The following is a 114,307-nucleotide window of genomic DNA, read 5'->3' as shown; positions in this document are numbered from 1 at the left end:
AAAACCTACAATCTTTATTAGACTTCTGGGTGTGTACCTTATTGAAATAAATAACGTATCCATACTACCACAACATAGATATTCACTGAATTAAAGTTGTTTTCGATTGAAAGTGGTTTATATAATTTTTTTGAAATATTCCTTAAGTGACATGAAAACATTGAATATCGTCGTTTCACAAAACTATTGACTGCTTCCGTAGTAACTAACGACAGTTGTTTACATTAATATGCCTGCTTGTGTTTATCATTAGTAATTATTTTAAATAAGGTTTTAAAAAGAGGTAATTTTGGAGTGTATTCCATATTTGGATAAATATGTTTTTAAATGATGACAAATATGTGTTTTAAGCGTAACAGAACAATAAAGGAGATCTAACTTAAACAAGAAAGTAATTTGCTTCTGAATATAAAGCAGGTTGGTTGACCTCGGTTTTTTATGATCATGTTAACGATTTTGAAATCCACACTTTTCATTCCATGAATACAATTTGTGAACGTATTCGACTCATACTTTAAGTTATATTCACTAAATTGGATGGCTTAAGTTAACGCTGGGATTTTAGTAAGTGCTATGTTACATAAGATCGAGGCATAATTGTTAGCTTTGGCTTGCTATTAGTGTTATGTTGATGTGCTATCTCTTCACTTACAGTTTTAATTATATTCAATATGTTTCAATTGTTTATTTCGGAGTAAGTTTAATATTTGGATAAATGAGTTTTCAAATGATAACAACCAAGTGGTAAAGTTTAACAAAGCTAAAGAGGCGATTTTATTTAGTTAAAAGGAAGTTATTTGCTTGCTTTATATTATGCAGCTTGGTTTCTCCGGTCTTCAGAGACAATAGGGAGAGCATAGGGAATTATAAAATTCAACGCTACTTTTAAATAAATGATATTATTTTATGAGTCGAAAAGTGTGTCTGTATGACAAATTTAATTTTATCCATTGCATCAAGATAAATTAACGGCCGACACAATGCACAAATTGGTGGTGAAAGTAAAAAACTAAACCATTAAAAAAATTATGTTGTATTTAGTTTATTAGTTTATAGTTTAGTATTTGTTTAGTTTTGTTTTAAAAGTGAAACATATATTCTTGGTATCATGTTTTGGGGTAGAAAGGAATTGAACAAATTTTACAAAAGAAGATGTTATTAGATTTTGAATAAAAAAGCATTCACATTATTTCGGAACAGTCTGTCAACATCTTTGCCTTCTTGTCCAAATGCTCAACTATCTAAGTCTTGAGAGTTCTTGATAAAAACTTTTCAAAATAACAGTTATTCAAAAAATAAAGGAAAATAGTGGATGAAATTTATTTCCGGTTTACTTGATGCGTATATCGTTTTTGTGTCGCCTGAAAAGACGACATACAGGGGTTACTTTTGTCGGCGGCGGCGTCGGCGGCGGCGGCGGCGACCGCGTCCCATTTTCGCTTGTCCGGGGTATATCTCCTACACTATTAGAGGTATCAACTTGAAATTTCATATGTAGATAGATCTAATTGAGGGCAAGTGCAGTGCACAAGAACTGTTACTCTTGCTTCCATATTTGTAGAGTTATTGTCCTTTGTTATTTTTCATGCTTAAAGTTTTGTCCGGGGCATATCTTGTAGAATATTAGAGTTATCAACTTGAAACTTCATATGTAGATAGATCTCATGGAGGGCAAGTGCAGTGCACAATAACAGTAACTCTTGCTTTCTTAGTTTTAAAGTGCACAAGAACCGTAACTCTTGCTGCCATATTTTTAGAGTTATTGCCCTTTGTTAATTTTCATGCTTAGGTTTTGTCCGTGGCATATCTCGTCTAAATAGTGCAATCAACACTAAGCTAAGCTAACACTGAGCTCCAAGACATTGTTGGTTAGTCAGTTCCGATGAATCATAAACATATTCGTTTTGTATTAAGACATTTCCGGGAAAACGTTAATACCTTTTGATTGTAAATCTGATAAAGTATTCTTTCGTTAAAATTGCTTAACTCCTAGTTACAGCTGTTTATGTCGCAATGGATATATGAATCATACTTGTTAGATATTGAACCTTAAAAAACTAAATTGAAATCCATATTTCAAACATTTTAAATTTTGGTCATTCAATCGACCTTCGCATCGTTGCCGGCTTTTCTTGGATTGTAAATAACCCCGTTAGGTTTTTTTATCAGTATCAACTTGATTTGAGTTTGCACCTAAGGACAATATCCTGAGAGATAGCGTGTATTCCATTCACTCAGAACGAACGGTCTATTGTCACATAAGTAATGGTAACAACCGGCTGCTCTCCTGAGATTTTGACATAGAGTATGACATGAGTGTTTTCAACAGAAATCAGTTTAGTAAATCGGAAAATGTTCATGCCTAAATAGAAATATTTATCCTGTATAACGGCAATCTTGACGCTATTAAATATTTAACGCTACATAAGACATATTTCTGTGATCAAATGAGTGTGCGATTTGCCGCTATATTTTATATTGTACACTGCTGTCAATTCCCTATCGTAAAATCTGCACCTACCTGAAAGCAATGCACTCAAGCGTTCTCCTAGGTCGAATGCCTTTCAAATTATTGAGTTAATGTACAGAATACCCAAGCAATACTATTGTTCACGTTATTCAATAGACCGCGCATTTGTATTGAAAATCAAAGACTGACGAATACACTTAATAATAGAGTCTTATCTTTGTATGAAAACCGTCTAGCGTTAGCTGGAGCACAGAGGCGTTCTTTATTTATGAGGCGATTTGTTTAACATTGTAGACCTTGATCACATTTGTTTAAATGGTTTTAAATAAAAAAATAAAAAAAAGGACATATGATGTACCTTTTTACAATATAGTTTAAGATGTTCAAATTGTACTGGAATAACTTAAACTCCATAGTTATAAAAGCTAGCTCTATAGCGAGACAGTATAAGTGCCGCTATATACACATCGTAGACCCGGTTACACAAACAGCAATACAGACTCGGAGCAGACAACACTTTTGTTTACGTACGAGCACTAGTCACCTCCCTTTGTGGGGAGCTGTTCGTTAAATATTGTACTTAGTGCATAGCAGTCATTCATGCTGTTTGAAATGTATACAACTCATCATTATGTTAACTTATCGTACATGCAAATTTATACATTTGTAAAATGTCTTATGTGTCCGAAATTCCCGAAATGCTGCCCACATGTTAGGCGGTAAGCACATCCTTTTATGAATATGACCATACCCGTACATCGCTTGATGGGGACAAACTGCTTTTCTCCGCCCGCAAGGAACATGCGAATTGCGTTATGTTTTTGTATTTTTTTTCCAGATACAGGATTTTATTCTCTGCTGTACATTTGGCATGATAGTATTCTAACAAAACATAACAATAATAAAATAGTTCGACAACGTCGTTAGAACACTGGCATTAATATAATTATTATGAAGACGGAAGCCAGTCATAGCAAAATAGCTAAATAAAGTTGCACGCTTGAATATGTAGAACAGCCGACCGCCGAAACAAATGGCATTGGGGAGGAAGTTTCGCTTTTGAAATCTCAAATACGTAGTCTGCAACCGTTGACGAAGCTGCATGTTCAGAACTGTTCAATGGACTGACTCAAGATATTTCATGATATTGTCTGATACAAGATTGTATGACCAAGTGATATCGAATTTCAATAAAATAAGTCAAATGCATTCGTATTTATGATTATTGAATGTTTTATAATCCACAATCAGTAATGCTTACGGATCATTACTCTATTAAAAAGGTTAAAGGCAGTTCAAAAATTACTGTTTCTCAACGCATTCCAAACATATCGGTATTATTACTTTCACAAACACACAACTCTGTTATGTAGAAATTTTGAAAAAAAATAAATATTTTCCCCACATTTTTAGAATCCAGCTTATTTGGGCGGTATTACGGCTTGTTTTCAAATTCATTCTGTATCTAAAAGTGTTTGGAAGACGATAGTGTCTTTGTTGTTGTTGTTGTTGTTGTATAGTTGGATGAGTTTAGTATTGTTGTTTAACGCTAAGTAGTTAAAAGGTGATTTTTGGCATAAAAGTGTAATAAAATGTATCGTCTAGAGGTCTGAATGTCATATTCATCATTATATAAATAAGCTTATTAATTTTAAAACTGAATATAATGTAATATTGTAACACGTTTTATAGGCAATAAACTCAATGTTACGTAATATTAAAAACGTGATAACACCTTTTACAAATTATTCAAACATTAACTTCTAAGGTATTAGATGGAAAGGAGTCTGTTTTTTAACAACAGTTCACAATGGTTGTGGAAATATAATCAAAGACGGACATTGTTTTCGTACATGTAGCAATTTCTTGTAATGAGCTAACGGATACTGGGTATTGATGGTTTACATCTATTTTACATCACAACACATGTAACAGTTTTAACTAATTCAAACCTATCTTTGCGACAAGCTTTATTGAGTTCACATAGGAGCTGATAGTGAGTGGTTGAATAAGGCACCGCAAGGACGAATGTAGATTCTAAACTAACATTGAGATCATACATTCACTGTCCATTGTACTTGTCATTCCTTGGTCAATTAGTTTGTATATTGTGTGTCTGTTGCTTATTTAGTTAAACATAACTACATTGTGTTATCTATTTTATTTGTCGTCAAATGGTGTTCAAGTGATACATATTTATTAAAAGGTAAGATGGAAGCAATATAATTTGTTCATGAAAGCTAAAACAGCATGACCTGTACCTAAAATATTAATAATAACGCTTGAGCATTTAAAAAAAAAAATCTGTCGATACTTGTACACATACATGTGGCATTGCGCTACAACTCCAATGTTTCGTTTTGCATGATACATGCCTTTAGGCTGTAGAAATTAAAATATTTTTAGTGAAAGATTTTTTCTTGTTTATCCTAACTATCTGTGTCATTTATTTAATAACATTTGTAAAATCAATTATATTTCGACTGATTTAATCATTGGATGCCATTGTGGTGCTTTTATCATCTTACCCTTAGAAGGACATGCTCTTGTTTTGGACCACAATGAGTTTTTTTCCGATGATGCATATTAAACAAATTATATTATAACTTGATTAGTCTTTGATACCGACATTCTAGAAAGAAATACAACCAATAGTGTAATCTGGATGTAGTGTGGGGCGATACCACAGCCGTTACATATCATCTCGCAAACACATATTCATACATCATCTGACGGATATTTCAGCCTTATTAAACACATTGCTAGCATAACGTGATTATATAAAGTAACCAACATTCAACTTTTCGCTGAATCAAGTTACTAACCCTTTTAAAAATCGTGGACTTCAATGTCAATATTTAAGCATATATCAACATTTGATTGATTCCAGCCGTCAATATATTAGATTTAATATTTCAAATGTTTTGCCACAATTGATTTCGTAATAATAAATCAGAATACATTAAAATCGGACAACTCGAAGAATATTCAACATTTTGTTTTGTTTATTTCTACTCATTTTTGTTTGACCTTGGAAGTAAAATGCTACTGTATGAACACATCAGCCTATGTATGTTTTATTTTACTTCATTTCTATTGACATCAGGTTGATCTTAGCATCGAATTATCTGCTTTTCTTAACTTCCCTTTTATAAATAACTGCTGGTATACGGTGAATTCTGATTCCAAAAAAATTATATCCTGTGACGTTTTGTGTATGTCTCTGTTACAACAATTTTTAAATTAATAAAGATACCTTGAAGCATCTGAAGTATTTCGTTGTTGTGGACCACCACTCTCATAGTGTCTTAGCCTTGTGTCGTTATACAGGGTCTTCGTTATTACCTGACTTCAAATTTTGTCCCTGAATTAGTTAAGGAAATACTACCACACTACAATCATTCCCTTTTTCTAAAGCAGTTTACTATCAAATGCCGTTAGTAATATTCCTTCATTTAATGTCAATAAGATACTGATTATCTTCTCTTACAAAACCAGTTGACTGCTTTGTCAGCAATTGACCTCAGTTATTTATATTGATAAGCGTACATGTGTTAAACCGTAAGAATGATTGTCAATAGGTTTTAAAAAGATAATATTTTAGAGTTTGTGCAATGTTTGGATACATATGTGTTTTAATGATATCAAGTAAGTGATTTAAGCGTATCATTCTATCAAAATGATGTGACTTAAAGAAGGAAGTAATTTACTTCTGAATATAAAGCAGGTTGGGTTTCCCCGGTTTTCAGAGGTTGAAGGATTATAACAATTTTGAAATCCACTCCATTCATTTGATCAATAAGATTTTGTTGATATTTTAAATTCAGACTTACATATATTTCACTAAGCTGTGACAACAAAAGTGACTTGTGCTAACGTTGGGATTTTAGTGATAGTGTTTTTATATTTTATAAGATTGATGCAGTAGCATTGATTTCCGTCAAGTATTTTTAAATTGTTTTTTTTTCTGTGTTTTAAACCGTAATTATAATTGTAGATAGTATGAAAAGGGTAAATATGTTTAGGTGTGTTCAGTATTTCGATAGATGTGTTTTAAAGGATGAAATATAAGTGCCTTAAGCCTTAAAAACAGGAAGTAAATTTCTCTTAAACAAGGAAGTTATTTGCTTCTGAATATAATGCAGGTTGGTTAGTTTAAACCATTTTATTAGCACGGTTTTGTAGGAAGATGACAAGTTTTTTTTACACTCTCGAATCTGCTTCCTGGGTCACATACAGCAGTACTGAGTGTCTATGTTAGAGTCCACAATAACCTTCCCCGACAAAGGATCGAACTCAGGACCTCTTTGTTTATATATTTTTCTTCGAACTTCAACGTAACTAGGTTATTTCATTTATGTAAGCCCAATGTAGGTTAATGAATGCCTGTACGCATTCGTTATATACGATTTTAATATCTCGTGTAGTAGGTGTAGTAAATATTACCTTTAAAATTATTTATGTAATGATAATATGCAACACATATACACAATGATATAAATTACAAATTTTTACGGTTAGTATATTAGTTAGCGTATATGCGACCCGATTTTGATTTTTGTCCGGGGCGTATGTGAGTCTTGTTTGTGGTCACAAAGCTTGGGTTTTGTTCTGGTACTAAGGATGCCAACGTAATAGATAATAAAATGTTGTAAAATATGTGCGAGTTTCGCTACATATACGTTGGTTCGAGGCTCATAAGGGGAATGTTCTCTATGCATAAAACGAAAGACGAATTACTAGTTTCTGCACAGGAAATGAACTTATTCATATAAGCGTACAGCTGTGAGAAATAGAATATAAAAGTATAAGTATGATTACTGTTCCTGTTCAGTTAATGTGGCTAGTGTCATGTTATATATTTCCTGTCTCTTTATATAATAATATTGTCATAACATCAGCATCAGTTTGCTGTAAATATGTTGCGACAGTTGTACGGGAACATGTCTATATAACAATGTTGTATGTTTAACTTGTTGTTCTTTTACACGAAAAAAAACACGCATCATATTACTATCTTAAACATTGGTGTAGTTCTTCATAAAATGTTCTAATATCGACAATCAGTCCAATTTTAAAAACGTCTAAATGATTATAACTTCTGAGTTACTTGCGATTAAAATGACTCCTAGGGAGTAAAATTGTCAATAATATGTTACATAATTATATAAATAACTACAGAAACAAGCCCAGTAGCCGAGAGTTTATACATGAACACCTCACAGGGTAAACTTACATTTCAAGTTTACTTGCCCTTGGATTTATTACACATTCGTTATTAACCAGTTTTAAAAAACAACAACAGAATATATATTTAGCCTTATATAAGTGATTTGCAATTGTAAGAGCGATTGAGACTGATACAAGTGGTTATCGACCTGTTTAAACGTGAGTCTTTTGATAGCGTTACATGCGCGAAGCTTTATAACACTCTCATTATTATCTTGATGTTCGCGTGATCCTCCTTATCTGGATGTATTTATATTTTCAGTGATACATGAAATCATATGAGTAATATCATATTATAGTGATTGAAGTGAAGTTTTTAATCGACGAATAATCGTCACTTAATCCCAAAAATCTTTCGCATTAAAGATCGTTTTGTCTTTAATTCTTTTATCTTCAACTGCATTAGCAAGTACCATGGCATCAGCACAGATTCAGTGTGAAATGTGCCGTAATGAAAATGCAGTTGGATATTGCAAAACCTGTGGAAACGTCGGAGAAACTTGTATAGATGTTCACAAGACAGTAAATGTGTTTCTAACCCACATGGTCAGTATGAATGATAAAAATAATGATAACCAAAAGGTTATTAGACAGGACATCACCGAAGAGAGATGTAAGCAGCATCCGACAGAGAGAACTATATTTCTTTGTAAAATTCATGATTCCATGCTTTGTGGCAGATGCTTTCATTCGGAACATCCTTCTTGCTTTAAAGAGGTCGTTGACTTGCTGCATGAAGATATAAACATTGATTGCGATAAAGTCAACACGATGAAGTCACTGTTCAATGAGCTAAAAGCTGAAATTCTGTTTTTAAAAGATGAAGCAGAACACAGTCAGGAGAAGTACAAGGATAATGCTGATACATGCGTGGAAAAGTGTATGGAATTAGGAAATAAAATAAAACAACGTGTAGATGAATTGACAAGAAACTATAAAGATGGAATAAGAGAGATATATGAACAAAATGTGAACACCTTTTCACATATTACTAAGACGTGTGTTGAGAAAACCAAGTGGTGTGCCAATGAAGAAAGTAAAATTGATGATTATGTTGACAATAACATGGCTGGGCGCTTGTACCTCGTGAGTAGACATTTTGAGAAAGAGGTTTCGGACGCTAGATCCCACCTTAAAGAAATCAAACACAAACACACGTTTAAAGGGATTGACTTTAAGGAGAACAAAGTAATTCTAAAATGTGTGTTTGAGGACTTGGAGGAAGTTTGTGAACAACAAGAGGAAGTTACAGGAAGCGACGATGGACAAGCCAACGACGTTGTCCCATTCATCACTGAAATTAACAAGGTATCGCTTACTGTGTTTATTGCTTGGACACTCGATAGCATAGTTTCAACTCAATTACAAGCTCACCATCAACAAGATAGTCGATTGTTCAATAAATACATTTCTCTGCACTTAATGTTTTACTAATTCGTACATGAAATTTAATTCATAATATGGTTTGTTGAAGAATATCTGACATTGTTTATATTCATAAGAATATATATCAAATTTGACCGCAACTTTCCGATGACATAATCATTTTTAAAAAACGTGTATCATATTATGTTGTATGTTTGCATACTTTAGACACGGAGAGAGCTCGCTACATTGTTGAAAAACGCAAGAAACGAATTAGACGAATCAGAAAAGGTTTGTACAAATTTGAACTTTCGATTTAATGTTAATATGAATAACATGTATTGTCTTAATCTATACTGATCACTGATGTAACAAACTCCATATTAACTCCAGACCTGTATAATTCAGAAAAGGTGAGATGTGGTACGACAAGAATATTTTTATGTCTTATGTATTATCGTAATTTATACTAATTACTAATGTAACACAATCCAAACATGTTTACAGACAAGACAGTCACTGCGTGATGAGCTGAAACAGGTACAACAAGACCTGGATAATTCAGAAAAGGTGAGATGTGGTACGACAAGAATATTTTTATGTATTATGTATTATCGTAATTTATACTAATTACTAATGTAACACAATCCAAACATGTTTACAGAAAAGACAGTCACTGCGTGATGAGCTGAAACAGGTACAACAAGACCTGGATAATTCAGAAAAGGTGAGATGTGGTACGACAAGAATATTTTTATGTATTATCGTAATTTATACTAATTACTAATGTAACACAATCCAAACATGTTTACAGAAAAGACAGTCACTGCGTGATGCGGTTCAACAAGTGAAACAAGACCTGTATAAATCAGAAACGGTAAGATGTTTCACGAAATGGATGTTAACATATAATATATATTATGGTATTTTATACTGATAACTAATGTAACAAACTCCATACATGTTAACAGACAAGACAGGTACTGCGTGATGAGGTACATCAAATGAAACAATACCTAGATTATTCAGAAAAGGTTAGTTGTTTTACAAAAATGATGTTTACATATAATATGTATTAACATATATCATACTGATTACTATTGTAAAAAACTCCACACATGTTTACAGACAAGACAGTCGCTGCGTGATGATGTACATCAAAAGAAACAAGACCTGGATAATTCAGAAAAGGTAAAATGTTGTACACCATGATCTTTTCATACAAGGAAAAATGCACATAATATCATAACGACCACAATTGGTAATGTTTCATCTAAAAATAGTTGCTCGTTTGTTGTTGTTTTTCAAACATTTTGCTGAGCCTTATTTTTTTTTTTTTTTTTTACTTTTTGCCTTAAGAGAGAAAATTAGTGTGGGACATGGGAAGCAAATGAGGATCCGTACAGGACACCACCATATTTAAGTTGATCAATGAATGAAGGTTTTGCACAATATGATTAAACAGAAGCACATTTATAGTTCACAGAGCCATGACTGTACCTTTAAACTTGATATATTCCTTTTTAGGGTATCAAAAGTTTCCTCTACTCCAACTTACTTATTCCGATCATTTGTATTAAGGTAAATAACTTATACTAAGTATCATTATTTTGAATGGGTGTGATACCAAGCTAACTGGATATATAGGTAAGGTAAACGAATGTTGTTTGTTTGATTTACCAAGGAAAAACATGATAAACGAACACACGTTTTCTTACATACAAAATGATACATCTCTTCTTCCAGTAATGGAAAAAAAACTCATTTATTATTTTGCTTGTGATTCCACACTCGTTAGCCAAAAAATATCTTGACACGCATGCAACGTATGTTATTAATGTACTAATTTGTCATTATAGTTGTTATAAAAATGTAGTGTGTTGACATGTAATTCAACCTTATGCTAGTATAATAAAATATCTTGCTTAAAATGTTTATACATCATTTACTTGGTATCCAAATATAAGAAGTTCGACGGGATGAATGGTTATCCGTTTTAAAATGTCCCATAAACACCGTTCTAACACTGTAGGTCGGACTAATATGGAAACCACCACTTATTTATAAGAATGACAAATTTGGCAACATCTGACCGATGCTATAATCATGATTTATGATATGGTTTGTCGAAGTATATCATATATCATATATTTTATTCATAAGAATATCAAAAATTGACCAAAACTGTCCCATGCTCAAATCAATTTTAAAAACGTGTATCAGATTATGTTCTATGTTTGCATATTTTAGACTCAGCGAGAGCTCACTGCATTGTTGAAAAAGTCAAGAAATGAATTAGACGAATCAGAAAAGGTTTGTACAAGTTTGAACTTTCAATTTAATGTTTATATGAACCTTCCGTGAAGAAAATAGGTTTCTGTCTGTCTCTGGTGTTTGGCACGGTACGTGGTTGTCTCTAGATAAAAGTCTGTTTGATATTAGCCTTGCGTGTTTAGAGAGGGTATTCGTTCGAATGTTCGTTAATCTTTGCATGGCTGCAATTATAATTTTTGACTCTGTTTTCAATGTAAAGTCAACGGTTGATTTCCAATGGCAAATACTGCAAATATTAATTGCGATTTTAAAATGTTATCGAAACGGCGAAAAAAGATATTTTTGACCTAAACAAATAGAAAAATGTTTGTCACAAATACGTAAAACATTACATAACTGATAGTAATGTCAAATAGGAAAAAAGTTATTGCAAGATAACTATTATTTATTTTAATACTTTTTTTTATATATTTATAGTTGACAAACAAGAATTGCGAAAAGGTTATATAAATGAAAATTATGTAGATATAATGTCCGATTTATCTTATTTGAAGTAAGATTCCTAGCTAGTTTCTTCGCTACCTCATTGGAAATGATTTAATGTAAATGGCATGTTATAATCGTTTGAACAGCTAGAAATGAACATAACCCACTCTGCTAATATTCACAGAACGTACAGTTTTAAGTATACGTTAATCGAACAAATAACGGACAAGAAAACACTTGTTTTCCGTTGTCTAAATCTAAACAATACTTGGTTTAAAAGAAAATCACAATTCTTGATAAAACATTTTTTTTAATAAGTTGCTTTATATCATTGTGTTTCTACCTCATCGAAGCAAAGTTTACATTATCGAATTAAAATTGGTATAATATCAAAGCTCTTTATGTAGTTTAAAATGCTGTTTGACATGGCTGTCGTTGTTATATAACTTTTTTAGGCACGAACGGATATCGAGGCGGAGTTGAAAGGAGCCTTACATCTAGTTGAAACGGTAAGAAGTGATAGCTAAAATATAACATAAGGACGAAAAAGAACAGTGTTTGTTAACGATAAATTAATGTAATAATATACGAAACAGCGATGGCTTTAACGTCTAATTGTAAAATATATAGTCATACTCTGTTTGTGATGTTGTGTATATGTTACTCGAAATGAGTTGATATAGAAACCGTTAATAAGAAGTCATTGATTAGTTATATATTTTTAGGAAAGAGCAATAATCCAGGAGAGGTTTCCACGCATTAAAAAACACTTGAACTGTAAGTTACCCTTAATGACTACGTACTATACAGGAACTTAAACATCGGTATTCGACAAGGAATTGTAACATTGAAATCTTGATTATTGTAAATTGAATTTAATTGCAATGCTTTAATATGTTGAAGTGGTTTTAAATTGTTTCTCTAATAATTTAGGAAATGCAAGCTGGTATGTGTAGTTTTAATTGAATAATGATTGCATTGTTTAAAGCAATAACAGATACATTGCCTTTTAGCCGATTTTGTCTGTTGTTGATAGCACTGTGTTGCTATTATCAGAACATTTTCGAAATCCCAATGCGTGTTTTAATCTGTTATTAAACGGACATTGATTAATGTATTTTGGTTTCTAAGGGACTCAACCCACTGGAACAGTTGGGTTCAAGACCAGCATACAAAAAATGAGGAATGGCGACATGCCTATCATTGAGTTGGAATTTACATTCCCGGATGGCATTCAGACGGTAATAATTTTGTTTAAATGTCTTTACTTTATCAATAACGTGTTTTATGCTTTTATATACTTACAAAGGGAGTTTGATATGCTTACAGCATATTATCATATAAGTGAGCACGTAAACCCGCATGAGCAAGCCAAGTAATAGAAAAATCATTTCCCTAAGTATCATTCTATTACCTCCTCTAGAAAACAGCAAAATCATTACTTTTTCAATGATATTATTTTGGAGGAATCAGAGAAGCACTTGGGTAATCAATTAGCACGATTGACAAAAATGGCGCTTACATACGTGGTCGACTGGCCGAGGGAAAACTGAGATAAAACCTTCTTGGGTAAAGTCAGAAACCTCTGCCCGTTTCGCATCAAGATTTAAGGCACTTACCTTGTACTACTAGACGTCTTGCCTCATCACTCATAAGCTCCTGAACGATGAGTATAGAAAACATATCATTTACATGATTCATGTATATGTACTATATCAAGTCATACAAGCGTATATTACATCGCTATGTTTTTGTAGACAAGTGAAAACATATAGAGCATTTATATAATGAATTTGTACAATAACAGAAAACTGTTCACCATAAACATTTGCTTATAAAACTAAACAATCAATTGAATCAAAGCTATATTTCTAAACATCGTCAACATGAGGAGTATGTGTCGGAATAAAATCATCTCACATGTTCGTATAAGATATCAATAAACAGCATAAACATGTATAGACAATATAAATTTGGATACACTTATCCTTCACTTTAGATCAATGAATCGTTAGTAAAACTTGACACAACCTCGAACGAGTTCTAGCTACGATAATCATCAAACTGTCTCTATATGTGTAAACATTGTTCTTTGTTTATAAATTTGTATAAAATATATAACATTCAAATATTCTGTCCTAAAGCCAGTGATGAAACCATCTCTAAACACTTGCCTTTTTATAACTTCGTATTAATGAAAATAAATATATTGGAAATGTAAAAACTTAAGCAGGCAAAATAATCCTTCTTCCTAAACCGTAAGTTAAATCCAACTTTCTAACTGAAAGAACTACTTCCGTACTGATGAATAATACTTGTGGCCATCCACTTCTGTAGTAGGTCCGGTAGAAGATCCACTTTGCCCGCCAAGCCTTTTGGTAAAGCGTCTTCCTTGTGTGTCTGCAAAAAAGAGACGTATAGACAAAAATATTTTTACAAAAACAAACATCATGTATAAGGTATTCACATAAATCAAATCGGTTAACAATCATGGCTTATGACTTAGAAATTATACATTCGTATGAATCAATAAAACAAAAACAAAACCGTTAAACTAGTACTGGTGATGTCACCGTGTACTTTAACGACTGATCTCTGGCGATTCCGCCATTAATCAGCGATGCCGATTTTTATAATTTAACTTCATAACAATATTTACATATAGACTAGCACAGGTGATTCCACCGTGTACAGTGTACATTATGTTTCATCTCTGGCGATTCCTCCATGAATCATCAATGCCTATTTTTATAACTGTATAGGAATATTTGCATATTTACTAGTACCGTAACTTGTGAAGCCACCGTATAATATGATTAGAATACAGCCTTGGTTTTCAGTCAAAGAAACTGCTAATAAGCAATCATTAAGTGCTAAGCTTAACCATTAAGAATTTCAATTCTCGTTCGTGTTTAAAAGTCCGGTTCTGCCACGCATTCAGTACATACTTCCTGCATGATTTACAATAGGTCAACCAGTGGTGTTGAAACTCACTCTGTCCCTTCTTCATCATTTAGAATATGCTTCATATCATCTAAGTATTACTTATTCATCTCTGGAGTTCTCGCCGCGAATCAGCGATGCCCCTCAAATGATCTTTGGATTATTATCCTTGAGAATGCAATCATTCTATAGTGCAGTAACATAACGGGTATCATAACTGTGTACACCATTCTTTCAATAACACATCTTTACACTATCATTAGAAATGATCAGATGCATTCAAATTGTAAAAGAATTAAAAACAATCCACAAATCCAAACTTTTTCTAAGGAACACATTGTATAATGGCTTGTCAGGCAACTTATCTTTATAGCAATAATAATGGCAACCAAGACAATTGTACTAATTCAATACAACAATGATAACTACAATACTAGTATCTGTATTTGTAATAAAATACAGAACAAACCACTAAATAACATAAAACATTTACGTATCTCTCAATTTATTAGCAACTCAACTTATTTGATATCATTAAATAAATATTCTTTAAACATACTTTCTGAATTCTAAATCTTCTAAACCTAAAAATGTAGAATTATTTCTAGGTGTGTAAAGATATTACACTGCTGGTAAACCAAACCAACCAATTACATTCCCAGCCAATGAATGAGAATATCATAAGACATGAAGAGATGCATTCAAACTGTTTCAGAACTAAACGCAATCCACACATTACATTTTGTTTCTAATGAAAACATATTTTAATGACGTAAACCTACGTTGTGTTCATTGTTTGCCTTTTACGGACTTATTATCGTCTCTTTAAACGCTTAAGATGTGTGTTTTGTTTAATTATCTTTAATAAATTGAAGAAATATTTCTCTTATAGAAAAAACAATATCTAAAAAAAAAACCAAGCACTACAGCAGTCCAATTAATCCAGAACTTTCGCCCAAGTCCAACGTAATAAGAAAAGACAATCAATTGGAATAGATCAAAGAACAAAAATGGCGTTAATCGTAAGCGGCGAAGTCCAAGGTAAATTATGCAAGTCATAGTTACGAGCTTATTCAAATTCAATTAATGTCAGTAAATAAGTATAAATTTTGTTCTGTGCTAAACACGGCATTTCAACCGACATATTCGTGTAATGAAAATCAGTAATCGGTATACATTTTTTAATATAAAGCGCAAAACACCTACTAAATTGTGTTGCAGTGCAGTCATTATTAAACACAATCGCAATAACCATTAAGGAATTTTAAGTATTAAAATGCATTTTTTTTACACAAAGCAGGCCCTTTAAGACTTTAAGTTTTGACACTTTAATGAGAAAGGCAAGACATCATGACAAATACCGGTTTGCAGAGTGTTTTTTTCTTCTATATATATATATATATATATATATATATATATATATATATATATATATATATATATATATATATATATATATTTTTTTTTTTTTTTTTTTTCAAAACATTTAATGCATTAAAAAGGATCCTTGTGAACCTAAACACTTGTTTTGGTCTCCAGGATATGCCACGAGAAATCATATTTTACACAAGGTTATGTAAGAAAACTATCGTTTTGTGATGTAACGTACACATTTCCTTGGCGCTTTGTATACAATGTAGTGTTAAGAGATGATGAGTGTCGGATTATCTTTATCATATGTGTGTCCGGTAAGAAATAGTAGAACTATCTCCCTGTATTGCAATGCAATGCAAATATCTTGGCTTGATGACTTGCACGCATACAAATCTCAATTGAAACAAAATACGCTTAATGTTTTAGTCTTTATTTTAAATTGTGACGTAGTAGATAAGATGATGTCATAACTTGTTAAATTATCATGACGTTATTTCTTTTGCAATATATATAGTACAGAACGTCATTTCAACTGTTTGTTTTACGAAATTAACAAAACAATATCACGCTTTATATGGAAAATGGATTAATTTATTCAAAGCATTACACATTTTGAACGGAAAATATACATAATGGTTATATTAAAAGTGTAACTCGTTCAGGGTTTGAATACAATGTAGTGTATAAACATATATAAATAGACCTCTCTTTGATAATATTGACGTAAACCAGAAACAGTGAAACTGGGATCGTTCGAGGACGCTGGGGACTGAGCTCTAAAATCTCGAATGTTTATTGGAAAACTTTAAAACAATTTTTATCCCATCCCCTCCATGACCCAAAATAAAAGTATGGCTTGTCCCTAACTTTCAGAGACCAAAATTATAATAGTAGTCACGTTAATACACATGAAATAGTTTGAGCTACAATGATCTGACAAATTGTTATGTTATTTAAAATGTTATGGAGAACCAGATCAGGATAAAATACAATGTCTATTTTTTTTTTAAACTAATTAAACTATAACGTCACAGCAGTCCCTTTGGAACAACACAATTTTGCGTTAGCTTCATGATGTGACGAATGGATAATCACGACAAAATACGCTTATATGAATTATGAAAATTAAAATATGCTTTTGGGGAAAATTGCAAAACTAATGTTTCCCCGTAAAAGCAGAAATGTTATCAACAGTTATACTATTCCCACCATGAACACTAAAATCTAAAATATAATTGTTTAAATGACAAAATGAATATTAACATTACCAATAATGCTATTACAATAGCTGATATTTACAGTTGAAGTCACCCAGCACATCTCGTATATATGCATTCATGGTTTTATTATATGTACAACTGTTGCACAAAATATATAAAACACCTTACGAGAATAGTTTGCAGTTTTATATTGCGATTATTTATATAGCGTGAATTAAGTAAAGTACATTAAATGTACAATATCAGTAACATAATTTATATTAAGAGATATAATCAACTTTGACGACTACTTTTAAATTCAGTTGTAGTTACTTCCTTTCGAATTAAACAGAATGTATCTTTTTAACCATCATGTTATGCCAAAATACGTTTTGAACTTAAAAACCCTGAAACGTTTAAATAATTTATTTTGGAAATAAATACTACTTGCCTTTATATAGAAAATGGCAAACCCAAGTTTTAAACGTTTTGCTGAAGCGTATTGCTTCAGTACTATATTTTTGTTGGCGAAAACAATTGTTAAAACAAAATTCGATGTTATAGCATGTATTTGCTATGTTTCAAAACCGTTTGACTTTGTAACACGAACTACCGGGGAAATTAACACAATAATTAACTAATACATTTGAATATCCTCCATACGTCATGGCAATAATGAAGCGTAGTCTTCACCCCATCTTGGAAATGACCAGTCTACATACGAAGAAGAATATTCTCTAAAAAATGACTTTGATTTAATAGTTACATATCATGAACCCATGTTCTGTCATGAAACAAACTATACAATTTTTTTACGGCTTTTAATCTATTGTTAATCTACTCATGATTGATTTCCACTTTTAGCCTTTCAAATATGTAAATAGTGGCCATATTATCTTGTTCACGTGTGCCTGCCCATTTTATTTGTGCATAATTTGTTATAAATAGGATTATACATGCATAAAAAAGTGGATTAATGACTCTTTATGAAGGAATGACAGTATACGGCAAAAGCAATAAAAGGTTGGCGCGAGGGACGTCTCTCGGGTGTAGCAATAGGTTAATCGAAAACGGGGTATTTTATTTCACACGTGGAAATATGCTTTTCTATGAAACTTATGAAATTAATACGCTCTAACACTCAAATCACGAACTATTCTCTGTATACATTACCAAACTGCTCTGTGAACCGTAATGTTATGTAGATGTAAAGCTGAAAAATAGAAAGTGTTGATAAATGCGAGGTCTTAATGTGTCGTTTTATTTGAAAGCATATCTCGATTATTTTAAAAATAGCATTAGACACAACATTAGAGTATATTGAATCACATCTGTTGATAGCCATCAGTACGTGTATTGGTAGTAATATAATGTGCTAGTAGCCTTATAACATAAAGCAATAAATGAAAAAAACGGTAAAAGTGGCATTAGTCTCCAGTAAGATCAAATTAAAATTAGTTTAAGGACTAGCGTGTGATACAAGAATTGTATTATTTAAACTCATACATTTACTCTCTTTATTATAGTTTTTTTACCATTAATTAAGATGAAGTTTAAATTGATTTAAGGACTAGCCCGTGCTACAAGAATTTAGTTAAAACGGCATGAGCAAGCCAAGTAATAGAAAAATCATTTCCCTAAGTATCATTCTATAACCTCCTCTAGAAAACAGCAAAATCATTACTTTTTCAATGATATTATTTTGGAGGAATCAGAGAAGCACTTGGGTAATCAATTAGCACGATTGACAAAAATGGCGCTTACAGACGTGGTCGACTGGCCGAGGGAAAACTGAGATAAAACGTCCTTCTTGGGTAAAGTCAGAAACCTCTGCCCGTTTCGCATCAAGATTTAAGGCACTTATCTTGTACTACTAGACGTCTTGCCTCATCACTCATAAGCTCCTGAACGATGAGTATAGAAAACATATCATTTACATGATTCATGTATATGTACTATATCAAGTCATACAAGCGTATATTACATCGCTATGTTTTTGTAGACAAGTGAAAACATATAGAGCATTTATATAATGAATTTGTACAATAACAGAAAACTGTTCACCATAAACATTTGCTTATAAAACTAAACAATTAATTGAATCAAAGCTATATTTCTAAACATCGTCAACATGAGGAGTATGTGTCGGAATAAAATCATCTCACATGTTCGTATAAGATATCAATAAACAGCATAAACATGTATAGACAATATAAATTTGGATACACTTATCCTTCACTTTAGATCAATGAATCGTTAGTAAAACTTGACACAACCTCGAACGAGTTCTAGCTACGATAATCATCAAACTGTCTCTATATGTGTAAACATTGTTCTTTGTTTATAAATTTGTATACAATATATAACATTCAAATATTCTGTCCTAAAGCCAGTGATGAAACCATCTCTAAACACTTGCCTTTTTATAACTTCGTATTAATGAAAATAAATATATTGGAAATGTAAAAACTTAAGCAGGCAAAATAATCCTTCTTCCTAAACCGTAAGTTAAATCCAACTTTCTAACTAAAAGAACAACTTCCGTATTAATGAATAATGCATGTGGCCATCCACTTCTGTAGTAGGTTCGGGAGAAGATCCACTTTGCCCGCCAAGCCTTTTGGTAAAGCGTCTTCCTTGTGTGTCTGCAAAAAAGAGACGTATATACAAAAATATTTTTACAAAAACAAACATCATGTATAAGGTATTCACATAAATCAAATCGGTTAACAATCATGGCTTATGACTTAGAAATTATACATTCGTATGAATCAATAAAACAAAAACAAAACCGTTAAACTAGTACTGGTGATGTCACCGTGTACTTTAACGATTGATCTCTGGCGATTCCGCCATTAATCAGCGATGCCGATTTTTATAATTTAACTTCATAACAATATTTACATATAGACTAGCACAGGTGATTCCACCGTGTACAGTGTACATTATGTTTCATCTCTGGCGATTCCTCCATGAATCATCAATGCCTATTTTTATAACTGTATAGGAATATTTGCATATTTACTAGTACCGTAACTTGTGAAGCCACCGTATAATATGATTAGAATACAGCCTTGGTTTTCAGTCAAAGAAACTGCTAATAAGCAATCATTAAGTGCTAAGCTTAACCATTAAGAATTTCAATTCTCGTTCGTGTTTAAAAGTCCGGTTCTGCCACGCATTCAGTACATACTTCCTGCATGATTTACAATAGGTCAACCAGTGGTGTTGAAACTCACTCTGTCCCTTCTTCATCATTTAGAATATGCTTCATATCATCTAAGTATTACTTATTCATCTCTGGAGTTCTCGCCGCGAATCAGCGATGCCCCTCAAATGATCTTTGGATTATTATCCTTGAGAATGCAATCATTCTATAGTGCAGTAACATAACGGGTATCATAACTGTGTACACCATTCTTTCAATAACACATCTTTACACTATCATTAGAAATGATCAGATGCATTCAAATTGTAAAAGAATTAAACACAATCCACAAATCCAAACCTTTTCTAAGGAACACATTGTATAATGGCTTGTCAGGCAACTTATCTTTATAGCAATAATAATGGCAACCAAGACAATTGTACTAATTCAATACAACAATGATAACTACAATACTAGTATCTGTATTTGTAATAAAATACAGAACAAATCACTAAATAACATAAAACATTTACGTATCTCTCAATTTATTAGCAACTCAACTTATTTGATATCATTAAATAAATATTCTTTAAACATACTTTCTGAATTCTAAATCTTCTAAACCTAAAAATGTAGAATTATTTCGGCTAGGTGTGTAAAGATATTACACTGCTGGTAAACCAAACCAACCAATTACATTCCCAGCCAATGAATGAGAATATCATAAGACATGAAGAGATGCATTCAAACTGTTTCAGAACTAAACGCAATCCACACATTACATTTTGTTTCTAATGAAAACATATTTTAATGGCTTGTCAGCCAGGACAGGTAACTCATCTGCCTAGCAATTATAATGGCAGCCAAGCCAAATGTACTACAATTATGAAAACAAGTATAGAAATAATATCTGTATTTATAAGCGAATACAGAACAAATCACTGAAACTTACATAAAACATTCTTACATATCTCTCAGTTTCTTAACAACTCAACTTATGAAATAATTAAATAAGTATTCTTTGCAAAACACTTATTTTAATGCCAATATTCTGAATTTAAAATCTTCAAAACCAAAAAATCTAGATTTATTCAGCATTGCTTCAAATCTTTCTCGATCAATTCAGATAGAAGACTAAATTTCATTTATAATACTTACCTGTATATGTTGCCTATATTTCCAAAACTACGGCTGACGCTTACAGGTAATATTATAACAGTAAACTACAATAGGCGAGGGAACACCATCGGAGCGCGGCACTTGAACAGGAAGTGACGTCAATGAAGAACAACTGACATGAGGTGAAACAGATCATCTGTTCACAGTCACGTGGTAGAACCGCGACATCCGTGCAGCCCTGACCTCATTGTTTTCCATTGTTCTCCTACGTGTTTCTCGCAAAACAAAATAAAAAATGTCACCTTTATATTCTTAAATAGGATGTCAACGAAACAGGCACTTTTTAAGTACAACTAGAAGCACTTATTATTTTAATGGCGAAAATAAATTCATCTAACACACATTTATTGATGCCTTTAAAAACAAAAGAAACATTTTTTTTACTTGTTACAAATTATGTTTGAACTGAATTAACTCATAATTTCTACATACCCCATTTTTCCACTACATAGTTTGAATCATCATGATAATACATGTAAATTTGAAATAAATACAACGCTCATATTTTTAATACGACTGAACCTCTGTAAGAGGATTACAATCATGCTTTGTCCAGTCACTTCAGTTAACACGGACTTCTGCATACTGCCCGGTACGACCTCAAATTTAACAATCAATTGTATCGATGTCAATGTATCGGTTCCCCAAACCTGATTGCCTTACACCACCTGGCGGTTATTCCTTTCCACAAAAGGGCAACTAATTTTCTTCTTATTCATTTTACTCAAACGTATAAAATTATATAACTAGTTGATAATATAGTTATTAAATAAGTGTGTTTCTATTTAAAACATTTAGTGCATTCAAACATGAATATATACATTAAACAATAAACTGAACGCAAAATTACGCATTTTAATGGCGAAACACTGAAAAGAGTTTTAAATCATAAGTAAAGAAAATTATAGTCTTTATCTTAATGTAATGACACTCATACATAATACATCATAAATAATTTTTAAAATGGTTTATGTCAATCGCTAGCTTATAAAGGGTTTTATGTCGGGTGTAGGAGAATGGAGCCGGAGTCTCTCGAAAATACTTTTATAAGAAATGGGAAATTATAAATTAAAACAATCATAATGAGCCTCAAACGATTTTCTATGTAAGTGTATTGTTGTGGAATACAGAAAATTACATTATTATTAATACTAAATAGAAGATATGATTATATTGAACGTAGATAGGGAATATATGTGTAACAATTAACTTATTTTGATTCAATTGTCATAAATTAAGATATTACTTATATAAATTAAGACGATTACACTAAGAAGACACTAGAAGAAAGGGAAATACATAGTTTTACATTGATTATTTGACATGCAATACGACTATTTTTGCCACGGGAATTTTCAAACTGCTTAAACAGGGCACATATCATGATGATATCATTAGGACAGTTGATAGTATTCATGTCGACATACATAGAATAGAATAAACAACTTGTAATGCCACTCGAAATGACACACTCGGAGTGCATGTACTACGATACACAAGCTAAATGAATGACATGATTCCTATTAAATTGAACATTTGGATATAGGCGTAGAATAAAAGGAGTCTTTGTTCCATGCGTAATTATGTTTTTTTACTTGGAATTAATTGCGGTAGTATTTGTTTTTTGAATTTAAAACAAATCTTTATTTTGATAAAATTATAAAAAATAATTCCTAAGTCAACAAATGTTTCAACGTATTAATTTCAATTATATCAAAAACACATCCAAACAAGTTAGATAAAAGTATCATGTCATTAGAAATAAACACTGATCACTTTTGCGCCGATGTTAAATTAATCCAATATTGATATTTTTCCGCATTACCACTAATTCATTAAATGTCATACAGAAAGCTGATTGCTTTTCCTCGTTTATTTTTATAAAACACATTTTACTGATTGTGAAGATTGAAATTGTCATTTTTTACTTGCAAATACTTGGAAAAGGTTGTGATTATACTTTATAATGTATGTAATTGTACATCCCTAACACGTAACAAGGCAAGCATATCAAATTGTTATTGGTAAAATGATTGAACACACATAGAATCTCTTTCTAATGTCTATTGTTGTATAGATGCTACTCGATATTCGATATATATTGTATTTGAGTAAAAATAAATTACACTAGCATACTTTGCTTTGTTTTTGGTTATTTAATTTAATAAATATAACCTACATACAGTAACGTAATATAATCATTATTTTTCCTGAACGTTTTCTTAAAACACTTAAACTTGTAGATATCGCAATTTATTCCATATACGCAAAACCTTTTTCAATGCCCGTGCTTTTGTTTTTAATGTCATTTTTCTTAAATCAATCATATTCTTCCTTTTATCCTCCCGCCTTTATTGTACAGTATAGAAATAATAATATGCCGAAAAACATACTTTCAGAACAGAAATATCGTGGATACTTAAATTAAAATCAAAATGGTTCGTTTGTATCTGGCAATCAATTTTCCTGTCCAGTTAATTTTCATGTTCAATATATTGTATGGTTTTGTATTCTTGTACTAAGTAGTTATATGCATTCCATCACGTCTACTACAACGTTTGTCCTTCCTACTTGCAGACGCACCATCCGTCCCCGGGAAAACCGTATAAAGGCGGCACGTTCACAGAATGTTTGAGTACCGGCACTGAGGGCCAGCTGCTATGTAGAATGTTAAAGGCCGCATTCAGGAGAGGGGTGATGTTCAACATTGGGAAGGATGAAAAAGTTGTCCTGGATGGCGTCACATTGTATAATGGTTTAGTGTATAAACTACCGTAAGAATAATCTTATATGTATAATAAGAGTCCGCAAAGGTTGTTCAGGAGGGGATAAGCGTTATTAACTGTTGTGAAGTAGGGGAAATATGTACTAAATGTCGTTTCTTTAAAGATGCCCATGTTTTGGGTAGTTGTTGTCAGGGTAAGCAATTTTTGAATGCATACAAATTATAACGTTTTCAATGGGGAAGTTCAATATAGGTAAAATTAGTAAGGTTTACATGACGTATAACTTGAGCGGCTTATGAATGTATCTTTCACGGCGTATGAATGATTGTTTTCATGTTTTTCGGTAAAATAAGATGTTTTATCTGTGAAATATCAGCAGTTTAAATATACATTTGATATTTAACTTCATAGTAAGGAATGAAAATATCACCTTTAAGAATCTTTCAAGTTAATTGCATTCACTTCCCTTTTACCTGAATAAATACGGCATTTAAAATCTGTAAATGATGACAGATAATAATTGATCGTAAGGACAAATTGTATATGTTTCACTGAAGATGTTTTTAGAAATAAACACAACTGATCGCTCATTAGGGAAATGTCAATTCCCAATTTTCGAACGTATTTGTTTCAAAACATTTCCGAAAACAAGTTAGCATAAATTGAACATTACTTCAATGGTATAGCATGTATACAATATATTTTGCTTTTTTATATTCGTCTGATACTGTAATTTGAACTTCCCGGGAAATGCACAAAGCAATTGACTGATAAATTAAAATAACCTACTTTTCCTCAATGGTCATCTCACTGACGAAGAGTGGTGCAGAATGTAAAATAAGGATTCTGAATCATGCAATATAGTTATTCGGTAGAAAACAGCGTTTAGAAGTATTGATATCATATTGCTCATTACGGGAATAATTACGATTTGGTTCATACTAAATAATAATAGCTACGGGTCTTATGAAAATGACGTACAGAATAATTTCTTTTGTAATATTCAGTACTAGGCATATATATTCATGTCAATATCTATGCGGATAATGACAACAAACGTAATAAATAGACCTGTTATTTAATTATTCATACAATATTCATACAATATAATTATTTTTATTGAAAACCAGATCGCAAATGATCTAGTAGATGAATGCAATGCTTTTTAACATGTTCTGTTTATAATGGATTCTATAGTATACAAAACAATATACGAGGCTCACGGAGCACGACGTCACCGTCCATGTAGTCTAAAATTAATGTAGACTTCGTTTAAAATGAAGACCATATTCGTTACGTGACATCCAGTGTGTAACGTCAGTCAAAGAATAATTTCCTGATTTTCCCGCAACACCAATCATGACGTGTTTTCCACCCGTTTCATAGTAATTACGCGAAACGAATCAATGGGAGAAGCAAACACATTTCATCAAATGATTTTTTTTATAATTAATTATTGTTTCAGTCAATGAACTCATATTTAATCAAAAGGTGCACGGTAAGCTCGAAAGTGATGACGTCATACAACTGACGCCATAGATTCTTGAGTGTGTTTGCAGTCAACTCCTAAATATAACGACATCAGTTTTAAATGGTATATATTTAAAATAATTAACATGTATTTTTCTGCGTAAATGACGTATTGTTGCATGCTCCGCGGGAGGTCGTATATCCCGGTTTAATTGTACGTTAACTTTTGTTTGTCATTGTATAGACAATCGGGTGTTTCATCTGACGTAGAATACTGCAGTCCTCCACTTCGTAGTCGTTGATATGAATCATACAAGTTTCAGTGTTTAAGAATCATGTGCCAGAACAACAGTAAGATACATAGCAGAGGAGTTAACTATATCTTTAACGACACAGACACTGAAAATCCTGACATAACACACCTTATGACTCCATAGTTCATGTTCTTTAAGTAGTATGGCATTCATGATTACTGTGATATATTATTTAAGTTCATTTAAATATTCTTTTTTCTTTCGTTTCTTTTATCTTTTAATTGTCATTGCATTTAACAGCCCTATCAGAATTAATTTAATTATTCAAAATTTAAAACAAAAATCACAGGGTTACTTTCTAGGATCAAGTGCTGAATCTGATTTAATAGCATATGTGCAAACATTGATCAAGTTTTTTTTAAGAAAAAAGACCTGTTGACAAAAATATTACTTTCTATTCTATACTCATAATATGCAAAGATGTGGTTTTTTTCATGCGAAATATTAAAATTGAGTTCAATACACGTTTAATTGTAAGTCGTAATATCACAACCGTAGAAATTATGAGCGTAAACATCTGTACACTTATTCACATAAAGATTATTTACTTGTGTTAGAAGTCCAATCATCGCATTGCGTTTAAGTTATGCCCTCTGATACAGTGAACACAAACGGACGAGCGTTGAGCATCTTATTATTGTATTATTGCTAAATGATTATATTGCTTGTATACCGTCCATATGTACGACTGATATCATGTGTGTTTAATGCTAAGTTGGATATGTTTTTAAAATCAAAACAATAGCATTTGAACTATGGGTTGTCTTCACATTATATATTCATGGAGTGAAAAATAAGGAAACAAAAACAATACAGTTAAGTAGGCGAATTTTTAAGAAAGCTCTTATTAATTCAAATGCGTGCGACGATTTTCATTTTTAACATACTTAATGTGTGAAAAAAAAGCATATAAACATATTTAATGTTATGCAATTCAATGAGATACGGAGTTTTATCAGTGAACAACAAACTTTCAGGAACTACTATAAAATTACATTGTAGGTACGTCCTCTTGATCAAAACTAATTACGTCAGCCACAATCATTGAATTGTATTCTTATATGTAATGTAATATGCTTTAAAGGTCAGTATCAACTATATGTGTACAGAATAACCAGTTTGCTTTTTTCTTTATACATTGAATTTGAAACAAAGTTTAAATTATCATTTAATACGTTGTAAGTATAAGTAACATGTAGTTATATATTATTAACGTTACTATCCAACTAATATTGTAACTCGCGAATCCTTACTACATGAGCGTGACCTCAGATATTACCAATAAAATAAACAGTGTCTGTATAGTTATAGTCTACCATAAATCTTTCAAAGTTGCGGATCTCCTTCGCATTACGTTGAATACATGTATATATGTAGTTGAATTATATTTTTAGGATATTCTCGGCACCGGATTACGATAATCACATACGGATATTGAAATGGGAGCTGTCAACCAAAGGTATCACTGAGGCGAATATAGATCAGACTGAGGTGCTGTATGAGACCTTTACAGTTGACGGTCGGTAACTTGCTTTGGTGTTATGTAAATGTAATATTCAATCCAAATGATAATGTCATATATTGAAAACAATGCATCCTGGTATTGTTTATTGAATGTTTATAGCATGTCATGCCAATCTAAAACATTTCTCCTAATCAACGACTTTGATTTTGTGCCTTTTGGTTAAACTGAACTCTTCATAACGACATTGGGTTGTTTCAACACAAACCATGAATGACTTGGTCCAGTTTACATAGGACAGTTTTTATATCTTGAGATCATTATGAATAATAATTACTTTACTGAAATGTAATTCGTTATGGAAACATAATCATCCGTATTATAAATTATATTTTAGATATCAAATAAATATATTGTTTTTACAATTTGCATGCAAATCATTCTGTTATAAAGTGTATTAAAATCATAGATCTAGATACATTGATAATTTTGTTTCAAAAGTTTTATCGTTAAATCGTATGATGTTGTAGCTTGGTTTACATATAATTCCGCAGTTTTCTATTGTGTGCTATTCAGTGTCATGATGGGTATTGTGCATATACTTATGTTTAAATTAGGTAAATGTCGTTCATTAAATACGGTTTATAAATTCAGGTCCACGCTTTCTAGAAGCTTCGCTGAGTTCTTAAATAAAATATAAGCAGATTTGTAGACATGGGCAAAACAGAGGGGAATGTAGAATATATATTATCGTCAATCTGTTGTCCGTGGTCGACTGTTATGGATATCATTTTTCTCAAAGATTTCCTGATAAAATAATTAAGCGTGTTGTAAAGGATGTTTAAATGAGATGTTTTACTCATACTTGGAACAGAACATGTTGTTGTTACCGACCTTACAAATTACTACGTTTCATGAAAGCTTTAGTTGTCAGTACTACACGCTAAGAGTTAAACTTTTCAATCCGAATATCAATAGAAGCTATATTCTGGTGTATTTTTCTTGATAAAGTAGAGCATGCGTTAACTGTGCGTATAATGTTAATCATATTATATCAGCGAGTTCAATGACATTTTGTTCATATAATAGTTTTATAAGTTTAAATCTGATATGTCAATCTTATGCATTTTAATGAAATGTTAAATCCACTATGTGTAAAACATGATTTGATTTTTTCTTAAATACCTATCATTATAAATATGTCGAAAAACTGATAGCTCATATCCGTACATTTCACTAAAAAACCCGAGCGATGTTGCTTACTGACATCATGACTTTGCGTATACATTTTAGATCATGTTGATGTAAAACATCAAGTCAAATAGCTTGTGATTGTTTTTATTTCAATTTTAAGTAAATGTACTTATGTATTTTTATTGGGCCTTACAAAAGACATCATGTGATGTAATCAACTTTACAATATCATAAATAATACGTATGTATGTAATACGTTGTTTTACGTGCCTCTTTTGGCAGGGGGTACCAAATCAGATTTTTCCAGTATGGTTGTAATTGTGTTGTTTTTGATTGTTTTGCTCGCTAATAGTTCGTCTTTGATACAGCCCTGTATAATTCGTAAGCATTAAAATGTAATCATTGTCTAAGCACCTTGTGCCCGTTTATTGTCATGTTTTCATTTTAATATTTATTGATGCTCACAATCATGAATAATAATACTATGATATTTACCCTTGTATAAGATTTGAATACACACATTATCACACACATGCTTGTAATGTCATGTTTACATATATTTCTTAATGTTAATGAATGATGGGTTAACGTCTTTTTTATGTTCGGTGAGAGCAAGATGTTACTTTGTGTTTGTACCAAGTTTTGAATCCTCGACCAGAAAAATCTCGAACGTCTTTTGTTAGTTTGCTAAATTAAGGGTAGTAATTTTGTGCAGAAGGTCATGGTTCTATGCCCGACCGAGTCACCCAGTAGCATTTAACGTATTCTGCACCCTTAACTCCATATACTTGCGCTAGACAAATATGATATTATTGGGATACATGTTTGTTTTTGTGTGTGAGGCTCTGTGTGCATACAAACGCTTTAAAGCATAGTGAGCTCGTCGTTCACTAACAATTTTAATTCCGTTACCCCAACATAAATAATTAATGTGTTTTTGTTTGTGTGTAAAGCTTTTAATACATGAATGGTCAAACTGTGTTGTATGTACGTTTTGTGTACATCATGTGGTGTATTTTGGGGCTATTTGTTTAACCTTTGGGCGTTTTAACCTTAAGACAGTTGTTGCTTATATGTTTGACAACCTTGCTTGACCCTACAGTTTTCATTGTTTTATTACTATATTATTCAAAGGCAGTTTGTGTTTGGTGCAACCTGCAGTAGTAATACAAAACAGACAATGTTGTAGATTTGTAAGAGTTCAACTGTCTTAATAGCGATATTAGCACGAGCATAAACAGAGCGATTTATTGAACGATGTGCTTATCTATGTTTTGAAAATGTAATTATAACTAAATGCAATGCAATTATCAACATGCTTGTCACTTTTAACTACGAAGAGTTATCTAAGACATAATTACTTATTTACATTAGGATGGTTCAATGTTAAATTCATTATACCCTTTTTTAAGTTGCATCATTGTTAATTTATATGATAGTACAACAATCAACGAATTCTTTACACGGTACATTCTAGTAAATAATTTCAAGGTTAATGTAAATGAAACTATTTTATTCGTACTGCTATGCACTGTAATAAGATAGAAATCAGTAGAAAACTTATTTTCATACACTTATTACTGACAAGTGAGCTATTAGCTATGCTCTGATATTGAATGTCTCACTAGTCAACATGTGTTTTGTGTGTGACCATTTATTTTCTAGATGCAAGTATTACAGTATTGTGTATGCTACTAGCATATTGATCTTTTACCATTACTTGCGTCTATAAATTACCTTCAAATATATATAGAATAAAACAAACAATCAGGATTAAGATAGCATCGTAGTAGATGTGATTTATAAGTTGCTTCGTCGATGTCTATGACCAATGACAGACTGTCCATTTATATGCCATGTACTACATTACAGTATATTTTTTGGCATGTACACTTTTGTTGTTGAAGCCATATATTAATGGTATTCAATGTATTGTAGCTGTTTTATAACATAATTTCGCAATGTAGCCATTGTACTTTGTTTGCAAAAAAATGATGTGCCTTGTATAACACGATATCATGTCTGTATTGTAATTTAACATAATAATCGGAGAATAAAGACGTATATATTAAACACTTAACCATAATTGTCTTAATTTACACTTAATTGTCTTAAATATATATCCCATGCCTTACTTGATTGATCTGTATACCAACTGTTTGACAATTTAAACCTTTTTTCTAGTATACACATGTACATGCAATAAGATCAGCCCATATGCCTCTGTCGTAAGGCGTCCTATATAGGGGTCTAGGGTATTAAAAATCCTGATCAAAAGTGGATCGTATCAACGTCAGTATAAAACTGTAAAAGTTGCACGTATCTTTGTGTCGATGCCAACAAGTAAAACTTAGTAAGTACTGTTGATGAATCGAGCAATGCATGGAATGTTAAATACTATTCATGTTTTCAAAAATTACAATTGGGACCGAGAATCTGCCAAGTATTGTTATATCTAGTGCACTGACCCTGCAGTTAACCACATGATATAATTTAGGCCAATTGGACAGTAAGTTATCAATAAGTGCTAAAGAAACGAACATATTTGATTTCAAGAACTTTAAATCCAACTAAGACGATAAGGTTACATTATATATTTAAATACGGATGATAGGTAGTAAAAATACCTCTAAGTCTAATTACAAGTTGATTCCAAGTGCGTAGTTGTTTTCGAGTACACTCTTTTTACTGATCAGGATACAGGGAATTCCGTAGGTATGTTATTAATAAAAGGTGTTATTTAATAAAAAAATCGCCTTGGAAGCATAAACAAATAAATTGACAGTTAAAAACTACATGAAATAACGTTTCAAATAGTGTGTTTGTATGTTAAAATAATGTCAAGTTATAACATCAAGAAAAGAAGGTCGATAGTAAATGTGATTTTAAAAGCAATATTCCGAATGTTAATATAGTTTATAGGATGCTATTGTAGGATTTTGTATCAAACTTGATTGAATAAGTGTTGAAAGATACGTAGGTGTGAAGGTGGAATGAAACATTTTGTGGAAAAAGGTTAGTTTATGTTTTCTGCCTTCTTTCCTTTTGAGATTCAAGTTGACAGACCAGCCAGCCAAATTCAAATTGGATTAGACATCATGCGGTAAATTATTAGTATTTCACAATCACTTTATGAAAATGTATCCAGACAGAAGCGAGTTTGAATCTTTTAAGTTTATCTTTTCTGTTTGTTTCATTCCTAAATAACATTGTTTCATGCTGGTTGTAAATTATTTCGGTCACGGCCATGAGATTATATCATTTTCTAATGATATATTTTGTTTGCTTTTTTTTTTTTTTTTTTATAAATTTCAGGTTTTTGACTTATCCCTCAATACTTCTTAATACATTTCAACATTCTGTAAAAGCACAAATGTATTGGTTCTTTTTTATAGCCACCTGGTTGCTGAAGCTCGAGAGGACCTTTATGGACAAAGAATCCTGTTCAAGATAGTTCTGTCTGGAATTCCATACCACCTCCAGAGAATGGAAAATGTCTTCAAGTAAGAGGAGATTGCAAGAAGCAAGTCTGACTCCTCCAAAATGCTTCTTTGTAGTCAATTACCTTGGAGTTGTTTAATACTCATTGCAAAATATTCAAACATAATATATTTCATCTATTTTGTCTTGATCTTTGAATCCGTCAAATTACACTATGACTATCATTATGTGACTATATCAACGTTATCAACGTTGACGTCATTTGATGTTGACGTCATTTCCTGTTCATTATATACATACAACCTGATGAAGGCCGAATGGCCGAAAAGTTGTTTCATAAATAAATAATTTGTGTTGAAGTTGGACTTCTTTAATTGTCAACATATGTGACTATATCAAATTTATGACTACATAAAAAAGTTTGTATGCCTCAAATGATTGTTAACTTGTTAACCTTCAGAGTAGTAGTTAGTACTTTTATTCTGTTAAAAACATTGCATTTGTGTTATTTGCAGATTCTGATGTGCCAGCAGCCTGAAGTGGTCAAACCATTTGAAACTTGATGCAGCACAGAATCCCATATTTCAAGAGAATGCAGATGTTAGTCACCCCTGTCAAACTTGTTTGTGTGAATAATAAAAAATGTGACATTTACTGCAAATATGTAATAATTGAGCAACGTATAGACAGTTGCAAAACTCTGTTCTGTTAATTTTGTACCATATTTAGTATTTAAAACCAGATACTTTCAGTTGTTGCTGGTTTGTTCGGTTTCTTTTATTCATGATTTTTTCAAGAAGACACCAGTTCGGTTTATAGTAGTTATGGTGTTTTAACTGTCAATGAATCCAAGATCACTGTATGTTGTTGAACTGATATATATGTTAAACATTGAAGATCCAGCTGTCAGTACAGAAAACACTGATTGTGCTTTTGAGAACACTGAACTTTATCAACATAATTTGACACTGCACATAATGCAAGCATTTTTTCAAATCTATGTAAATTAATAGTAGATGACTGTAGCCTTAATTTGTGCATATTAACAAACATTATACCTTAAATAAATATGTCCATTCTTTGTGAATATAAGGTTGATCGGTCCGTATATCAATGTATTTCAATAAAAGTCCAGTTTTTATGACGTTAGCGGTCCATATCATGTTTTGGCCGGTCCGGACCTCGCCAAAAATAATATGGACCGCTGACGTCATACAATATGGACCGCTTACGTCATTAAACTGTTGAGTGATGCTTGTAATTTTCACAAAGATTTGTTAAATTAAACGCATCAAAGGCACTTTAAAATTATTAAGTGGTAAAAAGTATTCGGTATAATATAAGAAATATAACACACCACTTCGGGCCATATGGCTAACGCCTCGATCCATATACACCTTCAGGGGCTGACTGGCCGGTCCTTTTAATGTCATATGGCCCTCAGTGGTGTGTAATATTTCTTAAATGTGAATAGTTTAATAGCCTCATGATGTCATTCTGTATAAATTATATAATATAATCATTTTAATTGTTTCAATTGTTTTCATATATAAATGGTTTTGGAACTGAAATTTGGTCTTCTTCTATTGGCTGGTACACTCAACAAGTATAAAAAATATATGAAATAGTGCTTAGTGAGCTCAGCTGACAGTTTTTCACTGGGTTCTTATTTGGGTGTGTTCCAACAATATCACTGACTTGAATACTTTTATTGTATATTCTATATAGATGCTAAATTTAGAATATATTTTCAGATCTGTTGAATGTTGATTGTAATTGCAATGTATCATTTCTTTTTAGATCACCCTGTGGGTTAAACATTGTGTGAGGGTTAGAATAGAAGTCATTTGTTTGTAATAACACCTTGATAAGTTTAATCTTTAATACACTGGGTCTTGAAAGTCCCATGATATAAACAATTGGTTTTGACTATTTTCATGCTTCGTTTAGAATATACCTCATAACATATTGGGCCTTTAAAAGTTAGACAATTTTAACATTAATTTATTCATACAATTTTATTTCCCACCAGATGTAAAAAACAACAACCTGTTTATCAAAAAGCAAGACAAAAAGGTCACTGTTGGTGATCTGTAAAAAATACATGTGTTGCTGCATATTTAACTGTCACAGGTCTTTTGGTTTATACCTGATTTTAGCAAAGTTTTTTACAATATTCATTAATTGAAATTTAGATAATTTTAATCATTAGACATGATGTTTGTCTGATTTGTCATTGCAAACACAAATTATTTTGAAGTTTATTGAAAGCATCGTTAATATAATTCTGTAATTAAAGCAGAATTGTATTTGCCCTTAAAATCTAAACAACACATTTGTTCATAATTAACGTTTTTCAACTTTTTTGGCGGGGATGTGGTGAATGTTTTTGTAACAAACAAATAAGAATATATTCTGTATTCTCACTGAGATATTTTGCAGACAATTTTCCAGAGCTGCTTGGCTACATATTGTTCATATACAATCATAATTATTAGTAATTGATTAAATGTTTTGCCATGTTTTACTATCATATTGAAATAGAGTTTTGCCCATTCAATTCTAGTTAAATTTATAATTACCCCTGCTTGTAATATACTTCAGTGCAACATTATTGATATGTGATCATTTTTAGCTTGACTATTCGATGAATAAGGAGAGCTATCCTAATAACCCGAGTGTCAGCATCAGCATTACCACTTACGTTAAAGTTTGCGTACCACCTCAAATATTTTCAATTTTTATATATTATGTGCACTCTATCAAGCATTTTGATAAAATTATGCCCCCTTTTAACTTACAGTTGATGTTAAAGTTTGCGTACCACCTCAAATATTTTCCAATTCAATTTATGTAAATATCTCAGCACATCATGTATTGCATTGAAATCTAATATAACAGTGATCAATGCATGTTTCTCCAAAACTTTTCAGTCCATACACCGAAAAGCGGCGGAATAACCGAACGCGCTGTCTCTGTGACAGCTCTTGTTTTTATTTATTTTCTGTTTGTTACATATTCCTCAAATACGTTTGTGTACTTGATCTCAAATGCATAGTAGCTTTATATAAGTTAGTTAAGAAGAATAACTCTAAACTTCATATGAAATATAAAGTAATGCATTATATATAGTTTATACACTATTATTGAAGATTGTTGCGTATATTTAAAAAGTTTTATTAACATATACAAAAAAAACGTTTCCCTTTTTGTCCTAGTATGTTTCACTTAGTCATTAAGTAAGCTTAAAGTGTCCGGCAATAGCACTTCAAGCCCGTAGAGGCAGCGCCTTAGTTCATATTAGTAAACAACAACGGTATAGACTTGATAAATGTGGCATTAAGGGACTTTCACGAGTATCAAACATCAGTTGTGCCTATTTATTGCGTGTTTTTAATGCCATTTGATAACATTTGGCATATCTGCATTTAACCATTGTCTTAAATGATTTAAACATCTCTTGTTTTACATACATAAAAAAACTGTTATGTTCATAAAATCGCTCGAACATCTAATTTTCTTTCTAAACAAGTTTGGAATTACACATATGTTGTTTATTTCTCATTTGGTGTTTGCAATTGAAGTTTGTGTTTGTGAAGATTGATCATTAGCGTGATTTTGAGGTCATAAATATTTAACTATAAAAATTTTAATGTTTGGTGGAGGAAAACTGTATGACCGAATTTAATAAAATACTACAAACGCACATAAACTGTAGTATCATATATTCACGTGATTGGTATGTGTCGTCATAAGCGTAAACACGTATGGGTCAAATTTCAAATTCCAATTCGTCCCAGTTTTGGAATTCCTTTTTTCAACAGTAATATTGCTTCGAGCTTTAAATGCGAAATAGAAAACATTGTTTACAATACGATGTGAAACAGGACGAAACTCATATTGTTATCAATATACAAATTATTATAAAAGCTTCAGTTACTGAGCATAAAGGGTTATAATTCGATAGTACCTTTAAGCTATTCTGATAGCGTCTATGGAGGGAACATTCACACGCCTATTAAAACTAGCAACACAGTTAAAGAACTCCCAAATACAATATTAAACCAAGTAATTTTATTGTATTTATATTTTATTGTAAAAACAAAAGCAAAAATGCCATGTTTCAACCAAAATGTTCTTTCAGACGCAACTCTTACTGGATGGCTGAAGAAGTTAGCTACAAATTTTATTAAATAATCATGGAGGATCCATTCCACAAATGTATCCGCTCAGACCCAAAGATTCAATGGATCTGTAAGCCTGTTCATAAGCAAAGAGAATTTACTGGGCTTACCTTTCGCTGGTAAGTCTTCCAGAGGTCTCGGCAAGGTCCATGGTTTCAACAAAACCATGGGTGGATCACGAAAGGCTACATAAGTATTAGCAGAAAGAGTAAACAAATTTTTGAAACATAGACATATCAACGACTGGAATTTTAAAACGATACACAGGACAAGTCTTGATTGTTATAACTATGTATATCCTATATCTTTTACTGTTATAAATGATCTCCCATCAGTAAAGTATCAATAACTATACCACATCAATATTGTATAAGGCCATGCCCCGTTATGAGTGGTAAACCTATTTTACATATACATGACGTCTGGTTAACCTGTTGTTGTTTATTGTTTTAATCCATAGCTATATTTTTCGAAAATCCTGCTTACGAGTCATACGTATCGGAGCTGTGTATTTAGTTCGTGTTTCTCTACCCTCAGTAGATGTACATTTTACTGACCGTTCCAATTACACTGGTATCGCACCTTACATTCCTTGATAAACTCCTCTATTTATATATAGTATATATGCACTGTGATGTTTGTGGAGTTTTGTACTGTTGTTCCATGTTTATGGTTTGTAATTGTTTGTTTTTGTGTTATATGTCTTTGGCGTTTACCCCGTGCCATTAAACGGGATTTATGTTTAAACGTTCGACTACTAAGCTTTTTTCTGTAGTTTTTCATATAAAAAATGATACACGAACTAAGCATACTATTTAAGAAAAGTGCTTTCATTTAACCAAACGACCAAGAGTAATACCACTGAACATCAACTATCAATATGACTAATAATATGTGAATATATTTGCAAAATAAGTGTAAATCAAATACTAATAAATCAATTGTCATTCAGTATATCTATGTACATTAGGTTTAAACGAACTCATTGGGGGAAAATGAATCACTTACAACAACACGTAAACGGTACTTCTGATCATTACTCGAACGTGGGAACAGTATTTGAAAATAATACAATGGTAACATGGCAGATTACTCAAGATATCTATTTAATTAAATACACTCTAGTTTCCTCCCATGAGCTTATTTCTCACCAAGTTGCATGCACTCTATCGAGGTCATATGATATGGATATCACTGAGTCATAACTTAACCCATTTATCTTATTTGAACATTATCCATGCGCAAATAAATGTACAATCTAGTGTTTTCAGGTAATTTCATGCATACAAATTACAAAACTACTAAACAACAAAAAATAAAAATAAATATAAAATACGCAAATACAACAAATTCATAAGTTCAATAAATTAAAATATTGTATAATGCAATCTAAAATTAAATTTACATGTCAATAAATATATATGTTTAATCACAGATAAGTGGAAATAAAGAGTATACATATACATATATATATAGGCAACATTCCAGGACAAAGTGATATTTGTCTTCTAGAGACTTCTAATCTTCCGTTACAGTTTTGGATAAAATTATCATTTAGTCTCTGTTTAACATGAGCAAAAATAATTTATCATTCCCTACTTCTTGGAAGAGCCATACATCATAAAAACCGAGTGAACTCAATAGATCTCGTAATAACGAACACCAGCTTTTATTATTAGAATACCTTTCACATTCATCCAATAAAGTAAGATATATTTTCTTATTAAACTTATTATCACATGTACGTAATAACTTAACCCAATACTTTATGATATTATTGTATCTAATTATCTGGTAACTTACACGTCTAAACTCACCATAAATAAATCATTCTGTGTACTTCTTTAAACACTCAACAATCTTTTACAGTATTGCATATGTATTCGCTCTATGGTGTTGCATTTGACAAAGCCCCAGACTTCACTTCCATAATTTAGAATGGGCGAAATAAGTGTATATCAGTCATATCTAGCTTATGGTTAATAGTAAGGTCCGTAAATTTATACAAATACTTGTTTATCTTAAAAATTGCTTTTAAAGCTTGACCTTCAATTGTATTTTGGGCATCTGAAAATGAGCCCCCGGGAGTAGAAACCGTTCCCAGATAATTGATATTATTAACAATCTGAATTTCATTACCATTATAATGAAAATGAATATTTGCCGGCAGCCTCCCTCCCTTCCTAAAACAATTATTTTTGGTTTTATCAGTAATCACAACTAATTTCCAACGTTCACAATATTCCGATAATGAGTTAAGACTTTCTAGCAATTCCGCAGCATTATTAGCAAACACAATTATATCATCAGCACATGGTATTAGAACAAGTTTTAACGAATCAATATTGATTCCATTAATACATTTTCCATAGAAAATTTACTCTTAATCGTTTAAAAAACATCGAAAACAAGAAAGGCGATACACATTCTCCTGTCGTACACCTATTACACATTCATATGTTCCACTCAACTGGTTACAATACCAGTACAATACAATACCCTGGATCTAACTGATGAATAAATAGATTTAATGATACCAAATATTTTCCTCGTAATCCTAAATTAATAAATTTACTCCAGAGATTACCGCTATCAACATAATCAAAGGCTTTAGTAAAATCGATGAATACACAAAACAGTTACTTACCTTGATTAATAACATGCATTGATAAACAATGACGTACAAAAATATTATCTATAGTACCCATATTCGACTTAAACCCAGCCTGTGCTTCAATATATACAGAATAACCTTCGGCCCACTCAGATGTTTAAAATTCATGTAAAACGTTGCCCCAAAGTACATAATAGCGTTATATCCCTATAGTGTTTTTGTTTATTATTTATTTTCAATCTGTTTAATTTATAAATACATTAGACATTGATTAGACATTGATATTGTTTATATGTATTAGTGAGACAATGAGATTATATGCTCAAAAGTGTCAACACTAAATTGCCCTGAGCCAAAAAAAAAACACACAGAAAATTGACCTTACTGTGATAATAGATGCACCACATGGGATTATCATGCCAAACATATCTTAAACTAGGCCTTTATACATATCTTTGCATACCCAGTATACACCTGTATAGATAAAAACTATAATTACCTTGCAGTGCTATCATGGGGAAATATCCAATATGCAACCTTGGTCAATTGTATGGTCATACATCATTGATTCCATTTACTGTATAAGTTCGTTATATATATCGATATTTTGCATAGACATTAGTTCAAAATACTCTTCACATTGCAATGTAACCATCCGCTACTACAAATATCGTAGTGTATGTGACTTGCTTACCCAGGACGACAAAGGCCCTGAAATGTTGCCAACACCGCCCGACTTGTCAATATATGCGATGTAAGTTCCATGCAAAGAAGACTAGATCACATCCAGATACTTCAGATTTTAGGACGTTTCTTAAAATATGGACTACCACACATGCTGCTAGAAATCAAAACCTTAAAAGTTTTTATGGATTTATTGTATAATAACTTACTTGGCATTCTCGTTTAAAATAATGCATATAGCTTTCAGAATGTTTTTCTTTGTTTTATCGAATGTATCCTTTCGATCATTCCTTTTTGCTTGTGATACATATGTACTAAATGGGGCCTTAATAATATAGGTGGTTGTATTATACTTACAAAGGAGAAAAGATTAAGAGATTTAAGGAAAATTTATGATTCTTGAAATATTCTTTATTAATCTGTTATATATTTATTTGTACAAGATAAGTAAAATCATTTACAAACGCTTGTAATTCTGGTTTGTTTAGTTAAGCTATAAGTTGAAATATTTATGTATTATTATGTATTATTACCAGCGATTTAAATTTACTAATACATTTTACTAGTTCTTGAATATACGATATAACTATTAAGCGTCGACCTACACAAACGCAGTTGCAGGTTGTACACTTTAAAATGTCATTACAACGCACCGAACTCCAAATAAGGAAAAAAAAACGTAGACCGCTGTATTTATCCATTTTCTGTGAAATAAATATGCAGTATTAGTTTACGCAATAAATATGAATGTGCATATCAATATGTTGGTTAGCGTTCTTGAAAACGCGCACATCTCCTTAAAAGGAACGATGAGTGTTTTATCCTTTTTCCTCTTGTTTAACAAACTATGCAGCATCAGTTCACATGATATTAAACAATTTTTAAGGGATGATTATGAACAGGATAGACGTTTTTGATAAATATATATTCTGTATTGTTTTTACGACATAATGCATGGTGTTTTCGTTCAAGCTTGGTACGCACAGTAGAGTTTGGTCACTGTCGGTAGATACACTTTAGCGACCTGTGCCTCAAATTGCGTTTCGCGGGTTTTAGCAGACCAAAAGTTTTACAATATCATTGTTCACAACTGTATAATTAAGTTTTGACCATTTTAGTCTTAATAATTGATGCATGCAGTATCCGCTTACGAATCGTACAGTATTAGAAGCTATCACATGAGGGCATCATCATGAAAATGTTATCAAATACATTAAACAGTTAGTTTGACAATAATTACACAGATGTACACACACGTCTTCAAAACGGAAAACGAAGTTGAAAGTTGGGTTTTCCCAAATCAGAATGTTATAGTATTGACCTTGGTACAAAAAAGTCTACATTACACTGTACGTTATGAAGGAACTGTTTGGAAGTGGCTCACGACGGCGCAGAACTCATTCTCCGGTCACCTTCAGATGTCCTGTAAGAGCTATGAGTATTGTTGTACCTATTTCACCACTCAGCCCAAACCAACAAACAGAAATTTGAATACTTTCGGATGCCCGTCTTAAATATAATTCCCGATCGACAATAAAAATGAGACAATCGTCGAAAGCCGACATAGTTCCAGTTTATCAAGACTACCATTCACAAATTTTAATTCGTCATTATTCATTATTTATCAAAAAGTCGAGAAGGGATTTTCACGAGTTTCAATCGTCCTCCAATCATTTTCCATTCATTGTTTTTTCTTTTCCTTTTATTGCATGTAATGAATACCTTCTGAAAACATTTGCCGGATATGAATTTCACCTTTGTTGAATAATATCTCCATATCTGGCTTAAAATACACTTTGAAATCTTTCAAATTGTTCGAAATGTTTCAAAGTAAGTGTTAAGTTTTATAAAATGGCTCGATCACATATTTTTCTTTGTTCACCACTGCAAAATAACAAGATATATCTCCCATTATCTGTTTATGTTTAAATATTTATCAAGAGCGTGACTTTGAGACAGTGGATGTTTGATTCAATTAATGTATGTACACATTTTAATATTTGGTGCAGGAAGACTTAACGTTATGACCGATTTTAATAACTGTACTGCACGCGTACCTAAAACTGACATTTCATATATTCACGTTTTTGGTATGTGTCGTCTAAAGATATACGAGGCACGAATCGGTGAGCAAAGCATACCCATTCCATCAAATGAACTTTTTTGTTTTCAATGTATTGTTTCAGTCATTGAACTTACATTTTAGTCATATATTAAACAAAGGCGCTCTTTATGCCATATATTCCAGAGTGTTTACAGTCCAATTTTTAATATCTAGACATAGTTCTAAATGAAATCGGAAATTAATATACAGTTATACAAATAGTGTTACCATAATAATAGTTGCTTTTCCATGATAATTATAGTAATATACATTGCAATAGAGTAAAATAATTACAATGTATCTATCTGCATAAATGACGTATTTTGACGTGCTTGTCTTTTAATTGCACAAACAGTTGGCCAAATAATACGATAACGCTGGTTCGCCATCGAAAAGACAGTAGGGTGAATATGTTTGTCCTCAATATATCTTGCCCTCGTAGTCGTTCATGCAGATCGCACAGATTTCAGTGTATTTCAGGAAAATTTGATACTAAAATTCCTCTCGTACAACACCTTATGACTCCATAATTGTGCATGTTTTAGTATAAGCAGGGCATTCGTTATAACTATGATTCGCAATTTAAAGTTCAAATAAATATTCTTCTTGTTTTCTTTCGTTTGTTTATCTTCTTGTTTTTATTGCATTGCATAGCCTAATCAGAATTAATTTATTGATGTAAAAACAAAATCACAGGGTTACATTTTAGGATCATGTGCACGATATGATAATACAAAATATGTGCAAATATCTAAAGTGCCTTTTCAAGGATGGACAAATCCATGGCACTTGTTAAAGATGCACTCTCAAATATTTACCTTTTTTACAACTTTTTTTTATTTTTTGTCTTCTTAAGAGCAGATTTTTGCGAAAATATCTGCTTACCAATGATAAAAGATTGCTGTCATAAGATTAGATCGCATATTTTTATATTTCCGTTCGAAAATTAATGTTTTATTGCTTAAACCGTTACTAACGGTTTAAAAATAATGCATAAAACATCAAAAATTGAACTTAAATATAAAAATCTGCAATCTATTTATTTTGCCAGCAGTCTTATATAACTGGTTTCAATGGATTTTTGCAAAACAATTGCTCGTTCCAAGACAAAAAAAGGAAAGTTGTCAAAACGTTCAATCTGTGAGAGTGCAGCTTTAAATCCAGTTAGTTTCAATTATATGATCACACGTGAAACACTTTCTTGTTTTTTATTCAATGTTTGTTCAACATTTCCTGATACATGTATCTTATTTTACAAATAACTATTAGACAATACTAGCACAGCACAAACATATCTACACATACTCGAATAACCATTCGGAACTTGTCTTGGAAGTCCCATCTTTATAAAGCGTTCATGTTATCCCTCTGTAACAGTTATCACTAACAGACGAGCATACAGCATTCCATTACAGTACTCTTGCTTGATTATGATATTGCTTCTATACTAAATAAATGTTTAAATTTGATAGAAACAGTGACAGATAAATGCATATTTCACATGAACTTCGTTTATGAATCTCAGTAGATACATGTTGACGGGCATTCTTTTAGTGTCACAATTGCTATACAATATACGTTACAACTCTATACAATTTAACATTGTGGAACATAGCAGCACCCAATTCAAGAAGTTTCGTAAATAAATAAACCGCAACGTTGTTCTTCAGTTAAACATATCGTTCATATGTCTCAAATCATATAACTCAGTAATCTCAACTAGTTTTACACTTATCTTAATTGTAATATCTTTATACTTCGTTATACTGTTTAGTTTAAATTTTAATTTCATTATTATTATAGGGATTGAATATTAGTAGACAGCTCAGTAGCTATAGAACGTTGACCTTTATTTCAATATGGAACAACTTGACGTGTAAGAAAGATTCAGTTTTTTTTTCTTTTTCTTTTTTTACGTTGCATCTGAACCAAACTTTAAATTCTCCTATGATACGTTGTAACAGTAACATCTACTATTATTTACAAAAGTATCCAACAAATGTGGCCCGCGAGTCATTCCTCAATTAGGCGGTAACAAGGTGGTAATCAAAAGTTTCATATTTATGAATATATTCTGTATGTATAGTTATAGTAATTAATGAATATACTATGTATGTGTAGTAATGATTTAACTGGTTATGTGTTGAAGGTCGTACCAAACATACGAAATATAAAAACAGACATTGCAAGCGGAACTGGTCGCCAAAGGAATCACAGAGGAGGAAACAGGTCAGACAGAGAAGTTGCAAGAGTCTTTCACTGTCGATGGTCAGTGACTTTTACTAGTTTATATTGTCGAGATTCTTCCTTTTAATCATAACGTAGTCCATTCAAGTATACGCATTATGGATTTATATATCACAGGATATGCCCATCTGTTGTTTTCTTACTATCATTCGATTCGCAGATGTGCCTAATTCCAGTTTGGATTTGAACCTCATGTTAACTTGGAAATAGTAAATATTAAATTGAACTGTAATTCATAACGACATTTAACTGTTTCATATACAGTAAAAACTGTTTTAATTGTCCAGTTAAGATGGAAGGCGACCCTTGGCGAATGCTCGAGTGAATGTCTACAAAAGGGTATACAAACAACAACAACAGCATTTGCCTAGTTAGGGACTGTTTTTACATGTTCAATATTCGAAACAATTTTGGAACAACGAGTCTGCAAAATATACCACTGACGTTTAGTTTACGACGTCTGTTATTCTTTTGCGTTCCATGTGAAAACAAAAACGATTTTTTCATCAATTATTCGTTTTCTCTTTAATTGTGTCTTGTGAAAACGTTTACGGACATATACATTTGAAGCGTCTAAAACGTCAATTTTCGCGGGAACAACGATAAACCTGCTTATTATTCAAAACTTATTGTATGTAAACGTTTAACATGACGTTATTCGAAATATTGTTTATGTTATAAGGTCAGATAAAAAACTTAAGGTACTTTAGTTTTGTTTAAAGATCTGATATTTCATATGTTTAAGGTATTGTTTATTTTTGTTAAAGTAATAAATCAACATTATTTTTTTCTGCTGAAGCCAGAATACATAATTCATTCAGAAATTCACCGATTAAAAATGAACAGATTTAAACGTTTTTATAAGCTCAATTAGTTATGGGTTGTTATAACTCACGTAGGGCACACGCACTGCTCGCAAAAGGCAGGGACGCACGCACGGGCACACACACACCACACCACACGCACGCTCTCACACTCACGCACGCACAACAGATACTTTGAGTGCTTAATGACGTTGCTATGTTAGCTTCTGTATCATTGGCATTCACTGCATAGCTAGCCGATTTGAGTGAGGAATAAGTTAAGGAAAACAGAATCACAAGGTTACTATGACAATAAGCAATACGTTAATCAACGCAATTAAAAAGCGTTTATATATATATATATATATATATATATATATATATATATATATATATATTCTTGATATATCATATAAATGAGACAAAATATATTAAAGGTACCGTTCTGCAATAGTTATGACAGGCAAAGACCTAGCAGTCAAACTTTATATATAGAGAGAGATGGGAAATATTTATAAATCATCAGTAGGAATAGGATTACCAACTAATATAAGTATAAAATAAATACACAACATAAAAACACCAAAAGGTACTAGTAGTAGTATGAAAAACTAATATAAACATATCTAGCTCAATACTCAATTCAGAAGCACCACGAGGTACAGTAATACATTGCATACGAGTACGTTTAATTACCAGAGGTTTTAAATGGAAGCAGTACAAGCTGTTATTAGTAAATAATCTAAGTATAATTACGATGGTGTTAAAATAAAAAAAAACAATATGTGTAAGTAAATTACATACTTATGTATTCCGGACTGAAAAAGACAGAATCACTACAAAGTATATTAAGCACATTATTGGTATATTTACCAGAGTGCCTAATACAAAATTGATATCTATCAAGCAAAGCATTCTACACATAAAGCATTTGCAAGAGGATCCTGTCTATGTGCGAATAAGACTCCTAACTCTAGGTGATTCTTGGAACACCTTATTTCCATTAGAATATATTTCCCCTGAGCCTTCTTAAAGCGTTAACAGTAAGTTTTCCCCATACCAAGTTATTTCTTACTGAATGTGACACTAAGATGTCACAACAAGGCGTTTTTTGTTGTTGTTTTTTATTTATGTTCTAGCTTTTTTAACATGAACACAATTTCGGGAGTTGCAATAAAACTTTTGAACTAAATAAAGCCATGATTATTTAAACCCGTTTGGTAGTTTTTATTCTTTTTTAGGAATTCCACACGCTTTTTTGACGAGTAACAGATAATTATGTGTGTGAATAAAAACACTGCCTAGTGTATTATCATTTCTAAACGTGAGGAAACGCGTGACAATGGCAGACTCAAGAGTATGAGTTACGACCAGCAAAACAGAAGGTAAACATGAAATGACAAAAACATACGAATTTAAAGTATTATTAGCACGCCTTTTTACGACTGTCATTTATCATGCACTCATATCATTGTCAAGAGAATAATAACAACCATCATGTGCATATAAAAAAAGTTTCTAAAGTTAATGAAACTGCCGTCTCTTCGTTAAAATACGGCTGTCTATATATACTGTTCATATATCAGAATTGTCTGCCATATTTCAATTTTATATATAGTGTTCTATTATGTGCTTACTTATCCTCGTAGAATAAACATCATAAAGTAATAAATACTGTACGATTCAGATAGGATATTTTCACATTGTTTCAAATAATCTAAATTTCGAATGTCCTCGTTGAAATTGAATGATTGTGAATAAAAATTAGGTTGAGTCAATTAACTTATAAAAAATACTTTTGACAAACACTCAATATACTAACTAGGGACATACTTTTCAAGTCTACGAGAACGGCTGAATTTACATGTTTTTATATTTATACCACCTTTACCTGTTAAAAAATACCTGCATATCGCAGTAAACCGCATCACGGCGATACGCCGCGTGCATGTTTTTGCAAGTCGTATGCGGTAGAAACTGATGAACGTGGCGATGACGCGGAATATAACGCCGCGATTTTCCGCAATGACGCAATCTCTCCCGCGGTTGTATCGCTTTTATTTGCAGAAATCGTGTAGTTGGAAGTGCTTACACTTTGAAATTATGTATTTGTCCACATGGGTTTCTATATAATATGTCAATAAAACTTGAAACATAAAAACTTAAATATCAATATTCGTACAGTGGAAACTCACTAAACCGGATCTCCACAAAACCGGAATCCTCGGGATACCGGACTTTTTTCAGAGTCCCGTTTTCCCCTTCTATTTTCAATGTAAAAAATCCCTACAAAACCGGAACCCCGGATTTCCGGATACCGGACAAAAAATCGAGAAAATTTGTTAGTTGTCAACGTAATTTTACCTCACAAAACCGGACGTTTATTTGTTCAAACATGTCAAAATAATTTTGTGTATTAGGAATTCGCGAATCGCGTGTCACTTTGTTTTGACAGCCGGTGCGTCGTTTAATATTACACCTGTGATGTTGTGTTAACTCGATAATGATGATTGCGCTGTGGATTGACTGTCGCGCGATAATCAAACTTGTGAAAAGAAAATTGATTGAAACATTAATTTGTTAGTTGCAGAAAATAAAGAACTAGAAACGGATATTTAGTGGTCATTTTGGAGGGTTGTTTTATCGAAAGACTTGGAAAACAGATGATTATAAAAACGCAGAAATGTTTAATTATGCTTATCACTTTTGCAAGTGCTTTAATCATGTCTCAAACTCCGTTTAAACGTCGGAGAATTGAACTGTCCCTAGAGGACAAAAGACTTTAAACGTTAACTCAGTTAATAGTTTGAGTAAACTTACCTCGTACATCAGATCCCCACTAAACCGGAATCCTCACTAAACCGGAAATTTTGTCCAGTCACGGTTTAGTGAGTTTCCACTGTATTTGAAATTCAGGGCGCATTTTGTTAGCGCGCCAAATTTCCCAGAACCGAAAAGTATTTAGTTGAACTCATCGTCGAACATAGTGTATAACATTTATATAGGACATCGGGTAATAATAAAAAATGTTTTATGGATGTAAAAGTTTTTTTAATGAAGATTTCTTCATCAATGGAAAATCATCTTTAAAAAAGAATTGTTCGATATGACGAAAATCGTTGCAATACCATATTGTAAGACGGGATATCAGTAAATGGTGAAAATGGTCGAATGGAATCGTACTACAGCTAGTTTACGAAGAAAGCGAAAAACTATCCTGACAATGTGTTAAACCCCTAACAGTTGCCACGATACTGAAAGTATTAGGAGTTTTAAAGACTCTTTTAAATAAAGTATGGTATCGTTCGAAAAGAACGTACGGGAATGTCCATTTTGTATCACAATATATCTTTGAATAAAAGAACTTAAATTTACGGAATGTATGCTATTTTTCAGCATAGATCCTTTCGTGTTTTACTTTGATAATGATGATTAAAATGATATGTACAGGTTTAAATATTACGTGGTGCTGGTTCGTATTGATATATACAATTAAGATTTGCATTAAATGACTCGATAGACTCATTCATACATAGATCGAAACTATAATAAAACAATTGTTTTACTATTAAAGGCAACATCCAAATATAACACTTTCATGCACTGACATTCATTTGAATTCCTGTATAATCAATTGATCAATAGATATGACTCACATTGAAAGTTGTTTAACATGTGTTCTCATCCGGAATACTATCTAAAACCTACATAGCACGAAGTAATAGTCATTTCAAACCAACTCCAGTGATGGTTTCTTTAATTTGCCTTCAGCTGTCAAAACTATTGTCTTTTATTCGTGAATTTGTTTATTTTTCTGAATCAAAGTAACGCACAGGAAACTCGTCTTCAAATGCTTAAACATTGATTTGCGTGCCTTTATTGATAACAGCAGCATTTTATTCTATCTCAATTTCTGTTTTTATTACTGATATAAAAATCGTTTACCGCCATTTTCTTCCGAATGTGTCGTTATTAAATATCCTCATGTTTTATTAAACCTTTTAAGCTAAGCTTAAGCTAAATAAATAAATAGTAACACAAATATGCATTAGTTGAAAGAAATATGCCATTAAATAGCACAAACTATGTATAACAGTGTTTTGTCGTCTATGTACTACATCTGGTTTAACATTTACTCAGTAATTAAGGAGTTGCAAATGATAGGAGATGCACATGGCTATATAATCTTTAACGTATTTAATTATCCCCCTTTTATATCATGTCCACGATTTATGTGCTTCGATATGATACACCGTAATGTAAAAGCGTTTCTTGGTGCACAGGGGAGAAAAATGTTAAACGAATACATGTAGAACATGTAGGAAACACACATATTTATCATTGATTTTTTTTTAAATTATTCCATGTGTACGCTTCCGAAGGGAGCCATATAATATTCGGACCGTCAGTCCCTACTTAAGTCCATATGTCTGTACCCACGGTTTTTGCACACTATCTAAAGAACGTTTGTGTCCAGGGACCTAAAACTTGGTTAGCAGGTTGGTCATGACAAGCAGATAAATCCTTGAGCGTTTGAAGCTAGCGGGTTTAAGATTAAGGGCGTGGCTATACTAAACTAATATCCATCCCCAGCATAACTGAAGAACGCTAAGGGATATGGATCTCAAACATGGTATGCAGGTTGGTCATGACAAGCAAATGAATCATTGAGCGTTTGAAGCCAGCGGATTTAAGATTAAGGGCGTTGTGACATTAAGCTACAATCAGTTTCCGGCAATAACTGAAGAACGCTGAGGGATATGGACCTTAAACATGGTAGGCAGGTTTGTGATGACCAGCAGATGAACGCTATGTATTTGGAAGTCAGTGGGTCAAAAGATAAGGTTGTTTTAACCTTAAACTGAAAATTCTAAAATTCAAAAGCTGAACAATGTTCAATCCTCAGACCCCAAACCTTGGTAGACAGGTTAGTCATTATCATCAGATGAACCCTATTGATGTTGAGATCGGTGAATCAAAGAACAAGGTCATTGTGAATTAAAGCTGAACACTGGCCTTCTTGGTTATGGTTTTTATGCTTAGTAATTTATATTACTTTCAATATTTGAAGAGGGACATTAGCAGTATCATTTTATAGAACATATTGTTATAGAACCCATGCGTTCAAGGGCTTTAAGCAGGGTAGCTCAATAGTTTACCGCATGGTTAAGTTTTCAAAATTTAAATTTGACATGTTTCTGTTAGGATTGAGCATATCCGATTAATGTTAAGCCCGTATCATTACATGCTATGATTTTTACTTCAACGTGTATATAAAGATGCACATTAAATTGCACATTGCGCATGTATTACACTATTTGTCATTGAAATTGGGCGTTTGGGGAGCAGCCATCGCTTTAAGAGATACTCTTGTTGAGTTGGTTTTCATAAAGAATTATCGAAAGTATGAACATTCAGGGATACCTCGATGTATGCTTGGTTTTCATAAATGTTTTAGAATTTCTTTTAATTAAGGTATCGTCATTAATATCAGATATTCCAAAATGATGTTTATCTCGGAATAAATGTAAAAACAGTTATGAGACCATTTTACATTTTAAAGCAGCTTGTTAGAACGACAGATACGAGACACTGTATACGCTTTAAGGTTTCTTTTTAATTCTGTCAATAAATTTTGACCGACCTTATCCATTTTCCATATTTTTTAGCTAGCGTTTACATTTGTACGAGTTTGATTGTGCTAAATGTTTGTATACTTTTTATTGTATATTTTACCAAAATATGTTGTGTTTAAACCAAGCCGATGTGGTTTGCCTGGTATAAAACGAATATACGTTAAACAAATAGTCTATACAAAAGCTGTCAAGAAAATCATACATATTAGATGAAATAATATTGATTTGTTTTGAGTTGACATGAACGCTTTATTATTTGTATACAATGTAATAATCATATCATTGTATGCAGTTTATGACGATTAATTGATTATTTTGTTTATCGATGTCACAACAAGTTCTTTGTTAATAAATGCTTATTGGCTAACTGATTTTATGCATTTAAAATAGATTAAAACTTAAACTTAACCATGTCTTTTATAGGTTTAAGTTCTTAACTGGTGAGTTTAATCGGACCAAGATGATATTTTAAATTCAAAGGACCAAACAGACTAATTTGATGTTATAAACCTAATATCTAAGGTCTAGGAAAAGAATTTTACAAATTAAAAATAATATATTATCAGGGTTTAACCCCCACAAATTCGTCTCTAATTGTCTATCGATGCGGTCGCTAAAAATCATAAAAGTTGAAAACGGAAGGCTGGTAAGCTATACGTACAGATTCAAATGTTAAAACTCAAAGAAAACCATAATACACTTGAAAATAAAGGCTAATGGTTGATAGTTATATTTGAAAAAAGACAGTATTACGACTATATTTCCTCGCAAAATCACGTTCACTTAAATAAATGTGAATTTAAGCTTGTTTGCATGAATTATTTTGTTCACCATTATGTGGATATTGCAATATTTCTTTTCCATCATGTTTATCCCATGAAAGGTATCAAGCTTCTTAGCAAATTTTGATTATACTCCAAATGCTTTATATTATTTATTTAAAGGAAACCAGCCACCAGGGAAAATGACCGTATCTGTAACCAAATTCAGTTGCTCAGGATATCCGAATGACAGAACCATTGAACTGAAATATGAGTTCGCCGACGGATGCCAAACAGTATGGAATGCTTGTTGTGGTATAAATTTTATTAATAATCGAGTTTGAAAATGGTGAACAATTTAAGCTTTAACGTGCTATGAACTATAAATAAAATTAAAAAACAACATTTTTTTAGTTTTCATAAAACCCGAAGCGAGCGAAGAGCGAATATCTTTTTTCTTTCAATAATAACCATTATAAAGAAGAAAGAGTGTTCAATTCGATAATAAAAATAACCAATTTGAATTCAATCTTGATTTTAAACTCTCTAGACAATCGACTAACATTGAAATACATACTGTGTATTCTTCCGTTTTTAGTCTTCCGTTTTTAGTTAGCACAATACATGAATAAACCAATTTTCGAAAATCAAAACATACTTTAATTATGATGATAGTTCATAGCAAGCCCTGCTTTAAAAAAACCGTTTTAAAACAACTTATCTACCTGAATGACCTCAACATCATTTGCAACGGTATTTATTCATTTATGGTGTTGGTTTTAGATGTTTAAACCCCAATTAGCATGTTTTACACAGGCAGCAGCAAACAATTAAGGAGTCCATATACATTTTAATTGCTTGGTTTAATTTCGTGTAAATATCACAGTAATTGCAACGGCATGTGCTTACCTAAATGAATATCGTAAGGGTATGTTCAGAAATATTAAGGTCAGGGATTTATTTTATCCAAATTATGCTGTCAATATAAGAACTGTTTGTCCGAACCAGTGTTCCTTTTTATACTGATCGCTATTTGTGACCAGATATGTGTCCGCAATTGTTGTTTTGTGGTCGTTATTTGGTAAAAAAATATTTTAAACATCATTTCCTACCAAACACTGAACAAATTCCTTTTAAGATAATCTATAGAATTGATCTACGTAATAAGGTCAAATTCTACTCACGAGTTTCATGACTTGAATTAAATATAAGCCTTCGAGCAAAATACTTTACAAATGTAAAAAAGCTTGGACCAGCGGCAACTTTCATCATCATGAAAAACATTTCACAGTCAAATGATGTCAATTGAAACAAAACATACTCGTAAGTAAGTTTTCATTTTAGTGAGTAAACATTTAATCTAGGTTAGAAAATTACAAAACATGTTTACCAACAGTGGCTCACATTTGGAAATAAAATGTTTATATTGACAAATGGGAGTAGGAACGTTATTGGTCTCAGTGTTAAAACATTGTCCAATTTCCATCCACAAACGATATCTTTTTACGTATTATTATAAGTACAAGAATCAGGTACACATTTTATAATGCATAATTAATGATAATTTTGTGGATGGAATGATGAACAATGACTTTTTGTATGGTCACAACACATTTATTGGCAAATTATAACATTAGATTTAAAAAAACAATCGAGCAAAAGTGTATTTTGATTGAACTCTTAACTTGCTGATATACAGTGTACAAATCCACGCATCGATTTTTTCCCTTTACGAAACACGACACCATTAAATATAATTTTTTAATTTCACCTTTCAAAACAGCTAAAGCCACGAAAAATACGGTTCGCGATAAAAGAAATATAGGTAAAAAATATAGAAAGGTTTGGTAAATCCGCTCTTTAGGCAACCAGTCCATAAATTATACATTTAACAGAGAATTGAATATAGACATATACACTGATGCCACAGGATCAGACAAAAGTTTTACCAACAAACTAAAATAACAAAAATTGACAACTGTTTGAATTCCTCAAACAGTTTTTTTAAGTAGTTATATATTTTGCTAAACTTCACATTTATTCAACATGTGTAGTGACATAACCCTATTATTTAATGGCAAAGAAGCGTAGTTCCAATAGTTTTAACTTATATATACATTTTGTGGAGTTGCTATAACGAAAACACAATTCTTTCTAGCACACTTTCACAGTAAGGACATTATTTAACGCAGTATACATATTATTATAAATTTTAATTTCAATCTTCAAGCAATGAAATTTCCACAGAAAAAAAGGAATACGCTCATAGTTTGTAAAATGCACTGTTTTATCACGAAATAAAGTGTGGCAAAACATAAGCAGTGTTACGACTCGGAGCTGGATCTGTCAGCAAATGTCGATATTTGCTTAAATATCGTCTTTGAATGCCACAACTTTCAATAGCTTTACTCAAGGGTTTCAGCGATTATTTGTTGCGTGGTTGGTGTATTTACATTTTCACGTGGTGGTATCACTGTATTGTTGAAAAGACACAATATTCATCTCTGTTATATTGATCCTTGTTGCCTATTGGGTAAGGCGTCGGTTTTCTTCACTTTACCAGCATGGGTTCGCACCCCCTCCCCACAAAAAAAATATTGTTGTTACTTTAATTCTATTTTTCTGGAGTTTTTGATATCATAGTGTAAAATAATAAAAGTAAGCTACAGTGTCCATCTGAAATTGTTCGTAATTCATCAACTTTGCATTAAGGGCCTGTCACAGTTCCAACGTGAGTTGGGAAGGCAACAAATTAAAGCCTTCGAAAAGTTCCTTTTTTATGTAGTTTTGATTAACAGTCTTTTTTGGAGTAAAACAAGCATCCTTCGCATCATGGTTCGGGTAATATTGAGTTGACCAATATTTACGACACAAGACTTAATCACATTTTGGATGAATGATTTAAATTGTTTTTCGAAAAGTCTGTCAATAAAACCACCAAGTTTTGTTTCAATATGCTACAGACTACCTTACCGAAAATGTCTTATGGGTTCTTGATGACATCTTTGCAAATAAGAATAATATTCAATAAATTAATGTAAGATAGTGGTAACGAAAATGCAAATATCTTTCTTCAAAAAACTGCTATCACTACAAAGCCTCAAGACATTGTTGATTGGGTAGTAATGACTATTAGGACACAAAACATATTCATTGTACAAAGACTTTTCCAACAAAATGCAAATGGCTTTTAGATTGGCAATATGAACAAAAATCTGCTTTCTTAAAATGTGCTCTAAACTTAATTACAGCTACACATATTAAAACGGATATATGTTTATACATGTTAAATATTGAACCTCAAAACTAAATAAAAAATGTTTTTAACTTTTCTGCTGTGGTCCTCCAAACCACATTTGCTCACCATGACATCATTTACTTTTGCTTATTTTGACGTCTTAAACGTTCAACATATTCGTTTTAAAATAAATTGTGTCCATCAACAGTTTGTTATTCTCAAAGATATCCAAACCCATGTGGGTACAAATTGGTTCCAACAATAGTAAACATGCTTGTATGAACATCGCTGTCAACATTTTTCATTATATTGTAAAATATTTTAGTTAATTTTGTATTTGGCATACTAGTATCCGAAATACGATTCTAAAAGATTTATTGACATTCAGAAACTATTTAGAATTTGTTTTTGTGCAAATTTTCAGTATGGTCCATAAATCTAACTACAATGAAAGTACTAAGGACAATGATAGGGTTACGACTCAGCAGTATATAAATAATTATGTCCGCAATTCATACGACATATACCTTAATATCTGTGTATTAAATAATACGTTCAAATATCTACCATCTTGAGCATAAGATATAACCGTTCTAAAAAGATAAAGTTTAACGATCAAAATAAAATTAATGATAACACGTTTATTATAAGTTATGCTGTCTTAACATCGTTAACTGTATGTTATCTTATATAATTTAAACGTTTATTATAAGTTATGCTGTCTTAACATCGTTAACTGTATGTTTATCTTATATAATTTAAACGTTTGAAGTGGCATATTCAATTAAATGGCTTAAACACATAAAACGCATATCTATTGCAAATAATAAAACAACGACAGCACTGTACATTATAAAACAAAACATCACATCAACATGAAGCAACTAAATTTATGGAACTGAATCTCGTAACCATCTCATTTGTTCAAAGGTGACCGTGCGTTTGCCAGGCCTGTTGTCAACTTTAACCAAACCTTTTATATGTTCGTAAAGACAGAGAACACAATAACAAACAATCACAAACAAGAAACATGGAACAACAGTACAAAACTCCACAAAAAAACACACTGCATACATAATATATAAAAAACTAGGGATGTTTATCAAGGATTGTAAGGAACGGTCAGCAAAATGTAAATTTACTGGGGGTTTAAACTAGTTTGTGTGCACAACCAGGTTCATTGTAAAAGTCCTAGTCGTATCTCTTACTAAAATTGAACTTATTGGCATGGATATACCTCAAGCATTTACTACTGTTTGCAAATCAACTTTAATGTCCAAATTTTGAAGCATCGGATAAACGCAGCTTTTACTCCGTCCAAATACATCAAGTGAATTTCAAATTAATTGCAACATCAGTATTGTCGATCGACCCAAATGAACGATACGGATTGCTTCAACCAGCGATCAGCATCACGTGGAACGTACTACTGACAAGACCGGCTCATGCCGTCGCAAAGCATACATATATACACTGTTTGTATTGGTTTCACTTAAACCGACTAATCAAATCGCAGCACAAGAACGATGCCGTGATTGATCGTGTTTTTCTGAGCATAATAGCAATGTGATTATGCTTTGTTTAACTGATTGATTATACATATAGGATAAACATCGTGGTTGTATTGTGTCTTACTTGTCTGTGAGGCCTGCTTACAGGTAATTGCCGGAATATTTTGAATATTTTCAAAACCAATACCTTTACGATGATACTTTATACACTAACCCAAAATTCTAACGCATCGCTTTAAGTTTTAGTTTTCAAGAAGACACACGAGAGGTTGCATTTTGTAAATTTATAAATTATTTTTCAAAGTAAAACAACTTGACAAGTTGAAAGCAGATACAAATAAAGTTTTAAGATCAAATAATAAAAAGTCGCCACAATTAAAACAGTGACAAACAAACAGCCAATATGCCTTCGAAGTACAAGAGTATTATGGCCGGTATTGCATGTTCCGGAAGTCAGCATTCTTAGATTGCATCCGTGTTAAGCATCAGCATCGAAATAATTGAAATTATAGTCCATGTGTCCGCCAAAACAGTGTTGTTTAGGTAGAAGTAACCTTATAGTCGAACTTAAAAACTCGAACAATCTTTTAAGTATATACTTCGAACATATACAGTAAGATCTAATTAAGGAGAAGTGCAGTGTACAAGAAAAATAACTCTGAGTGTAAGTATTGGTTGAGTTATTGTCGTCTGTTTATTTCCTTTTCACTTCAAACTTTATATACATATATACCGCAAGAATTGCAGTGCACAGCAACTCTGGCTGCAGTGTATTTTTTGTTATTGCCCTTCGTTAATTACTATTTTTTGAAGGCTCTTATTTTAGTCTGATTAAAGAATTGTACAAAAGTAGAAAAAAAAAAACAGAATTATTTTTCTTTTTAAAGGTTATTTTTAAATGCAGTTCACAGACCCAAAAGCCTTTGTTGGGTATTTATATATTTGTCCATTGTTGATATGTAAGCCTGGTGACACTCTTATTCAAAAACAAAACATACACATTAATAACAAATATAAATTTGACTGATAAAACTCTAGGTAACTGCTTACTAAATAATGCAATAATGGAAACTATGAATTACTGATAACAAGATTGTAACCGTGTATTTATAAGCTGAAAACTCAAAAAATATTAAATGATTGGTGAATGCTAAAAGATTTACTGTGATCTGCTATAGTCTCGTACGGTAGTCTGCGTTTTATGCACATTTCTTTCAAATTAAACTCGGTAGTCTTCATAAGTACCATTGTTTTCGACATTAATTGTTCCTCTTTGGATTATCAAAACAAAAAGTATCAAATGTGGTAAATCTTATTTGGGAGTAAGAGTGCATCTTTAAGGCAAAGTTGATACTGTTTTTATTTGGCGTGGAATATGGCTGTATGTTGCTGCTCTTGTTAAAGTAAACAACGTTGCAAACGCCATTGCGTTAACTTTTAAATCGTTATTGCTTTTAAACTAATATGGATACATAAGTGATCTGAAGAGTTTCTAAAACATCAAGATCTTAATATATGAGCATGTTACAAAGACATCATATTTTATTATAATCAACGATGCGGTTAACGACGGTGTTTACTTTATCAAAGTGACAATTTCTTCTTTTTAAATAAAAAATCTCTTAACGTCAATACGCTCTGCAAAACACTGGTTTATAATTCGATAACGTTATTTATTTATAAGGCCGAGCATAGCGATCCTGGAGCGGCTTATACAGGAATTCGCAGAGTTGGGTACCTACCTGACAATTCACGTGGCAGAACAACCTGCAGGATGCTAAAGGTTGCCTTCAAGCGCAGACTGGTATTTACCATTGGAAGATCACGAACTACAGGAAAGGACAGTGTGATAACATGGAACGACATTCACCATAAAACCGACCCGAGACCGCAGTCACGGTATGACATTTAAATACAATGATGACTATGTTTCGTATTAGTGTTGCTTTAGTTAAGTTTTGTTTTTGTTATCCTTGAGGTTTTATATTTGAAGTATTGGGTTGTTGTTTGTTTTCAGCCTTGGCTATCCTGATCCAAAGTACTTGGACCGAGTGACAGAAGAACTGGCTGTAAAAGGTGTAACGGAAAAAGATATCCAGGATGATGATATACTGGAAGGAGTTTTAATAGTCTAAATTAGATCACTGATTATCACTGTTAACAATGTACAGCAGTATTAATGTACAATATGTCCGGGTATGTATTCATAAAAAAATCTTAAGTCATTTCTAAACCTAAGTCAATGTCCGAAACTTTTTATAGTCAAGGATTTCAACATAAACGTTTGTACATTCCATTCAAATAATGTAAACATATGTTATGATTGTTTTTTATTATTATAAATTATTATATTAGAAATTTAACTTAGGAAAATGTCTTTATATGTTCTATGATACCGGCTATCTGGAATTATTGAAGGTCTTTTTGAAACCATGCGTTTTTTTATGAACAATTCCCAGAGTTAGAACACTGATGATTCTGATTAATAAACTCCATGATTAATAGAAAACGTAACATTGTGCCTGATTTTTGTAAAAAAAAACGTTTTTGTTCTTTTGTTGTTTCTTTTTTATTTCAATAACAATAATGTTTTGGTTTGTTTATTTCCAGAGTAAGTACAGTGATTTATTTAATCAGAGAAGTACAAGGGGTTTACCTATTATTTTTATTATTATAAATTTATTCTTAAGCTTCCTCAAGTTAATGCATACTCTAAAACGTACATCAAGAAATGTACAGAATACTGTTGCCCGGCTGATTACACGAACATCTCGTTTTAGTTATATTACTCCTACGCTTTAGGAATTACATTGGCTACCGGTACAGAAAAGAATTGAATACAAAATACTGACAACCACATTCAATGCTTTACAAGGACAATCGCCAGTATATATGAAAAACTTGTTAGAAGTTCACGAGCCTAGGCGCAATCTAAGATCAAAGAATGAAGCGCTTACATTAGTGGTTCCAAGGAATATTCGAAGTTTTATGTATGCGGCGCCAAAACTGTTGAACTCTCTTCCATCTCAAATCAGAGGATCTAAAACGTTGAACTCCTTCAAGAAGACACTTAAAACTCACTTCTTCCTCAAACACTATGGTTAATAAACTGTGTGAAGTGCATCAGTATTTCTGCTGGATTGTATATATTTACTTAATATTCACTCAGAATAGTATTTACAAGCTTCGAAGAAGTTATTTACTGACGAAAAATTGATAATAATTTGGTATGAAATATGCTCAATTATTGAGTGCAGAACAATTTATATTTCAAACATGTTTAGTGTACCATTTTGTTTATGTTATTTTACTAAAATAATTCAAAATGGATTTTATGTTTATTCCATAATATCACTAAGCTTTATTTTTAAAACAATTAACCTTTTAATTTACTTTTTAATTTAAGTTAAAGTTGCATTGTCTTAATGTTCGTATCAATGTTTTATTGTCCGAAAATGAGTTCTTAGAATAATATGTAAGGATGAGTGCAATCACGCTTAATTTGTAGCTTAATTGTTTGATTTGATATTTTGTGTTTGTGTATATGTATTGTAAAGCAATTTTGAACGTATATTGCTTTATGAAAGGGGTGCTTTATAAATGAGGTATAATAATAATATAATAATAACATTTACCATTTACGCATTTACTTTATTGTTGAAATAGAGTGAGGTTGTGTGCACACAAAAAAAACCCCCTAGTTTTTTATATTATATGTGTAGTGTGTAGTTTGCGGAGTTAAGTGTTTTTCCATGTTTCTTGTGAGTGGATGTTTGTTTTTCTGTTCTATGTCAATGCGGTTGACCCTGCGCCATTGAAGTGGTTTTACTTTTCAACTTTCGACTACTGGACTTGTTTCAGTAGTTTCTATAGATTTTCATATAAATATTTCAGAAGTTGAATATGCTATAATAGTAAGGTGAATATCTCTTAAACAACAAATAAAACATTTTGCTTCCATATTTAACTGATTACAGTGTTGTGCAGCGATTAAAAAATGATAAAACCATTACTTTTAAAAGGGGAAAGAAGAGGAATATAAGTATATGTGTTCACTCTATTTTAAACAACATGTAGATATTCGCCGTCTGGTGTCTACTGCATATATTAATAATCTCTGTGTCAATTTATATAGTCTTAACATCTTTATCATTTCTGCTTTGCTCATTCTGTGACTGACTGTCAAATATATTACATTTTCAAACTATTTGCAGTGTTGTTTAAATACATCTAAATTTCCATGGCACGTAACAGTCCGTCATATGCTGCCTTTGGTGTATTTTGTGCCGATAAAATAAATCAAAGTATAAACTGGGATAGATGTGTTTTAGCTTAATCGCTCGTTTCTGTATGTGTAATTGAATGGAAATTATATTTCTGGCATTGTTCTTCTCTTGCGAAAGGATGATTGCATATGTATGTTCATTGCAAAGTAGTTTTATAAAATTATGTCCAATACATGGCATGCGCGTACATGACTGTACGCAATTACGCAGTTGCGTTATGAAATTTTGACAGGTCGAAGTATTTGTCATACCAAAACCCCCGAATTTGAAATAAAAACCGAAGTGGGATAGGGTGTTAAAGGATTCCCCTCCTACACCTACCCCGAAGGCATCGACCTGCATGATCCCAAATTTTCCCTACCTACGCGCCTGCATGTTGTGTGTGTGTTCTTCAATAAAATCAATTTCAAAATGTATTTGCATAGTGTTTATTTTATGACAATTATAAATGTTAATTGAAAACAATCTAACTTAACAATCGCAGTTTGAGACCGCCATCTGATCAGAGTTACACGGTTAGAAAGGGCACAATGAGATACAATAGTGGTTTTGGTTTATAATGAAGATGACAATTAGGATTTAGAGAACGCAATGGACCGAGTCGGCGTCATTGTATGAGTGTCCATGTCATCGGAAATAACAAACGATTGGTGAAGGAACAATCTTGGAGCTTCAATATTAATTGTGTGTTTAATGAAACATAGACTGGTAAAGAAGCACAATTTACACGTCCATCAAATGTTGTAGTTGACTTTACAACTGTATTCATATGTTTTGATATTGATAGAAACAAGAAACGAGTATTTACCTGTACTTAAAAACAAAAATGAAACCGTGTCATTAGTAAGTGTTTTTAAAGCAACAACAAAATTTCCGAATCATCAATCTTTTAGCAGAATTATGTAGGATCCTATGCAACGTTTTTTAACCAAAAACAGTAACTTGAAAAAAGTAACACACCTGCTAATGTTAATTCTATTAAAACAGACATATTCCAAAAACACTAAACACCCTTCTACCTAGATTATTAGTTTAGCATAAAGCGAAATACCAAGTATGTATTTATCGACACAACCATACCTAAAGTGTCGATCAATAGCGTGTCGTAGTTCGCTTTTACGCCTTAAAGCATAATATTTCTCCAAACTCTTTCCCCTGTACACTGACATTTTGTATATACCTGCCAAATGAAGTCACTGGCATTCCTGTATTCACTCAATGGAAAGTGGAATAAATAATGTGAGTTCGATAACACTTATCCAACCTATTGCTACGTTCTGTATTTGTTTTTTAGACATACTGTTATAAGGAAACAAAATCTACAAATACCGAATATAATTTCTAAGAAAATCCGTAGAACTGGTAACGTCACCAACTGACCCGAGAAAGAGTTTCAGGTGACCAAGTGTATCAGGTACCCTGTTACCAGGTCAATTTGTATACAACTGACAGGTAAGCAATTGTAAAAAAGGATTTCCAGTTTGTTATAAGTAGTACGTTTGGAAGAAGGATCCTATGAAACAATGTTATTACTCAACTAAGTACACTCTTTAAATCATGGGTCTATTATAAATATAAAGTAAATAACCGAAAATATATATAAATTTAATATTTGAGAGAATAAGGTTCTAACAGTAACATTCAGGCATTGAATCGTGCTAAAATGACCGCAGTAAATGGCTACTGTATGTTATTAATGAGATGTTAGTTCATTGCGGCGCCGGGTTGTTGTTAGCACGAGGACCAATTATCACGCAATAACTTACTAGAGACATACATGAAAAATGTTTGTCATCCTTTTTTGTAATATAACCTTATATACTATGAAATTTACCTCTACTTCAGTTGTTTTCCGGTCACACTGAGGCTTGATAACGATTAGTAATGTTACCCTCAAACTAACTATAGATTTTGAGAGCAAGCCAATCGGAAAAGATTTGAATGTGGACTGAGAATGAATGTAGCGTCTGCCCCTGTTTCAAATACAATAGAAGTGACACAGTGTTAACCTGCACGCGTTTCCAAAGCAAGAGAATAAGAGGACAAAAATGGATTAAATTCATCCATATGACGGGAACTGAATTCTCGCACAGTAGCAGACGGAAGGGCACATCTTAGGATGCAACTGCTTCTGCACAATAAGTGTGTTCACACCATTTTGAATGGGAATGTTTAACGATTACAACACGACGCTTAGGACTGGCGTATAAAGCATATTTATTAGACAGTGCTTTCCCGACCTTATTCTTATAAGGAAGAGAAAAGTCCTAGGTTAATTATGGTAAAATGTTGAGTCAAATGATAAAAGGCATATTTATAATAAAAGATCATTTAGACTGGTACCGATTAAAGGCATTACACGATGCAAAACTGGGAAGGAAGGCCAACAATTTAAATGTTTAAAAAGTTCATGTTTAAGTAAATTAAGTAGATTTTACGACTAACTTTTTTTATCAGATTTTGGTTAAAAACACAATTGCTTTTCTTTTGAAAAGACATGTCTACAACATAAGTATATTTTTGGTCAAAATGCTCTAGACTACCTGATGAATAATATCTTTCGGGTTCCTGATGATATATTTTCAAATAAGAAGGATATTCAAGAAAATGACTCAAAGTAGTGGATTAAATTCATTTCCTGGTTTGACATATAAAACAGTAATTTTTTATAAAGACATTTGTAAAAATGTAAATGCTTTTTGATTGAAAATCTTAATAAATCTTATTCTGTAAAAGTTGCTCAACTCCTAATACACTAACACATGTTGCAACCGATGTTTGTATTATTCTTGCTTACTTTTTGAATCTCATAAACATAATAAAAAAACATTTTTTTAATCATTTGTGTTTTGGTCCTACAAACTACCCTTTGCAATGTAAAAGGCCATGAAGTGAATAAAATCGTCCCAAACTTAGAAAATTAAAAAATGAAATAAAGGGTTCTTCTTTAGTTTCAAGGTTAAAAGAAGTGGGATAATTCTAACGGCTATGGCTTCAACAAATTACAATTCATTATTTGCTGTATATTTGAACGTGTGTAATATAAACGGTTGTGTATTATGCTGAACACCTTCGTGTTACAAACTTGTCAATATAAATAGCATCAATTTTTTGTGACAATTTGTGTGTTTTGCAGACCACGGGAACATACGAATATATGCACATAGTTAACTTAATGTGCTTTACTGTGGCTTACTTAATGGAAACCTGGTCGCTAACCGATATAAATTTAAATTACGTGTACATATATTATTGATATATAGGGGTTACTTCTAGAAAATTGTCAGACTAAGTTGTAAACAGAAAAGAAGTGGTTGAACTGTCATAAGAATTACAGCAATTTCCATTAGCTTGTCTCCTTTGAAAATAAAAATGGCCGGGTTTCGCAATATAATTGGTGTTGCTGATGTTGTAGTGCAAAACCAATTGACGTTCACTATAACTAAAATATGTACAAGATAAACATATAAAATTTAGAATACATGTTGTCATACTCTCATTTATCGCAGATCCTGGTACAATTTGAATGTAAAAAGGCACAATAAACAGCACCAGCACGCCTGTCTGTTAATAATAGAGGAAGATGTCACCATGGACAATATGCGCATTTAAGCAATTGACATACAATTCGCGCTTTTATAAATAGTAATGTACATACTTTATTTTAAAAATTGACATACGGGTGTTGGATTTTGCTCAGCAGCGATTATTTTTGACGATTATTTAATATTTTAAACGAGATGCAGATTTCTTCTCATAGTCTTGTTTTATTCTGACCTTTTGACCTTCGTTCAATAAAGGCAATGTACATGCAGAATATATCTTGTTGTAGAAATGTTTGTAAATGTTTTTTTCTTGTCGTTTCTTTGAACAATTGACAGTCTTGGCAATTTTGGTCTAGTGATTTCCGGCATACATGGAAGAAACGTGCGCACATTCCTGCCTATCATCAGATGTTAAGGACTAAATTCTGTTGCTATTCTTGGTGTGTTCCGATACGTTTTAATTGCTCTTATAACATCCAGTTGTCCAGGTGTGTTCTATTCATGTGGATTTATAATTGTGCTGGGGGGGGGGGGGACATGTCTCCTCGGAAAACCGTGTTGCAATCTGGCGCAGTATTACGATTATGTTGTCAAGAATGACTAGCATACTGCAACATTTTTTTTTTTTTTTTTTTTTTTAAGTCAGACTCATGTGGATTAAGCCGCGTAATCGCGTATAGATAACACAACAAAAATCGGCAGCAGTAATAAGAATAACATAAGATAGAACGCGGTACCATATATGCATTGGCAGCTCCATGTAGTCGGCAGTAAACAAAATATATCAAACTATCGTTATTGGTAAAATTTGGATAAAAACATTGACATAATCAGTGAAAAGCAAAGTAATAACTCATAGAATCATTTTATATAAATGAAATTCCAAACAGTTTTGTCCAAATGATATCACATTTGAACGTTGAAAAAACACACAACAAAACAGAATACATCTGAAATAGTATTTTTCACACTAAGCATGTGTAGTTTAGGCTAGGCTGGATAAGAAATCACGGATGGGTTTTTAGACCGCATTTAATATGCCAGGATCCTACTCGCGAATGTGTGTTACGTTGATTTTAGGTGGTCCCTAAAATAACTTTTTAGCAACGTTCTACAACGTTTCTTTAAAAGAGGTGGGTATTCTTATGCATACTTTAATAAGATAGACCTTTTACGTTTTTACTTTATTCAGGATTGTTGGGATAAGAGTGAGGTTTGTGCACCTAAACTGGTTTAAACCCCTAGTAAATTTACATTTTACTGACCGCTCCAAGGCAGTACCTAACAATCCTTGATAAACATACCTAGTGTTTTATATAGAATAGATGCATTGTGTTTTTTTGTGGAGTTTTGTGCTTTTTTTTAATGTTTCTTGTTTGTGATTTTTTTATTCTATGTCTTTTAAGTTTACCTTTGGGCATTAAACGGGGGTTTATGTTTAAACTTTTTGCTACTGAGCTTGTTTCTGTTGTTTTTCACATAAATATTGTTTAAACATTTCAATTGCAATATTAAGAATGTTAAAACACACATTAATTACATGGTAAGTAGGAATTGAGGAGATAGCTTGGAACTAACAGTTTAGGGCTGTTCAGTTGTCTTGTATGATTCTTCTTTGCGACGCCCTGTTTTGTGCCCCTTTTAATCACTACTATTTGTCGTGGACAAGCGTCGGGTTAATTGTACATAAACTTATTGAATCACCAGTTACGTCATACAATGTTTTACCTGACCGCACGAATGCAGTTACCCAGTAATTAATTGAACTTGATACTTTAACATGTATGCAATTCGTGTGTTTTGTCATGTGGCGCTGTGCGTCTCTACGGACCATTGGTGTATGTATACCACGTGATTAATTGCGTCATTAGTGTCGGAAGGCAATATTTTGCATAAAATAAACGCTTCCAACAAAGTTAAATTGAATATTTCCTCACTATTTTAAATGAAACATAGAGCAGTCTACGCCGCTTAAAGAGTCCCGCCTTACGTCTTTAACCAGACTTTCTTGAAACACTTCGGCCAACCTTTTCACAATATCATTACTGACATTCTGTTACATAAATTAAATACAAATTTACGTAAAAATGATTATTGTAAATTACTTATTTTTATTTCATTTGGGTAGTACGAATATCAATGTTTAGTAGTTCATAATTAAATATTTAGATATTTTTTAATTAAGAGTAACTATTAAGGCTTAAAATTTCTCTTCAAACTTTGCGTGTCTATAAGTCATGAAAACTTATTATTGCCTTAAACAAATATCAATATGTTCAAAGTACGCTCGTATATTTTTGTCAGTTGATCTTTTGAGTTTCTTAACATCCTGTTAGTTCAATAAACTGACGATTATTGATATAGGTTAATGATTTAATGATGCTCATAAAGTCTAAGATCTGTATCGTATTGTTGAAAATATCATATTTAAGATGAAGCTCAGGTCGAGAAAAACATACACGTGTTTGGTTAAAAAATAAAATGTCTTAATTACTAGCAAGCTTCATCTTCATTATATAGATAGCTCCTTTCGGGAAAAATAACTCTTCAACGAACCGACAATATTGGCACTCCCGACAGCCGCACTATTTCACTAACGGCATAAAGCAAAACCGCCTGATGGAGTACATCATTTTGCAACAGGTTTGTCAGGTTATAAACGAATGCCCTTTGATTCATTTAAAATTGTGAAGAAAAAGAAGTTATCTTTGTTTAAAGTCTTCATACGAAGCAAAATGTTGCCTTCCGACCTAGCATTATTACGTATTTTATCACGAGGTATGCACACACTGAGTTATGGCTGATTTGTTTTTTGTGCAGTTTTGGAGGTTTTATAATAGTAAGTGGGCCAATAAACAAATACAAAGAAAATTGGCCCCTACTGTGAAATCAGTACAATTAGCATGAGATGCACAACAGGGAATTGTCAAGCCAAAGATTCCTTCGGCCTTTAAGTCATATCAACATTCGTTAAACATGTTCAATAGTAAATTATCATTAGAGTAGTCAAGTTCACAAAACAATATATATGTTATCAGCATCAATATTTTTACAGCCTAAAGTTAATACATATGCTTATGATAATGCATATAACATTAACGACGAACTATTATGTACACGTTTGGCGTCACCTCAATATATATATGACATTGTCAACAACACGTTCAAACCGTCCCTCTATCTTAATTGATCAAAGGATATTCAAGTCCTAATATGGAATACCAAACAATATAAATTATTTTTCCAGCATTTGCAATGTTATTTTTAAAAGTTTAAATAAAGTATTATTTCGACTGAATTATGCAATAAATTACTTTAAATTTAGATATAATAATTTGATCTTCTGTGATCCTTTGATAAATGACAACTTACACGCCAACTTCTGAATAATAATGTGTGTAAGTTTTGATGAAAATTTAAGATTGGTTCACTTAAAAAAATAACAGTAAAGGGACTTGAAACTACTATTTACTAATAAAATTGAATGCCTGACTTTTGGGCTTTAATTCGAATTTTACAAGTACCAAACACAGAAATTGAATCATCAAACTTCGTTTGAACTGTACGTTGTGTTTCAAGATTAAAATAATGCATTTATTTCAAAACTAAGAAGCATAAGGAATTATTTGGATATAAGCTTAAATACTGAATTATTCTTGCGCAAGGCAGAATACTCAACTCGACTCGCAAATTGCAATATGACATGTGTTACGTCCTTTTATACTGAAATCAAAACCCTAAAATTACCAAACAATACAATCACTTTTGCTTAATAACAAATGGAGTCCGTACAAACTCTACAAGCATTTCGCGAGATTCGTAGACGACTTTAATATATGTCTAAAACCTTTCCTGGTACAGTACTATATACGTACAAAATCATGTGCATGTGATGATTCGAGATCGCTCTAATATCAGTAAATATCACATTTCTATATTTGCTACAAGGATTCATGCAGGCCCCATTAAAGTAAAACAATTAGTCTGTTCATTGTTGTTATGATAAAACACTAATCAACAAATGCTTATTTGTCAATCAAATAATTAGATTTTAAGCATTTAAAAAATAAACCTTAAAATTTACGACATGCAGTTCATTCTCGAAATAAGGAAGATACAGAATATCAATGATGTTTTTCTCATTCTAATAGGCACTTGTTTTTGTATACAATTAAGTTAATGTGGGTGTAAAACTGGGACGACAGCAGTTTTCACAAATAGGTACACAATAAAATCGCTAGTATAAGTAATTAGGAAAACCTTAAAGCTTTCCATAGATATGCAAATAAGGTTCGCATGCATGCGCAATTCGCTGCGCGTGACCATCCCACACGTGCGAGTTGGTGTACAAAACTTTTACTTGAATTCAAACTTTATACTGATATTAGTAAAAGATACATAGACAAGATTCATTATATTCAACCAAATATGAAAACATTTCTTTAATAATTTAACATTCAAAATACCAATGTCGCTGAAAAAATAGCTATGTTTAGGCTTCATATTATATAAAAAAAATAATAATAAAAATAAATGATTATATCGGATATATAAACTTAAGTTGAACTCTCCTCTTGATTATTTGAAGTATTGTATTTAATTGTTTTATTAACACATATTTGGTACAATATGTTTATACATAACTTGATATGCGGATGATAATTTTCTATGATAAATCCGGATGTGTTAAACTGCCTGTGTAAGCATGTTATTGCCTTATGTATCTAAAATATGTCAATCAAAACGAAAACAACTGGGCCCATATTAATGCGAAAAACTACAGAAACAAGCTCAGTAGCAAAATGTTTAAACATAAACCCGTTTAATGGCAGGGTAAACGCCAAAGACATAGAACACAAAAAAAACCCAGAAAATCACAAACAAGAAACATGGAAGAACAGCACAAAACTCCACAAACAACACATTGCATACATACTATATTTAAAAAAAACGTATGTTTATCAATATCTATATCCATTTTATCTAATTATTACTAATTTGCTTTTAATTAAGCACAATTGTGTGAAAGTAATTGGGTGAGTATTTTTACAGCTTATTCTTCTAACTAGGCGGCGGCAAAAATATGTATCAAACCACAACCGTTGGATACGAGTTCAACTTCTCGTATTTTAAGAATGTCACAACGCCAGTAAATCTTCTGGCTAACATTACGGCGGAGTTATCTTCATATGTGGAAACGCAGCTTACAGCATTGATGGTGTTTATGGTCGTCATTGGATCGATCGGATTGATTGAGAACATTATGACGTTGTACTATTAAGAATAGACACACAACGAACCAGAAATAGTCATGTCATTATCCTGCTCAGCATCTATGATCTTCTGCAGTGCTCCATAGTCATCCCGTTAAACATCATAGAAAGACCGATATCTCCCTTAATGTCTCTATCCAGTTTAAATGTCATCTGTAAGATGTCAAGATGTTTTTGAAAGCTTAGTTTCAACATTTAGTTCTACTATTCTGGCTGTTATTGTAGTAGACGGATATTAAAGAATTTGTCACCAATTTGGTGATCAATTGTCCTTGAAACAAATGAAAAATGTTAGTATGGCTGCCTTCTTTTTCAGTCTTCCTGTAACGCTACCGGTTTTTGCAGTATAAGAAGCCGAGAAATTAGAAGATGTCGGCCCACGCTGCCTCTTTAGGTTCTCAACCTTTGGTGTTTACTAATACGCTATTCTCTTGGGTCTAATTATAATCGAGAACGTATCGTTATCGGTAGTTTATGGACGTATCATATGCAGTTTATTCTCTCAAAAAAGAAAACGAAAAATTATAATGAGGGCGTGGTTGGAGCCGGAAAAAAACGCTGGTCAAGGCAATTTTGACGACAAATCTTAGCTCAAATTTAACCAAGGCGAGTTAGGAATCACCAAAATTATGCTTGGAATTACTGTTGCGTTTGGTGTCCGTTCATTCCCTTCTCATTTGTCAATATTCTTGACGTGGCTTTGCTACTCCGAAAAATTACCTGGTCTAATTTTTCACTCATTTTGTATACATTGTATACATTGTCGTTCTATTCATATTATATCACAGCCGCAGTTAACCCCGTGATTTACGGATAAAATGTCTTTTAGGAAATGGTTAATTTCCTAGTTTTGTACATCAAAGGATCATGATGAATCAGAACCTCACAAACATCGTCAGAATACAAGCAGGTTAATCGATTGCTCTCAACATTAAACATATCATTTGCACCGTTTGAACGTATCGAAGATCTACAACAAGGAAGTAGAATTTGAATCAGATCAAATTTACGATATGCGGGCGTTGGACTTTATCGTTCCTTTGAAGAGTTGGACATAAAAAAATAATATTTAGATGCTGTATATTTTCATTTTCTAAGACTAAGTTTTGTGGTAAATGTGTAACCATAAAATGAGATAACCATAAATAGAAACTTAAAAATTGTGCGTTCCTGCTTATCTTATCTGATGTTTTTGACCAACGTTTTACCAGAAGTTTCAAGAGACAATCTGCTATACTTGATATATCTTTGTTAATATTACAAACAAAAGTATCATTTAACGCATTGCGCCTTGCATGTACCTTAATATCAGTATTTTTTTAAATAATTAATATTTGAGGTAAATTCATCATGATACATTGTTATTTGAATTGTATGCGAACGTTACCTCATTTCGATACTGGATTTGTTAAAATTGTGTCCAACCCCTATGCGCGCTGACGTATAATTTTGAAGTGAGAGCGAAATGAAATATTAAAACAGTACAAAATTAAAAACAGAATAAACTACATTGATTACATGATATTTAATTGTACAGAAAGTCTTTGTAGCTATTCTGTGAATAAAATAATTTTCAAATCTGCTAGTAAAACTACATCGTCGAGTACCCCCGATACACACTACGCTATGCTTCCTTGTGTGCCGTGGGCAATTTGGCTAGGAAAATCTCGTAATAATTAATAGTTTATGAGGCAGTTTCATAAGTTGTCTCTCCTGCCTCATGCATATTCATTAAAACGAGATTTTGTCAGTTACTTGTCCCACGGTATATATGAAGGGTAATGGAAGACAGTGCGGTGGTTGCCGACGATGGTAAAACTAACGAACTATTCATATGCTAACAAGTGTTTTATTAATTGATTGCTTTCAAGTGGTTTATAGAGACATATCAGATTATTTTTATTTCATTTTGTCAAACAGTAAATTTATTAGATTATTGTGTTTATCCCCCACTACCGTAATTAAACGTCAGCGCGCAAAGCGTGGGAACACAATTTCAACAAAATCTCTTCCACAGATCTCCTGTCTCTACCCAGACTAGTGATTGGTGACTCAAACACGTTCCGACTCAACATAACAGACGGCAATGTTTTGAACTTATCCAAATCAGGATCGAAACTAGATGAGCTCGAAGATATTTTGAGCATAAGTCAAGCACCAAGCAATGTGTACTCAGTGGCTGTTCACTTACCAATGACCTGAAACATGATAAACGAGATACGGTTGTTAAAATGCTATTGATGCATTCGTGTTTGTTAATAGTAAATGGCCTAAGGTTAGTGTAGGGTTTTCTTCATACCGAGACTCGGTAAAAGCTCTCCGATCAAACGTTTCAATGAAAACGCAAAATTTGTAAACAATGCGGCCTTGCAGCATTGCATTCCCACTAGACGTTACCACTACGTATATGCTGACGAAAATTTCCAACAAAATGGGAAGTCACTGTATGATGCAAGAGACCCTTCTGGCATTCATGTTAACAATGTCGTTGCTGAGAGTCTCTACGGCAACTTAGCCGCTTTTGCTGTAGTAGTAGATGTCTCGAACGAACTTGATCTCGCCACCCCAGACCAAAGAGGCTAAGAAGTCAAGATCTCATCCGTCACGTAAATGATAGACAGTTCATACTAACCTTGATATTCCCTTATATTACTAAATGGCTTATCGCATAGGCTCATTGAATGTTAACGAAGTACGGAATAACATTCAGCGTGAGAACATATTTCACTATCTCAAGCAGAAGTCTTATGATAGTGTATATTTGCAAGAAACGCACTGTGCGAATAAATCCGAAGCTTTTCTATGGGCTAAGTCATGGGAGGGAAATATTATTTGGAATAATGGTAGTAACCAATCAAGAGGTGTAACAATTTTAATTAAAAAAAACTATTGACCAACATATAGTTGAAAATTGTCCTTATATTGACGGTAGAATTATATCGTTAAGGGCAACTCTCTCGGAAGGCTCGTATTATCAACTTACTAATGTATTCACGCCATATGCCAGCAATGTTAAATAAATTAAAGCACTTGTTAAGAAACAACTGTTACCATATCATTGGAGGCGATTTTAACTGTGCTTTCGATAATTGCCTCGACGATCGGAAAGGGGCTGCAACTCCTGATGTAAAATCAGACGAAAGGTGTAAAAAATTAAAAGCCCCTTGCAATAAACTTCACTTAAGACGTTTGGCGTCGAAGAAAACAGGGCACAAAGAGCTTCACCTTTATACGAAATACTGCAAAGTCCCGTATTTTGCTTCCAAAACTTATTCACACCAATCAGAAAGGCTATATAAAAGGCAGGTACATTAGTGATGCTTAAATATTTATACAAGATGTAATAAAATACGTCGATGAATCTAATGAAGAAGGCATAGTCTATCTTGATTAAACCAAAGCCTTCGATTGGTTTTAGTGGTTATGGGTGGAAACATGCCTGGAAAATTTCAGTTTTGGTGAAAATTTTAGGTCATACATCAAAATGATGTTATATGGCTCAAAAGCTGTAATACAAACCAACGGTTTCATTTTCGAGTTTTTCAGTCTGTCTCGTTATATTAAACAGGGATTCCTGATACCCCCCCCCCCCGATCTATAACCTCCAAGCGGAAGCCATAGAAACTGCAAACCGCCAGGATAACAATATTGGGGGTATAAAACTTCCCTCCGGCAATACGGATAACAAAGAAGCGCGAATCAGCCAATTTGTAGATGATGGTCAACTTTTTTGCAGAAATGAAAAATCTTCCGCATATATTTCAAAATTTATCGGACTTTGAAAATGCATCCGGATCTTAACTAAATAAATAAAAAACAACCGGTTTGCCTGAAGATATGTTAAAAAATAACTCAATGAAGTTTAAGGACATATCGTGGACAAAAAACAACGTTAAAACCCTTGGAATTCACCATGGATATAACATTAACCACGATTGTATTTACGAGTCTATCATCGCTGAAATAAAATATTGTATTAACATTTGGAAATCACGCAACTTAACGCTGCAAGGGAAAGTATTGATAGTAAAAACGTTTGTTATATCTCGTTTTCTTTATGAAATTGAAATAAACGGTATACCTGACAAGAACTCACAAATAATCGATAGAATTATTTCGGATTTAATATGGGAAAATAAACAACCCTTAATAAACAAAACTACTTGTCAATTATAACGCATCAAGGGGGCTTGGACACATTAAATATATCAAATTTTATCTGCAATCAGAAGATGATAGATACGAAGAAACCTATTTTTTATGTAAATGCTCGTCAAGAAAAAACTTGAGATTGTCCATCGGAAATAATCCCTTCTATATAAAGGCTATTAGGGACTGGTGTGATTTTGTCCACTTATTGACAAATAATGTCTCAAACATGAATACACGGCTGTTCGGAAATCATTTAATAACCTTTCGCAATAATCCGTTATTTTTCTCATTCTTTATAAAGAGTAAATTGATAAATCTCGAACGTATCTGGAGTACTGAACATAAAAAAATCTAGATGATAAAAATTTATACACGAAATTAAAAAAAAAGGAAACTGGATATCAGAATGGACTACAATTAAAACGGCAGTTACAAAATGCTTACAGGCCGATAAAGCTAAACATACAAACTCCGCCAAAAACAGGCACAGATTTAGACTACTACCATTTAAAATTAAAGGACATCCACCAACTGTTTAATAGTATAACTTCAACGTTAGGAAGTGAACAAAAATGGGAATATGTTTTGAATATATCCTTTTCGTAGACCAAAGTTTGGAGTTGTCTATACAAATCGAAAGCGTCATTAAAAGCAAAACAGTTACAATTAAAAATGGCTAGGTAAAATCTTCAATAGTGAACAAGAAAATTTAACTCGTCTGTTCTGGAAATTTAAGCACGCGCAAAACAATGGCAAGAAATAATTCCGATTGTTGTAAATAAAGCGTCAAACGCATTTCAAATATAAATTACGAATCAACTACCTACAGGCTTGCATAGTGAAGTGTTGATTTTTCCAACAAAATGCAAAATAATAAACACTATACTGTTAAAAACAAAGTGGCGTATTAGGAAAAGGAAACACTGTATAAATTATGAACAGAAACTCACAGATATTAAGTTAATGTTACTGGACATAAAAATATCTACTATAGATCAATTACAATGGTCTTACAATGACCGGTCAGTAGAAATAGTTCAATAATACTTTATTGTTTGATGTTTCCTTCTGACTCTTTTTTATTTTAGAATATATGACACTTAGTCAGTCACCTTAAAGATAAACTTGTTTTGGGTGTACCAATTTTACCATTAAACTTTGGCTGTTATTTATTTATATATTGCCGATAAACAACCGTTCCTTTATTTTACTCATTTTGCTTTCGAGGGTAAAATATATTTTATTTCAGATTAAAAAATACATAAAATAATAATAATTAAATCAGACGATTACAATGTATTTTTTTATAATCATCTCAATCATTAAAAAAGGCACTTTTAAATACATTGTATCAACTGCTTTTACCACCTTTGCTTTCGAAGGTAAAACTATTTCAATCTCAGATATTAAACATATGCGTTATATAGACGTCGATCACCATGCAACAATATACAGGTACTAATATTCTAAATAACTTAACATTTTTGTTAAAATTTTGTGACTTGAATACTGAATACATTCTGTAAAGAATATAACTGTTTATGAATGTTGTAAGGGCCCATGGGGATGGCCACGACCCTATCGTCTCTATTACGGGGATAATAAAAGTGATCCTCGAGGCCTTAAAAACAAAAAAGCCTACAGAATTCTGCTGGAGTCCGTTACCTGAGAAGAAAACAGTAGAGGTGTTCGCTTTAGAGGTCAAGGGAAGCCAATCTTAATGGGGATCGAACCAACAACCTCTTGGGTGAGCGGCGGATACCACTAGACCACTTTCTTTCTTTAAAATACTTATTGCTCACTAACTAACTGCATTGATCGTTTTATGACTAGATTCGCAAGTAAGAAAGTCTTAATGTAATGTTTGAAATAGTCATTGAAATATGTTTGTTTGTATTTGAAATATGTTTAAACATATCACAAATTGTTGATCTATATTACTATTACCTAAACGTATTCAGCCATTTGACGTTTGCATCCTTGCATTTTAAATAATATCATTGCTCGACCTGACGTGACCTTTAGTAGCAGGCATATTTGATTTGAAAAGGCTGATGTGTCCATTTCGAAGAATGGTTATGAGTTTTTATCAGCTATATATATTACAATTATATCAATGTATTTGAAATGAAGCCATTTGAAGTATGTATCCTAGCATTTAAACATCCGATTTCAAAGATCTGATAATCATAAACTAATTAATAAATTCTATTCGTTTTTTTTTTACATTTTACTTCGAAAATGGGATTGTCCATTCAGATTTAATTACTGCTGTAGAAAGCTTAAAAACACAACAACAGCAGAATTCAAATAAATCATTAATTTGTTTTATAAGGTGGGCTAAACACTTCTGGAAGTGATCTCTATAAAAGTTTTGTCATTTCAACCCGGCAGCCTATGCTTACTGGGTCACAATTTTAGTTTGAATGTTGTTGTTTTTCAAATTATTAAGTAATACAGTTTGTTTGTTTCAATAAGTTCTTTTTTGGATAATATTTGTAATTGCCGCGATGTTACGCGTAACTCATAATCCATAGGGAATGGAAGATCACATTTTCCAGCACTGGTTACACTTCCGAAAACACATGTCAAGTAACAAGAATATTGCTATCAAACAAAAATTGAAGTATTCAATATACAATAATATTAAACTCGTTGGACAAACGTGAAATAATACATATATATTTAAACAGTGGCGGATCTACCGGGGGTCACAGAGGGCCCGTGCCCGCCCCATCTGGCCGGCAAGTAATGTTTTTGGGGGCACATCTTTATTGATTTACCTGTACAAATAAGTTGTTTTGTTAAAGTTTATATAAATATTTCAGCAAATAAACAATTGAACCTGATTCTCGTGTTCAGTCAATTATGGTATGCCAATTCCAAAGTATAACATAGTATACGACACGAAAAAGTCTCATGAAAATAACATCGGGGCCCGAACATTCGATAATGATAAGTCGGCGCCGCATTTTACACAGACAGCTGATCAAAAGTAGACACATTTAGCTGCAGTTATACGGGTAATTTGACTGTTTTCAGAATATATCCGTTACCAGAAATATACATTGTTTAAAATTGTTAACATGTGCACATTATATATTCGCCATTGCTTTAAATCTATGTCATTGTGTGTCAATATAATGGTCTGGCCTTTACCCTGACCTTTATTAAGGTCATATAATAGTTATAGGGAGTATAAGACCAAGCCGGTCGAGGTTCGTTTTATGTCCTAATGTGTATAACTAACAAAAGCTGTGTTCCATAGTTTACTCTTCGTCTCTAATTACATAGGAATCGTGTATCAACATGAATCATGAAACGTGAGGCACGAAGCACGAAGCACGTAGCACGAAGCACGAAGCACGAAGCAACACACTGAAATATAATATAAATGGTAATCAGTTAAATGCATCATCACATTTAGTTATTACAACAGGTTAAAGAAAAGGTTTATCTCATACAATAATCATGTGTTTAGTGGCCCGTATTTACAAACGACTAATGAGATAAATAACATTTCTTACAAAGACAATACAGTAATGGCAACAACAATAAAACATGTATGACATCAACAACTACAGATACACTTACAAGTTTATGGAACTGAGTGTTCTCACTGTATACATGTCTCTCATCTCTCACCCATAGTGTCTGTTAATCTGGTCACTGTGGTTACTACTGTAAACAATTATGAACACAGTGAAACACATGCAAAGGGTTACTTAAAAGGGCTGCTATCTTGAAATACTGTGATAGAACAGAATTTACCAAACCTTCCAAAAATACAGAATGCACAGCCAATACAACATATTGCAATTAAAAGAATAACACTCTTGAAATCATTTAATACATACCAAACATGGAAATACTTCCAGGAACCATTTAAAATGATAAAGCTCTAAAAGTGCGCCAAAAGCTGCAATCCTGGCAGATTGCTATTCTCACAATAACCTCAAATATCAGGGGGGAAAGGTAGCAGTCAACACAAAATATGAGAACTGGAGCAGACAACACTTTTTACTAAATGCTAAAATATCCACAGGGCTACATCAACAAGATATATGTGTGCTTGACGGTGCATTTAACAAGTTTAAATTCAAAACGTTGCCGCCTTGAAACTTTCCAATTCGGCTTTTATTAACGTCGGAGTCATGCCAGAGCGTTTGTAAATAATACAGAATAATTTATTTGAAACCCTTTTTGAAATTTGTTGTCAAGTTGTTTTTACTTCAGTTAACATAAATGACAATGACATTAGAAGTACAATACCGTTAAATGCAATCAATATACTAAGGTAACTGTTGGTTTATACAGAATTTATTATACGTCATAAATGCGTGTCTCAGGTGGCCGAGTGGTTAACGAAATTGCTTTCAAATCATTCGACCCCCTTTTGGTTGCCCAAACCGGCATGATATTTTTTGAAAGGTGTATCTGATATCAGTTAATGCTTTCTTTAAATTTAATTTATCTGCCAAACATCATTGGCAGCGACGACAAATGTGAATTCCATCTTATTAAAATAATGTATTCAAAATAGTTTTATATGTCTTTAATTAGGTGTGCCCCCCATTTAAAAGTCCTAGATCCACCACTGTATTAGCTGTTTTACCTGCTCTCGTTCATATAGCCATGACACAGGATCATTGTTATTGTTTGGCTTCTCCCTCTTTTTTCCATTGTTATTCTACTGCAAAAAACCTTATAGCTAACCGCATCATTTTGATCGAAACTATTGGGCTGAATGCTGATCATTTGGTTAAAAGCCAAATTGTGCATAAACATGGAAATAATTGAATAACGGCATGTAATTAATGTAATGTGAAAATTGGACGCTTTATTAAAAAAAAAATATGATCTTACACTAAAGTTTTCAAATTTTCTGTTATATATGCTTATTTTAAGAGATTTATAAGTATTTAAATTATTCTATATACTCGTTTTTGGAATACCCCTTTACTACCCGGTTGTCCTTCTTCACAGCTTTGATCACCGATGACGAAATGTTTATGGCGAAATAGTTCTCCAATATTTTATTTTTAAGTTTATTATTTTCTCCTGTTTCGGTGCAAACATATTATACTCATTCAACTTTTATTAATGCATTTATGTTCGTAATAAGTTAATGCACCAATAATCATTGTTTAAATTAAACAGGGCATGAATACATTGTCCAAATTACGCTGGTTGCCATTTATTGAATGAATGTTTGAACGGTCGAAAATGTTCAAATTGTTTAACTCACCTTTAAGCCAGAACAACTTTTAAAAAATAAACCCGATTTGCCGATTATTACGGAAATTGTTATCCAAATATCAAACGTTTGATATGAAAGCAAAGAGCAACTCGAGGAGTGAAAGCGGTTTAAAGTCACTTAGAAAGTGTTCGCATTTACCCCACGAACTGAGTATAATAGCTTACAGAAATGTATTCCTAGTCAGGTGATATAAGACACAATATATTATTTAACTGCCATTCAACAAATTAAAAACCATGTGAATGAAAAAAATAACAGTTTAATAAGAGCGAAAATGAAATTATATGAAAGACTGGTTATTAATAAAATACCTGAAATTCTATAAATATGAGTCATGTTATGTGAGAGTCACTTTTGATTCTTTATTTGATTTAAAGTAAAGTAATACATAATGATAGCTTATTGTTTTACAAAACACGAGCATCATATATATATATATATATATATATATATATATATATATATATATATATATATATATATATATATATATATATATATATAGTAAATATATAAGATCTGACACGAGTTGTCATTTAATACACAATTTTATTTAACGAGTTCATGAAATTAAGAGAGCCTTTTGCGAGGTTTTCTTTGGCCTGAGTTTAGCAAATTTAGTCCCATGAATCAAAGAATATCCGTAGTTTTGATCACGTAAACATCGTTTAAAGCTACAAAGGATACCGCGGAGAGTTGTGGGCTCATTGTTGAAGCCATCTGGCGTTTTATACACAGAAAAGGATTTGCACAAGAGATTGCAAAGCTTATTTGTTGGGATAGCGCTGCTTTAACGCGTTTCATATCCTGCCTGATTGTAGGAAAGTCATTTCAAGTCATAGGAAGTTTAAGTAACAGTACTCTTGTTTTTCTGTTTAACAAGAAAGTCCTGCAGATCGTCGTCAGTGACGCTCTAAAACCGAGCAGTGTTTCCAGCGTTCGTGCAATTATTATTTAATTTAGCCTGGAAACGGGAATATCAACCTCAAAATCGCAGCCTTCAAATAACACAGTATATATTTCGTCGTTTCCAGTGGTTTTCTGCATGGTTATTATTCCTATGCCGCGACCATTGACGCTGACAGATGAGCATACTGGTAACCTAATAGACGCCATTTTGTAAACAAACAATGCGGAGGGATATCTAGGTCACGTGTGATTAGTATAGCCATTAGAATTTTCTGATAGGCTAAATTACTCAATTGTAAGATACCAATATTCGTAATGGGTATATTACATGGAAAACAAGGGTAAGCATGGAATAAATTATTTTTAAACTTTTCTATTGCCTTATTGTATGATTCATAATTATGATGTATACTTCTGGCTGACTTTAAACAATACACTAGATCTATAATATATGTATCAAGAAGATTGAAACATAGTTCTGAAATGTGTCAGAACCTTTAACCTTTCCTTAGGGCCGAATTCAAAACAATCACTCTCACTCACAATCAATGAGTTAATCCTCTGTTATCACATAACGGTCGAAATATTTTCGAGTGAAAGGTATTTCCGTATGTACAGGTGTGAGTGAGACGCAAGTGTTTTGCGTGAGTGGGACATTAGTGAGTGCTCGGCTAGGCCACTTGATCGAAATAAATGATCCCGAGTTTTTCAATAATCGATCCCTGGTACCGGTAGTTGTAACTTCCCTATACCAATACTGTTGAATGCGTCCTTAGCTACGTTACTCGGTACCTTTGTGTATATTCATTGTTATTATTTTGTATGGAATGACATCGAGGTATTTATCTTAGAATTGGTTAAATAAATTGTTTATCTAACGCTACAAATGAGTAAATGAGTAAATTACTTTTTCCACGTATGATTTTGTCACCCTTGGCTATGTTTAATGCTATTATTCAATAAGGAAGTAAATTGCCTGGGTGGTGCTAAAACCCGGTATCGATATTGGGGAATCCGATATCACAGTGTCGATACCAAGTTGTTCGTCACAGTCGGTATCGGAATATGTAAATAATCTTGAGTAATCCCGGGATCGGTTGACTCGATATCAATAATTATTAAACTCATTGTTTTTTATGTTATTATAATGAGCAACGTAAAAGAATAAAACAAATTTAATTGTCAGAATCTGTTTTTTTCGGTTGAATGTAAAAATTCGGAAATGATGACAAGCTCATAACATGCAACTATTTTGGCAACTGTTTCCTAGATGTTTGTCAAAAAGAAAACAAATACACTCTGGTGAGTCTTCTTTGTAAAAATGGTTGTACATTTCGATTAGTTTTGTGGGGTTTCAAAACGAATATATACTCTTAGAGATGATATTCACACTGGAAGTATATAATGTATATGTTTATGGATCTGGCCAGCATTCTGTACTTGTAGATTAATGAGTACCATACCTAGATATAAGAGATATGTATTTCGAAAGAGTAACAGCATCTTATTAACTGGTATTAATAACTGTGATATATCCGCCATGTTGTTTTATTTCGCAAACCATGAAAGAGATAAAAATGAAATCATACTTGTAAGTGTCACGACTCCTCGATTCTCTTTAGTAGGATGGGCTGTAAACACTGTAAACACAGTTTATATGTTTATAAGGACATTTATTGTCTTTGGACAAGGGAAAGCTCGCGCCTATCCGATGTAAATATATGAGCTCCCAACAACGAATAAATACACAGAACGAATATAAATGCGAAGAAAATACACAATACACATAGTTAGTACATAAATTTCACTAATCTGTAAACACATTTTATATGTTTTTAAGGACATTTATTGTCTTTGAACAAGGGACAGCTCGCGCCTATCCGATGTAAATATATGAACTGCGCAGGCGTGCCCAAGAACCGAAACGGGTGTTAAAAACGGTCACAGTGCAGTAAATTAAATAAAGGAAATGCATACAAGTCGTTAAATGAGGGGTAAGGAGATGAAATGAGAACTCACATATAAAGTTATAGAAAGAAAAGACAAAGAAACAGAGACAAGATAGACAATAAAACATTTCAGATGACTATGTTACAATCTAACCTGTGACATAAGCTAAATCGGACTTATTATTAATATTGAGTTCCCGATGAGTATCATTTCTAGTACTTATTTGAACAAATGTAGAATATCAAGTATCACATACTTAATGGTTTGATTTGCATTATCAAACCTTTGACGTTTGTAGAAATATAATACCGGGACTATCATAAAACGTTATTTTGACATCATTACTATAAACATCCAACCAACAGAGGTACAAAAAATATTATTATTATACCTCCATATCAGCTATTGCATTCTAATAACCATCCTTCCAATGCGTATTTTTTTAATCGACGTTTTCTCTGATATCAATTAGGGTCACAGAAATAATCTTTTGAAATGGAACCGGTGAGAGATCATTGTGAAATGTGCTTTGATGAAACTGCAGTTGGATTTTGCAAGACGTGTGGGTACATTGGAAAAGCTTGTTTAGGAATTCATAAAAAAGGAAGGGCATTTCAAAGTCACATCATCAATATACATGAAGAAGGTGAAGAAAAGACAAAGGTGATTATGCGAGACATCACAGAGGAATGTTGTAAAGAACATCCGAAGGAGAAGGCAATATTTCTTTGTAAAGCTCACGACTGTATGATTTGTGGTCGATGTCTTCACTCGGGACATCTTTCATGTGGAAAACAAGTTGTTGACTTACTACAGGAGGCGGGAACGATCGATAACGACAAAGTAAATAACATGAAGCAAGCTTTAAATGAGCTTAAGAATGACAGTTTGCGTTTGAAGGAAGAAAGCAGACTTAAAAATGAAACCAATGAAGTACAAGCTGAAAAGTGCTATAAAGAACTTGATAGTTTGGAAACTAGACTGAAGCGTTCCGTAGAAGATATAATAAGAAATGTTAGAAATGAAACATGCAAATATCAAGACGAAAACATCGAAGCATTTTCATGCATTGCTGCTGTTTGCGATGAGAACGTAGTTTGGGCTGACGAAGAAGAGAAACAAATTGAAGAATTGGTTACAAATTCCTTTACTGGTCATCTGTGTCTAAGGAGCAAAGCATTTAATAAGGCAGTGTCGGGGCCCAAATTGAAGATGAAAGAAAATGAACATAAGCAGACTTTTAAAATATTTTGCCTTAAGGAAAACGAAATTGCACTAAAGTGCTTGTTTGAAGACATGCGAGACGTTTGCCACATCCAGGAGGAAGTTGATGGCAGCGATGATGGAAGCGCTGTTACACACGACGTGGGGAATGCAACTTCAGCTATACAAAAGGTATGTGGATATATATAGTTTTTTCATATGATGCATTTTGTTAACCCTGATATATTGTAACGATCTGAATGATTTAGCCTTTAACAAAAGCCTTTATGTTAAGAGTTCGATACTGAAATGAAATAACAGGCAAAGACTCCTATATATATATCTGAATGTAAGATGGAAAATATTATCAGTAGGATTAAGATTATTAACGCATGTAAGTACAAAACCAATAGAAAAGGTAGTACTAGTATTAGTAAATACATGTATGGCATGTACTGGAAAAAACATGTAACAGTGACGCAGACATATTTTTACTGGATGTTTCAAGTTTATTAAATATAATCTGAAAGAAAACTACGATATAAAAGTCTTAAATACCGCATAGCACCCATACATGTAAACTAGAATTGACAGAAATATTACTTAAATATTGTAAGAGCTGGTGTAAAAGAGAAGGGGTTGAACTTTTTGCCTTAATTCTATGGATGAATAAAATATCTCCCCTAAAAGACAAGAAAATAGATTTTTTAACAATAAACCATTAGCCCCCACCCCCACCAAGTCTATTTCGATAACTCCAAAACTGATTATGGATATCAAAACCCTACAAAACATGATATTCGTTCCAACTGACAAAGCAACTAATAATGTAATTGTAGTTTAACATTTATATTATGTAAATACTATCATAAATAAGTGGCAATCTTTTAGATCATACGTTCCTAGCTTACCTGATGAAACGAGTATTATTAAAATTCAGATTAATTCTTATGTTCAATTTCAAGTTGTGTTAAATGATGATTATACAAACATTCCAACAATACACTGGTTACCTAAAGTCCATAACAACGATCACGATCACGATTTATAGTTAATTCCATTTCTTGTGTACTAAACAAGTTTCGAAAAAATATAGTAATAAAGTTTATGAGACCTCTGGAATTAATCTCGTTTGATCCATCAACAATTCTTTAGAAGTAGTTTACGGTATGAAATGTAGACTATATAAGGTATCCGTGCGAAAGTCCATAAACTGAACATAAAGTTTGAATACGCCTGGAAAAACTGAGTTGCTGGAGTTGTAATTAAAATCACAAGTTATGATTATATCACTGATTCCTGTATCAAAGGCAAGTCCCACAGAATCCTCTATAAAATCGCAATACGCGGCAGAGGAGGTAGGTGGTCGGTAAAATGTCCCAAAAAGTAAACGCTTACGTTTTTTTCAGAGTAATTTCGACCCATACGCATTCTAGGCAATTGATTTTTAAGTCTGGACGGCGAGTGAAGTGTATAAACCGTGTGCGTTGTCGCTCTATATGACAGGTTTTCCTAAGCGTACTTCTTACATGTTTATAAAAACTTTTAGCAAACGAACACAATCAATTTAAATCGAATGAATAGAAGTTTCATTAGCTGCTTATGTTAACCAAAATTTGCATGACAATGTTCGCCGTTTCAAAGAAAACATTGTACTCTTCATGTTTGCCGCTCCGTCATACTCTTGACCTTGCATTTCCTCAATGTCTTCTTTCGCACTAAGCAAATTTGCAACAAAGACACCCACCGATGCCTCATCTGCATTCCAGTAAAGTCTCCGCACAGTTCATCTTTGTTTGTATCGTGATATCTTAAACATAGCGCCACCTGCTCTATCGTGTTGGCATCGGTCGCTTTATCGGCGAAAGACCCAAAACACTTGGATCTGTTACAGGCAAATATGATTTCACCCAATATTAATTTACCACAAATACCTATCAATTCATTATGAATGTTTGGGGATAGGTTGTTAGGTACTTTGGTCACCATGCTCAAATAAATTTTAAATGATGTTTAACTGGCAATTCAAAATTAACTATAACCAATTGGTTTAACGGAATTGCTATAGTCATTAAGGAGATGCTTTACAAGTGCATAACATATAGTTGGGAAAACTTTCCCGTACCCCATAAGCCTTCAGTTTTAACTGCATATTTGAAACTTCTATGTTTCATGCCTGTATACTCAGGCGCGTATCCAGGCATATGCAAGTACGCAAACGCGTAACATTTGTCAGAAAAAGTGAAAACATTGAAATTCCAAATATGCAATACAATCTGAGGACTTGTTTGGGTCATAGGGGTACGAGAAAGTTTGCCTAACTTGCCCAACTATACCAGCTGCTTCACACTGTATTTTTTCATTCTTCCGTAGTAATACTGTATTTTTAGGGTTACGATGTGTCTCTACGCTTTCTTGTGATTGAACAAAGAAATATATATGAAGTGTTAACGCGACTTGGGACGATGATCAACCTAATGGGTTTCGTACATTGCAATGTATATCCAATACATGTATTCATGACAGTATCAAGTGTCATTTTAGATTGGTTCATTGTATTTATATAAAATGATTTTTGCAAAGGACATAAGATAATAAAGACCGGGGAATACATTGATTTGTTCAGTTAACTATTGTTCAAATTAACTAACTTAAAACTGGTACTGATCGGTGTACAAAAAAGTAGTATGATTATATATCAGATCATGGTGAATAAAGTACCTATCCCCAAACATTCAAAATGAATCATTCTACGTTTTCAGACAAGAAAGGAACTGTCTGATGAGCTTATACAAGTGAAACGGGACCTTGCGAAGTCCGAAAAGGTGATATATTTTACAAACATATTGGTTAATCTTATTCTACAGATTAACAGGGATACTACTTGTTGTAGTTAAACACTCAAATTGATCGAGGTATATAGCAAATTTTTGATATCGTGTTCGGATTCATTTCAAAGCATGAAAAACACTTATTTAAGTTTTACGTTTTAACCCTCTTTGTCATTGATCTATCAATCTTTTAAACTTTAGTACAATGTATCACCTATTCCATTTCAGACAAGGAAGTCGTTCGAACAAGAGTTACTGCAAGCCAGGCAGGTCATAGAAAAATCTGAAAAGGTAAAGTAAATGTAATACATAGCGACATTATGACATATGTAAAGATTAATTTGAATAGGTTTAAAAAAAATAACAAACAAAAATAAAATTATTCTTAACGATTTAATATATATTTTAAATGTGTTGGGATAATTGACGCGATCATTATTTTAGCTAAATATTGAATATACTTTTTGTTTCATGATCAATAATTCTATATAAATTTTAGTTACTGAAGTTGTATCAAATAGCTTGAATTAAATGCAAGAAATCATTATTAATATATGGTATTAACCCGTCATATTTAACATAATACTGAAATAGATTTTATTTCATATGTTGGTACTTTTCCGTAGAACATGAGAAAAGCGAGTTCAGTATCACAACAGCTGAGCTTTTATGACGTCAACTTGTAATTGTATAGAAATTTAGTAAACGTATCTTATTCAGATACAAAATGAAATACAATGTCGCTCTATGCGATTTATTACAAAATCTTTCAAAACTTACGGCAAATACTTCCTTCTGAAAGCTGATGCTTGGGAAAAAAGGGCTGGTCTGTAGGTGGAAACAAACAAAATATTATAACGCCTCATTAATTATCATAAAAGAATCATTTTTATGAAATGTCTTCTTCTTTTTAATTAGTTTATGATAATATGTACGCACGGACACAATTAAAAAAATATTCATTACTATAACCTCTAAAGGTAAAAACAACCGTTAACAAATTATTGGCACCACGGAGACTTCATTCGGACCCCCTTCAAAATTGATTAAAAAAACGTGTCCGTTTGCCTGAAACTTCCGAGTGTGCTTGTTCGCAATATTTTACGATATCTTTCAAGAACATTATTTCGCCATGCAACTGTTATTCAAGTGGTATGTTTTTGCTTAAAAATATTTAGGTAAATAACAATTCGCAAATAAGTTGAAAATGTCCGTATTATTATTGTTTCCTGTGTGGTCCATTGCATCGCCGATTCAAAATTTGAATTTAACGCTAAGAACGACACACAATATATCAGATTAAACATGAATGCCTGTGAAATAATGATCCTCTAATATTTAGTGTATAATTGAATATTCATATACCTTAATGCTTAATTATTAGTGTTCGTTATTTTTACACTCAGTGCGCAACTTTGTGAGCGCGTCCCGTCTCCGAACTTTTCTTAGTTTAAATCATCGTCGGACACGATAAGTTTAAATATGATTTGGGGGCTCGTGGGGGTCTTTTTTTCACTCTTAAACGTTGCAGTTAGCTTTATTCTATTAATACCTTTTTCTTTGAAATTAATAAAGAATGTCCACTTAGTCAATTTTAGATGGCAGAAAGGGGGCTGGTCCCCCACCAAATCAGCTCCTGGCATTATGGTTATTCTTAAAGATGCAAACCTTTTATTGAATTCTCTATTTGTTTCTTCTTTTTTTATTTGTCATCTTTATATATTTGTATTGAAAAATATCACTTCGTTCATATCATAACGTCATGATATTTGATCAGATGACAATCTGAGTAAATGTTTTCTTTAGTTTTGTTCCGCTTATATCTATATATGTGCTCAAAATGTGGGTGGGAAACAGTATAAAATAGTGTGATAACTGCAATTTTAGTTGTTACACTTATAATATTCATTAAGTACAGTTTTAACTTAAATATATTTGGTTGAAAGTGTATGCAGGGGGGTGGGTGGGGGTCGTCCCCCAGGATTTTTTTTTACAATTTCCAGCCCGAAATAGTGTAATTTTATTACTTTTTCCTCATACATTGAAAGAAAAGAAAATTTGGTCGATTTTAGAGGTGGCGTGTGCCGGATGCATCCCTTCCCCTGGATCCGCTTGTGTAAATAGCGAGGAACTCTCCTGGCAAAAGCCCAAAATGCTATTTCCCGACATTTGTAACAAACATATATAGCATTACAATGAATTAGTTAACTGAAAAAAACACATTAAGTTTTAAATAGTTACACATGAAAAGCTGTTTATATTCATGCAAACAATTACAAAAAACAATAATAGATGTATGAGAGCACTGTATACATTGATAAAATCTACTAGTTTTCCCGGCTTAACGGCCAGTTCACATGCGCATGGTCCGCTAGTTGACAAGCCACTGTTTAATGGTTGTTGCCATTCCAGAGGTGTCGTTATTTAATATATTTAATATATCATTGTTCTTGACGCTTTATTACGATTATTGGGTTAAGTATTATCCAGCAAATGAAACCAGTAATAAGCGAAAAGTTTCAAATGTAACGCAAATCGGTATGAAAATGCAAATATGGTGCCGATCACACGCAAAACGTGTAGGGTCGGGAGAAAAAAAACAGGGTCGGTCGGGTTAGTTGAACCAAACAACTATATTATTACGCATAACTTTATGTCAGATACATAAAAAAAAATTGTGTAATTCAGATTACTTTCATTGACTCATTCTTGTTATCATTATTGCGTGAATAATATATGGTTTCGACGGCTTCATCGCCTCTATTTCAGGCTTGCGATACATCAGCTGATGAGAAATGTGTTATTTGCATGGATACCATTGTTCGTCCCATAAAACTACATTGTGGACATATGTTTTGCACGGAATGCATATATGTGCAGTTTCATTTTAGAAAGGCATGTCCTATTTGTGGACTTATACTGGGGGTAATAATAGGTAATACATAAAAACAGTATTAATAATGTGTTTACAACTATATTTAAGCCTCAACGTCACACAGGATTAAATAATTAGAGAAAAAATAATTCTGAGAATATAACTATAATAGAGTCTCATATAATGTCTGATAAATTCCAAAGACGATGCTCTATCAACAAGAAATGTATGGTTAATACCAAAGAAATTCAAAACTGTTCCACAGACTAACGAAGCAGAAAAATGGGTGGAGCATAGCATTAATGTTATAATGTGAACAAATTGAAGTACCCGCTCATGTTTTTGTACAATGATTGACTTTAACTGCTTGGGCTCGCACCCCACTAAAATCAAAATATGTTTTATACTATAACTTTTTTTCCTGCAATTTTGATATCATACAGTAAAATGATGATAAAATAAGTGTTAAGATGCATTACCGGGAAAACTATTTGAACCAAAAGATTCGAAGTTACATATTGCAAATTATTAGCAAATAAAGCAGCGTAGAATTTTAGGTATCCGAAAGTCATGTGATGTTCAAATTTCGTAATGAAGTTTTTGGCGGTAAATTTAGATTATACTTAGATTATACTTTTGGTTTTGTAGCAGCCATGACTGTTACTTTATTCTTTATTACAGATCAAAATCATAAGTTACGGGGTTAGTAGGTGATCCGACATTGGATATACGGGGTAAAGAAAACCATATCTAGTCCAGTGACCCTGTGGCTGAAAATGCAAAAAAAAGAGGGGGAAATGCACAGAAATGAGTTTCGCATATTTTTGGAAAAAAGGAACAGAAATATCCAACTGTGCAAAGTATGATAATTAGGGTAAAATGTTGAAAATAGTTAACGAAAGTATGAAATTCTTGAATTTGTCTGTATCGAATTTGGATTTAGCAATAAAATCTGGGATTTGTCTATATTTAAATTAGATATAGCAAAAGAAATATTAGAAAAAATATACTTAATAGAGAGTATACAGCACCAAAACAAATCTTATATGTAAAAACATAATCTGATGTGAAATATGGTGTTTTGGGTATAATGTTGAAAAATGTAAACGAAAGTATGAATATCTGGAATGTGTCTATATCAAAATAAGAATGAGCAAGAATAATATCAGAATAACTGTATTTAATATATATTATTAAACACCATACCATGCCTTATGTGAAGACACTTAATTTATTGTAATGTGATATTTGGGGTAAATTGTTGAAATATGTAAACAAAGTATGAATTTCTGGAATTTGTCTCTATCACAATTATAATTGTTAAAATACCAGAATAACTCTGTTTAATATATATTAAACAGTACCATAGCATACCTAATGTGCACCATAACATACCTAATGTGTAGACACATCATTTATTGTGAAATGTGATTTTTGTGTTGATATTTTCAAAAAACAAAACAATTTAAAGTAGGAATTTTGAATTGAATTATTTTCCATACTTTAACTGCTCTACAACAAAGGTAAGAATGCCATACAAAGTGAAAGGTAATTATTGTGTTGATACTATAAATGGGAGTGAGGATTTATTGAATTTGCCAAATGTCATCATTTAATTTAGCATTGAAACATCAGAATAACTGTATCATTTATTTTATGTCTTAACGTCTTTATCAGGAAATAAATAATCAATCTTAGAAAGGAAGTGACGTCAACGTCATGCAATCTTTAATAACGGAACATCGTTTAGCAGCAAAACCGAAGATGTTAATATAAACAGAAATATGATATAGACACATACATTTTAACGTTTAAGTATTATAGATTACAAGTGATACAATATCCTATCAGATAGTGTGTAATAAAAACATAATAATAGGGTAACATGTGACAAATATGTGACTCAATTAAATATCATATATAAATTTATATTCAATCATGGGGACTAAGTAATTGAGCATCAGCTAATTAGGAGTCTGAAAGTGTTGAAGTTTTGACACTATTAGAACTTAAGCAAAGTATATATAACAAGGGGTCGGGGTATGAATGAGATTTAAAATGCCGACTGGATTCTGTCACCACCTACATGATCTGACATAAATGAAGCTATGCAGAGTTTTAGTGGTGTAATGTATTCTACAAGTGAACAGCACATGGATACCCCAACAGCAACCCAGACTCGAGACAGAAAAGACATAGCAATTGTTACACTGTACTTTTAAGAAAGATATCCATTTCAATGTGAAGCAGATACGTAGAGTATGACCAGTGGTGTTACATCATATGAGAGTAATGCTGATGAAGCAAAACAGATTTGTGAAAATGTGGTTGCTAGACCATTTGGCAAAACTTTGAAAGAATTCACGTTATGAGAAAAGACACCGTTGTGCTACTGAATGACAAAGCTGAAGTCAAAAGTGATGATGAAGTACTATGTATTTTAGTTTGTGGGTATTTCTACAAATTCAGGACTTGAAAGGACTTACTGTTTTGAACCCGCTAGAATGGGGTTCGGAACTAGTGAGCGACAAACTACTGTATCCAGTGACAACTGAAAGAGCACCATCTCATGCTTATATTATGAAAGTTGTATAGTGCACTTGTCCAACTGGCTGCCATACAGTAGCATGCAGCTGCAGGAAAGTTAGAATTGATTGTACAAGGCCTGCTCCGCATACGTTGAATGGTTGTTGTCTTCTTTTGTTACATTCATGCACTGACATTGCTTCTTTTACGAATTAAAAACAGAGTTGCATGTATGTAAAAAAGCAGTTATGCATATCTCACATAGTATGAAATGTTTAGGGCTTTTTTAAAGACAAAGAATATACTAATTCTTATTTAGTATAAAACATCAATGTATTGCATTGAAACTTTAGATATGTATTCCCAACTATCTAACCTACTAAATTAATGAAGTTAGAAAACCCTTTTTTGAATTTAATGGAAATAATGGGCCTTTATTGTTTGACATAGAACTTCTGGTTAAGGTTTTGCATGTAACCACATTTTGGTTAATATCTCAGCAAATATATCATGTATTGCATTGAAACTTTAGATTCCCAACTATCTAACCTACTAAGTTAATGAAGTAAGATAACCCTTTGTGAATATAATGCAAATTATGGGCCTTTATTATTTGACTTAAATGCAACAATACCGAAAGCAAATCTTTATTTAGCGCGCACAAGGTCTTTACGAAATTTGCATAACACGTGACTTTCTGAATGCCTAAAATTCTAAGTATGCTTTATATACTTATAATTTGCACTTTAAGCTAAAAAGTTTTTGGCTTAAATAGTTTTCCCGGTAATGCATCTGAAAACACTTATTTGATCAATATTTGACTCTATGACATCGATATTACAAAAAAATACAGTTATAGAAGATTTTGTTTTTGTTTTTTGGGGTTGCGAACCCACGCCGGTCAAGTCAGGAAAAAAATGAAAACTAGTATCTGATCCGATAGACCACGAAGACTTTAATTTTCTAAGGACGATATTTTGACTATGTATTGATAACATGATGTGATAAAGTCAATCAACCAATAACGCAAAAAACAAAGCTGTTTACGCTTATAATCATAAAACTAGTAGTCTTCAAAAACGATAATTGAGCAAATATCTGATTTGCTGAAGGGTTCCAGCTTTAAGTACCTTAGTTTTAACTCTCGTAATGATTTTCAACACTTTATTTCGTCATACACAAAAGTGCATTTTACAAAATCATGCGTGCGGACCTATCTGTGATTTTTCATTAAACAACAAACATTGATGATATGCATCCACTTATCTGCCTCATGCGCATATAGGAGGTCAGCGGACCAGTACGGAATTTCATTGGTATTTCCCATACAATTATTTTTAATAAGGCACCGCGTATACCTCGGGAATCTATCAGACATTATATAAGACTCTCTTATAGTGATATTATCACTGTTACTAAGTGGCACTGAGGCTTTAACACTTAAATTGACCAAATGAACTCTTTCATGTATTGATATACGATATATATGTATATAGTGTTTTAATAACGTTTGATGCTACGTGGTAAAATGAGTTGAGACTGAGATTAATATTTGACCTAAGTATTCTCATGATATTTGGACCAAGACTCTTTGATGAAATATCAAATGTGTCATCACCAGCTGATTAACAAATCAGAACGTATTTTAAAGATAATTCAAGAACGAGACGTTTGTGCTTAATTGTCAGAGAGGCTAGACAAACGAATCATGACAGTTCCGGAAAAGTTTTCGGAAAATTTCCCATGTTACTTTCACGCCTATGTCAAATATTTGTTTCTGCGACATATTAAAAATGCTTTATATTCTTTATTTAAAGGAAACCAGACACCTGGGAAAATGACCGTATATGTTGACAAATTGCGGTGTTGCTCAGGATATCCGGATTTCGGTACCATTACACTGAACTATGAGTTCGTGGACGGATATCAAACGGTATGCAATGCGTGATGCGCTATAACATCCTATATAAAATGTGAACGATTTAAGATTAAATTTGTTATAAGGCCTCCAGCCAATACATATTTAACAGAACATCAAATTTAGAAATATGTAAAATGATGACACTGGATCAGACACACTTATGTACGAACATAATAAAATTACACGCATTGACAACTGTTTAGATACTACCAACCAATATTTTACAATTAGTTATGTATCAATATATAATTTTAATTAGAAATTTTATAGTGCATTCCATTTTATCGTACATTGCATTAATTTGTATCGTTCATTGTTAAATTAAAAGAAAACAATATATATATATTTGTTTTCTTTGCTAAAGTTCTAATAGTGTGATGACATAAGACTGTGAATTATGGTCATGAAGCGTATTTCCAATAGTGTTGTGGATTTTGTGTACATCGGCAGACTGTGTGTGATGTTCATAGTTTCAAACAATAACTGCATCGTATCTTTGAAATGTTTTTGCATAAGGTACTTTGAATTGTATTCCTTTGTCGGGATCCCTCATCATTGAAGTACTTGAGTATAATAATATCAGTATATTGATATAATGACGATAAGTCTACATGTAAAACAACACAATCTTCAAAATGTTTAAATATGCGTTTGAATATGTTCATTTTTTATGCAGAGAATTGTTAATAAATACACTTATCCCCCCGCTATTACGTTTAGCATTACGTTTAGCATTACCTATCATACATTTAACACTATCAAAATGAAAATATGAATGTAAAAAGACTATCGAATTCGCCTGTTATCATACTCAATGCTTACATAAACAAATGATATCAAATGAAGTTAAAACCCGTTTTACACTTATTTTATCATTGTATTACTTTAGTCCACCAATGTTCCACGGGACATGTGTGGTTCCACGCGATTACGTATTCGTTGTGCCTCGGCCTAATTTCTAGTCCGTGGTCGAATCGGAGAAAATGTCATCATCGGTGTTTTCCGTTACATCGCTGATTGGTGTTTATGGAAACGTGATCCAACGTCACGATCTTCGCGCCAAGTCGTAGCCAATGGTCTGCCTGCAGTCTGGTCACTGTTATCATCGTATTTGTAAATAGAATCATTCACATACAACTTGTCGTAACGAATGGACCCATACTGGCGTTCATGGATCATTCGCTCCCCGAGTATTCGCCAGTGTCTTTTTACAAGGTCGCTATAGTCCTGTTGTACCGTGGATTGCGCATACCTTTAAAACAGCGCTTGCTTTGTTCCCTCTGTGCGCACGGTCAATCTTAAACTGTTCAGCTTGTTAACCAAAATGTAATGTCGTTTTAAGAAAAACTCTCAGTTTTTGCTATGTGGTATCCAATCTCTCGTTAATATTTCCTGGAATACCTGTGAATCTGAGATTATTGCGCCTTGATTGATTCTCAATTTGACCAAGCTTGCTCTGTAATTCAGACATCTGATTTTTAAGATTTATGTTATCCTGTTTGACTTAATGATAATCCGGCAGCCGCTGTACCGTAGTAAGAACGTCATCGATTTTGCGATTTATTGCATTCATCTCACTAAAGTCACGTTCGTTTAATCGCTTTTCATTGTTTTAAGAAAATCACAAATGTCACTAGGCTGACATTTTTCATTACTCTATTTGAAGTGTGAAGGTTCATCTGAACTGTTAACGTTGTGATACGAGGTTTATGGTGCCTGTGCTGTTGTCTGAGTAGTGTATTACGATATACGTCGTTGCCGCGTCTCCGTAACGGGTGTTTCCTGGGATGGCCTGTGGGGTCGGGGCGACTCCCATTGAGACACTTCCTGCTGATCATTCTCGGCAGCTCTTCCCGATCCCCTGTTCTCTTTAGTTGCAGCTCGCCGAGTACCATTGGTTTTATGAGGGCTTGGGTTGAATACAATGTCACTACATACCATTAATATAGACAAGATGCACGTGGCTAACCTAAGAGTTATTTTCAGTTTCACAAGGCCACTTGGAAGAACTAAAACCTTAAAACTCCTCACACATTTGTTTGGCTGTGTAAAGCATCCAATCCGCATACGCCATTGAACAACATTAATCTCGTGTATGCATCAATAGCCAACCAACATCTCCTGATGCAGATATCTTGACATTCAGAACTCGTTTAGAAATATATTTTTGCAATTTTAGTATGCCTCCCAAATCATCTCACAACTACGAAATAACATTGGATACATCTTAGCATCAGATAATCATTCTGGTGTTTAAGAAGGTAAAGTCCTAAGCGAGGATGATTACTTTTCAGCAGTAAAACATATGAATAACAAGCGTACTATGTCGACACTATATACGTATTCAATCAGTACGTTCATAATAACGTACGTATGTTGTATTACTTATTTTAAATTGATTGCCAGTGAAGTGTTTATTTGCATAAATAATTAAGATTCCCAAGAGTAAAGTCATAAAGTTTAACTGCTGAATTAAAACTACTACGCGACTACATGCAGCGTAGATAAACTGTAACGATTTCTGACATTGTAGACCGTCCATAAACATCCGAGTTTGATTTCGATGGAAAATGGCCGAGGAGTTCCGATTGCTGTCTGAATAGAGGTTGTCTTCCCAGAAATAAAATAATAAGTTTTCTTCATAAGGACTGCGATTTGAATGTCCGTTTGTATTTTGTTACACACATATGATATTTTTCTTTGTTGTATTGGAACAGTGGTTTCTCGTTGTCTGTATGTTAGGCTTGTATTGAATGATCGTGGCTTTTATTCCGACCAAATCCACCATGCGAATTTCAAATCAAATGCGAAGTCATTAGCTTGTCTATCGACTTCAGAATAGAATAAGGACTGCTGCCACCAGTGATTTGGCGTTTTATTTTACCTATTGTATAGCCTCTGAAGTGAGACGGGGTCTATATAGTTGTTATTGGTTTCTCTTCAACCGACCAAATAAATGTGGTTACAAATGAAAATTAAGCCCGGTAGGTACCAATTAACCGTTTCCTCGTGGCAGAATAGCAATGCGACATGCTTTATTTACTTATTTATTAAGTTTATATGCAATAAATATTATGAATAAATGTAAATAATACATTATCTGTCTGTTGTACTGTGCCGTTGTGTTGACCATTATTTGTCTGTTAGGCCTTGAACCTTGGTCCTCTCAACAGGATTATCGTTAATGTGTTAGCTATTGGTCTTGTTCCGGTACTTTTAAAATCGCATTATTAACAAGTACCTGCTGGAATATACTTCAAACTTACGTTCAATATCTAGACCCTAACGATAATGCTCTATATAGTGGCTCAGAAGTAATAACGCATCACTTACGGTTTGTTTGGTTTTGTGAAAGCTTACGTTGAAAGCGAAATACTAGAGTGTATTTTATGTGCATGTAGTCAGCATCCGAAAATTGCATCCATGCTACGCATCCCCATCTTAAAACGGCAATTGTTATTGCCCGTGTCCGCCGAAAATGTATTTTTGAAGTAGAAATTTCGCTTTACAGTTAAAAGTCATGATCATTCTAAGTAATGATTTATGTACACATCTACGTACGTAGTCAGCAATGGATCAAATTAAGGAAGATCTTTTATCAGATAGTTTTGTATTTCAACAGAAAAAAGCTTTCAATGATATAAATATGTATTTGTGCCAAAATGTTGCATACAGTTTAAACAATATCTGGTTGCTTCGAAATGAAATATTTGCAAAAAAGCGACACATCATTTTTTTTTTTTTTTTTTTTTTTCATATTTACGAAACAATCGCAACAATACCACAGCACACTTGTTTGGATAGTGACGTGGCCAACAATTAAAACGTTTGGAAATATCATTTTGTTTTGAGGCGAAATGTTTTCATACCTCCTTGATGCTACATTTAAACTTAGCTATGCGTTCATATTGATGGAATTTAGTAGTGCTCATAGGTTAAACCAAATGTCTTCAAATATCCCAGCTTGCTGTTCCAATTTTAATTCAACAGAGAATCTACAAAGTAATTTTGATTGATTCCAAATAGTGTGTCAAATAAGATTTTGCAACATTTCCTTCACGTCGTATGCCGATAAAGTGGTTCAATAATACCGAAAAGTCAGATATCTCTACAATTTATCAATCAGTTCATGTTTTTCAATGTCTTTGCTTGCTAAAAATTGTACCTTAAAAAGGCATAAAATTGACATTTAAAAAAATATGTAATGTTGGCTTCTATAGCAACATTGCGTTTTCTTAAGCTCTTTACCTGAGAAAGCACTGCAAAACACGGTTTGAGAATTTGATGACGTGGCTTATTTTTAAGGAAGAACATCCAAGTCCTGGTCAATTTTATGAAGAAATACAAGAAACTGGATTCATTCCCGACAATCCACGTGGCAGAAAAATCTGCAGGATGCTAAAGATTGCTTTCAAACGCAGACTGGTGTTTACCATTAGAGACGAGGGTGTCATAACATGGAACGACATTCACCATAAGACTGACCGGAGACCGAACTCACAGTATGACATTTAAATATATTGATGAGTCTGTTTTGTATAAGTGATGCTTAAGTTTATTTTTTTCGTTATCCTAGATGTTATATATAAGAACTATTGTGTTGTTGTTTGTTTGTTTTCAGGTTTGGCTATCCTGATCCAAAGTACTTGGACCGAGTGACAGAGGATCTGGCTCTAAATGGTATAACAGAAAACGATATTCAGAAGGATGATATGCTGCAAGGAACTTTAATAGTCTAAATTAGATCAAACATCATCACTGTTAACAATGTACACCTATATGAATGTACAATGTCCAGGTATGTAGTCATAAAAAATTCTTCAGTTATTCTTCAGTCGTTTCTGAACCTAAGTCAATGTCCAATATATTTCATAGGCAAGGTTTCAAACATTAACGTATGTACATTCCATACAAGTAAAGTAAACATATTTTATTATTTGTATCATACATTCTAGCACACCGGATAGGCATTTCCGGTGAATTCAGCCGTGCTGGAAATCTCCATCTGGCATCCCCCATGCCAGATGAGTCACGCGCTGTGACGTAATAATTTCAATTTCTTTTATAATTCACTTTATTTAATCATAATTTTGAGATTTAAATAGATGAGCTCCATTAACATTAACTTTACTAAAATAAAATTTAAAAAACAAAACAAAATAACCCTTAAAAGACGTGATGTCGAAGGAACTTATTGACGTATGCAGTGAATACAAATTACTGCGCGTCATGACGTCAGTAAACATCATCGCACGCGCTTTTTGGTGATATGTACAGAAATGCGTTTTTTTATGTATTATGTTTACAAAAAATGTAATTTAATATATGCTAGAAAAAATATCTATCATGTGTGTCCGTTCCGGATAGAAAAATCCGACCCTCGGGCACGCTGCGAAGCCGGTAACTCGGCAAGCCTCGTTACCTGGCAACGCAGGTGCCCTCGGGTCGGATTTTTCTATCCGGAACGGGAACACATGACAGATATTATTATTATTATTATTATTATTATTATTATTATTATTATTATACGACACGTTATGTATTTAACTTTTGAAAATGAATTAATATGTGTTATGATACCGGCCATCTGGAACTATTGAAGGCTTATTCGAATACATTATTATTTAATGAACGCATCTAACTATGGTGGGGTGTATAGAATACACGGTTAAATGTCGCTTGTTTAAACACAGATTGGAATATTAATTTAAGGATAAAGGAGACACCCTTAAGCTAAGGACAAGTCATTTTTACAACAATAGAATGCGTTGTGTGTGTTTTTCTTTTTTTCAATAACTTTGAAAAAGAAACAGTTTTGTTTTGATTTTTTTTTTAAATCTTTGTTTATTCCAAGAGTAAGCATAAGGATGCTTTTGATTGTGCAACTCCATGATCAATAGAAAACGTAACATTGTGTTTGATCTTTGTAAAAGAAAAGGTTTTTTTTTAATCGTTCTTTTTTATTTTATATTTTATTATAATGTTTTCTTTGTTTATTCTCAGAGTGAGTACAATGATGATTTTTTATTAATCTAGAAGTACTAATGTTTTATCTATTATTTTTATTTTTATTTGTTTATTCTTAAGCTTCCTCAAGTTAATGCATACTGTGATAATATTTAGTTATTTATCATTTACGCTTATATTTTATTCGGGATTGTCGAAATAGAGTGAGGTTGTGTGCACACAGACTAGATTAAACCCCTAGTTGTATATATTATATATGCTGTGTGTAGTTTGCAGAGTTTTGCTCTGTTCCATGTTTCTGATGAGTGGATGTTTGTTTTTCTATTCTATGTCAATGCGAATGACCCTGTACCATACTACTTCAACTTTCGACTATTGAACTTGTTTCGGTAGTTTCTATAGATTTTCATATAATATTATAAAGTTGTATATGCTTTTATTAGGTGAAGATCTCAAGTATACTTAAACAATAACAAAAAAAACCTGTTTGCTTCCATATTTAACTGATGACGGTGTTATGCAGCGATTAAAAAAAATAAAAAAATATCACTCTGAAAAAGGGGTAAGAAGATGAATGTATGTATTTGTATCAATAAATCACATGTTCACTCTATTTTTAACAAAATGTAGATATTCGCTGTCTGGTGTCTACTGCATATATTAATAATGTCTGCGTCAGTTAATATATCCTAAACATCTTTATCATTTTTGCGTTGCTCATTTTGTGACTGACTGTCCAAATTATTCATTTTTGTAACTATTTGCAGTCTTGTTTAAATAAATCTAAATTTGCCTGGCGTGTAACAGTCCGTCATATGCCGCCTCTGGTGTATTTTGTATAAACTGAGGTATATGAGTTCTGGCTTAATCGCTCATTTCTCTATATGTTATTGAATGGAAATTATTTTCTTGCATTTTTTTCTCTCTTGTGTAAGAATGTGTGCATATGTATGTTCATTGCACAGTAGTTTTATAAAATGATGTCCCATACATGACATGCGCGTAGCTGACTGTTCGCAAATACGCAGATGCGTAATGAAAAATTGACAGGTCGAATTATCTGTCAAACCAAAACCCCCGAATTTGAAATAAAAAAAAACCGAGGGGGGTAGGGGTTTAAATGGTTCCCCTCCTACACCTACCCTAAAGGCATCGATCTGCTTAATCCCTAATTTGCCCTACCTACGCCCTTGCATGTTGTGTCTGTGTGCTTTAATAAAATCAATTCAAAAATGTTGTTTGTTTAGTGTTCGTTAAATAAAAATTATAGATGCTAAGTTTATTGAAAAAATCTTTAAAAAAAACTTAACAATCGAAGTTTGAGACCACCATCTGATTAAACTTACGCGGTTAGAAAGGTCACAATGAGTTACAGTAGTGGTTTGGGTTTATAATCGAGATGGCAATGACGATTATGAGAACAAAGACGCGCAGTGAATGGAGTCGGCGTCATTGTACGATTGTCCATGTCATCGGAAATAAAAAACGATCTTATATATATACTAATCAGGAAAACAGTCGAAACAACTCAATCTTATGAATAATGTATCAAGAATATCGATGTCCCAACAGGGGAGGTCACTGCGTAAGAATGTTTGCATATGTATGTTCATTGCACAGTAGTTTTATAAAATGATGTCCCATACATGACATGCGCGTAGCTGACTGTTCGCAAATACGCAGATGCGTAATGAAAAATTGACAAGTCGAATTATCTGTCAAACCAAAACCCCCGAATTTGAAATAAAAAAAAACCGAGGGGGGTAGGGGTTTAAATGGTTCCCCTCCTACACCTACCCCAAAGGCATCGATCTGCGTAATCCCTAATTTGCCCTACCTACGCTCTTGCATGTTGTGTCTGTGTGCTGTAATAAAATCAATTCAAAAATGTTGTTTGTTTAGTGTTCGTTAAATAAAAATTATAGATGCTAAGTTTATTGAAAAAATCTTTAAAAAAAACTTAACAATCGAAGTTTGAGACCACCATCTGATTAAACTTACGCGGTTAGAAAGGTCACAATGAGTTACAGTAGTGGTTTGGGTTTATAATGGAGATGGCAATGACGATTATGAGAACAAAGACGCGCAGTGAATGTAGTCGGCGTCATTGTACGATTGTCCATGTCATCGGAAATAAAAAACGATCTTGGAGCTTAAATATTAAATGCGTGTTCAGTGGAAAAGAGACTGGCTAAGAAGCACAATTCACAACAAATGTTGTACTTGGAATTTCAACTGTATAAGTATGTTTTGATACTGAAATAAACAAGATAGATACACACATTGCTGCTTTTCCTTTACTGAAAACCTAAAGTGAAACTTTGTCATTAGTGAAATTGTTCTTTTTTAAAAACACCAACAAAATTTCCGAATCATCAATCTTTTAGCAGAATTATGTAGGATCCTATGCAACGTTTTTAACCAAAAACAGTAACTTGAAAAAAGTAACACACCTGCTAATGTTAATTCTATTAAAACAGACATATTCCAAAAACACTAAACACCCTTCTACCTAGATTATTAGTTTAGCATAAAGCGAAATATCATGTCGTAGCTCGCTTTTATGCCTTAAAGCATAATACTTCTCCAAACTCTTCCCCCGGTACACTGACATTTTGTATATAACTGCCAAATGAAGTCACTGGCATTCCTGTATTAACACAATGGAAAGTGGAATAAATAGTGTGATTTCGATAACAGTATTCCAACCTATTGCTACGTGCTGTATTTGTTTTTTTAGACATACTGTTATAAGGAAACAAAATCTACAAATACCGAATATAATTTCTAAGAAAATCCGTAGAACTGGTAACGTCACCAACTGACCCGAGAAAGAGTTTCAGGTGACCAAGTGTATCAGGTACCCTGTTACCAGGTAAATTTGTATACAACTGACATGTAAGCAATAGTAAAAAAGGATTTCCAGTTTGTTATAAGTAGTACGTTTGGAAGAAGGATCCTATGAAACAATGTTATTACTCAACTAAGTACACTCTTTAAATCATGGGTCTATTATAAATATAAAGTAAATAACCGAAAATATATATAAATTTAATATGTGAGAGAATATGGTTCTAACAGTAACATTCAGGCATTGAATCGTGCAAGAATGACCGCAGTAAATGGCTACGGTATGTTATTAATCAGATGTTAATACATTGCGGCGCCGGGTTGTTGCGTGATAAATGGTTCGAGTGTCTCAAAGGCGCCGAAACGTAAATTAGGGACGTGATTGCCACGAGGGCCAATTATCACGCAATAACTTACTAAAGACATAAATGAAAAATGTTCTGTCACTCTTTTTTGTAATATAACCTTATAAACTATGAAATTCACCTCTACTTCAGTTGTTTTCCGGTCACACTGAAGCTTGATAACGATTAGTATGTTACTCCCAAACTAACTATAGATTTTGAGAGCAAGCCATGTCGAAAAAAACCTTACATCATGGTGCTTCCGATTCATTTTCTCATCAATATCATTCTCTGTAAATACAATCACTATAACTGCAAGGTTGAAAAATACACAAATCTATCAGAACTTAATATGTACAAAAAACTGATTCTTTTCATTTTATGTAATGAATTTCATAATACAATTTAATAGAAAAGGAGTTTGTAGCAAGTAGAACAACTTTCTTTTCTTAAACAAACAATCATCTCGTTCTATTGAAGACGAAATTTATGTACAATTGTGTGAACAATATAAAGGTCGATTAGCTTCGGAAATATCCGTCAAGCTCTGGTCGAATTATCGAGATGACGTCACTTGGAGTACTTAATCTTTGATGTTTACATCGATAGGCAGCGAATCTTATATTTCACACAATACAATCGGGTGACTCTCGTTGCTGTGTCAGTGGTTGCAGTGAAAAAAGAAGTGACAGTGTTAGCCTGCACGCATGACCAAAGCAAGAGAATAAGAGGACGAAAATGGATTAAATCCATCCATATGACGGGAACTGAATTCTCGAAAAGTGGCGGATGGAAGGGATGCGACTGCTTCTGCACAATAAGTGTGTTCATACCATTTTGAATGCGAATGTTTAACGCTTAAAAACACGACGATTCGGACTGGCGTATAAAGCATCTTTACTAGACAGTGCTTTCCCGACCTTATTCGGGGGGGGGGGGGGGTCGAACAGTGCACCAGACGGCCAAGTGGTCACCAGACTTGTTATAAGGAAGGGAGAAGTGCTGAGGTTAATAATGGTAAACATATTGATATTTATGCAAAAAGCTACAGAAACAAGCTCAGATTATGAAAGCCAGATTTATAATAAAACATCATTTAGTCTGGTACCGATTAAAGGCATTACACGATGCAAAACTGGGCTGGGAAGGCCAACAATTTAAATGTTTAAAAAGTTCAGGTTTAAGTAAATTGAGTAGACTTTATCAGAGTTTGGTGCTAAAAGAATTTGCCTTTCTTAGAAAAGATATGTCTACAGTATAAGTATATTTTTGGTCAAAATGCCCTAGACTACCCAATAAATAATATCTTGCGGGTTCCTGATGATATATTTTCAAATAAGAAAGATATTCAAGAAAATGACTCAAAACAGTGAATTAAATTCATTTCTTGGTTACAAAAGGCAAATTTCTTTTTCAAAATACCAGCAATAACCACAAAGCCGCAGGACATTGCTGATAAGAAAGTCCTGACTTTTTTGACACATAAAACAGTATTTTTTTATAAAGACATTTGAAAAAAAAAGGTAAATGCTTTTTGATTGAAAATCTTATGAAATCTTATTCTGTAAAAGTTGCTCAACTCCTAATACACTAACACATGTTGCAACGGATGTATGTATTATGCTTGCTTAATTTTTGAATCTCAAAACTAAATAAAAAATGTTTTTAAACATTTGTGTTTTGGTCCTTTGCACTGTAAAAGGCCATGAAGTGAATAAAATCGTCCCAAACTTAGAAAATTAAAAAATGAAATAAAGGGTTCTTCTTCAGTTAAAAGATTTAAATAATTGGGATAATTCTACCGACTATGGCTTCAACAAATTACAATTCATTATTTGCTGTATATTTGAACGTGTGTAATATAAACGGTTGTGTATTATGCTGAACACCTTCGTGTTACAAACTTGTCAATATAAATAGCATCAATTTTTTGTGACAATTTGTGTGTTTTGCAGACCACGGGAACATACGAATATATGCACATAGTTAACCTAATGTGCTTTACTGTGGCTTACTTAATGGAAACCTGGTCGCTAACCGATATGAATTTAAATTACGTGTACATATATTATTGATATATAGGGGTAACTACTAGAACATTGTCAGATTAAGTTGAAAACAGAAAAGGAGTGGTTGAACTGTCATAAGAAGTACAGCAATTTCCATAAGCTTGTCTCCTTTGCGAATAAAAATGGCCGGGTTTCGTAATATAATTGGTGTTGCTGATGTTGAAGTGCAAAACCAATTAACGTTCACTATAACTAAAATATGTACAAGATAAACATATACAATTTAGAATACATGTTGTCATATTCTCATGTATCGCAATGCCCATAACTCTCGTTTTGAGTTTTTTACCCTTTGCGAGTGTATTTTATTTTGGTTAAAATCATTCATGAACTCAACGAACCGACAACTCATGCAACCTCATAGTGGCACTCCCGACAGCCGCTCTATTTTACTAACGGCATAAAAGCAAAACCCCGTCTTATGGAGCACTGTTAAAACATTATTTTTCCACAGGTTTGTCAGGTTATCAACGAATGCCCTTTGATTCATTCAAAATTGTGAAGAAAAAGAAGTTATCTTTGTTTAAAGTCTTCATACGAAGCAAAATGTTGCCTTCCGACCTAGCATTATTACGTATTTTACCACGAGGTATGCACACACTAAGTTATGGCTGATTTGTATTTTAATGTTTAAAGACCATGTAGTCATATTAACATTCGTTAAACATGTTCAATAGTAAATTATAATTTGGGTAGTCAATAGGTTAACAAAACATTAATTATGTTATCAGCATCAATATTTAACAGTCTAAAGTGAATACATACGCTTATGATACTGCATATAACAATAACGATATGTACACTATTATGTCCCGGCCTGTGCGCATGTGAGTTTGGTTTGTGGTCACCAAGTCGGACAAGTGGGTTTCCTACGGGTACTCTGGTTTCCCCCACAACACAAGACCACGCTCTCGCGGAACATCATGCCAACGAGGTCGATTAATTTAAGTTACAATAGCTTGTTTCACAATCGTTGTAAAAAAATAACTTTAAACTTAACTAGTATGTATACGTTTGGCGTCACCTCAATTTATATGACATTGTCAACAACACGTTCAAACCGTTCCTTTATCTGATCTTTAATTGATCAAAGAATATTCAAGTTCTGATATAAAATAACAAACAATATAAGTTATTTTTCCAGCATTTGAAATGTTATTTTTAAAGTTTGAATAAAGGAATCTTTTGATTGAATGATGCAAAACAAATACGTTTAATTTAGATTAAAATAATTTGATCTTCTAGAAACCTTTGATAAATGACAACTTAAACGCCAACTTCTGAATTATCAATCAAAATAATGGTGTGTAAGTTTTGATGATAGTTTAAGATTGGTTCACTTCAAAATAATAACAGTAAAGGGACTTGAAACTATTGTTTGCCAATAAAATTGAATGTCTGACTTTTGGGCTTTAATTCGAAACTTGCAAGTACAAAACGCAGAAATTAAATAATCAAACTTTGTTAAAACTGTACGTTGTGTTTAAAGATAAGATATGACAAAATAATGCATTTCAAACCTCAGAATCATAAGTGGCTGTTGGGATATAAGCATACATACTGGATTATTCTTGAGTAAGGCAGAACACTCCAATCGACTCTTGCAATATGACATGGGTTACGCATTTTTTACTGAAATCAAAACCCAGCAATTATCAAATAATACAATCATTTTTGCTTAATTACAACTGGTCTCCGTATAAACTCTGCAAGCAGTTTGCGAGATTCGTAGACGACTTGAATATCTATCTAAAACCTGTCTTTGTACAGTAGGCAATATGTACAAAATCACGTACATGTAATGCTACCAGGTCGCTCTTATATCAGAAAATATCACATTTCTATATTTGCTACAAGGATTCATTCAGGCGCCTTTAAAGTAAAACAATCAGTCTGTTCATTGTTGTTATGATAAAACTCTTATCAACAAGTTCTCATTTGTCAATCTACAAAATAATTATGTAACAAAAGGGAAATAAATGAACTTCTAAGAAGTATATCCGTTTTATTTTCTTTGATGTACAGAGACAATAATGAAAATCTTAATCATCAAAACATAACTTAGATATTAAATCATTTCAGTTCAAACTAGTTCTTAAGTGGCCTTAAACGCAATATAATCGACTTGGCGTCCTTTATAGGTAAGTGTCCATGTGATGTTTTCAGAGAGGCAAGGCGTTCGTAAACAGCCCAGCAAGGTATGCTTCGATATATCAATTTAAGAATATTTCACTGTTATACAAATTATAAAGTAAATAAATAATAGTTCGTTTGTTAAATTTCATAGATGAAATGATAAAATAAATTTGAGCAATTTAAACGGGGGGGGGGGGGGGGGGTAAAAGGATGGGTTCCTTCTACTAACAGAACGGGAAACACTGTTTTAGGGTATGTTTATTGGTTTTGTCATTCCAATAGAACGCTACGTCACTAATACTTCAAAAACTTCAAAGGTTCTAAATATAATACCTAGGCGTGACAAAACTAAATAAGTTTTAGTTTTATATTAGCAGCCAAGAGCAGTGTTCTGTTTGATTGTATTTCGCTCATATGGAAATTATTATAGACTTATAAAAAATACTTCATTTATTAGTACCCGAAATCTCTCATGACAACCGTTTGCTCAATTTTCCTAAACCGAGTTTATAGGATTAAGGATGAGTATGCCCGTTGTTACTTTATCTTTAGCTTATGAAGTATCAACAAACGAAAAGCTTAGCATCTGGCGTATAATGTGTTTGTCTTAAAACATTATGTTACCTCTATTTCTTTATAAACACATCATTAGTGCAATAAGCATTAAAGTACTACCGATGCAAATTGCATTAATATGTGCTGCAGTATCCAAACGTTGTCTATATGACAGTTTGAAAGGCACACTTTTAATAGTGTAAAATTATGTTAAAATTAGTGAAAATTGCTAACTAAGAATTAACCAAGCAGTAAGGCAAACAACTTGAGAACATCTAATAAACAGCCACTCATTGAGCTACATTGATGATTGTGTTTTTACATCCTCGTAAATCATCAATATTTAAATCACGTGATTACTTATATAAGACCAATCAAACGTTGTTTTCTAAAGAGTGTTAGCAAATGCACAGCAAATTTAACAATTGCATTTATTTAAGTTTTGAGGAGATAAGGGACACCAAATGGTTGTTTGTTAAAATTATAATTATCCTTTTATAACGTTTTTATAATCACTGACAGTAAAAACTAATGAGTTATGTACCAAGAACTTAAAGGATTTCTTTCAATTTCATAGTATTCAGCTATTAATCGTCAACAGATACGTGCATGTTATTGTTTCAATGTTTATCTCAATACATTGGGTGTCTTTTACATTACATGTCTACAGAGAAAACCTTTACATGCACTTCTTCAGTGTCAATCAGTTAACTTCTATTTATATATAAACAAACGGTAAACATTATTCCAACTACGTCGTTATATTTTAAAGACACATTTCTGATGATTTTTAATGCCTACTCGCGTATAATATAGACATTGGGCCGAATTCAGAACAACCACTCTCACCTCCCATTCAATCTGAATGAGTTCCTCTGTAATCACATAACGGTTCAAATATGTATGAGTGAAAGGTCTATCCGTATTCACAGGTGTGAGTGAGACTACAGCGTGACTTTTGTAATAGCTCGGCTAGGCCAAATGTACCCTCCTAAAGGTCTGGTTGTGAATACGAATTGAATGAGTGTTAGATGTACAAGGCAAGTAGAAAAGATGGTATATTCCAAAGATTTCTACAACTAAGGGAAATACTTGTACCCAGACAAAATTTTAGAATTCGGGATAATCTATTGGAGTGCTAAAAATATTTAAATAATTGTTTTGATTCGTGCGATCTTAATCGCCAATTAATAATTTTCCGAACATTTCTTTAATTGTTTTTAACTCCGAGGGGTGACTTTCCCATAAAAAGTAGATTCATACGCTTATAATAGCCATGTCCTTTTTTATTTAGTGTCTTCGTCTTTTATTTTTAAAAGCTTAGATCCGCTTTATGCAGAGTACAAAAGCTAGACTACATTTAGATACATATTTCAATCACGTGGTCTCAATGGAAAACGGTTACATACCAAGAACAACAGCAAAAAATATAATGGATAATTATGCATTTTGCATCAGCTTTTTAACACTCCAAATTTTGTCGATCTTTATTTATCAATTCTGGATAATCCGATATGATCATACATATATACATGTACATGCACTGTATTGGCTACTTTATGAAGTGGAGTGCTATCGAGGCGTGTGAATACAAACAGATCAATCGAGTGTCACTCCCCTTGTCCCACTCAAGTGATCACTTAAGTGTCCCTACGAGAATGTGATCTGAGTTTGGTTGAGAGTGGATGATTTTAATTCGTTCCATTTAGCAGTTTATACAACAGCAGAGGAGAGATTCAGAGAGAAGAGGACAGTTTTTTATTGAAATATTCATACGTGTTTAAATCCCTACAAAAAGTAAACATGTAAGATAACTACAGCTCAAGCTGCTATTTTCTTTTTTTCTTTTTTACATATTTGACGTCACATATAGTGTATCTAATAAGGGTGTCAAGAGGTAACTTACACTGTTCTAATTAGCTGGTGATGAGAAGCAGTTTTCGACAAATATAATAGGCGACAAATTTTAGTTGCCTGTCGTGTGCCTTTTTTATCTGTTCATTTAATATACAAAATATAAGACTATAATAGGAACATATGCAAACATTTCTTTAATAATTTAACACTCAAAATACCAATGTCGATGAATACATTAGCGATGTATAGGCTTCATAGTATATAAAAGATTAAATAATTATATCGGATATGTAAACTTAAGTTGAACTCTCCTCTCGATTATTTGAAGTATTGTATTGCATTGTTTTATTAACAAATATTTGTTAAAATATGTTTATACATAGCTTGTATGCGGATGACAATTATCTATGATAAATCACATATATGTGTAATTGGTTGCGTAAGCATTTCGTTGCCTTATGTATTTAAAATATGTAAATCAAAACGAAAAAAAACATGGGGCTCAGATCCATTTTGTTTTATCTAATTATTACTTATGGTGCTTTTAATTAAGCACCATTGTGTGAAAGTAATTGGGCAAGTATTTTTTACAGGTTATTCTTCTAACTTGGCGGCGGCAAAAACATGAATCAAACAACAACCGTTGGATACGAGTTCAACTTCTCGTATTTTAAGAATGTCACAACGCCAGTTAATATCCTGGCCAATATTACGGCGGAGTTATCTTCATATGTGGAAACGCAGCTTACAGCATTGATGGTGTTTATGGTCGTCATTGGATCGATCGGATTGATAGGGAACATTATGACGTTGTACTATTATACAAGAATAGACACACAACGAACCACGAATAATCATGTCGTTACCCTGCTCAGCATCTATGATCTTCTGCAGTGTGCCATCGTCATCCCCTTTAACATCATAGAAAGACCGATTTCCCCCTTAATGTCTCCATCCAGTTTAAATGTCGTCTGTAAGATGTCAAGATATTTTGAAAGCTTAGTTTCAACATGTAGTTCTACCATTTTGGTTGTTATTGCAGTAGACAGATATAAAAGAATTTGTCGCCCTTTCAGTAACCAATTGTCCTTGAAACAAATGAAATGTGTTAGTTTGGCTGCTTTCCTCCTCAGTCTTGCTGTGACGCTACCGGTTTTTGCAGTTTATGAAGCCGAGAATTTAAAGGGTGTCGGCCAACGCTGCCTCTTTAGGTTCTCAACGTTTGGTTTTTACTATTACGCTATTCTCTTGGGTCTTATTATACTCGAGAACGTATTGTTATCGGTAGTTTATGGACGTATCATATGCAGTTTATTCTCCCAAAAACGAAAACGAAAAATTATGATGAGGGCGTCGTTGGAGCCGGAAAGAAACGCTGGTCAAGGCAATTCGGGCGACAAATCTAAGCTAACATTTAACAAAGTCGAGTTAAGAATCACCAAAATTATGCTTGGAATAACCGTAGCCTTTGGTATTAGTTATGTTCCCTTTTCACTTGTCAATATTCTAGACATGGCTTTGCTACTCCGAAAAATTACCTGGTCTAATTTTTCACTCATTTTGTATACATTGTCGTTCTATTCATATTATATCACAGCCGCAGCGAACCCCGTGATTTACGGATACTTCAACATGTCTTTCAGGAAATGGTTAATTTCCTTGTTTTGTAAATCAAAGAGTCAGAATGAATTAGAACCTCACAAACAACGTCACAGTACAAGCAGACAACTCGATTGCTCTAAACATTAAATATGTCACATGGACCGTTTGTACGTATCGAAGATCTACAACAAGGAAGACAAATTTGAGTCAGATCAAATTTACAATATGCGTGCGTTGTCGGATAACTGACTTTTAGGGACTCTATCGTACCTTTGAAGAGTTGGCACAATTGCTACGGTTGGACACATTCGTGTGCAGGTAACGTTCATATCAAGCTGCTTCGAACTTTAGTGCTGGACTAGTCCATGGAGTTATTTTCTTTTTTATTATTGTCATTTTTCTTGTGGTCAACTGAATATTACTGATTAAAATTAACTCTTTAAGTTTTAAAAAAAGTGTATACATTTATAGTTAACTGTTTATATTTTGACAACATTTTCTTTTCCCAACAATTATGTTCATTATTTGGCTGTATATATTTAATATTTTTAACGCTATTCCTTTCCATTTTAAATTATCTTTAAAAAATCCTTAATATTTATATGCTTTTCTTTCGTTTTCTAAGACAAAGCTTTGTGGTAAATGTGTAACCATAAAATGTTAACCTATTGAAATAAACAGAAACATTAAAATTATGCGTCCCTGCTTATCTTATGTTTTTGACCCATGTTCTACCAGAATATTCGAGCGACAATCTGCTTTACTTGATTTAAATTTGTTAATTGTACAAAAAATATTCCCATTTTACGTATTGAGCCATGGACGTACCTTTATATCAGTATATTTAAAAAATAAATATTTGAGGGAAATTCATTATAGTATTTATAATTTGAATTGTATGCGAACGTTACCTCATTTCGGTACTGGATTCGTTGGAATAGTGTCCAATCCCTATGCGCGCTGACGTTTGATTTTGAAGTGAGAGCGGATTGAAATTTTCAAAACAGTGCAAAAAAAATCATTTTTATTTAACTGATAAGGCCACACCACATTGATTTGATTTGTTTCGTTCCGCGGATTTACCGCTCCTATTTTTTGAAAATATAAAAAAAATATTACTTTTTGCGCGCGCCCGCTCCTATCTTTTAATCGCCAACCAAATTTTTTATTTTTTGTTGTTTTTTTTTTTGGGGGGGGGGTATTTTTTTTAAGGCTAAAAAAAATCAATTATAAGTTTTTACGCTAGTTTAAGTGCTTTTGTAAAGGGAAGAAACGGATGCGTGATGTTTTTTTTTTATACTGTAAATCGATCGTTTTATCATCGGTTTCAATAAATTCAATCAAAATGGCGGCTTCCGGTATAAACACTGTTGCTCAATTTCGGACATGTAATCTTATTTTTGACAATAAATGTCTTTTGACCATACTGAAAGTCATTTTCATCGCCTCATGCACTAAATGATCATTAATTGAATGAACAATTATGCAATAAAACATGTGTATCTGATACTGGCGGCTCTAATATTGCATTATTAGCACTTGTACATTTTCGCAAGACTGTTCTTTCTAGTGATAAGCGTCGGGGATGGTCCTGGTAGTAGAAGTTGTATTTTTGGTTTGCACCAATTGCGACTGGCTTGTCATAACTCTTGGATTTTTTAGTTTTACATAGTTTGTCATAGCATTGATAAACAACGTTAGTAAGGTTACCTGAATGGATGATATTTGGTTTACAGCCGATCTTATGCTTGGATAATAGATATCATGGTTGAACAAACTTTTCATAAACATGATTGCTTGTTCATATGACTGACCGTTCACGGGCCTGCAAGGGGATTTTCAACTTCAACCTGTTCTGCATTATCGATTACATTTAAACAACGTTACTCCCAACACCGTTTAAACGACATTATCCCTTAATCGAATTCAATTTTTTGGCCCGGATTTTATTTCCTATTTGTATAATCAAAATTTATATCAATTTTTCGAAGTCGCTGTTTCAAATTATTCCTCTTTCGAAGTCAAAACTACAGTCCCAGTGCCAATTCGGCACTTCACACCATACTGCAATAGCACTCGGGTAACTGGTTGAGATGATAACGAATTTAGCGCTTATTAAAGGAGGATATTCAGCACGGGTATGTAACAAACATCAATGCTGAAAACTGAGCGATTTATTTCAATTTATTATAGGTAGTATAGTTATATATTACCAAAGTTGTATATAATGGCTTGTTTACACATTCTGAATAACACAAACATCAAATTAATTTTCTGGTAAAATGCAATTTCCTTTCTTAAAATATCTGCAATATATATATATACCTTTCTTAAAGCAATATATATATTGTTTTAAGAAAGGTATTTGCACTTTCGTACCCAGGAAATTAAATCAATCCACATTTCTGCAGTATTGTTTAGAATATCTTCCTTCGGGAGCATTTAGACACAAAAATATAGTCGACATACTTATCAGAAAAAAATGCAAAGGCCTTAAATTTGCTCAAATTTGGCTCTAATACTTTAAAACATGTAACGAAGTTGTTATGTTCTACTCCTGAAAAAAGATTATTCCACAAAACTAAATATAAAATGAACTTTTGAAACATTTTTTTTGTCTTCCCAATCCACAGTTCCCTTGTGACCCGTAATTACGAAACGATTCTTTGTGAAACGATTTATATATTCAGTGCAGATTGCTTAAGTTGCTTTTTCATGATTTCAGAAGTATCAATAAGTTCAAATATATCATACAATAACACATTTTTATACACGTTATCCTAATACGATGTTACATTACGCAAAGATGTGTTTACACTTACTAGGCAATACCTATGTGAAAAACTACAGAAACAAGTTCAGTAGCAAAACGTTTAAAAAAAGTAGCAAAACCCGGTTTAATGGCACTGGGTATACGCAAAAGACATAGAACACACTAACAAAAAATCACAAACAAGAAACATGGAAGAACAGCATGAGGTATTCTTTACAAATAATTCACTATGCAATTGCAATGTACCCTTGATTGGTTTAACATTAACTGCAAATAACTCATTGTAGGTTTTGCGACAAATGAGTACTTTGTCTGAATATTTGCTAACGATTTACCCAAGTTATAATAGTCCTCTGCTGACTGTATCACTGCTGTTTGCCGCTTGACCGCTAAGTCGGCAAATCCAGGTTATACATGGTAACCTTGTTTCTATATTGTGGCGTGGGCGAATCAGTTTGTAGTGCATGGAGGTGATTCCCGGATGTCCATTCTTTAAGCGATATGTAATTATCTTTACATATGCGTACACTGTGCCCGTATTGTGATACTTTGTATCTGATACATAAATGAGTGATTCGTGATTCAAGTGTTGATCTGAGCTGTTCGTGTTTATAACAACCGGATGAAGTGTGAGAGAATATTTATTGAAGTATGCCGTTTGAATTTCATCAGCGTGAACGCAAAAAAAATATCTTCGAAATCTATTTGTGAAATTGCGTGTGCTGGCGCAGTCGCTTTTTTAAGCGCTGTACTTGTTCGAACTGGGTTTTAACTCTTGATTTGTGGCTTCTAAATTCGATTAGATCTTGTTCAAAATTATATATGCCAAATAGTTCAAGTTAAGGCATCTCTTCCTGCGCAAGTTTTGGTTCTTTGGGTTCTTTCAAGAACTTTACGACTTTTCCCAATGCTCTTTCCCATGTCTTCTTCCAGAAGTTAGCCTCTGTTAACTCCCAGGGCACGGCTTGAGTTTCCAGAGACCCCATCTAAGGCTGTGCGTTGACGAGATCTACCTCGATTCTGAACTATTTTAGATTTTATCTCTTCCACAAGGCTGTTAAGAAATGTTAATTTCTTGACAAGTTTTGTATGTTTTGCCGATGATACGCCTAAATGTCGTAGCTCATGCATATAATTGCTCTTCGGTGTCAGTTTTGCCGTCGTCGTACTTCTTCTCCAAGACCGCATTGTGATCTTTTTTGGCTTTCTTTCTTTCCCTATATGCCTTTTGAATCACCGCAAGTGTTTTCCCTATGGGTCTGAAACATTAAATAATGCAGGTGAATTTCCATTTTGTGATAAACTAATCGTTTGATTGACAACTGGCGTCTGGCCAGTTGTTTTTTAAGTACACAAAGTGTAATGTT

The 114,307-nt window shown here is 32.7% G+C and overlaps 3 protein-coding genes across 26 annotated transcripts; all 3 read left to right on the top strand.

Annotated features, from left to right (window-relative positions):
- The first annotated feature begins 209 nt into the window (after nucleotides 1-209).
- Nucleotides 210-30,913, top strand: LOC128240768 (uncharacterized). 23 transcript variants are annotated; one of them, XM_052957603.1, is made up of 14 exons: nucleotides 210-283; nucleotides 7,962-9,007; nucleotides 9,293-9,355; nucleotides 9,572-9,634; nucleotides 9,729-9,791; nucleotides 9,879-9,941; nucleotides 10,193-10,255; nucleotides 10,592-10,645; nucleotides 11,315-11,377; nucleotides 12,280-12,333; nucleotides 12,550-12,601; nucleotides 12,956-13,065; nucleotides 24,245-24,441; nucleotides 27,572-30,913. In XM_052957603.1, exons 2-14 carry the CDS (start codon nucleotides 8,114-8,116, stop codon nucleotides 27,702-27,704), a joined length of 1,872 nt encoding a protein of 623 aa, XP_052813563.1. In that variant the 5' UTR covers nucleotides 210-283; nucleotides 7,962-8,113; the 3' UTR covers nucleotides 27,705-30,913. The 23 variants fall into 23 exon arrangements, with proteins under 23 accessions (XP_052813563.1, XP_052813568.1, XP_052813581.1 ...); XM_052957608.1 differs by having other exon boundaries at nucleotides 218-283; nucleotides 8,106-9,007; XM_052957621.1 differs by lacking the exon at nucleotides 210-283 and adding an exon at nucleotides 285-417 and having other exon boundaries at nucleotides 8,415-9,007.
- Nucleotides 30,914-31,931: 1,018 nt separating this feature from the next.
- LOC128241231 (E3 ubiquitin-protein ligase DTX3L-like) lies at nucleotides 31,932-58,191 on the top strand. Its single transcript, XM_052958180.1, has 6 exons — nucleotides 31,932-31,936; nucleotides 32,229-32,336; nucleotides 50,970-50,986; nucleotides 51,491-51,603; nucleotides 57,741-57,955; nucleotides 58,074-58,191. The coding sequence occupies exons 1-6, from the start codon at nucleotides 31,932-31,934 to the stop codon at nucleotides 58,189-58,191; spliced, it is 576 nt and encodes a 191-aa protein (XP_052814140.1).
- Nucleotides 58,192-80,235: 22,044 nt separating this feature from the next.
- LOC128241603 (uncharacterized) lies at nucleotides 80,236-98,120 on the top strand. Of its 2 annotated transcripts, none has more exons than XM_052958613.1 (8): nucleotides 80,236-80,319; nucleotides 81,904-82,826; nucleotides 85,397-85,459; nucleotides 85,694-85,756; nucleotides 88,235-88,400; nucleotides 92,684-92,799; nucleotides 97,093-97,289; nucleotides 97,409-98,120. In XM_052958613.1, exons 2-8 carry the CDS (start codon nucleotides 81,927-81,929, stop codon nucleotides 97,524-97,526), a joined length of 1,623 nt encoding a protein of 540 aa, XP_052814573.1. In that variant the 5' UTR covers nucleotides 80,236-80,319; nucleotides 81,904-81,926; the 3' UTR covers nucleotides 97,527-98,120. The 2 variants fall into 2 exon arrangements, with proteins under 2 accessions (XP_052814573.1, XP_052814572.1); XM_052958612.1 differs by lacking the exon at nucleotides 80,236-80,319 and adding an exon at nucleotides 80,690-80,783.
- The last annotated feature ends 16,187 nt before the right edge of the window (nucleotides 98,121-114,307 follow it).

This window comes from Mya arenaria, chromosome 7, assembly GCF_026914265.1.
Source record: "Mya arenaria isolate MELC-2E11 chromosome 7, ASM2691426v1".
Lineage (NCBI taxonomy): Eukaryota > Metazoa > Mollusca > Bivalvia > Myida > Myidae > Mya > Mya arenaria.
Note: the sequence above shows the minus strand (reverse complement) of the source record. Positions and strands in the feature narration are given on the sequence as shown.

Bases quoted from the DNA above. Each gene is read 5' to 3' on its own strand.
- LOC128240768 (XM_052957600.1), top strand. From the start codon at position 6,085: ATGTTTGGATACATATGTGTTTTAATGATATCAA. The intron at 6,119-8,105 runs GTAAGTGATTTA...CAACTGCATTAG, and splicing joins ATGTGTTTTAATGATATCAA to CAAGTACCATGGCATCAGCA. The intron at 12,334-12,549 runs GTAAGAAGTGAT...ATATATTTTTAG, and splicing joins CCTTACATCTAGTTGAAACG to GAAAGAGCAATAATCCAGGA.
- LOC128241231 (XM_052958180.1), top strand. The intron at 51,604-57,740 runs GTATGGAATGCT...TTTATTTATAAG, and splicing joins TCGCCGACGGATGCCAAACA to GCCGAGCATAGCGATCCTGG. The intron at 57,956-58,073 runs GTATGACATTTA...GTTTGTTTTCAG, and splicing joins GACCCGAGACCGCAGTCACG to CCTTGGCTATCCTGATCCAA.
- LOC128241603 (XM_052958613.1), top strand. From the start codon at position 81,927: ATGGAACCGGTGAGAGATCATTGTGAAATGTGCTTTGATGAAACTGCA. The intron at 82,827-85,396 runs GTATGTGGATAT...CTACGTTTTCAG, and splicing joins CAACTTCAGCTATACAAAAG to ACAAGAAAGGAACTGTCTGA. The intron at 85,757-88,234 runs GTAAAGTAAATG...CCTCTATTTCAG, and splicing joins TCATAGAAAAATCTGAAAAG to GCTTGCGATACATCAGCTGA.